The following is a 144,179-nucleotide window of genomic DNA, read 5'->3' on the forward strand; positions in this document are numbered from 1 at the left end:
TCTGTCTTTAATACTTGGAAGAAAGTGACTGGTGAGCATGCATATAAAACACAGGAGTAGCTGCAGAATAACAGGCCATTGCATTTAGTAGCGGGAAAACGTCTATGAAGGTCTTTAATACTTGGAAGAAAGTCACTGGTGAGCATGCATATAAAACACAGGTATAGCTGCAGAATAACAGGCCATTGCATTTAATAGTGAGAAAACGTCTCTGAAGCTCTGTCTTTAATACTTGGAAGAAAGTCACCGGTGAGCGTGACTGCAGAATAAGAGGCCATTGCATTTAGTAGCGAGAAAACGTCTATGAAGCTCTGTCTTTAATACTTGGAAGAAAGTCACTGGTGAACATGTATATAAAACACAGGTGTAGCTGCAGAATAACAGGCCATTGCATTTAATAGTGAGAAAACGTCTCTGAAGCTCTGTCTTTAATACTTGGAAGAAAGTCACCGGTGAGCATGACTGCAGAATAAGAGGCCATTGCATTTAGTAGCGAGAAAACGTCTATGAAGCTCTGTCTTTAATACTTGGAAGAAAGTCACTGGTGAGCATGCATATAGAACACAGGTATAGCTGCAGAATAATAGGCCATTGCACTTAATAGTGAGAAAACGTCTATGAAGCTCTGTCTTTAATACTTGGAAGAAAGTCACTGGTGAGCATGCATATAAAACACAGGAGTAGCTGCAGAATAATAGGCCATTGCATTTAGTAGCGAGAAAACTTCTATGAAGCTCTGTCTTTTATACTTGGAAGAAAGTCACTGGTGAGCATGCATATAAAACACAGGTGTAGCTGCAGAATAACAGGCCATTGCATTTAGTAGCGAGAAAACTTCTATGAAGCTCTGTCTTTAATACTTGGAAGAAAGTCACTGGTGAGCATGCATATAAAACACAGGTATAGCTGCAGAATAACAGCCCATTGCACTTAATAGTGAGAAAACGTCTATGAAGCTCGGTCTTTAATACTTGGAAGAAAGTGAGTGGTGAGCATGCATATAAAACACAGGTGTAGCTGCAGAATAACAGGCCATTGCACTTAATAGTGAGAAAACGTCTATGAAGCTCTGTCTTTAATACTTGGAAGAAAGTCAGTGGTGAGCATGCATATAAAAAACAGGTGTAGCTGCAGAATAACAGGCCATTGCATTTAGTAGAGAAAAAACGTCTCTAAAGCTGTCTTTAATACTTGGAAGAAAGTCACTGCTGAGCATGCATATAAAACACAGGTATAGCTGCAGAATAACAGCCCATTGCACTTAATAGTGAGAAAAGTCTATGAAGCTCTGTCTTTAATACTTGGAAGAAAGTCAGTGGTGAGCATGCATATAAAACACAGGTGTAGCTGCAGAATAACAGGCCATTGCATTTAGGAGCAAAAAAACGGCTCTGAAGCTCTGTCTTTAATACTTGGAAGAAAGTCACTGGTAAGCATGTATATAAAACACAGGTGTAGCTGCAGAATAACAGGCCATTGCATTTAGTAGCGGGAAAACGTCTATGAAGCTCTGTCTTTAATACTTGGAAGAAAGTGACTGGTGAGCATGCATATAAAACACAGGAGTAGCTGCAGAATAACAGGCCATTGCATTTAGTAGCGGGAAAACGTCTATGAAGGTCTTTAATACTTGGAAGAAAGTCACTGGTGAGCATGCATATAAAACACAGGTATAGCTGCAGAATAACAGGCCATTGCATTTAATAGTGAGAAAACGTCTCTGAAGCTCTGTCTTTAATACTTGGAAGAAAGTCACCGGTGAGCGTGACTGCAGAATAAGAGGCCATTGCATTTAGTAGCGAGAAAACGTCTATGAAGCTCTGTCTTTAATACTTGGAAGAAAGTCACTGGTGAGCATGCATATAAAACACAGGAGTAGCTGCAGAATAACAGGCCATTGCATTTAATAGTAAGAAAACGTCTCTGAAGCTCTGTCTTTAATACTTGGAAGAAAGTCAACGGAGAGCATGAATGCAGAATAAGAGGCCATTGCATTTAGTAGCGAGAAAACGTCTATGAAGCTCTGTCTTTTATACTTGGAAGAAAGTCACCGCTGAGCATACATATAAAACACAGGTGTAGCTGCAGAATAACAGAACATTGCATTTAGTAGTGAGAAAACATCTATGAAGCTCTGTCTTTAATACTTGGAAGAAAGTCACTGGTGAGCATGCATATAAAACACAGGTGTAGCTGCAGAATAAGAGGCCATTGCATTTAGTAGCGGGACAACTTCTATGAAGCTCTGTCTTTAATACTTGGAAGAAAGTGACTGGTGAGCATGCATATAAAACACAGGTGTAGCTGCAGAATAACAGGCCATTGCACTTAATAGTGAGAAAACGTCTATGAAGCTCTGTCTTTAATACTTGGAAGAAAGTCACCGGTGAGCATGCATATAAAACACAGGTGTAGCTGCAGCATAAGAGGCCATTGCATTTAGTAGCGAGAGAACGTCTATGAAGCTCTGTCTTTAATACTTGGAAGAAAGTCACCGGTGAGCATGCATATAAAACACAGGTGTAGCTGCAGAATAACAGGCCATTGCACTTAATAGTGAGAAAACGTCTAAGAAGCTCTGTCTTTAATACTTGGAAGAAAGTCACCGGTGAGCATGCATATAAAACACAGGTGTAGCTGCAGAATAACAGGCCATTGCATTTAGTAGCGGGAAAACGTCTATGAAGGTCTTTAATACTTGGAAGAAAGTCACTGGTGAGCATGCATATAAAACACAGGTATAGCTGCAGAATAACAGGCCATTGCATTTAGGAGCAAAAAAACGTCTCTGAAGCTCTGTCTTTAATACTTGGAAGAAAGTCACTGGTGAGCATGTATATAAAACACAGGTGTAGCTGCAGAATAACAGGCCATTGCATTTAGTAGCGGGAAAACGTCTATGAAGCTCTGTCTTTAATACTTGGAAGAAAGTGACTGGTGAGCATGCATATAAAACACAGGAGTAGCTGCAGAATAACAGGCCATTGCATTTAGTAGCGGGAAAACGTCTATGAAGGTCTTTAATACTTGGAAGAAAGTCACTGGTGAGCATGCATATAAAACACAGGTATAGCTGCAGAATAACAGGCCATTGCATTTAATAGTGAGAAAACGTCTCTGAAGCTCTGTCTTTAATACTTGGAAGAAAGTCACCGGTGAGCGTGACTGCAGAATAAGAGGCCATTGCATTTAGTAGCGAGAAAACGTCTATGAAGCTCTGTCTTTAATACTTGGAAGAAAGTCACTGGTGAACATGTATATAAAACACAGGTGTAGCTGCAGAATAACAGGCCATTGCATTTAATAGTGAGAAAACGTCTCTGAAGCTCTGTCTTTAATACTTGGAAGAAAGTCACCGGTGAGCATGACTGCAGAATAAGAGGCCATTGCATTTAGTAGCGAGAAAACGTCTATGAAGCTCTGTCTTTAATACTTGGAAGAAAGTCACTGGTGAGCATGCATATAGAACACAGGTATAGCTGCAGAATAATAGGCCATTGCATTTAGTAGCGAGAAAACTTCAATGAAGCTCTGTCTTTTATACTTGGAAGAAAGTCACTGGTGAGCATGCATATAAAACACAGGTGTAGCTGCAGAATAACAGGCCATTGCATTTAGTAGCGAGAAAACTTCTATGAAGCTCTGTCTTTAATACTTGGAAGAAAGTCACTGGTGAGCATGCATATAAAACACAGGTATAGCTGCAGAATAACAGCCCATTGCACTTAATAGTGAGAAAACGTCTATGAAGCTCTGTCTTTAATACTTGGAAGAAAGTCACTGGTGAGCATGCATATAAAACACAGGTGTAGCTGCAGAATAACAGGCCATTGCACTTAATAGTGAGAAAACGTCTATGAAGCTCTGTCTTTAATACTTGGAAGAAAGTGAGTGGTGAGCATGCATATAAAACACAGGTGTAGCTGCAGAATAACAGGCCATTGCACTTAATAGTGAGAAAACGTCTATGAAGCTCTGTCTTTAATACTTGGAAGAAAGTCAGTGGTGAGCATGCATATAAAAAAACAGGTGTAGCTGCAGAATAACAGGCCATTGCATTTATAAGCGAGAAAACGTCTCTGAAGCTCTGTCTTTAATACTTGGAAGAAAGTCACTGGTGAGCATGCATATAACACACAGGTGTAGCTGCAGAATAAGAGGCCATTGCATTTAGTAGCGAAAAAACGTCTATGAAGCTCTGTCTTTAATACTTGGAAGAAAGTGACTGGTGAGTATGCATATAAAACACATGTGTAGCTGCAGAATAACAGGCCATTGCATTTAGTAGCGAGAAAACGTCTATGAAGCTCTGTCTTTAAAACTTGGAAGAAAGTGACTGGTGAGCATGCATATAAAACACAGGTGTAGCTGCAGAATAATAGGTAATTGCATTTAGAAGTGAAAAAACGTCTATGAAGCTCTGTCTCTAATACTTGGAAGAAAGGCACTCGTGAGCATGTATTTAAAACACAGGTGTAGCTGCAGAATAAGAGCCCATTGCATTTATAAGCGGGAAAACGTCTATGAAGCTCTGTCTTTAATACGTGGAAGAAAGTCACTGGTGAGCATGCATATAAAACACAGGTGTAGCTGCAGAATAACAGGCCATTGCATTTAGTAGCGAGAAAACGTCTATGAAGCTCTGTCTCTAACACTTGGAAGAAAGTCACTGGTGAGCATGCATATAAAACACAGGTGTAGCTGCAGAATAACAGGCCATTGCACTTAATAGTGAGAAAACGTCTCTGAAGCTCTGTCTTTAATACTTGGAAGAAAGTCACTGGTGAGCATGCATATAAAACACAGGTGTAGCTGCAGAATAACAGGCCATTGCATTTAGTAGCAAAAAAAGTCTCTGAAGCTCTGTCTTTAATACTTGGAAGAAAGTCACCGGTGAGCATGCATATAAAACACAGGTGTAGCTGCAGAATAAGAGCCCATTGCATTTAGTAGTGAAAAAACGTCTATGAAGCTCTGTCTTTAAAACTTGGAAGAAAGTGACTGGTGAGCATGCATATAAAACACAGGTGTAGCTGCAGAATAATAAGCCATTGCATTTAGTAGTGAAAAAACGTCTATGAAGCTCTGTCTCTAATACTTGGAAGAAAGGCACTGGTGAGCATGTATATAAAACACAGGTGTAGCTGCAGAATAATAGGCCATTGCATTTAGTAGTGAAAAAACGTCTATGAAGCTCTGTCTTTAAAACTTGGAAGAAAGTCACCGGTGAGCATGCATATAAAACACAGGTGTAGCTGCAGAATAAGAGCCCATTGCATTTAGTAGTGAAAAAACGTCTATGAAGCTCTGTCTTTAAAACTTGGAAGAAAGTGACTGGTGAGCATGCATATAAAACACAGGTGTAGCTGCAGAATAACAGGCCATTGCATTTAGTAGCGAGAAAACGTCTATGAAGCTCAGTCTTTAATACTTGGAAGAAAGTCACTGGTGAGCATGCCTATAAAATACAGGTGTAGCTGCAGAATAACAGGCCATTGCATTAAGCAGTGAGAAAACGTCTATGAAGCTCTGTCTCTAATACTTGGAAGAAAGTGACAGGTGAGCATGCATATAAAACACAGGGGTAGCTGCAGAATAACAGGCCATTGCATTTAGTAGTGAGAAAACGTCTATGAAGCTCTGTCTTTAAAACTTGGAAGAACGTGACTGGTGAGCATGCATATAAAACACAGGTGTAGCTGCAGAATAACAGCCCATTGCATTTAGTAGTGAAAAAAAGTCTATGAAGCTCTGTCTTTAAAACTTGGAAGAAAGTCACCGGTGAGCATGCATATAAAACACAGGTGTAGCTGCAGAATAAGAGCCCATTGCATTTAGTAGTGAAAAAAAGTCTATGAAGCTCTGTCTTTAAAACTTGGAAGAAAATGACTGGTGAGCATGCATATAAAACACAGGTGTAGCTGCAGAATAATAGGCCATTGCATTTAGTAGTGAAAAAACGTCTATGAAGCTCTGTCTCTAATACTTGGAAGAAAGGCACTGGTGAGCATGCATATAAAACACAGGTGTAGCTGCAGAATAATAGGCCATTGCATTTAGTAGTGAAAAAACGTCTATGAAGCTCTGTCTCTAATACTTGGAAGAAAGGCACTGGTGAGCATGTATATAAAACACAGGTGTAGCTGCGGAATAACAGGACATTGCATTTAGTAGCGAGAAAACGTCTATGAAGCTCTGTCTTTAATATTTGGAAGAAAGTCACTGGTGAGCATGCATATAAAACACAGGAGTAGCTGCAGAATAACAGGCCATTGCATTAAGTAGCGAGAAAACGTCTATGAAGCTCTGTCTCTAATACTTGGAAGAAAGGCACTGGTGAGCATGTATATAAAACACAGGTGTAGCTGCAGAATAACAGGACATTGCATTTAGTAGCGAGAAAACGTCTATGAAGCTCTGTCTTTAATATTTGGAAGAAAGTCACTGGTGAGCATGCATATAAAACACAGGTGTAGCTGCAGAATAACAGGCCATTGCACTTAATAGTGAGAAAACGTCTATGAAGCTCTGTCTTTAATACTTGGAAGAAAGTCACTGGTGAGCATGCATATAAAACACAGGTGTAGCTGCAGAATAACAGGCCATTGCACTTAATAGCGAGAAAACATCTATGAAGCTCTGTCTTTAAAACTTGGAAGAAAGTGATTGGTGAGCATGCATATAAAACACAGGTGTAGCTGCAGAATAACAGGCCATTGCATTTAGTAGTGAAAAAACGTCTATGAAGCTCTGTCTTTAAAACTTGGAAGAAAGTCACCGGTGAGCATGCATATAAAACACAGGTGCAGCTGCAGAATAAGAGCCCATTGCATTTAGTAGTGAAAAAACGTCTATGAAGCTCTGTCTTTAAAACTTGGAAGAAAGTGACTGGTGAGCATGCATATAAAACACAGGTGTAGCTGCAGAATAATAGGTAATTGCATTTAGAAGTGAAAAAACGCCTATGAAGCTCTGTCTCTAATACTTGGAAGAAAGGCACTGGTGAGCATGTATATAAAACACAGGTGTAGCTGCAGAATAACAGGCCATTGCATTAAGCAGTGAGAAAACGTCTATGAAGCTCTGTCTCTAATACTTGGAAGAAAGTGACTGGTGAGCATGCATATAAAACACAGGGGTAGCTGCAGAATAACAGGCCATTGCATTTAATAGTGAGAAAACGTCTATGAAGCTCTGTCTTTAAAACTTGGAAGAAAGTGACTGGTGAGCATGTATATAAAATACAGATGCAGCTGCAGAATAAGAGGCCATTGCATTTAGCAGCGAGAAAACGTCTCTGAAGCTCTGTCTTTAATACTTGGAAGAAAGTCATGCATATAAAACACAGGTGTAGCTGCAGAATAACAGGCCATTGCATTTAGTATCGGGAAAACGTCTATGAAACTCTGTCTTTAATACTTGGAAGAAAGTGACTGATGAGCATGCATATAAAACACAGGTGTAGCTGCAGAATAAGAGGCCATTGCATTTAGTAGCGTGAAAAACGTCTCTGAAGCTCTGTCTTTAATGCTTGGAAGAAAGTCACTGGTGAGCATGCATATAAAACACAGGTGTAGCTGCAGAATAACAGGCCATTGCATTTCTAAGCGAGAAAACGTCTCTGAAGTTCTGTCTTTAATACTTGGAAGAAAGTCACTGGTGAGCATGTATATAACACACAGGTGTAGCTGCAGAATAATAGGCCTTTGCATTTAATAGTGAGACAAAACGTCTAGGAAGCTCTGACTTTAATACTTGGAAGAAAGTCACCGGTGAGCATGCATATAAAACACAGGTGTAGCTGCAGAATAACAGGCCATTGCATTTATTAGTGAGAAAACGTCTATGAAGCTCTGTCTTTAATACTTGGAAGAAAGTCACTTGCGAGCATGTATATAAAACACATGTGTAGCTGCAGAATAAGAGGCCATTGCATTTAGTAGCGAGAAATTGTCTATGAAGCTCTGTCTTTAATACTTGGAAGAAAGTCACTGGTGAGCATGCATATAAAACACAGGTGTAGCTGTAGAATAACAGCCCATTGCATTTAGTAGTGAAAAAACGTCTATGAAGCTCTGTCTTTAAAACTTGGAAGAAAGTCACTGGTGAGCATGCATATAAAACATAGGTGTAGCTGCAGAATAACAGGCCATTGCATTTATAAGCGAGAAAACGTCTCTGAAGCTCTGTCTTTAATACTTGGAAGAAAGTCACTGGAGAGCATGCCTATAAAATACAGGTGTAGCTGCAGAATAACAGGCCATTGCATTAAGCAGTGAGAAAACGTCTATGAAGCTCTGTCTCTAATACTTGGAAGAAAGTGACAGGTGAGCATGCATATAAAACACAGGGGTAGCTGCAGAATAACAGGCCATTGCATTTAATAGTGAGAAAACGTCTATGAAGCTCTGTCTTTAAAACTTGGAAGAAAGTGACTGGTGAGCATGCATATAAAACACAGGTGTAGCTGCAGAATAAGAGGCCATTGCATTTAGTAGTGAAAAAACGTCTATGAAGCTCTGTCTTAAAAACTTGGAAGAAAGTGACTGGTGAGCATGTATATAAAACACAGGTGTAGCTGCAGAATAACAGGCCATTGCATTTAGCAGCGAGAAAACGTCTATGAAGCTCTGTCTTTAAAACTTGGAAGAAAGTGACTGGTGAGCATGTATATAAAATACAGATGCAGCTGCAGAATAACAGGCCATTGCATTTAGCAGCGAGAAAACGTCTCTGAAGCTCTGTCTTTAATACTTGGAAGAAAGTCACTGGTGAGCATGCATATAAAACACAGGTGTAGCTGCAGAATAACAGGCCATTGCATTTAGTATCGGGAAAACGTCTATTATGCTCTGTCTTTAATACTTGGAAGAAAGTGACTGGTGAGCATGCATATAAAACACAGGTGTAGCTGCAGAATAAGAGGCCATTGCATTTAGTAGCGAGAAAAACGTCTCTGAAGCTCTGTCTTTAATGCTTGGAAGAAAGTCACTGGTGAGCATGCATATAAAACACAGGTGTAGCTGCAGAATAACAGGCCATTGCATTTCTAAGCGAGAAAACGTCTCTGAAGTTCTGTCTTTAATACTTGGAAGAAAGTCACTGGTGAGCATGTATATAACACACAGGTGTAGCTGCAGAATAATAGGCCTTTGCATTTAATAGTGAGACAAAACGTCTAGGAAGCTCTGACTTTAATTCTTAGAAGAAAGTCACTGGTAAGCATGCATATAAAACACAGGTGTAGCTGCAGAATAACAGGCCATTGCATTTATTAGTGAGAAAACGTCTATGAAGCTCTGTCTTTAATACTTGGAAGAAAGTCACCGGTGAGCTTGCATATAAAACACAGGCGTAGCTGTAGAATAAGAGGCCATTGCATTTATAAGCGAGAAAACGTCTCTGAAGCTCTGTCTTTAATACTTGGAAGAAAGTCACTGGTGAGCTTGCATATAACACACAGGTGTAGCTGCAGAATAACAGGCCATTGCATTTATTAGTGTGAAAACGTCTATGAAGCTCTGTCTTTAATACTTGGAAGAAAGTCACTGGTGAGCATGTATATAAAACACAGGCGTAGCTGTAGAATAACAGCCCATTGCATTTAGCAGCGAGAAAACGTCTCTGAAGCTCTGTCTTTAATACTTGGAAGAAAGTGACTAGTAAGCTTGCATATAAAACACAGGCGTAGCTGTAGAATAACAGCCCATTGCATTTAGTAGTGAAAAAACGTCTATGAAGCTCTGTCTTTAAAACTTGGAAGAAAATGACTGGTGAGCATGCATATAAAACACAGGTGTAGCTGCAGAATAATAGGCCATTGCATTAAGTAGCGAGAAAACGTCTATGAAGCTCTGTCTTTAAAACTTGGAAGAAAGTCACTGGTGAGCATGCATATAAAACACAGGTGTAGCTGCAGAATAACAGGCCATTGCACTTAATAGTGAGAAAACATCTATGAAGCTTTATCTTTAATACTTGGAAGAAAGTCACTGGTGAGCATGCATATAAAACACAGGTGTAGCTGCAGAATAACAGGCCATTGCATTTAGTAGCGAGAAAACGTCTATGAAGCTCAGTCTTTAATACTTGGAAGAAAGTCACTGGTGAGCATGCATATAAAACACAGGTGTAGCTGCAGAATAACAGGCCATTGCATTTAGCAGTTAGAAAACGTCTATGAAGCTCTGTCTCTAATACTTGGAAGAAAGTCACCGGTGAGCATGCATATAAAACACAGGGGTAGCTGCAGAATAACAGGCCATTGCATTTAGCAGCGAGAAAACGTCTCTGAAGCTCTGTCTTTAATACTTGGAAGAAAGTCACTGGTGAGCATGCATATAGAACACAGGTGTAGCTGCAGAATAACAGGCCATTGCATTTATAAGCGAGAAAACGTCTCTGAAGCTCTGTCTTTAATACTTGGAAGAAAGTCACTGGTGAGCATGCATATAACACACAGGTGTAGCTGCAGAATAAGAGGCCATTGCATTTAGTAGCGAAAAAACGTCTATGAAGCTCTGTCTTTAATACTTGGAAGAAAGTGACTGGTGAGTATGCATATAAAACACATGTGTAGCTGCAGAATAACAGGCCATTGCATTTAGTAGCGAGAAAACGTCTATGAAGCTCTGTCTTTAAAACTTGGAAGAAAGTGACTGGTGAGCATGCATATAAAACACAGGTGTAGCTGCAGAATAATAGGTAATTGCATTTAGAAGTGAAAAAACGTCTATGAAGCTCTGTCTCTAATACTTGGAAGAAAGGCACTCGTGAGCATGTATTTAAAACACAGGTGTAGCTGCAGAATAAGAGCCCATTGCATTTAGAAGCGGGAAAACGTCTATGAAGCTCTGTCTTTAATACGTGGAAGAAAGTCACTGGTGAGCATGCATATAAAACACAGGTGTAGCTGCAGAATAACAGGCCATTGCATTTAGTAGCGAGAAAACGTCTATGAAGCTCTGTCTCTAACACTTGGAAGAAAGTCACTGGTGAGCATGCATATAAAACACAGGTGTAGCTGCAGAATAACAGGCCATTGCATTTAGTAGTGAGAAAACGTCTATGAAGCTCTGTCTTTAAAACTTGGAAGAACGTGACTGGTGAGCATGCATATAAAACACAGGTGTAGCTGCAGAATAACAGCCCATTGCATTTAGTAGTGAAAAAAAGTCTATGAAGCTCTGTCTTTAAAACTTGGAAGAAAGTCACCGGTGAGCATGCATATAAAACACAGGTGTAGCTGCAGAATAAGAGCCCATTGCATTTAGTAGTGAAAAAAAGTCTATGAAGCTCTGTCTTTAAAACTTGGAAGAAAATGACTGGTGAGCATGCATATAAAACACAGGTGTAGCTGCAGAATAATAGGCCATTGCATTTAGTAGTGAAAAAACGTCTATGAAGCTCTGTCTCTAATACTTGGAAGAAAGGCACTGGTGAGCATGCATATAAAACACAGGTGTAGCTGCAGAATAATAGGCCATTGCATTTAGTAGTGAAAAAACGTCTATGAAGCTCTGTCTCTAATACTTGGAAGAAAGGCACTGGTGAGCATGTATATAAAACACAGGTGTAGCTGCGGAATAACAGGACATTGCATTTAGTAGCGAGAAAACGTCTATGAAGCTCTGTCTTTAATATTTGGAAGAAAGTCACTGGTGAGCATGCATATAAAACACAGGAGTAGCTGCAGAATAACAGGCCATTGCATTAAGTAGCGAGAAAACGTCTATGAAGCTCTGTCTCTAATACTTGGAAGAAAGGCACTGGTGAGCATGTATATAAAACACAGGTGTAGCTGCAGAATAACAGGACATTGCATTTAGTAGCGAGAAAACGTCTATGAAGCTCTGTCTTTAATATTTGGAAGAAAGTCACTGGTGAGCATGCATATAAAACACAGGTGTAGCTGCAGAATAACAGGCCATTGCACTTAATAGTGAGAAAACGTCTATGAAGCTCTGTCTTTAATACTTGGAAGAAAGTCACTGGTGAGCATGCATATAAAACACAGGTGTAGCTGCAGAATAACAGGCCATTGCACTTAATAGCGAGAAAACATCTATGAAGCTCTGTCTTTAAAACTTGGAAGAAAGTGACTGGTGAGCATGCATATAAAACACAGGTGTAGCTGCAGAATAACAGGCCATTGCATTTAGTAGTGAAAAAACGTCTATGAAGCTCTGTCTTTAAAACTTGGAAGAAAGTCACCGGTGAGCATGCATATAAAACACAGGTGTAGCTGCAGAATAAGAGCCCATTGCATTTAGTAGTGAAAAAACGTCTATGAAGCTCTGTCTTTAAAACTTGGAAGAAAGTGACTGGTGAGCATGCATATAAAACACAGGTGTAGCTACAGAATAACATGCCATTGCATTTAGTAGAGAAAAAACGTCTCTAAAGCTGTCTTTAATACTTGGAAGAAAGTCACTGCTGAGCATGCATATAAAACACAGGTATAGCTGCAGAATAACAGCCCATTGCACTTAATAGTGAGAAAACGTCTATGAAGCTCTGTCTTTAATACTTGGAAGAAAGTCAGTGGTGAGCATGCATATAAAACACAAGTGTAGCTGCAGAATAACAGGACATTGCATTTAGTAGCAAAAAAACGGCTCTGAAGCTCTGTCTTTAATACTTGGAAGAAAGTCACTGGTAAGCATGTATATAAAACACAGGTGTAGCTGCAGAATAACAGGCCATTGCATTTAGTAGCGGGAAAACGTCTATGAAGCTCTGTCTTTAATACTTGGAAGAAAGTGACTGGTGAGCATGCATATAAAACACAGGAGTAGCTGCAGAATAACAGGCCATTGCATTTAATAGTGAGAGAACGTCTATGAAGCTCTGTATTTAATACTTGGAAGAAAGTCACCGGTGAGCATGACTGCAGAATAAGAGGCCATTGCATTTAGTAGCGAGAAAACGTCTATGAAGCTCTGTCTTTAATACTTGGAAGAAAGTCACTGGTGAGCATGCATATAGAACACAGGTATAGCTGCAGAATAATAGGCCATTGCACTTAATAGTGAGAAAACATCTATGAAGCTCTGTCTTTAATACTTGGAAGAAAGTCACTGGTGAGCATGCATATAAAACACAGGAGTAGCTGCAGAATAACAGGCCATTGCATTTAGTAGCGAGAAAACTTCTATGAAGCTCTGTATTTTATGCTTGGAAGAAAGTCACTGGTGAGCATCCATATAAAACACAGGTGTAGCTGCAGAATAACAGGCCATTGCATTTAGTAGCGAGAAAACTTCTATGAAGCTCTGTCTTTAATACTTGGAAGAAAGTCACTGGTGAGCATGCATATAAAACACAGGTATAGTGCAGAATAACAGCCCATTGCACTTAATAGTGAGAAAACGTCTATGAAGCTCTGTCTTTAATACTTGGAAGAAAGTGACTGGTGAGCATGCATATAAAATACAGGAGGAGCTGCAGAATAACAGGCCATTGCATTTAGTAGCAAAAAAACGTCTCTGAAGCTCTGTCTTTAATATTTGGAAGAAGTCACTGGTGAGCATGCATATTAAATACAGATGTAGCTGCAGAATAAGAGGCCATTGCATTTAGTATAGAAAAAACGTCTCTGAAGCTCTGTCTTTAATACTTGGAAGAATGTCACTGGTGAGCATGCATATAAAATACAGGAGTAGCTGCAGAATAACAGGCCATTGCATTTAGTAGCAAAAAAACGTCTATGAAGCTCTGTCTTTAATACTTGGAAGAAAGTCACTGGTGAGCATGCATATAAAACACAGGAGTAGCTGCAGAATAACAGGCCATTGCATTTAATAGTAAGAAAACGTCTCTGAAGCTCTGTCTTTAATACTTGGAAGAAAGTCAACGGAGAGCATGAATGCAGAATAAGAGGCCATTGCATTTAGTAGCGAGAAAACGTCTATGAAGCTCTGTCTTTTATACTTGGAAGAAAGTCACCGCTGAGCATACATATAAAAAACAGGTGTAGCTGCAGAATAACAGAACATTGCATTTAGTAGTGAGAAAACATCTATGAAGCTCTGTCTTTAATACTTGGAAGAAAGTCACTGGTGAGCATGCATATAAAACACAGGTGTAGCTGCAGAATAAGAGGCCATTGCATTTAGTAGCGAGACAACTTCTATGAAGCTCTGTCTTTAATACTTGGAAGAAAGTGACTGGTGAGCATGCATATAAAACACAGGTGTAGCTGCAGAATAACAGGCCATTGCACTTAATAGTGAGAAAACGTCTATGAAGCTCTGTCTTTAATACTTGGAAGAAAGTCACCGGTGAGCATGACTGCAGAATAACAGGCCATTGCATTTAGTAGCAAAAAAACGTCTCTGAAGCTCTGTCTTTAATACTTGGAAGAAAGTCACCGGTGAGCATGTATATAAAATATAGGTGTAGCTGAAGAATAACAGGCCATTGAATTTATAGCGAGAAAACGTCTATGAAGCTCTGCCTATAATACTTGGAAGAAAGTCACTGGTGAGCATGTATATAAACCACAGGTGTAGCTGCAGAATAACAGGCCATTGCATTTAGTAGCGAGAAAACGTCTAGGAAGCTCTGTCTTTAATACTTCGAAGAAAGTCACTGGTGAGCATGCATATAAAACACAGGTGTAGCTGCAGAATAACAGGCCATTGCATTTAGTAGCGAGAAAACGTCTAGGAAGCTCTGTCTTTAATACTTGGAAGAAAGTGACTGGTGAGCATGCATATAAAATACAGGAGTAGCTGCAGAATAACAGGCCATTGCATTTAGTAGCGAGAAAACGTCTAGGAAGCTCTGTCTTTAATACTTGGAAGAAAGTGACTGGTGAGCATGTATATAAAACACAGGTAGAGCTGCAGAATAACAGGCCATTGAATTTATAGCGAGAAAAAGTCTATGAAGCTCTGTATTTAATACTTAGAAGAAAGTGACTGGTGAGCATGTATATAAAACACAGGAGTAGCTGCAGAATAACAGGCCATTGCATTTAGTAGCGAGAAAATGTCTATGAAGCTCTGTCTTTAATACTTGGAAGAAAGTCACTGGTGAGCATGCATACAAAACACAGGTGTAGCTGCAGAATAACAGGCCATTGCATTTAGTAGTGAGAAAACGTCTATGAAGCTCTGTCTTTAATACTTGGAAGAAAGTGACTCGTGAGCATGCATATAAAACACAGGAGTAGCTGCAGAATAACAGGCCATTGCATTTAGTAGCGAGAAAACATCTCTGAAGCTCTGTCTTTAATACTTGGAAGAAAGTCACTGGTGAGCATGCATATAGAACACAGGTGTAGCTGCAGAATAATAGGCCATTGCATTTAATAGTGAGAAAACTTCCATGAAGCTCTATCTTTAAAACTTGGAAGAAAGTCACTGGTGAGCATGCATATAAAAACAGGTGTAGCCGCAGAATAACAGGCCATTGCATTTAGTAGTGAAAAAAAATCTATGAAGCTCTGTCTTTAATACTTGGAAGAAAGTCACTGGTGAGCATGCATATAAAACACAGGTATAGCTGCAGAATAACAGGCCATTGCACTTAATAGTGAGAAAACGTCTATGAAGCTCTGTCTTTAATACTTGGAAGAAAGTCACCGGTGAGCATGCATATAAAACACAGGTGTAGCTGCAGAATAAGAGGCCATTGCATTTAGTAGCGGGAAAACGTCTATGAAGCTCTGTCTTTAATACTTGGAAGAAAGTCACTGGTGAGCATGCATATAAAACACAGGTATAGCTGCAGAATAACAGGCCATTGCACTTAAAAGTGAGAAAACGTCTATGAAGCTCTGTCTTTAATACTTGGAAGAAAGTCACTGGTGAGCATGCATATAAAACACAGGTATAGCTGCAGAATAACAGGCCATTGCATTTAATAGTAAGAAAACGTCTCTGAAGCTCTGTCTTTAATACTTGGAAGAAAGTCACCGGTGAGCATGACTGCAGAATAAGAGGCCATTGCATTTAGTAGCGAGAGAACGTCTATGAAGCTCTGTCTTTAATACTTAGAAGAAAGTCACTGGTGAGCATGCATATAAAACACAGGTGTAGCTGCAGAATAACAGGCCATTGCACTTAGTAGCGAGAAAACGTCTATGAAGCTCTGTCTTTAATACTTGGAAGAAAGTCACTGGTGAGCATGCATATAAAACACAGGTGTAGCTGCAGAATAACAGGCCATTGCACTTAGTAGCGAGAAAACGTCTATGAAGCTCTGTCTTTAATACTTGGAAGAAAGTCACTGGTGAGCATGCATATAAAACACAGGAGTAGCTGCAGAATAACAGGCCATTGCATTTAATAGTAAGAAAACGTCTCTGAAGCTCTGTCTTTAATACTTGGAAGAAAGTCAACGGAGAGCATGAATGCAGAATAAGAGGCCATTGCATTTAGTAGCGAGAAAACGTCTATGAAGCTCTGTCTTTTATACTTGGAAGAAAGTCACCGCTGAGCATACATATAAAACACAGGTGTAGCTGCAGAATAACAGAACATTGCATTTAGTAGTGAGAAAACATCTATGAAGCTCTGTCTTTAATACTTGGAAGAAAGTCACTGGTGAGCATGCATATAAAACACAGGTGTAGCTGCAGAATAAGAGGCCATTGCATTTAGTAGCGAGACAACTTCTATGAAGCTCTGTCTTTAATACTTGGAAGAAAGTGACTGGTGAGCATGCATATAAAACACAGGTGTAGCTGCAGAATAACAGGCCATTGCACTTAATAGTGAGAAAACGTCTATGAAGCTCTGTCTTTAATACTTGGAAGAAAGTCACCGGTGAGCATGCATATAAAACACAGGTGTAGCTGCAGAATAAGAGGCCATTGCATTTAGTAGCGAGAGAACGTCTATGAAGCTCTGTCTTTAATACTTGGAAGAAAGTCACCGGTGAGCATGCATATAAAACACAGGTGTAGCTGCAGAATAACAGGCCATTGCACTTAATAGTGAGAAAACGTCTAAGAAGCTCTGTCTTCAATACTTGGAAGAAAGTCACCGGTGAGCATGCATATAAAACACAGGTGTAGCTGCAGAATAACAGGCCATTGCATTTAGTAGCGGGAAAACGTCTATGAAGGTCTTTAATACTTGGAAGAAAGTCACTGGTGAGCATGCATATAAAACACAGGTATAGCTGCAGAATAACAGGCCATTGCATTTAGGAGCAAAAAAACGTCTCTGAAGCTCTGTCTTTAATACTTGGAAGAAAGTCACTGGTGAGCATGTATAGAAAAACACAGGTGTAGCTGCAGAATAACAGGCCATTGCATTTAGTAGCGGGAAAACGTCTATGAAGCTCTGTCTTTAATACTTGGAAGAAAGTGACTGGTGAGCATGCATATAAAACACAGGAGTAGCTGCAGAATAACAGGCCATTGCATTTAGTAGCGGGAAAACGTCTATGAAGGTCTTTAATACTTGGAAGAAAGTCACTGGTGAGCATGCATATAAAACACAGGTATAGCTGCAGAATAACAGGCCATTGCATTTAATAGTGAGAAAACGTCTCTGAAGCTCTGTCTTTAATACTTGGAAGAAAGTCACCGGTGAGCGTGACTGCAGAATAAGAGGCCATTGCATTTAGTAGCGAGAAAACGTCTATGAAGCTCTGTCTTTAATACTTGGAAGAAAGTCACTGGTGAACATGTATATAAAACACAGGTGTAGCTGCAGAATAACAGGCCATTGCATTTAATAGTGAGAAAACGTCTCTGAAGCTCTGTCTTTAATACTTGGAAGAAAGTCACCGGTGAGCATGACTGCAGAATAAGAGGCCATTGCATTTAGTAGCGAGAAAACGTCTATGAAGCTCTGTCTTTAATACTTGGAAGAAAGTCACTGGTGAGCATGCATATAGAACACAGGTATAGCTGCAGAATAATAGGCCATTGCACTTAATAGTGAGAAAACGTCTATGAAGCTCTGTCTTTAATACTTGGAAGAAAGTCACTGGTGAGCATGCATATAAAACACAGGAGTAGCTGCAGAATAATAGGCCATTGCATTTAGTAGCGAGAAAACTTCTATGAAGCTCTGTCTTTTATACTTGGAAGAAAGTCACTGGTGAGCATGCATATAAAACACAGGTGTAGCTGCAGAATAACAGGCCATTGCATTTAGTAGCGAGAAAACTTCTATGAAGCTCTGTCTTTAATACTTGGAAGAAAGTCACTGGTGAGCATGCATATAAAACACAGGTGTAGCTGTAGAATAACAGCCCATTGCACTTAATAGTGAGAAAACGTCTATGAAGCTCTGTCTTTAATACTTGGAAGAAAGTCACTGGTGAGCATGCATATAAAACACAGGTGTAGCTGCAGAATAACAGGCCATTGCACTTAATAGTGAGAAAACGTCTATGAAGCTCTGTCTTTAATACTTGGAAGAAAGTGAGTGGTGAGCATGCATATAAAACACAGGTGTAGCTGCAGAATAACAGGCCATTGCACTTAATAGTGAGAAAACGTCTATGAAGCTCTGTCTTTAATACTTGGAAGAAAGTCAGTGGTGAGCATGCATATAAAAAAACAGGTGTAGCTGCAGAATAACAGGCCATTGCACTTAATAGTGAGAAAACGTCTATGAAGCTCTGTCTTTAATACTTGGAAGAAAGTCACCGGTGAGCATGCATATAAAACACAGGTGTAGCTGCAGAATAAGAGGCCATTGCATTTAGTAGCGAGAGAACGTCTATGAAGCTCTGTCTTTAATACTTGGAAGAAAGTCACCGGTGAGCATGCATATAAAACACAGGTGTAGCTGCAGAATAACAGGCCATTGCACTTAATAGTGAGAAAACGTCTAGGAAGCTCTGTCTTTAATACTTCGAAGAAAGTCACTGGTGAGCATGCATATAAAACACAGGTGTAGCTGCAGAATAACAGGCCATTGCATTTAGTAGCGAGAAAACGTCTAGGAAGCTCTGTCTTTAATACTTGGAAGAAAGTGACTGGTGAGCATGCATATAAAATACAGGAGTAGCTGCAGAATAACAGGCCATTGCATTTAGTAGCGAGAAAACGTCTAGGAAGCTCTGTCTTTAATACTTGGAAGAAAGTGACTGGTGAGCATGTATATAAAACACAGGTAGAGCTGCAGAATAACAGGCCATTGAATTTATAGCGAGAAAAAGTCTATGAAGCTCTGTATTTAATACTTGGAAGAAAGTGACTGGTGAGCATGTATATAAAACACAGGAGTAGCTGCAGAATAACAGGCCATTGCATTTAGTAGCGAGAAAATGTCTATGAAGCTCTGTCTTTAATACTTGGAAGAAAGTCACTGGTGAGCATGCATATAAAACACAGGTGTAGCTGCAGAATAACAGGCCATTGCATTTAGTAGTGAGAAAACGTCTATGAAGCTCTGTCTTTAATACTTGGAAGAAAGTGACTCGTGAGCATGCATATAAAACACAGGAGTAGCTGCAGAATAACAGGCCATTGCATTTAGTAGCGAGAAAACATCTCTGAAGCTCTGTCTTTAATACTTGGAAGAAAGTCACTGGTGAGCATGCATATAGAACACAGGTGTAGCTGCAGAATAATAGGCCATTGCATTTAATAGTGAGAAAACTTCTATGAAGCTCTATCTTTAAAACTTGGAAGAAAGTCACTGGTGAGCATGCATATAAAAACAGGTGTAGCCGCAGAATAACAGGCCATTGCATTTAGTAGTGAAAAAAAATCTATGAAGCTCTGTCTTTAATACTTGGAAGAAAGTCACTGGTGAGCATGCATATAAAACACAGGTATAGCTGCAGAATAACAGGCCATTGCACTTAATAGTGAGAAAACGTCTATGAAGCTCTGTCTTTAATACTTGGAAGAAAGTCACCGGTGAGCATGCATATAAAACACAGGTGTAGCTGCAGAATAAGAGGCCATTGCATTTAGTAGCGGGAAAACGTCTATGAAGCTCTGTCTTTAATACTTGGAAGAAAGTCACTGGTGAGCATGCATATAAAACACAGGTATAGCTGCAGAATAACAGGCCATTGCACTTAAAAGTGAGAAAACGTCTATGAAGCTCTGTCTTTAATACTTGGAAGAAAGTCACTGGTGAGCATGCATATAAAACACAGGTATAGCTGCAGAATAACAGGCCATTGCATTTAATAGTAAGAAAACGTCTCTGAAGCTCTGTCTTTAATACTTGGAAGAAAGTCACCGGTGAGCATGACTGCAGAATAAGAGGCCATTGCATTTAGTAGCGAGAGAACGTCTATGAAGCTCTGTCTTTAATACTTAGAAGAAAGTCACTGGTGAGCATGCATATAAAACACAGGTGTAGCTGCAGAATAACAGGCCATTGCACTTAGTAGCGAGAAAACGTCTATGAAGCTCTGTCTTTAATACTTGGAAGAAAGTCACTGGTGAGCATGCATATAAAACACAGGTGTAGCTGCAGAATAACAGGCCATTGCACTTGGTAGCGAGAAAACGTCTATGAAGCTCTGTCTTTAATACTTGGAAGAAAGTCACTGGTGAGCATGCATATAAAACACAGGTGTAGCTGCAGAATAACAGGCCATTGCATTTAATAGTAAGAAAACGTCTCTGAAGCTCTGTCTTTAATACTTGGAAGAAAGTCAACGGAGAGCATGAATGCAGAATAAGAGGCCATTGCATTTAGTAGCGAGAAAACGTCTATGAAGCTCTGTCTTTTATACTTGGAAGAAAGTCACCGCTGAGCATACATATAAAACACAGGTGTAGCTGCAGAATAACAGAACATTGCATTTAGTAGTGAGAAAACATCTATGAAGCTCTGTCTTTAATACTTGGAAGAAAGTCACTGGTGAGCATGCATATAAAACACAGGTGTAGCTGCAGAATAAGAGGCCATTGCATTTAGTAGCGAGACAACTTCTATGAAGCTCTGTCTTTAATACTTGGAAGAAAGTGACTGGTGAGCATGCATATAAAACACAGGTGTAGCTGCAGAATAACAGGCCATTGCACTTAATAGTGAGAAAACGTCTATGAAGCTCTGTCTTTAATACTTGGAAGAAAGTCACCGGTGAGCATGCATATAAAACACAGGTGTAGCTGCAGAATAAGAGGCCATTGCATTTAGTAGCGAGAGAACGTCTATGAAGCTCTGTCTTTAATACTTGGAAGAAAGTCACCGGTGAGCATGCATATAAAACACAGGTGTAGCTGCAGAATAACAGGCCATTGCACTTAATAGTGAGAAAACGTCTAAGAAGCTCTGTCTTTAATACTTGGAAGAAAGTCACCGGTGAGCATGCATATAAAACACAGGTGTAGCTACAGAATAACAGGCCATTGCATTTAGTAGCGGGAAAACGTCTATGAAGGTCTTTAATACTTGGAAGAAAGTCACTGGTGAGCATGCATATAAAACACAGGTATAGCTGCAGAATAACAGGCCATTGCATTTAGGAGCAAAAAAACGTCTCTGAAGCTCTGTCTTTAATACTTGGAAGAAAGTCACTGGTGAGCATGTATATAAAACACAGGTGTAGCTGCAGAATAACAGGCCATTGCATTTAGTAGCGGGAAAACGTCTATGAAGCTCTGTCTTTAATACTTGGAAGAAAGTGACTGGTGAGCATGCATATAAAACACAGGAGTAGCTGCAGAATAACAGGCCATTGCATTTAGTAGCGGGAAAACGTCTATGAAGGTCTTTAATACTTGGAAGAAAGTCACTGGTGAGCATGCATATAAAACACAGGTATAGCTGCAGAATAACAGGCCATTGCATTTAATAGTGAGAAAACGTCTCTGAAGCTCTGTCTTTAATACTTGGAAGAAAGTCACCGGTGAGCGTGACTGCAGAATAAGAGGCCATTGCATTTAGTAGCGAGAAAACGTCTATGAAGCTCTGTCTTTAATACTTGGAAGAAAGTCACTGGTGAACATGTATATAAAACACAGGTGTAGCTGCAGAATAACAGGCCATTGCATTTAATAGTGAGAAAACGTCTCTGAAGCTCTGTCTTTAATACTTGGAAGAAAGTCACCGGTGAGCATGACTGCAGAATAAGAGGCCATTGCATTTAGTAGCGAGAAAACGTCTATGAAGCTCTGTCTTTAATACTTGGAAGAAAGTCACTGGTGAGCATGCATATAGAACACAGGTATAGCTGCAGAATAATAGGCCATTGCACTTAATAGTGAGAAAACGTCTATGAAGCTCTGTCTTTAATACTTGGAAGAAAGTCACTGGTGAGCATGCATATAAAACACAGGAGTAGCTGCAGAATAATAGGCCATTGCATTTAGTAGCGAGAAAACTTCTATGAAGCTCTGTCTTTTATACTTGGAAGAAAGTCACTGGTGAGCATGCATATAAAACACAGGTGTAGCTGCAGAATAACAGGCCATTGCATTTAGTAGCGAGAAAACTTCTATGAAGCTCTGTCTTTAATACTTGGAAGAAAGTCACTGGTGAGCATGCATATAAAACACAGGTATAGCTGCAGAATAACAGCCCATTGCACTTAATAGTGAGAAAACGTCTATGAAGCTCGGTCTTTAATACTTGGAAGAAAGTGAGAAGTGAGCATGCATATAAAACACAGGTGTAGCTGCAGAATAACAGGCCATTGCACTTAATAGTGAGAAAACGTCTATGAAGCTCTGTCTTTAATACTTGGAAGAAAGTCAGTGGTGAGCATGCATATAAAAAACAGGTGTAGCTGCAGAATAACAGGCCATTGCATTTAGTAGAGAAAAAACGTCTCTAAAGCTGTCTTTAATACTTGGAAGAAAGTCACTGCTGAGCATGCATATAAAACACAGGTATAGCTGCAGAATAACAGCCCATTGCACTTAATAGTGAGAAAAGTCTATGAAGCTCTGTCTTTAATACTTGGAAGAAAGTCAGTGGTGAGCATGCATATAAAACACAGGTGTAGCTGCAGAATAACAGGCCATTGCATTTAGGAGCAAAAAAACGGCTCTGAAGCTCTGTCTTTAATACTTGGAAGAAAGTCACTGGTAAGCATGTATATAAAACACAGGTGTAGCTGCAGAATAACAGGCCATTGCATTTAGTAGCGGGAAAACGTCTATGAAGCTCTGTCTTTAATACTTGGAAGAAAGTGACTGGTGAGCATGCATATAAAACACAGGAGTAGCTGCAGAATAACAGGCCATTGCATTTAGTAGCGGGAAAACGTCTATGAAGGTCTTTAATACTTGGAAGAAAGTCACTGGTGAGCATGCATATAAAACACAGGTATAGCTGCAGAATAACAGGCCATTGCATTTAATAGTGAGAAAACGTCTCTGAAGCTCTGTCTTTAATACTTGGAAGAAAGTCACCGGTGAGCGTGACTGCAGAATAAGAGGCCATTGCATTTAGTAGCGAGAAAACGTCTATGAAGCTCTGTCTTTAATACTTGGAAGAAAGTCACTGGTGAGCATGCATATAAAACACAGGAGTAGCTGCAGAATAACAGGCCATTGCATTTAATAGTAAGAAAACGTCTCTGAAGCTCTGTCTTTAATACTTGGAAGAAAGTCAACGGAGAGCATGAATGCAGAATAAGAGGCCATTGCATTTAGTAGCGAGAAAACGTCTATGAAGCTCTGTCTTTTATACTTGGAAGAAAGTCACCGCTGAGCATACATATAAAACACAGGTGTAGCTGCAGAATAACAGAACATTGCATTTAGTAGTGAGAAAACATCTATGAAGCTCTGTCTTTAATACTTGGAAGAAAGTCACTGGTGAGCATGCATATAAAACACAGGTGTAGCTGCAGAATAAGAGGCCATTGCATTTAGTAGCGGGACAACTTCTATGAAGCTCTGTCTTTAATACTTGGAAGAAAGTGACTGGTGAGCATGCATATAAAACACAGGTGTAGCTGCAGAATAACAGGCCATTGCACTTAATAGTGAGAAAACGTCTATGAAGCTCTGTCTTTAATACTTGGAAGAAAGTCACCGGTGAGCATGCATATAAAACACAGGTGTAGCTGCAGCATAAGAGGCCATTGCATTTAGTAGCGAGAGAACGTCTATGAAGCTCTGTCTTTAATACTTGGAAGAAAGTCACCGGTGAGCATGCATATAAAACACAGGTGTAGCTGCAGAATAACAGGCCATTGCACTTAATAGTGAGAAAACGTCTAAGAAGCTCTGTCTTTAATACTTGGAAGAAAGTCACCGGTGAGCATGCATATAAAACACAGGTGTAGCTGCAGAATAACAGGCCATTGCATTTAGTAGCGGGAAAACGTCTATGAAGGTCTTTAATACTTGGAAGAAAGTCACTGGTGAGCATGCATATAAAACACAGGTATAGCTGCAGAATAACAGGCCATTGCATTTAGGAGCAAAAAAACGTCTCTGAAGCTCTGTCTTTAATACTTGGAAGAAAGTCACTGGTGAGCATGTATATAAAACACAGGTGTAGCTGCAGAATAACAGGCCATTGCATTTAGTAGCGGGAAAACGTCTATGAAGCTCTGTCTTTAATACTTGGAAGAAAGTGACTGGTGAGCATGCATATAAAACACAGGAGTAGCTGCAGAATAACAGGCCATTGCATTTAGTAGCGGGAAAACGTCTATGAAGGTCTTTAATACTTGGAAGAAAGTCACTGGTGAGCATGCATATAAAACACAGGTATAGCTGCAGAATAACAGGCCATTGCATTTAATAGTGAGAAAACGTCTCTGAAGCTCTGTCTTTAATACTTGGAAGAAAGTCACCGGTGAGCGTGACTGCAGAATAAGAGGCCATTGCATTTAGTAGCGAGAAAACGTCTATGAAGCTCTGTCTTTAATACTTGGAAGAAAGTCACTGGTGAACATGTATATAAAACACAGGTGTAGCTGCAGAATAACAGGCCATTGCATTTAATAGTGAGAAAACGTCTCTGAAGCTCTGTCTTTAATACTTGGAAGAAAGTCACCGGTGAGCATGACTGCAGAATAAGAGGCCATTGCATTTAGTAGCGAGAAAACGTCTATGAAGCTCTGTCTTTAATACTTGGAAGAAAGTCACTGGTGAGCATGCATATAGAACACAGGTATAGCTGCAGAATAATAGGCCATTGCATTTAGTAGCGAGAAAACTTCAATGAAGCTCTGTCTTTTATACTTGGAAGAAAGTCACTGGTGAGCATGCATATAAAACACAGGTGTAGCTGCAGAATAACAGGCCATTGCATTTAGTAGCGAGAAAACTTCTATGAAGCTCTGTCTTTAATACTTGGAAGAAAGTCACTGGTGAGCATGCATATAAAACACAGGTATAGCTGCAGAATAACAGCCCATTGCACTTAATAGCGAGAAAACGTCTATGAAGCTCTGTCTTTAATACTTGGAAGAAAGTCACTGGTGAGCATGCATATAAAACACAGGTGTAGCTGCAGAATAACAGGCCATTGCACTTAATAGTGAGAAAACGTCTATGAAGCTCTGTCTTTAATACTTGGAAGAAAGTGAGTGGTGAGCATGCATATAAAACACAGGTGTAGCTGCAGAATAACAGGCCATTGCACTTAATAGTGAGAAAACGTCTATGAAGCTCTGTCTTTAATACTTGGAAGAAAGTCAGTGGTGAGCATGCATATAAAAAAACAGGTGTAGCTGCAGAATAACAGGCCATTGCATTTATAAGCGAGAAAACGTCTCTGAAGCTCTGTCTTTAATACTTGGAAGAAAGTCACTGGTGAGCATGCATATAACACACAGGTGTAGCTGCAGAATAAGAGGCCATTGCATTTAGTAGCGAAAAAACGTCTATGAAGCTCTGTCTTTAATACTTGGAAGAAAGTGACTGGTGAGTATGCATATAAAACACATGTGTAGCTGCAGAATAACAGGCCATTGCATTTAGTAGCGAGAAAACGTCTATGAAGCTCTGTCTTTAAAACTTGGAAGAAAGTGACTGGTGAGCATGCATATAAAACACAGGTGTAGCTGCAGAATAATAGGTAATTGCATTTAGAAGTGAAAAAACGTCTATGAAGCTCTGTCTCTAATTCTTGGAAGAAAGGCACTCGTGAGCATGTATTTAAAACACAGGTGTAGCTGCAGAATAAGAGCCCATTGCATTTATAAGCGGGAAAACGTCTATGAAGCTCTGTCTTTAATACGTGGAAGAAAGTCACTGGTGAGCATGCATATAAAACACAGGTGTAGCTGCAGAATAACAGGCCATTGCATTTAGTAGCGAGAAAACGTCTATGAAGCTCTGTCTCTAACACTTGGAAGAAAGTCACTGGTGAGCATGCATATAAAACACAGGTGTAGCTGCAGAATAACAGGCCATTGCACTTAATAGTGAGAAAACGTCTCTGAAGCTCTGTCTTTAATACTTGGAAGAAAGTCACTGGTGAGCATGCATATAAAACACAGGTGTAGCTGCAGAATAACAGGCCATTGCATTTAGTAGCAAAAAAAGTCTCTGAAGCTCTGTCTTTAATACTTGGAAGAAAGTCACCGGTGAGCATGCATATAAAACACAGGTGTAGCTGCAGAATAAGAGCCCATTGCATTTAGTAGTGAAAAAACGTCTATGAAGCTCTGTCTTTAAAACTTGGAAGAAAGTGACTGGTGAGCATGCATATAAAACACAGGTGTAGCTGCAGAATAATAAGCCATTGCATTTAGTAGTGAAAAAACGTCTATGAAGCTCTGTCTCTAATACTTGGAAGAAAGGCACTGGTGAGCATGTATATAAAACACAGGTGTAGCTGCAGAATAATAGGCCATTGCATTTAGTAGTGAAAAAACGTCTATGAAGCTCTGTCTTTAAAACTTGGAAGAAAGTCACCGGTGAGCATGCATATAAAACACAGGTGTAGCTGCAGAATAAGAGCCCATTGCATTTAGTAGTGAAAAAACGTCTATGAAGCTCTGTCTTTAAAACTTGGAAGAAAGTGACTGGTGAGCATGCATATAAAACACAGGTGTAGCTGCAGAATAACAGGCCATTGCATTTAGTAGCGAGAAAACGTCTATGAAGCTCAGTCTTTAATACTTGGAAGAAAGTCACTGGTGAGCATGCCTATAAAATACAGGTGTAGCTGCAGAATAACAGGCCATTGCATTAAGCAGTGAGAAAACGTCTATGAAGCTCTGTCTCTAATACTTGGAAGAAAGTGACAGGTGAGCATGCATATAAAACACAGGGGTAGCTGCAGAATAACAGGCCATTGCATTTAGTAGTGAGAAAACGTCTATGAAGCTCTGTCTTTAAAACTTGGAAGAACGTGACTGGTGAGCATGCATATAAAACACAGGTGTAGCTGCAGAATAACAGCCCATTGCATTTAGTAGTGAAAAAAAGTCTATGAAGCTCTGTCTTTAAAACTTGGAAGAAAGTCACCGGTGAGCATGCATATAAAACACAGGTGTAGCTGCAGAATAAGAGCCCATTGCATTTAGTAGTGAAAAAAAGTCTATGAAGCTCTGTCTTTAAAACTTGGAAGAAAATGACTGGAGAGCATGCATATAAAACACAGGTGTAGCTGCAGAATAATAGGCCATTGCATTTAGTAGTGAAAAAACGTCTATGAAGCTCTGTCTCTAATACTTGGAAGAAAGGCACTGGTGAGCATGCATATAAAACACAGGTGTAGCTGCAGAATAATAGGCCATTGCATTTAGTAGTGAAAAAACGTCTATGAAGCTCTGTCTCTAATACTTGGAAGAAAGGCACTGGTGAGCATGTATATAAAACACAGGTGTAGCTGCGGAATAACAGGACATTGCATTTAGTAGCGAGAAAACGTCTATGAAGCTCTGTCTTTAATATTTGGAAGAAAGTCACTGGTGAGCATGCATATAAAACACAGGAGTAGCTGCAGAATAACAGGCCATTGCATTAAGTAGCGAGAAAACGTCTATGAAGCTCTGTCTCTAATACTTGGAAGAAAGGCACTGGTGAGCATGTATATAAAACACAGGTGTAGCTGCAGAATAACAGGACATTGCATTTAGTAGCGAGAAAACGTCTATGAAGCTCTGTCTTTAATATTTGGAAGAAAGTCACTGGTGAGCATGCATATAAAACACAGGTGTAGCTGCAGAATAACAGGCCATTGCACTTAATAGTGAGAAAACGTCTATGAAGCTCTGTCTTTAATACTTGGAAGAAAGTCACTGGTGAGCATGCATATAAAACACAGGTGTAGCTGCAGAATAACAGGCCATTGCACTTAATAGCGAGAAAACATCTATGAAGCTCTGTCTTTAAAACTTGGAAGAAAGTGACTGGTGAGCATGCATATAAAACACAGGTGTAGCTGCAGAATAACAGGCCATTGCATTTAGTAGTGAAAAAACGTCTATGAAGCTCTGTCTTTAAAACTTGGAAGAAAGTCACCGGTGAGCATGCATATAAAACACAGGTGTAGCTGCAGAATAAGAGCCCATTGCATTTAGTAGTGAAAAAACGTCTATGAAGCTCTGTCTTTAAAACTTGGAAGAAAGTGACTGGTGAGCATGCATATAAAACACAGGTGTAGCTGCAGAATAATAGGTAATTGCATTTAGAAGTGAAAAAACGCCTATGAAGCTCTGTCTCTAATACTTGGAAGAAAGGCACTGGTGAGCATGTATATAAAACACAGGTGTAGCTGCAGAATAACAGGCCATTGCATTAAGCAGTGAGAAAACGTCTATGAAGCTCTGTCTCTAATACTTGGAAGAAAGTGACTGGTGAGCATGCATATAAAACACAGGGGTAGCTGCAGAATAACAGGCCATTGCATTTAATAGTGAGAAAACGTCTATGAAGCTCTGTCTTTAAAACTTGGAAGAAAGTGACTGGTGAGCATGTATATAAAATACAGATGCAGCTGCAGAATAAGAGGCCATTGCATTTAGCAGCGAGAAAACGTCTCTGAAGCTCTGTCTTTAATACTTGGAAGAAAGTCATGCATATAAAACACAGGTGTAGCTGCAGAATAACAGGCCATTGCATTTAGTATCGGGAAAACGTCTATGAAACTCTGTCTTTAATACTTGGAAGAAAGTGACTGATGAGCATGCATATAAAACACAGGTGTAGCTGCAGAATAAGAGGCCATTGCATTTAGTAGCGTGAAAAACGTCTCTGAAGCTCTGTCTTTAATGCTTGGAAGAAAGTCACTGGTGAGCATGCATATAAAACACAGGTGTAGCTGCAGAATAACAGGCCATTGCATTTCTAAGCGAGAAAACGTCTCTGAAGTTCTGTCTTTAATACTTGGAAGAAAGTCACTGGTGAGCATGTATATAACACACAGGTGTAGCTGCAGAATAATAGGCCTTTGCATTTAATAGTGAGACAAAACGTCTAGGAAGCTCTGACTTTAATACTTGGAAGAAAGTCACCGGTGAGCATGCATATAAAACACAGGTGTAGCTGCAGAATAACAGGCCATTGCATTTATTAGTGAGAAAACGTCTATGAAGCTCTGTCTTTAATACTTGGAAGAAAGTCACTTGCGAGCATGTATATAAAACACATGTGTAGCTGCAGAATAAGAGGCCATTGCATTTAGTAGCGAGAAATTGTCTATGAAGCTCTGTCTTTAATACTTGGAAGAAAGTCACTGGTGAGCATGCATATAAAACACAGGTGTAGCTGTAGAATAACAGCCCATTGCATTTAGTAGTGAAAAAACGTCTATGAAGCTCTGTCTTTAAAACTTGGAAGAAAGTCACTGGTGAGCATGCATATAAAACATAGGTGTAGCTGCAGAATAACAGGCCATTGCATTTATAAGCGAGAAAACGTCTCTGAAGCTCTGTCTTTAATACTTGGAAGAAAGTCACTGGAGAGCATGCCTATAAAATACAGGTGTAGCTGCAGAATAACAGGCCATTGCATTAAGCAGTGAGAAAACGTCTATGAAGCTCTGTCTCTAATACTTGGAAGAAAGTGACAGGTGAGCATGCATATAAAACACAGGGGTAGCTGCAGAATAACAGGCCATTGCATTTAATAGTGAGAAAACGTCTATGAAGCTCTGTCTTTAAAACTTGGAAGAAAGTGACTGGTGAGCATGCATATAAAACACAGGTGTAGCTGCAGAATAAGAGGCCATTGCATTTAGTAGTGAAAAAACGTCTATGAAGCTCTGTCTTAAAAACTTGGAAGAAAGTGACTGGTGAGCATGTATATAAAACACAGGTGTAGCTGCAGAATAACAGGCCATTGCATTTAGCAGCGAGAAAACGTCTATGAAGCTCTGTCTTTAAAACTTGGAAGAAAGTGACTGGTGAGCATGTATATAAAATACAGATGCAGCTGCAGAATAACAGGCCATTGCATTTAGCAGCGAGAAAACGTCTCTGAAGCTCTGTCTTTAATACTTGGAAGAAAGTCACTGGTGAGCATGCATATAAAACACAGGTGTAGCTGCAGAATAACAGGCCATTGCATTTAGTATCGGGAAAACGTCTATTATGCTCTGTCTTTAATACTTGGAAGAAAGTGACTGGTGAGCATGCATATAAAACACAGGTGTAGCTGCAGAATAAGAGGCCATTGCATTTAGTAGCGAGAAAAACGTCTCTGAAGCTCTGTCTTTAATGCTTGGAAGAAAGTCACTGGTGAGCATGCATATAAAACACAGGTGTAGCTGCAGAATAACAGGCCATTGCATTTCTAAGCGAGAAAACGTCTCTGAAGTTCTGTCTTTAATACTTGGAAGAAAGTCACTGGTGAGCATGTATATAACACACAGGTGTAGCTGCAGAATAATAGGCCTTTGCATTTAATAGTGAGACAAAACGTCTAGGAAGCTCTGACTTTAATTCTTAGAAGAAAGTCACTGGTAAGCATGCATATAAAACACAGGTGTAGCTGCAGAATAACAGGCCATTGCATTTATTAGTGAGAAAACGTCTATGAAGCTCTGTCTTTAATACTTGGAAGAAAGTCACCGGTGAGCTTGCATATAAAACACAGGCGTAGCTGTAGAATAAGAGGCCATTGCATTTATAAGCGAGAAAACGTCTCTGAAGCTCTGTCTTTAATACTTGGAAGAAAGTCACTGGTGAGCTTGCATATAACACACAGGTGTAGCTGCAGAATAACAGGCCATTGCATTTATTAGTGTGAAAACGTCTATGAAGCTCTGTCTTTAATACTTGGAAGAAAGTCACTGGTGAGCATGTATATAAAACACAGGCGTAGCTGTAGAATAACAGCCCATTGCATTTAGCAGCGAGAAAACGTCTCTGAAGCTCTGTCTTTAATACTTGGAAGAAAGTGACTAGTAAGCTTGCATATAAAACACAGGCGTAGCTGTAGAATAACAGCCCATTGCATTTAGTAGTGAAAAAACGTCTATGAAGCTCTGTCTTTAAAACTTGGAAGAAAATGACTGGTGAGCATGCATATAAAACACAGGTGTAGCTGCAGAATAATAGGCCATTGCATTAAGTAGCGAGAAAACGTCTATGAAGCTCTGTCTTTAAAACTTGGAAGAAAGTCACTGGTGAGCATGCATATAAAACACAGGTGTAGCTGCAGAATAACAGGCCATTGCACTTAATAGTGAGAAAACATCTATGAAGCTTTATCTTTAATACTTGGAAGAAAGTCACTGGTGAGCATGCATATAAAACACAGGTGTAGCTGCAGAATAACAGGCCATTGCATTTAGTAGCGAGAAAACGTCTATGAAGCTCAGTCTTTAATACTTGGAAGAAAGTCACTGGTGAGCATGCATATAAAACACAGGTGTAGCTGCAGAATAACAGGCCATTGCATTTAGCAGTTAGAAAACGTCTATGAAGCTCTGTCTCTAATACTTGGAAGAAAGTCACCGGTGAGCATGCATATAAAACACAGGGGTAGCTGCAGAATAACAGGCCATTGCATTTAGCAGCGAGAAAACGTCTCTGAAGCTCTGTCTTTAATACTTGGAAGAAAGTCACTGGTGAGCATGCATATAGAACACAGGTGTAGCTGCAGAATAACAGGCCATTGCATTTATAAGCGAGAAAACGTCTCTGAAGCTCTGTCTTTAATACTTGGAAGAAAGTCACTGGTGAGCATGCATATAACACACAGGTGTAGCTGCAGAATAAGAGGCCATTGCATTTAGTAGCGAAAAAACGTCTATGAAGCTCTGTCTTTAATACTTGGAAGAAAGTGACTGGTGAGTATGCATATAAAACACATGTGTAGCTGCAGAATAACAGGCCATTGCATTTAGTAGCGAGAAAACGTCTATGAAGCTCTGTCTTTAAAACTTGGAAGAAAGTGACTGGTGAGCATGCATATAAAACACAGGTGTAGCTGCAGAATAATAGGTAATTGCATTTAGAAGTGAAAAAACGTCTATGAAGCTCTGTCTCTAATACTTGGAAGAAAGGCACTCGTGAGCATGTATTTAAAACACAGGTGTAGCTGCAGAATAAGAGCCCATTGCATTTATAAGCGGGAAAACGTCTATGAAGCTCTGTCTTTAATACGTGGAAGAAAGTCACTGGTGAGCATGCATATAAAACACAGGTGTAGCTGCAGAATAACAGGCCATTGCATTTAGTAGCGAGAAAACGTCTATGAAGCTCTGTCTCTAACACTTGGAAGAAAGTCACTGGTGAGCATGCATATAAAACACAGGTGTAGCTGCAGAATAACAGGCCATTGCACTTAATAGTGAGAAAACGTCTCTGAAGCTCTGTCTTTAATACTTGGAAGAAAGTCACTGGTGAGCATGCATATAAAACACAGGTGTAGCTGCAGAATAACAGGCCATTGCATTTAGTAGCAAAAAAAGTCTCTGAAGCTCTGTCTTTAATACTTGGAAGAAAGTCACCGGTGAGCATGCATATAAAACACAGGTGTAGCTGCAGAATAAGAGCCCATTGCATTTAGTAGTGAAAAAACGTCTATGAAGCTCTGTCTTTAAAACTTGGAAGAAAGTGACTGGTGAGCATGCATATAAAACACAGGTGTAGCTGCAGAATAATAGGCCATTGCATTTAGTAGTGAAAAAACGTCTATGAAGCTCTGTCTCTAATACTTGGAAGAAAGGCACTGGTGAGCATGTATATAAAACACAGGTGTAGCTGCAGAATAATAGGCCATTGCATTTAGTAGTGAAAAAACGTCTATGAAGCTCTGTCTTTAAAACTTGGAAGAAAGTCACCGGTGAGCATGCATATAAAACACAGGTGTAGCTGCAGAATAAGAGCCCATTGCATTTAGTAGTGAAAAAACATCTATGAAGCTCTGTCTTTAAAACTTGGAAGAAAGTGACTGGTGAGCATGCATATAAAACACAGGTGTAGCTGCAGAATAACAGGCCATTGCATTTAGTAGCGAGAAAACGTCTATGAAGCTCAGTCTTTAATACTTGGAAGAAAGTCACTGGTGAGCATGCCTATAAAATACAGGTGTAGCTGCAGAATAACAGGCCATTGCATTAAGCAGTGAGAAAACGTCTATGAAGCTCTGTCTCTAATACTTGGAAGAAAGTGACAGGTGAGCATGCATATAAAACACAGGGGTAGCTGCAGAATAACAGGCCATTGCATTTAGTAGTGAGAAAACGTCTATGAAGCTCTGTCTTTAAAACTTGGAAGAACGTGACTGGTGAGCATGCATATAAAACACAGGTGTAGCTGCAGAATAACAGCCCATTGCATTTAGTAGTGAAAAAAAGTCTATGAAGCTCTGTCTTTAAAACTTGGAAGAAAGTCACCGGTGAGAATGCATATAAAACACAGGTGTAGCTGCAGAATAAGAGCCCATTGCATTTAGTAGTGAAAAAAAGTCTATGAAGCTCTGTCTTTAAAACTTGGAAGAAAATGACTGGTGAGCATGCATATAAAACACAGGTGTAGCTGCAGAATAATAGGCCATTGCATTTAGTAGTGAAAAAAAGTCTATGAAGCTCTGTCTTTAAAACTTGGAAGAAAATGACTGGTGAGCATGCATATAAAACACAGGTGTAGCTGCAGAATAATAGGCCATTGCATTTAGTAGTGAAAAAAACGTCTATGAAGCTCTGTCTCTAATACTTGGAAGAAAGGCACTGGTGAGCATGCATATAAAACACAGGTGTAGCTGCAGAATAATAGGCCATTGCATTTAGTAGTGAAAAAACGTCTATGAAGCTCTGTCTCTAATACTTGGAAGAAAGGCACTGGTGAGCATGTATATAAAACACAGGTGTAGCTGCGGAATAACAGGACATTGCATTTAGTAGCGAGAAAACGTCTATGAAGCTCTGTCTTTAATATTTGGAAGAAAGTCACTGGTGAGCATGCATATAAAACACAGGAGTAGCTGCAGAATAACAGGCCATTGCATTAAGTAGCGAGAAAACGTCTATGAAGCTCTGTCTCTAATACTTGGAAGAAAGGCACTGGTGAGCATGTATATAAAACACAGGTGTAGCTGCAGAATAACAGGACATTGCATTTAGTAGCGAGAAAACGTCTATGAAGCTCTGTCTTTAATATTTGGAAGAAAGTCACTGGTGAGCATGCATAGAAAACACAGGTGTAGCTGCAGAATAACAGGCCATTGCACTTAATAGTAAGAAAACGTCTATGAAGCTCTGTCTTTAATACTTGGAAGAAAGTCACTGGTGAGCATGCATATAAAACACAGGTGTAGCTGCAGAATAACAGGCCATTGCACTTAATAGCGAGAAAACATCTATGAAGCTCTGTCTTTAAAACTTGGAAGAAAGTGACTGGTGAGCATGCATATAAAACACAGGTGTAGCTGCAGAATAACAGGCCATTGCATTTAGTAGTGAAAAAACGTCTATGAAGCTCTGTCTTTAAAACTTGGAAGAAAGTCACCGGTGAGCATGCATATAAAACACAGGTGTAGCTGCAGAATAAGAGCCCATTGCATTTAGTAGTGAAAAAACGTCTATGAAGCTCTGTCTTTAAAACTTGGAAGAAAGTGACTGGTGAGCATGCATATAAAACACAGGTGTAGCTGCAGAATAATAGGTAATTGCATTTAGAAGTGAAAAAACGTCTATGAAGCTCTGTCTCTAATACTTGGAAGAAAGGCACTGGTGAGCATGTATATAAAACACAGGTGCAGCTGCAGAATAAGAGCCCATTGCATTTAGTAGCGAGAAAACGTCTATGAAGCTCTGTCTTTAAAACTTGGAAGAAAGTCACTGGTGAGCATGCCTATAAAATACAGGTGTAGCTGCAGAATAACAGGCCATTGCATTAAGCAGTGAGAAAACGTCTATGAAGCTCTGTCTCTTAATACTTGGAAGAAAGTGACTGGTGAGCATGCATATAAAACACAGGGGTAGCTGCAGAATAACAGGCCATTGCATTTAATAGTGAGAAAACGTATATGAAGCTCTGTCTTTAAAACTTGGAAGAAAGTGACTGGTGAGCATGCATATAAAACACAGGTGTAGCTGCAGAATAACAGGCCATTGCATTTAGCAGCGAGAAAACGTCTATGAAGCTCTGTCTTTAAAACTTGGAAGAAAGTGACTGGTGAGCATGTATATAAAATACAGATGCAGCTGCAGAATAACAGGCCATTGCATTTAGCAGCGAGAAAACGTCTCTGAAGCTCTGTCTTTAATACTTGGAAGAAAGTCATGCATATAAAACACAGGTGTAGCTGCAGAATAACAGGCCATTGCATTTAGTATCGGGAAAACGTCTATGAAACTCTGTCTTTAATACTTGGAAGAAAGTGACTGATGAGCATGCATATAAAACACAGGTGTAGCTGCAGAATAAGAGGCCATTGCATTTAGTAGCGTGAAAAACGTCTCTGAAGCTCTGTCTTTAATGCTTGGAAGAAAGTCACTGGTGAGCATGCATATAAAACACAGGTGTAGCTGCAGAATAACAGGCCATTGCATTTCTAAGCGAGAAAACGTCTCTGAAGTTCTGTCTTTAATACTTGGAAGAAAGTCACTGGTGAGCATGTATATAACACACAGGTGTAGCTGCAGAATAATAGGCCTTTGCATTTAATAGTGAGACAAAACGTCTAGGAAGCTCTGACTTTAATACTTGGAAGAAAGTCACCGGTGAGCATGCATATAAAACACAGGTGTAGCTGCAGAATAACAGGCCATTGCATTTATTAGTGAGAAAACGTCTATGAAGCTCTGTCTTTAATACTTGGAAGAAAGTCACTTGCGAGCATGTATATAAAACACATGTGTAGCTGCAGAATAAGAGGCCATTGCATTTAGTAGCGAGAAATTGTCTATGAAGCTCTGTCTTTAATACTTGGAAGAAAGTCACTGGTGAGCATGCATATAAAACACAGGCGTAGCTGTAGAATAAGAGGCCATTGCATTTATAAGCGAGAAAACGTCTCTGAAGCTCTGTCTTTAATACTTGGAAGAAAGTCACTGGTGAGCATGTATATAAAACACAGGCGTAGCTGTAGAATAACAGCCCATTGCATTTAGCAGCGAGAAAACGTCTCTGAAGCTCTGTCTTTAATACTTGGAAGAAAGTGACTAGTAAGCTTGCATATAAAACACAGGCGTAGCTGTAGAATAACAGCCCATTGCATTTAGTAGTGAAAAAACGTCTATGAAGCTCTGTCTTTAAAACTTGGAAGAAAATGACTGGTGAGCATGCATATAAAACACAGGTGTAGCTGCAGAATAATAGGCCATTGCATTAAGTAGCGAGAAAACGTCTATGAAGCTCTGTCTTTAAAACTTGGAAGAAAGTCACTGGTGAGCATGCATATAAAACACAGGTGTAGCTGCAGAATAACAGGCCATTGCACTTAATAGTGAGAAAACATCTATGAAGCTTTATCTTTAATACTTGGAAGAAAGTCACTGGTGAGCATGCATATAAAACACAGGTGTAGCTGCAGAATAACAGGCCATTGCATTTAGTAGCGAGAAAACGTCTATGAAGCTCAGTCTTTAATACTTGGAAGAAAGTCACTGGTGAGCATGCATATAAAACACAGGTGTAGCTGCAGAATAACAGGCCATTGCATTTAGCAGTTAGAAAACGTCTATGAAGCTCTGTCTCTAATACTTGGAAGAAAGTCACTGGTGAGCATGCATATAAAACACAGGTGTAGCTGTAGAATAACAGCCCATTGCATTTAGTAGTGAAAAAACGTCTATGAAGCTCTGTCTTTAAAACTTGGAAGAAAGTCACTGGTGAGCATGCATATAAAACATAGGTGTAGCTGCAGAATAACAGGCCATTGCATTTATAAGCGAGAAAACGTCTCTGAAGCTCTGTCTTTAATACTTGGAAGAAAGTCACTGGAGAGCATGCATATAAAACACAGGTATAGCTGCAGAATAACAGGCCATTGCATTTAGCAGCGAGAAAACGTCTCTGAAGCTCTGTCTTTAATACTTGGAAGAAAGTCACTGGTGAGCATGCATATAAAACACAGGTGTAGCTGTAGAATAACAGGCCATTGCATTTATAAGCGAGAAAACGTCTCTGAAGCTCTGTCTTTAATACTTGGAAGAAAGTCACTGGTGAGCATGCATATAAAACACAGGTGTAGCTGCAGAATAACAGGCCATTGCATTTAGTAGTGAAAAAACGTCTATGAAGCTCTGTCTTTAATACTTGGAAGAAAGTCACTGGTGAGCATGCATATAAAACACAGGTGTAGCTGCAGAATAACAGGCCATTGCATTTAGTATCGGGAAAACGTCTATGAAGCTCTGTCTTTAATACTTGGAAAAAAGTCACTGGTGAGCATGCATATAAAACACAGGTGTAGCTGCAGAATAAGAGGCCATTGCATTTAGTAGCGAGAAAAACTTCTATGAAGCTCTGTCTTTAATACTTGGAAGAAAGTCACTGGTGAGCATGCATATAAAACACATGTGTAGCTGCAGAATAACAGGCCATTGCATTTAAAAGCGAGAAAACGTCTCTGAAGCTCTGTCTTTAATACTTGGAAGAAAGTCACTGGTGAGCATGCCTATAAAATACAGGTGTAGCTGCACAAATAACAGGCCATTGCATTAAGCAGTGAGAAAACGTCTATGAAGCTCTGTCTCTAATACTTGGAAGAAAGTGACAGGTGAGCATGCATATAAAACACAGGGGTAGCTGCAGAATAACAGGCCATTGCATTTAGTAGTGAGAAAACGTCTATGAAGCTCTGTCTTTAAAACTTGGAAGAACGTGACTGGTGAGCATGCATATAAAACACAGGTGTAGCTGCAGAATAACAGCCCATTGCATTTAGTAGTGAAAAAAAGTCTATGAAGCTCTGTCTTTAAAACTTGGAAGAAAGTCACCGGTGAGCATGCATATAAAACACAGGTGTAGCTGCAGAATAAGAGCCCATTGCATTTAGTAGTGAAAAAAAGTCTATGAAGCTCTGTCTTTAAAACTTGGAAGAAAATGACTGGTGAGCATGCATATAAAACACAGGTGTAGCTGCAGAATAATAGGCCATTGCATTTAGTAGTGAAAAAACGTCTATGAAGCTCTGTCTCTAATACTTGGAAGAAAGGCACTGGTGAGCATGCATATAAAACACAGGTGTAGCTGCAGAATAATAGGCCATTGCATTTAGTAGTGAAAAAACGTCTATGAAGCTCTGTCTCTAATACTTGGAAGAAAGGCACTGGTGAGCATGTATATAAAACACAGGTGTAGCTGCGGAATAACAGGACATTGCATTTAGTAGCGAGAAAACGTCTATGAAGCTCTGTCTTTAATATTTGGAAGAAAGTCACTGGTGAGCATGCATATAAAACACAGGAGTAGCTGCAGAATAACAGGCCATTGCATTAAGTAGCGAGAAAACGTCTATGAAGCTCTGTCTCTAATACTTGGAAGAAAGGCACTGGTGAGCATGTATATAAAACACAGGTGTAGCTGCAGAATAACAGGACATTGCATTTAGTAGCGAGAAAACGTCTATGAAGCTCTGTCTTTAATATTTGGAAGAAAGTCACTGGTGAGCATGCATATAAAACACAGGTGTAGCTGCAGAATAACAGGCCATTGCACTTAATAGTGAGAAAACGTCTATGAAGCTCTGTCTTTAATACTTGGAAGAAAGTCACTGGTGAGCATGCATATAAAACACAGGTGTAGCTGCAGAATAACAGGCCATTGCACTTAATAGCGAGAAAACATCTATGAAGCTCTGTCTTTAAAACTTGGAAGAAAGTGACTGGTGAGCATGCATATAAAACACAGGTGTAGCTGCAGAATAACAGGCCATTGCATTTAGTAGTGAAAAAACGTCTATGAAGCTCTGTCTTTAAAACTTGGAAGAAAGTCACCGGTGAGCATGCATATAAAACACAGGTGTAGCTGCAGAATAAGAGCCCATTGCATTTAGTAGTGAAAAAACGTCTATGAAGCTCTGTCTTTAAAACTTGGAAGAAAGTGACTGGTGAGCATGCATATAAAACACAGGTGTAGCTGCAGAATAATAGGTAATTGCATTTAGAAGTGAAAAAACGTCTATGAAGCTCTGTCTCTAATACTTGGAAGAAAGGCACTGGTGAGCATGTATATAAAACACAGGTGCAGCTGCAGAATAAGAGCCCATTGCATTTAGCAGCGAGAAAACGTCTCTGAAGCTCTGTCTTTAATACTTGGAAGAAAGTCATGCATATAAAACACAGGTGTAGCTGCAGAATAACAGGCCATTGCATTTAGCAGCGAGAAAACGTCTATGAAGCTCTGTCTTTAAAACTTGGAAGAAAGTCACTGGTGAGCATGCATATAAAACACAGGTGTAGCTGCAGAATAACAGGCCATTGCATTTCTAAGCGAGAAAACGTCTCTGAAGTTCTGTCTTTAATACTTGGAAGAAAGTCACCGGTGAGCATGTATATAACACACAGGTGTAGCTGCAGAATAATAGGCCTTTGCATTTAATAGTGAGACAAAACGTCTAGGAAGCTCTGACTTTAATACTTGGAAGAAAGTCACCGGTGAGCATGCATATAAAACACAGGTGTAGCTGCAGAATAACAGGCCATTGCATTTAGTATCGGGAAAACGTCTATGAAACTCTGTCTTTAATACTTGGAAGAAAGTGACTGATGAGCATGCATATAAAACACAGGTGTAGCTGCAGAATAAGAGGCCATTGCATTTAGTAGCGTGAAAAACGTCTCTGAAGCTCTGTCTTTAATGCTTGGAAGAAAGTCACTGGTGAGCATGCATATAAAACACAGGTGTAGCTGCAGAATAACAGGCCATTGCATTTCTAAGCGAGAAAACGTCTCTGAAGTTCTGTCTTTAATACTTGGAAGAAAGTCACTGGTGAGCATGTATATAACACACAGGTGTAGCTGCAGAATAATAGGCCTTTGCATTTAATAGTGAGACAAAACGTCTAGGAAGCTCTGACTTTAATACTTGGAAGAAAGTCACCGGTGAGCATGCATATAAAACACAGGTGTAGCTGCAGAATAACAGGCCATTGCATTTATTAGTGAGAAAACGTCTATGAAGCTCTGTCTTTAATACTTGGAAGAAAGTCACTTGCGAGCATGTATATAAAACACATGTGTAGCTGCAGAATAAGAGGCCATTGCATTTAGTAGCGAGAAATTGTCTATGAAGCTCTGTCTTTAATACTTGGAAGAAAGTCACTGGTGAGCATGCATATAAAACACAGGTGTAGCTGTAGAATAACAGCCCATTGCATTTAGTAGTGAAAAAACGTCTATGAAGCTCTGTCTTTAAAACTTGGAAGAAAGTCACTGGTGAGCATGCATATAAAACATAGGTGTAGCTGCAGAATAACAGGCCATTGCATTTATAAGCGAGAAAACGTCTCTGAAGCTCTGTCTTTAATACTTGGAAGAAAGTCACTGGAGAGCATGCCTATAAAATACAGGTGTAGCTGCAGAATAACAGGCCATTGCATTAAGCAGTGAGAAAACGTCTATGAAGCTCTGTCTCTAATACTTGGAAGAAAGTGACAGGTGAGCATGCATATAAAACACAGGGGTAGCTGCAGAATAACAGGCCATTGCATTTAATAGTGAGAAAACGTCTATGAAGCTCTGTCTTTAAAACTTGGAAGAAAGTGACTGGTGAGCATGCATATAAAACACAGGTGTAGCTGCAGAATAAGAGGCCATTGCATTTAGTAGTGAAAAAACGTCTATGAAGCTCTGTCTTAAAAACTTGGAAGAAAGTGACTGGTGAGCATGTATATAAAACACAGGTGTAGCTGCAGAATAACAGGCCATTGCATTTAGCAGCGAGAAAACGTCTATGAAGCTCTGTCTTTAAAACTTGGAAGAAAGTGACTGGTGAGCATGTATATAAAATACAGATGCAGCTGCAGAATAACAGGCCATTGCATTTAGCAGCGAGAAAACGTCTCTGAAGCTCTGTCTTTAATACTTGGAAGAAAGTCACTGGTGAGCATGCATATAAAACACAGGTGTAGCTGCAGAATAACAGGCCATTGCATTTAGTATCGGGAAAACGTCTATTATGCTCTGTCTTTAATACTTGGAAGAAAGTGACTGGTGAGCATGCATATAAAACACAGGTGTAGCTGCAGAATAAGAGGCCATTGCATTTAGTAGCGAGAAAAACGTCTCTGAAGCTCTGTCTTTAATGCTTGGAAGAAAGTCACTGGTGAGCATGCATATAAAACACAGGTGTAGCTGCAGAATAACAGGCCATTGCATTTCTAAGCGAGAAAACGTCTCTGAAGTTCTGTCTTTAATACTTGGAAGAAAGTCACTGGTGAGCATGTATATAACACACAGGTGTAGCTGCAGAATAATAGGCCTTTGCATTTAATAGTGAGACAAAACGTCTAGGAAGCTCTGACTTTAATTCTTAGAAGAAAGTCACTGGTAAGCATGCATATAAAACACAGGTGTAGCTGCAGAATAACAGGCCATTGCATTTATTAGTGAGAAAACGTCTATGAAGCTCTGTCTTTAATACTTGGAAGAAAGTCACCGGTGAGCTTGCATATAAAACACAGGCGTAGCTGTAGAATAAGAGGCCATTGCATTTATAAGCGAGAAAACGTCTCTGAAGCTCTGTCTTTAATACTTGGAAGAAAGTCACTGGTGAGCTTGCATATAACACACAGGTGTAGCTGCAGAATAACAGGCCATTGCATTTATTAGTGTGAAAACGTCTATGAAGCTCTGTCTTTAATACTTGGAAGAAAGTCACTGGTGAGCATGTATATAAAACACAGGCGTAGCTGTAGAATAACAGCCCATTGCATTTAGCAGCGAGAAAACGTCTCTGAAGCTCTGTCTTTAATACTTGGAAGAAAGTGACTAGTAAGCTTGCATATAAAACACAGGCGTAGCTGTAGAATAACAGCCCATTGCATTTAGTAGTGAAAAAACGTCTATGAAGCTCTGTCTTTAAAACTTGGAAGAAAATGACTGGTGAGCATGCATATAAAACACAGGTGTAGCTGCAGAATAATAGGCCATTGCATTAAGTAGCGAGAAAACGTCTATGAAGCTCTGTCTTTAAAACTTGGAAGAAAGTCACTGGTGAGCATGCATATAAAACACAGGTGTAGCTGCAGAATAACAGGCCATTGCACTTAATAGTGAGAAAACATCTATGAAGCTTTATCTTTAATACTTGGAAGAAAGTCACTGGTGAGCATGCATATAAAACACAGGTGTAGCTGCAGAATAACAGGCCATTGCATTTAGTAGCGAGAAAACGTCTATGAAGCTCAGTCTTTAATACTTGGAAGAAAGTCACTGGTGAGCATGCATATAAAACACAGGTGTAGCTGCAGAATAACAGGCCATTGCATTTAGCAGTTAGAAAACGTCTATGAAGCTCTGTCTCTAATACTTGGAAGAAAGTCACCGGTGAGCATGCATATAAAACACAGGGGTAGCTGCAGAATAACAGGCCATTGCATTTAGCAGCGAGAAAACGTCTCTGAAGCTCTGTCTTTAATACTTGGAAGAAAGTCACTGGTGAGCATGCATATAGAACACAGGTGTAGCTGCAGAATAACAGGCCATTGCATTTATAAGCGAGAAAACGTCTCTGAAGCTCTGTCTTTAATACTTGGAAGAAAGTCACTGGTGAGCATGCATATAACACACAGGTGTAGCTGCAGAATAAGAGGCCATTGCATTTAGTAGCGAAAAAACGTCTATGAAGCTCTGTCTTTAATACTTGGAAGAAAGTGACTGGTGAGTATGCATATAAAACACATGTGTAGCTGCAGAATAACAGGCCATTGCATTTAGTAGCGAGAAAACGTCTATGAAGCTCTGTCTTTAAAACTTGGAAGAAAGTGACTGGTGAGCATGCATATAAAACACAGGTGTAGCTGCAGAATAATAGGTAATTGCATTTAGAAGTGAAAAAACGTCTATGAAGCTCTGTCTCTAATACTTGGAAGAAAGGCACTCGTGAGCATGTATTTAAAACACAGGTGTAGCTGCAGAATAAGAGCCCATTGCATTTATAAGCGGGAAAACGTCTATGAAGCTCTGTCTTTAATACGTGGAAGAAAGTCACTGGTGAGCATGCATATAAAACACAGGTGTAGCTGCAGAATAACAGGCCATTGCATTTAGTAGCGAGAAAACGTCTATGAAGCTCTGTCTCTAACACTTGGAAGAAAGTCACTGGTGAGCATGCATATAAAACACAGGTGTAGCTGCAGAATAACAGGCCATTGCACTTAATAGTGAGAAAACGTCTCTGAAGCTCTGTCTTTAATACTTGGAAGAAAGTCACTGGTGAGCATGCATATAAAACACAGGTGTAGCTGCAGAATAACAGGCCATTGCATTTAGTAGCAAAAAAAGTCTCTGAAGCTCTGTCTTTAATACTTGGAAGAAAGTCACCGGTGAGCATGCATATAAAACACAGGTGTAGCTGCAGAATAAGAGCCCATTGCATTTAGTAGTGAAAAAACGTCTATGAAGCTCTGTCTTTAAAACTTGGAAGAAAGTGACTGGTGAGCATGCATATAAAACACAGGTGTAGCTGCAGAATAATAGGCCATTGCATTTAGTAGTGAAAAAACGTCTATGAAGCTCTGTCTCTAATACTTGGAAGAAAGGCACTGGTGAGCATGTATATAAAACACAGGTGTAGCTGCAGAATAATAGGCCATTGCATTTAGTAGTGAAAAAACGTCTATGAAGCTCTGTCTTTAAAACTTGGAAGAAAGTCACCGGTGAGCATGCATATAAAACACAGGTGTAGCTGCAGAATAAGAGCCCATTGCATTTAGTAGTGAAAAAACATCTATGAAGCTCTGTCTTTAAAACTTGGAAGAAAGTGACTGGTGAGCATGCATATAAAACACAGGTGTAGCTGCAGAATAACAGGCCATTGCATTTAGTAGCGAGAAAACGTCTATGAAGCTCAGTCTTTAATACTTGGAAGAAAGTCACTGGTGAGCATGCCTATAAAATACAGGTGTAGCTGCAGAATAACAGGCCATTGCATTAAGCAGTGAGAAAACGTCTATGAAGCTCTGTCTCTAATACTTGGAAGAAAGTGACAGGTGAGCATGCATATAAAACACAGGGGTAGCTGCAGAATAACAGGCCATTGCATTTAGTAGTGAGAAAACGTCTATGAAGCTCTGTCTTTAAAACTTGGAAGAACGTGACTGGTGAGCATGCATATAAAACACAGGTGTAGCTGCAGAATAACAGCCCATTGCATTTAGTAGTGAAAAAAAGTCTATGAAGCTCTGTCTTTAAAACTTGGAAGAAAGTCACCGGTGAGAATGCATATAAAACACAGGTGTAGCTGCAGAATAAGAGCCCATTGCATTTAGTAGTGAAAAAAAGTCTATGAAGCTCTGTCTTTAAAACTTGGAAGAAAATGACTGGTGAGCATGCATATAAAACACAGGTGTAGCTGCAGAATAATAGGCCATTGCATTTAGTAGTGAAAAAAACGTCTATGAAGCTCTGTCTCTAATACTTGGAAGAAAGGCACTGGTGAGCATGCATATAAAACACAGGTGTAGCTGCAGAATAATAGGCCATTGCATTTAGTAGTGAAAAAACGTCTATGAAGCTCTGTCTCTAATACTTGGAAGAAAGGCACTGGTGAGCATGTATATAAAACACAGGTGTAGCTGCGGAATAACAGGACATTGCATTTAGTAGCGAGAAAACGTCTATGAAGCTCTGTCTTTAATATTTGGAAGAAAGTCACTGGTGAGCATGCATATAAAACACAGGAGTAGCTGCAGAATAACAGGCCATTGCATTAAGTAGCGAGAAAACGTCTATGAAGCTCTGTCTCTAATACTTGGAAGAAAGGCACTGGTGAGCATGTATATAAAACACAGGTGTAGCTGCAGAATAACAGGACATTGCATTTAGTAGCGAGAAAACGTCTATGAAGCTCTGTCTTTAATATTTGGAAGAAAGTCACTGGTGAGCATGCATATAAAACACAGGTGTAGCTGCAGAATAACAGGCCATTGCACTTAATAGTAAGAAAACGTCTATGAAGCTCTGTCTTTAATACTTGGAAGAAAGTCACTGGTGAGCATGCATATAAAACACAGGTGTAGCTGCAGAATAACAGGCCATTGCACTTAATAGCGAGAAAACATCTATGAAGCTCTGTCTTTAAAACTTGGAAGAAAGTGACTGGTGAGCATGCATATAAAACACAGGTGTAGCTGCAGAATAACAGGCCATTGCATTTAGTAGTGAAAAAACGTCTATGAAGCTCTGTCTTTAAAACTTGGAAGAAAGTCACCGGTGAGCATGCATATAAAACACAGGTGTAGCTGCAGAATAAGAGCCCATTGCATTTAGTAGTGAAAAAACGTCTATGAAGCTCTGTCTTTAAAACTTGGAAGAAAGTGACTGGTGAGCATGCATATAAAACACAGGTGTAGCTGCAGAATAATAGGTAATTGCATTTAGAAGTGAAAAAACGTCTATGAAGCTCTGTCTCTAATACTTGGAAGAAAGGCACTGGTGAGCATGTATATAAAACACAGGTGCAGCTGCAGAATAAGAGCCCATTGCATTTAGTAGCGAGAAAACGTCTATGAAGCTCTGTCTTTAAAACTTGGAAGAAAGTCACTGGTGAGCATGCCTATAAAATACAGGTGTAGCTGCAGAATAACAGGCCATTGCATTAAGCAGTGAGAAAACGTCTATGAAGCTCTGTCTCTTAATACTTGGAAGAAAGTGACTGGTGAGCATGCATATAAAACACAGGGGTAGCTGCAGAATAACAGGCCATTGCATTTAATAGTGAGAAAACGTATATGAAGCTCTGTCTTTAAAACTTGGAAGAAAGTGACTGGTGAGCATGCATATAAAACACAGGTGTAGCTGCAGAATAACAGGCCATTGCATTTAGCAGCGAGAAAACGTCTATGAAGCTCTGTCTTTAAAACTTGGAAGAAAGTGACTGGTGAGCATGTATATAAAATACAGATGCAGCTGCAGAATAACAGGCCATTGCATTTAGCAGCGAGAAAACGTCTCTGAAGCTCTGTCTTTAATACTTGGAAGAAAGTCATGCATATAAAACACAGGTGTAGCTGCAGAATAACAGGCCATTGCATTTAGTATCGGGAAAACGTCTATGAAACTCTGTCTTTAATACTTGGAAGAAAGTGACTGATGAGCATGCATATAAAACACAGGTGTAGCTGCAGAATAAGAGGCCATTGCATTTAGTAGCGTGAAAAACGTCTCTGAAGCTCTGTCTTTAATGCTTGGAAGAAAGTCACTGGTGAGCATGCATATAAAACACAGGTGTAGCTGCAGAATAACAGGCCATTGCATTTCTAAGCGAGAAAACGTCTCTGAAGTTCTGTCTTTAATACTTGGAAGAAAGTCACTGGTGAGCATGTATATAACACACAGGTGTAGCTGCAGAATAATAGGCCTTTGCATTTAATAGTGAGACAAAACGTCTAGGAAGCTCTGACTTTAATACTTGGAAGAAAGTCACCGGTGAGCATGCATATAAAACACAGGTGTAGCTGCAGAATAACAGGCCATTGCATTTATTAGTGAGAAAACGTCTATGAAGCTCTGTCTTTAATACTTGGAAGAAAGTCACTTGCGAGCATGTATATAAAACACATGTGTAGCTGCAGAATAAGAGGCCATTGCATTTAGTAGCGAGAAATTGTCTATGAAGCTCTGTCTTTAATACTTGGAAGAAAGTCACTGGTGAGCATGCATATAAAACACAGGCGTAGCTGTAGAATAAGAGGCCATTGCATTTATAAGCGAGAAAACGTCTCTGAAGCTCTGTCTTTAATACTTGGAAGAAAGTCACTGGTGAGCATGTATATAAAACACAGGCGTAGCTGTAGAATAACAGCCCATTGCATTTAGCAGCGAGAAAACGTCTCTGAAGCTCTGTCTTTAATACTTGGAAGAAAGTGACTAGTAAGCTTGCATATAAAACACAGGCGTAGCTGTAGAATAACAGCCCATTGCATTTAGTAGTGAAAAAACGTCTATGAAGCTCTGTCTTTAAAACTTGGAAGAAAATGACTGGTGAGCATGCATATAAAACACAGGTGTAGCTGCAGAATAATAGGCCATTGCATTAAGTAGCGAGAAAACGTCTATGAAGCTCTGTCTTTAAAACTTGGAAGAAAGTCACTGGTGAGCATGCATATAAAACACAGGTGTAGCTGCAGAATAACAGGCCATTGCACTTAATAGTGAGAAAACATCTATGAAGCTTTATCTTTAATACTTGGAAGAAAGTCACTGGTGAGCATGCATATAAAACACAGGTGTAGCTGCAGAATAACAGGCCATTGCATTTAGTAGCGAGAAAACGTCTATGAAGCTCAGTCTTTAATACTTGGAAGAAAGTCACTGGTGAGCATGCATATAAAACACAGGTGTAGCTGCAGAATAACAGGCCATTGCATTTAGCAGTTAGAAAACGTCTATGAAGCTCTGTCTCTAATACTTGGAAGAAAGTCACTGGTGAGCATGCATATAAAACACAGGTGTAGCTGTAGAATAACAGCCCATTGCATTTAGTAGTGAAAAAACGTCTATGAAGCTCTGTCTTTAAAACTTGGAAGAAAGTCACTGGTGAGCATGCATATAAAACATAGGTGTAGCTGCAGAATAACAGGCCATTGCATTTATAAGCGAGAAAACGTCTCTGAAGCTCTGTCTTTAATACTTGGAAGAAAGTCACTGGAGAGCATGCATATAAAACACAGGTATAGCTGCAGAATAACAGGCCATTGCATTTAGCAGCGAGAAAACGTCTCTGAAGCTCTGTCTTTAATACTTGGAAGAAAGTCACTGGTGAGCATGCATATAAAACACAGGTGTAGCTGTAGAATAACAGGCCATTGCATTTATAAGCGAGAAAACGTCTCTGAAGCTCTGTCTTTAATACTTGGAAGAAAGTCACTGGTGAGCATGCATATAAAACACAGGTGTAGCTGCAGAATAACAGGCCATTGCATTTAGTAGTGAAAAAACGTCTATGAAGCTCTGTCTTTAATACTTGGAAGAAAGTCACTGGTGAGCATGCATATAAAACACAGGTGTAGCTGCAGAATAACAGGCCATTGCATTTAGTATCGGGAAAACGTCTATGAAGCTCTGTCTTTAATACTTGGAAAAAAGTCACTGGTGAGCATGCATATAAAACACAGGTGTAGCTGCAGAATAAGAGGCCATTGCATTTAGTAGCGAGAAAAACTTCTATGAAGCTCTGTCTTTAATACTTGGAAGAAAGTCACTGGTGAGCATGCATATAAAACACATGTGTAGCTGCAGAATAACAGGCCATTGCATTTAAAAGCGAGAAAACGTCTCTGAAGCTCTGTCTTTAATACTTGGAAGAAAGTCACTGGTGAGCATGCCTATAAAATACAGGTGTAGCTGCACAAATAACAGGCCATTGCATTAAGCAGTGAGAAAACGTCTATGAAGCTCTGTCTCTAATACTTGGAAGAAAGTGACAGGTGAGCATGCATATAAAACACAGGGGTAGCTGCAGAATAACAGGCCATTGCATTTAGTAGTGAGAAAACGTCTATGAAGCTCTGTCTTTAAAACTTGGAAGAACGTGACTGGTGAGCATGCATATAAAACACAGGTGTAGCTGCAGAATAACAGCCCATTGCATTTAGTAGTGAAAAAAAGTCTATGAAGCTCTGTCTTTAAAACTTGGAAGAAAGTCACCGGTGAGCATGCATATAAAACACAGGTGTAGCTGCAGAATAAGAGCCCATTGCATTTAGTAGTGAAAAAAAGTCTATGAAGCTCTGTCTTTAAAACTTGGAAGAAAATGACTGGTGAGCATGCATATAAAACACAGGTGTAGCTGCAGAATAATAGGCCATTGCATTTAGTAGTGAAAAAACGTCTATGAAGCTCTGTCTCTAATACTTGGAAGAAAGGCACTGGTGAGCATGCATATAAAACACAGGTGTAGCTGCAGAATAATAGGCCATTGCATTTAGTAGTGAAAAAACGTCTATGAAGCTCTGTCTCTAATACTTGGAAGAAAGGCACTGGTGAGCATGTATATAAAACACAGGTGTAGCTGCGGAATAACAGGACATTGCATTTAGTAGCGAGAAAACGTCTATGAAGCTCTGTCTTTAATATTTGGAAGAAAGTCACTGGTGAGCATGCATATAAAACACAGGAGTAGCTGCAGAATAACAGGCCATTGCATTAAGTAGCGAGAAAACGTCTATGAAGCTCTGTCTCTAATACTTGGAAGAAAGGCACTGGTGAGCATGTATATAAAACACAGGTGTAGCTGCAGAATAACAGGACATTGCATTTAGTAGCGAGAAAACGTCTATGAAGCTCTGTCTTTAATATTTGGAAGAAAGTCACTGGTGAGCATGCATATAAAACACAGGTGTAGCTGCAGAATAACAGGCCATTGCACTTAATAGTGAGAAAACGTCTATGAAGCTCTGTCTTTAATACTTGGAAGAAAGTCACTGGTGAGCATGCATATAAAACACAGGTGTAGCTGCAGAATAACAGGCCATTGCACTTAATAGCGAGAAAACATCTATGAAGCTCTGTCTTTAAAACTTGGAAGAAAGTGACTGGTGAGCATGCATATAAAACACAGGTGTAGCTGCAGAATAACAGGCCATTGCATTTAGTAGTGAAAAAACGTCTATGAAGCTCTGTCTTTAAAACTTGGAAGAAAGTCACCGGTGAGCATGCATATAAAACACAGGTGTAGCTGCAGAATAAGAGCCCATTGCATTTAGTAGTGAAAAAACGTCTATGAAGCTCTGTCTTTAAAACTTGGAAGAAAGTGACTGGTGAGCATGCATATAAAACACAGGTGTAGCTGCAGAATAATAGGTAATTGCATTTAGAAGTGAAAAAACGTCTATGAAGCTCTGTCTCTAATACTTGGAAGAAAGGCACTGGTGAGCATGTATATAAAACACAGGTGCAGCTGCAGAATAAGAGCCCATTGCATTTAGCAGCGAGAAAACGTCTCTGAAGCTCTGTCTTTAATACTTGGAAGAAAGTCATGCATATAAAACACAGGTGTAGCTGCAGAATAACAGGCCATTGCATTTAGCAGCGAGAAAACGTCTATGAAGCTCTGTCTTTAAAACTTGGAAGAAAGTCACTGGTGAGCATGCATATAAAACACAGGTGTAGCTGCAGAATAACAGGCCATTGCATTTCTAAGCGAGAAAACGTCTCTGAAGTTCTGTCTTTAATACTTGGAAGAAAGTCACCGGTGAGCATGTATATAACACACAGGTGTAGCTGCAGAATAATAGGCCTTTGCATTTAATAGTGAGACAAAACGTCTAGGAAGCTCTGACTTTAATACTTGGAAGAAAGTCACCGGTGAGCATGCATATAAAACACAGGTGTAGCTGCAGAATAACAGGCCATTGCATTTATTAGTGAGAAAACGTCTATGAAGCTCTGTCTTTAATACTTGGAAGAAAGTCACTTGCGAGCATGTATATAAAACACATGTGTAGCTGCAGAATAAGAGGCCATTGCATTTAGTAGTGAGAAATTGTCTATGAAGCTCTGTCTTTAATACTTGGAAGAAAGTGACTGGTGAGCATGCATATAAAACACAGGCGTAGCTGTAGAATAAGAGGCCATTGCATTTATAAGCGAGAAAACGTCTCTGAAGCTCTGTCTTTAATACTTGGAAGAAAGTCACTGGTGAGCATGCATATAAAACACAGGCGTAGCTGTAGAATAAAAGGCCATTGCATTTATAAGCGAGAAAACGTCTCTGAAGCTCTGTCTTTAATACTTGGAAGAAAGTCACTGGTGAGCATGCATATAAAACACAGGTGTAGCTGTAGAATAACAGCCCATTGCATTTAGTAGTGAAAAAACGTCTATGAAGCTCTGTCTTTAAAACTTGGAAGAAAGTCACTGGTGAGCATGCATATAAAACACAGGTGTAGCTGCAGAATAACAGGCCATTGCATTTATAAGCGAGAAAACGTCTCTGAAGCTCTGTCTTTAATACTTGGAAGAAAGTCACTGGAGAGCATGCATATAAAACACAGGTATAGCTGCAGAATAACAGGCCATTGCATTTAGCAGCGAGAAAACGTCTCTGAAGCTCTGTCTTTAATACTTGGAAGAAAGTCACTGGTGAGCATGCATATAAAACACAGGTGTAGCTGTAGAATAACAGGCCATTGCATTTATAAGCGAGAAAACGTCTCTGAAGCTCTGTCTTTAATACTTGGAAGAAAGTCACTGGTGAGCATGCATATAAAACACAGGTGTAGCTGCAGAATAACAGGCCATTGCATTTAGTAGTGAAAAAATGTCTATGAAGCTCTGTCTTTAATACTTGGAAGAAAGTCACTGGTGAGCATGCATATAAAACACAGGTGTAGCTGCAGAATAACAGGCCATTGCATTTAGTATCGGGAAAACGTCTATGAAGCTCTGTCTTTAATACTTGGAAAAAAGTCACTGGTGAGCATGCATATAAAACACAGGTGTAGCTGCAGAATAAGAGGCCATTGCATTTAGTAGCGAGAAAAACTTCTATGAAGCTCTGTCTTTAATACTTGGAAGAAAGTCACTGGTGAGCATGCATATAAAACACATGTGTAGCTGCAGAATAACAGGCCATTGCATTTAAAAGCGAGAAAACGTATCTGAAGCTCTGTCTTTAATACTTGGAAGAAAGTCACTGGTGAGCATGCATATAACACACAGGTGTAGCTGCAGAATAAGAGGCCATTGCATTTAGTAGCGAAAAAACGTCTATGAAGCTCTGTCTTTAATACTTGGAAGAAAGTGACTGGTGAGTATGCATATAAAACACATGTGTAGCTGCAGAATAACAGGCCATTGCATTTAGTAGCGAGAAAACGTCTCTGAAGCTCTGTCTTTAATACTTGGAAGAAAGTCACTGGTGAGCTTACATATTAAATACACATGTAGCTGCAGAATAACAGGCCATTGCATTTAGTAGCAAGAAAACGTCTATGAAGTTCTCTCTTTAATACTTGGAAGAAAGTCACTGGTGAGCATGCATATAAAACACAGGTATAGCTGCAGAATAACAGGCCATTGCATTTATAAGCGGGAAAACGTCTATGAAGCTCTGTCTTTAATACGTGGAAGAAAGTCACTGGTGAGCATGCATATAAAACACAGGTGTAGCTGCAGAATAACAGGCCATTGCATTTAGTAGCGAGAAAACGTCTATGAAGCTCTGTCTCTAACACTTGGAAGAAAGTCACTGGTGAGCATGCATATAAAACACAGGTGTAGCTGCAGAATAACAGGCCATTGCACTTAATAGTGAGAAAACGTCTCTGAAGCTCTGTCTTTAATACTTGGAAGAAAGTCACTGGTGAGCATGCATATAAAACACAGGTGTAGCTGCAGAATAACAGGCCATTGCATTTAGTAGCAAAAAAAGTCTCTGAAGCTCTGTCTTTAATACTTGGAAGAAAGTCACCGGTGAGCATGCATATAAAACACAGGTGTAGCTGCAGAATAACAGGCCATTGCATTTAGTAGCGGGAAAACGTCCATGAAGCTCTGTCTTTAATACTTGGAAGAAAGTCACCGGTGAGCATGCATATAAAACACAGGTGTAGCTGCAGAATAACAGGCCATTGCATTTAGTAGTGAGAAAACGTCTATGAAGCTCTGTCTTTAATACTTGGAAGAAAGTGACTGGTGAGCATGCATATAAAATACAGGTGTAGCTGCAGAATAACAGGCCATTGCATTTAATAGTGAGAAAACGTCTATGAAGCTCTGTCTTTAATACTTGGAAGAAAGTCACTGGTGAGCATGCATATAAAACACAGGTATAGCTGCAGAATAACAGGCCATTGCACTTAATAGTGAGAAAACGTCTATGAAGCTCTGTCTTTAATACTTGGAAAAAAGTGACTGGTGGGCATGCATATAAAACACAGGAGTAGCTGCAGAATAACAGGCCATTGCATTTAATAGTGAGAAAACGTCTCTGAAGCTCTGTCTTTAATACTTGGAAGAAAGTCACTGCTGAGCATGCATATAAAACACAGGTGTAGCTGCAGAATAATAGGCCATTGCACTTAATAGTGAGAAAACGTCTATGAAGCTCTGTCTTTAATACTTGGAAGAAAGTGACTGGTGAGCATGCATATAAAACACAGGAGTAGCTGCAGAATAAGAGGCCATTGTATTTAGTAGCGAGAAAATGTCTATGAAGCTCTGTCTTTAATACTCGGAAGAAAGTCACTGGTGAGCATGCCTATAAAACACAGGTGTAGCTGCAGAATAACAGGTCATTGCATTTAGCAGTGAGAAAATGTCTATGAAGCTCTGTCTTTAATACTCGGAAGAAAGTCACTGGTGAGCATGCATATAAAACACAGGTGTAGCTGCAGAATAACACGCCACTGCATTTAGTAGCGAGAAAACTTCTATGAAGCTCTGTCTTTAATACTTGGAAGAAAGTCACTGGTGAGCATGCATATAAAACACAGGTGTAGCTGCAGAATAACAGACCATTGCATTTAGCAGTGAGAGAACGTCTCTGAAGCTCTGTCTTTAATACTTTGAAGAAAGTGACTGGTGAGCATGCATATAAAACACAGGTGTAGCTGCAGAAAAAGAGGCCATTGCATTTAGTAGCGAAAAAACGTCTCTGAAGCTCTGTCTTTAATACTTGGAAGAAAGTCACCGGTGAGCATGCATATAAAACACAGGTGTAGCTGCAGAATAACAGGCCATTGCATTTAGTAGCAAGAAAACGTCTATGAAGCTCTGTCTTTAATACTTGGTAGAAAGTCACTGGTGAGCATGCATATAAAACACAGGTGTAGCTGCAGAATAACAGGTCATTGCATTTAATAGTGAGAAAACGTCTATGAAGCTCTGTCTTTAATACTCGGAAGAAAGTGACAGGTGAGCATGCATATAAAACACAGGTGTAGCTGCAGAATAACAGGCCATTGAATTTACAGCGAGAAAATGTCTACGAAGCTCTGTCTTTAAGACTTGAAAGAAAGTCACTGGTGAGCATGCATATAAAACACAGGTGTAGCTGCAGAATAACAGGCCATTGCATTTAGTAGCGAGAAAACGTCTATGAAGCTCTGTCTTTAATATTTGGAAGAAAGTCACTGGTGAGTATGCATATAAAACACAGGTGTAGCTGCAGAATAACAGGCCATTGCACTTAATAGTGAGAAAACGTCTATGAAGCTCTGTCATTAATACTTGGAAGAAAGTCACTGGTGAGCATGCATATAAAACACAGGTGTAGCTGCAGAATAACAGGCCATTGCACTTAATAGCGAGAAAACGTCTATGAAGCTCTGTCTTTAAAACTTGGAAGAAAGTGACTGGTGAGCATGCATATAAAACACAGGTGTAGCTGCAGAATAACAGGCCATTGCATTTAGTAGTGAAAAAAAGTCTATGAAGCTCTGTCTTTAAAACTTGGAAGAAAGTCACCGGTGAGCATGCATATAAAACACAGGTGTAGCTGCAGAATAAGAGCCCATTGCATTTAGTAGTGAAAAAACGTCTATGAAGCTCTGTCTTTAAAACTTGGAAGAAAGTGACTGGTGAGGATGCATATAAAACACAGGTGTAGCTGCAGAATAATAGGTAATTGCATTTAGAAGTGAAAAAACGTCTATGAAGCTCTGTCTCTAATACTTGGAAGAAAGGCACTGGTGAGCATGTATATAAAACACAGGTGTAGCTGCAGAATAAGAGCCCATTGCATTTAGTAGCGAGAAAACGTCTATGAAGCTCTGTCTTTAAAACTTGGAAGAAAGTGACTGGTGAGCATGTATATAAAATACAGATGCAGCTGCAGAATAACAGGCCATTGCATTTAGCAGCGAGAAAACGTCTCTGAAGCTCTGTCTTTAATACTTGGAAGAAAGTCACTGGTGAGCATGCATATAAAACACAGGTGTAGCTGCAGAATAATAGGCCTTTGCTTTTAATAGTGAGACAAAACGTCTAGGAAGCTCTGACTTTAATACTTGGAAGAAAGTGACTGGTGAGCATGCATATAAAACACACGTGTATTTGCAGAATAACAGGCCATTGCATTTATTAGTGAGAAAACGTCTATGAAGCTCTGTCTTTAATACTTGGAAGAAAGTGACTGGTGAGCATGCATATAAAACACAGTTGCAGCTGCAGAATAACAGGCCATTGCACTTAATAGTGAGAAAACATCTATGAAGCTTTATCTTTAATACTTGGAAGAAAGTCACTGGTGAGCATGCATATAAAACACAGGCGTAGCTGCAGAATAACAGGCCATTGCATTTAATAGTGAGAAAACGTCTATGAAGCTCTGTCTTTAATACTCGGAAGAAAGTGACAGGTGAGCATGCATATAAAACACAGGTGTAGCTGCAGAATAACAGGCCATTGAATTTACAGCGAGAAAATGTCTACGAAGCTCTGTCTTTAAGACTTGAAAGAAAGTCACTGGTGAGCATGCATATAAAACACAGGTGTAGCTGCAGAATAACAGGCCATTGCATTTAGTAGCGAGAAAACGTCTATGAAGCTCTGTCTTTAATATTTGGAAGAAAGTCACTGGTGAGCATGCATATAAAACACAGGTGTAGCTGCAGAATAACAGGCCATTGCACTTAATAGTGAGAAAACGTCTATGAAGCTCTGTCATTAATACTTGGAAGAAAGTCACTGGTGAGCATGCATATAAAACACAGGTGTAGCTGCAGAATAACAGGCCATTGCACTTAATAGCGAGAAAACGTCTATGAAGCTCTGTCTTTAAAACTTGGAAGAAAGTGACTGGTGAGCATGCATATAAAACACAGGTGTAGCTGCAGAATAACAGGCCATTGCATTTAGTAGTGAAAAAACGTCTATGAAGCTCTGTCTTTAAAACTTGGAAGAAAGTCACCGGTGAGCATGCATATAAAACACAGGTGTAGCTGCAGAATAAGAGCCCATTGCATTTAGTAGTGAAAAAACGTCTATGAAGCTCTGTCTTTAAAACTTGGAAGAAAGTGACTGGTGAGGATGCATATAAAACACAGGTGTAGCTGCAGAATAATAGGTAATTGCATTTAGAAGTGAAAAAACGTCTATGAAGCTCTGTCTCTAATACTTGGAAGAAAGGCACTGGTGAGCATGTATATAAAACACAGGTGTAGCTGCAGAATAAGAGCCCATTGCATTTAGTAGCGAGAAAACGTCTATGAAGCTCTGTCTTTAAAACTTGGAAGAAAGTGACTGGTGAGCATGTATATAAAATACAGATGCAGCTGCAGAATAACAGGCCATTGCATTTAGCAGCGAGAAAACGTCTCTGAAGCTCTGTCTTTAATACTTGGAAGAAAGTCACTGGTGAGCATGCATATAAAACACAGGTGTAGCTGCAGAATAATAGGCCTTTGCTTTTAATAGTGAGACAAAACGTCTAGGAAGCTCTGACTTTAATACTTGGAAGAAAGTGACTGGTGAGCATGCATATAAAACACACGTGTATTTGCAGAATAACAGGCCATTGCATTTATTAGTGAGAAAACGTCTATGAAGCTCTGTCTTTAATACTTGGAAGAAAGTGACTGGTGAGCATGCATATAAAACACAGTTGCAGCTGCAGAATAACAGGCCATTGCACTTAATAGTGAGAAAACATCTATGAAGCTTTATCTTTAATACTTGGAAGAAAGTCACTGGTGAGCATGCATATAAAACACAGGCGTAGCTGTAGAATAACAGCCCATTGCATTTAGTAGTGAAAAAACGTCTCTGAAGCTCTGTCTTTAATACTTGGAAGAAAGTCACTGGTGAGCATGCATATAAAACACAGGTGTAGCTGCAGAATAACAGGCCATTGCATTTAGTAGCGAGAAAACGTCTATGAAGCTCAGTCTTTAATACTTGGAAGAAAGTCACTGGTGAGCATGCATATAAAACACAGGTGTAGCTGCAGAATAACAGGCCATTGCATTTAGTATCGGGAAAACGTCTATGAAGCTCTGTCTTTAATACTTGGAAAAAAGTCACTGGTGAGCATGCATATAAAACACAGGGGTAGCTGCAGAATAACAGGCCATTGCATTTAGCAGCGAGAAAACGTCTCTGAAGCTCTGTCTTTAATACTTGGAAGAAAGTCACTGGTGAGCATGCATATAAAACACAGGTGTAGCTGCAGAATAACAGGCCATTGCATTTAGTAGTGAAAAAACGTCTATGAAGCTCTGTCTTTAATACTTGGAAGAAAGTCACTGGTGAGCATGTATATAAAACACAGGTGTAGCTGCAGAATAAGAGGCCATTGCATTTAGTAGCGAGAAAAACGTCTCTGAAGCTCTGTCTTTAATACTTGGAAGAAAGTCACTGGTGAGCATGCATATAAAACACAGGTGTAGCTGCAGAATAACAGGCCATTGCACTTAATAGTGAGAAAACGTCTCTGAAGCTCTGTCTTTAATACTTAGAAGAAGTCACTGGTGAGCATGCATATTAAATACAGATGTAGCTGCAGAATAAGAGGCCATTGCATTTAGTATAGAAAAAACGTCTCTGAAGCTCTGTCTTTAATACTTGGAAGAAAGTCACTGGTGAGCATGCATATAAAACACAGGAGTAGCTGCAGAATAACAGGCCATTGCATTTAGTAGCGAGAAAATGTCTACGAAGCTCTGTCTTTAATACTTGGAAGAAAGACATTGGTGAGCATGCCTATAAAATACAGGTGTAGCTGCAGAATAACAGGCCATTGCATTTAGCAGTGAGAAAACGTCTATGAAGCTCTGTCTTTAATACTTGGAAGAAAGTCACCGGTGAGCATGACTGCAGAATAAGAGGCCATTGCATTTAGTAGCGAGAAAACGTCTATGAAGCTCTGTCTTTAATACTTGGAAGAAAGTCACTGGTGAGCATGCATATAGAACACAGGTATAGCTGCAGAATAATAGGCCATTGCACTTAATAGTGAGAAAACGTCTATGAAGCTCTGTCTTTAATACTTGGAAGAAAGTCACTGGTGAGCATGCATATAAAACACAGGAGTAGCTGCAGAATAACAGGCCATTGCATTTAGTAGCGAGAAAACTTCTATGAAGCTCTGTCTTTAATACTTGGAAGAAAGTCACTGGTGAGCATGCATATAAAACACAGGTATAGCTGCAGAATAACAGCCCATTGCACTTAATAGTGAGAAAACGTCTATGAAGTTCTGTCTTTAATACTTGGAAGAAAGTCAGTGGTGAGCATGCATATAAAACACAGGTATAGCTGCTGAATAACAGCCCATTGCACTTAATAGTGAGAAAACGTCTATGAAGCTCTGTCTTTAATACTTGGAAGAAAGTGACTGGTGAGCATGCATATAAAATACAGGAGTAGCTGCAGAATAACAGGCCATTGCATTTAGTAGCAAAAAAACGTCTCTGAAGCTCTGTCTTTAATACTTGGAAGAAAGTCAGTGGTGAGCATATATATAAAACACAGGTGGAGCTGCAGAATAACAGGCCATTGCACTTAATAGTGAGAAAACGTCTATGAAGCTCTGTCTTTAATACTTGGAAGAAAGTGACTGGTGAGCATGCATATAAAATACAGGAGTAGCTGCAGAATAACAGGCCATTGCATTTAGTAGCAAAAAAAGGTCTCTGAAGCTCTGTCTTTAATACTTGGAAGAAGTCACTGGTGAGCATGCATATTAAATACAGATGTAGCTGCAGAATAAGAGGCCATTGCATTTAGTATAGAAAAAACGTCTCTGAAGCTCTGTCTTTAATACTTGGAAGAAAGTCACTGGTGAGCATGCATATAAAACACAGGTCTAGCTGTAGAATAACAGGCCATTGCATTTAGTAGTGAAAAAACGTCTATGAAGCTCTGTCTTTAATACTTGGAAGAAAGTGACTGGTGAGCATGCATATAAAACACAGGAGTAGCTGCAGAATAACAGGCCATTGCATTTAGTAGTGAGAAAACGTCTATGAAGCTCTGTCTTTAATACTTGGAAGAAAGTCACCGGTGAGCATGACTGCAGAATAACAGGCCATTGCATTTAGTAGCAAAAAAACGTCTCTGAAGCTCTGTCTTTAATACTTGGAAGAAAGTCACCGGTGAGCATGCATATAAAACACAGGTGTAGATGCAGAATAAAAGGCCATTGCATTTAGTAGTGAAAAAACGTCTATGAAACTCTGCCTATAATACTTGGAAGAAAGTCACTGGTGAGCATGTATATAAAACACAGGTAGAGCTGCAGAATAACAGGCCCTTGAATTTATAGCGAGAAAACGTCTATGAAGCTCTGTCTTTAATACTTGGAAGAAAGTCACTGGTGAGCATGCATATAAAACACAGGTGTAGCTGCAGAATAACAGGCCATTGCATTTAGTAGCGAGAAAACGTCTAGGAAGCTCTGTCTTTAATACTTCGAAGAAAGTCACTGGTGAGCATGCATATAAAACACAGGTGTAGCTGCAGAATAACAGGCCATTGCATTTAGTAGCGAGAAAACGTCTAGGAAGCTCTGTCTTTAATACTTGGAAGAAAGTGACTGGTGAGCATGCATATAAAATACAGGAGTAGCTGCAGAATAACAGGCCATTGCATTTAGTAGCGAGAAAACGTCTAGGAAGCTCTGTCTTTAATACTTGGAAGAAAGTGACTGGTGAGCATGTATATAAAATACAGGTGTAGCTGCAGAATAACAGGCCATTGAATTTATAGCGAGAAAAAGTCTATGAAGCTCTGCCTATTATATTTGGAAGAAAGTGACTGGTGAGCATGTATATAAAACACAGGTAGAGCTGCAGAATAACAGGCCATTGAATTTATAGCGAGAAAACGTCTAGGAAGCTCTGTATTTAATACTTGGAAGAAAGTGACTGGTGAGCATGTATATAAAACACAGGAGTAGCTGCAGAATAACAGGCCATTGCATTTAGTAGCGAGAAAACATCTCTGAAGCTCTGTCTTTAATACTTGGAAGAAAGTCACTGGTGAGCATGCATATAGAACACAGGTGTAGCTGCAGAATAATAGGCCATTGCATTTAATAGTGAGAAAACTTCTATGAAGCTCTATCTTTAAAACTTGGAAGAAAGTCACTGGTGAGCATGCATATAAAAACAGGTGTAGCCGCAGAATAACAGGCCATTGCATTTAGTAGTGAAAAAAAATCTATGAAGCTCTGTCTTTAATACTTGGAAGAAAGTCACTGGTGAGCATGCATATAAAACACAGGTATAGCTGCAGAATAACAGGCCATTGCACTTAATAGTGAGAAAACGTCTATGAAGCTCTGTCTTTAAAACTTGGAAGAAAGTCACCGGTGAGCATGCATATAAAACACCGGTGTAGCTGCAGAATAAGAGGCCATTGCATTTAGTAGCGGGAAAACGTCTATGAAGCTCTGTCTTTAATACTTAGAAGAAAGTCACTGGTGAGCATGCATATAAAACACAGGTGTAGCTGCAGAATAACAGGCCATTGCACTTAGTAGCGAGAAAACGTCTATTAAGCTCTGTCTTTAATACTTGGAAGAAAGTCACTGGTGAGCATGCATATAAAACACAGGTATAGCTGCAGAATAACAGGCCATTGCATTTAATAGTAAGAAAACGTCTCTGAAGCTCTGTCTTTAATACTTGGAAGAAAGTCACCGGTGAGCATGACTGCAGAATAAGAGGCCATTGCATTTAGTAGCGAGAGAACGTCTATGAAGCTCTGTCTTTAATACTTAGAAGAAAGTCACTGGTGAGCATGCATATAAAACACAGGTGTAGCTGCAGAATAACAGGCCATTGCACTTAGTAGCGAGAAAACGTCTATGAAGCTCTGTCTTTAATACTTGGAAGAAAGTCACTGGTGAGCATGCATATAAAACACAGGTGTAGCTGCAGAATAACAGGCCATTGCACTTAGTAGCGAGAAAACGTCTATGAAGCTCTGTCTTTAATACTTGGAAGAAAGTCACTGGTGAGCATGCATATAAAACACAGGAGTAGCTGCAGAATAACAGGCCATTGCATTTAATAGTAAGAAAACGTCTCTGAAGCTCTGTCTTTAATACTTGGAAGAAAGTCAACGGAGAGCATGAATGCAGAATAAGAGGCCATTGCATTTAGTAGCGAGAAAACGTCTATGAAGCTCTGTCTTTTATACTTGGAAGAAAGTCACCGCTGAGCATACATATAAAACACAGGTGTAGCTGCAGAATAACAGAACATTGCATTTAGTAGTGAGAAAACATCTATGAAGCTCTGTCTTTAATACTTGGAAGAAAGTCACTGGTGAGCATGCATATAAAACCCAGGTGTAGCTGCAGAATAAGAGGCCATTGCATTTAGTAGCGAGACAACTTCTATGAAGCTCTGTCTTTAATACTTGGAAGAAAGTGACTGGTGAGCATGCATGTAAAACACAGGTGTAGCTGCAGAATAACAGGCCATTGCACTTAATAGTGAGAAAACGTCTATGAAGCTCTGTCTTTAATACTTGGAAGAAAGTCACCGGTGAGCATGCATATAAAACACAGGTGTAGCTGCAGAATAACAGGCCATTGCACTTAATAGTGAGAAAACGTCTAAGAAGCTCTGTCTTTAATACTTGGAAGAAAGTCACCGGTGAGCATGCATATAAAACACAGGTGTAGCTGCAGAATAACAGGCCATTGCATTTAGTAGCGGGAAAACGTCTATGAAGGTCTTTAATACTTGGAAGAAAGTCACTGGTGAGCATGCATATAAAACACAGGTATAGCTGCAGAATAACAGGCCATTGCATTTAGGAGCAAAAAAACGTCTCTGAAGCTCTGTCTTTAATACTTGGAAGAAAGTCACTGGTGAGCATGTATATAAAACACAGGTGTAGCTGCAGAATAACAGGCCATTGCATTTAGTAGCGGGAAAACGTCTATGAAGCTCTGTCTTTAATACTTGGAAGAAAGTGACTGGTGAGCATGCATATAAAACACAGGAGTAGCTGCAGAATAAATGGCCATTGCATTTAGTAGCGGGAAAACGTCTATGAAGGTCTTTAATACTTGGAAGAAAGTCACTGGTGAGCATGCATATAAAACACAGGTATAGCTGCAGAATAACAGGCCATTGCATTTAATAGTGAGAAAACGTCTCTGAAGCTCTGTCTTTAATACTTGGAAGAAAGTCACCGGTGAGCATGACTGCAGAATAAGAGGCCATTGCATTTAGTAGCGAGAAAACGTCTATGAAGCTCTGTCTTTAATACTTGGAAGAAAGTCACTGGTGAACATGTATATAAAACACAGGTGTAGCTGCAGAATAACAGGCCATTGCATTTAGTAGTGAAAAAACGTCTATGAAGCTCTGTCTTTAAAACTTGGAAGAAAGTCACTGGTGAGCATGCATATAAAACACTGGTGTAGCTGCAGAATAACAGGCCATTGCATTTATAAGCGAGAAAACGTCTCTGAAGCTCTGTCTTTAATACTTGGAAGAAAGTCACTGGAGAGCATGCATATAAAACACAGGTATAGCTGCAGAATAACAGGCCATTGCATTTAGCAGCGAGAAAACGTCTCTGAAGCTCTGTCTTTAATACTTGGAAGAAAGTCACTGGTGAGCATGCATATAAAACACAGGTGTAGCTGTAGAATAACAGGCCATTGCATTTATAAGCGAGAAAACGTCTCTGAAGCTCTGTCTTTAATACTTGGAAGAAAGTCACTGGTGAGCATGCATATAAAACACAGGTGTAGCTGCAGAATAACAGGCCATTGCATTTAGTAGTGAAAAAACGTCTATGAAGCTCTGTCTTTAATACTTGGAAGAAAGTCACTGGTGAGCATGCATATAAAACACAGGTGTAGCTGCAGAATAACAGGCCATTGCATTTAGTATCGGGAAAACGTCTATGAAGCTCTGTCTTTAATACTTGGAAAAAAGTCACTGGTGAGCATGCATATAAAACACAGGTGTAGCTGCAGAATAAGAGGCCATTGCATTTAGTAGCGAGAAAAACTTCTATGAAGCTCTGTCTTTAATACTTGGAAGAAAGTCACTGGTGAGCATGCATATAAAACACATGTGTAGCTGCAGAATAACAGGCCATTGCATTTAAAAGCGAGAAAACGTATCTGAAGCTCTGTCTTTAATACTTGGAAGAAAGTCACTGGTGAGCATGCATATAACACACAGGTGTAGCTGCAGAATAAGAGGCCATTGCATTTAGTAGCGAAAAAACGTCTATGAAGCTCTGTCTTTAATACTTGGAAGAAAGTGACTGGTGAGTATGCATATAAAACACATGTGTAGCTGCAGAATAACAGGCCATTGCATTTAGTAGCGAGAAAACGTCTATGAAGCTCTGTCTCTAACACTTGGAAGAAAGTCACTGGTGAGCATGCATATAAAACACAGGTGTAGCTGCAGAATAACAGGCCATTGCACTTAATAGTGAGAAAACGTCTCTGAAGCTCTGTCTTTAATACTTGGAAGAAAGTGACTGGTGAGCATGCATATAAAACACAGGTGGAGCTGCAGAATAACAGGCCATTGCATTTAGTAGTGAAAAAACGTCTATGAAGCTCTGTCTTTAATACTTGGAAGAAAGTCACTGGTGAGCATGCATATAAAACACAGGTGTAGCTGTAGAATAACAGGCCATTGCATTTATAAGCGAGAAAACGTCTCTGAAGCTCTGTCTTTAATACTTGGAAGAAAGTCACTGGTGAGCATGCATATAAAACACAGGTGTAGCTGCAGAATAACAGGCCATTGCATTTAGTAGTGAAAAAACGTCTATGAAGCTCTGTCTTTAATACTTGGAAGAAAGTCACTGGTGAGCATGCATATAAAACACAGGTGTAGCTGCAGAATAACAGGCCATTGCATTTAGTATCGGGAAAACGTCTATGAAGCTCTGTCTTTAATACTTGGAAAAAAGTCACTGGTGAGCATGCATATAAAACACAGGTGTAGCTGCAGAATAAGAGGCCATTGCATTTAGTAGCGAGAAAAACTTCTATGAAGCTCTGTCTTTAATACTTGGAAGAAAGTCACTGGTGAGCATGCATATAAAACACATGTGTAGCTGCAGAATAACAGGCCATTGCATTTAAAAGCGAGAAAACGTATCTGAAGCTCTGTCTTTAATACTTGGAAGAAAGTCACTGGTGAGCATGCATATAACACACAGGTGTAGCTGCAGAATAAGAGGCCATTGCATTTAGTAGCGAAAAAACGTCTATGAAGCTCTGTCTTTAATACTTGGAAGAAAGTGACTGGTGAGTATGCATATAAAACACATGTGTAGCTGCAGAATAACAGGCCATTGCATTTAGTAGCGAGAAAACGTCTATGAAGCTCTGTCTCTAACACTTGGAAGAAAGTCACTGGTGAGCATGCATATAAAACACAGGTGTAGCTGCAGAATAACAGGCCATTGCACTTAATAGTGAGAAAACGTCTCTGAAGCTCTGTCTTTAATACTTGGAAGAAAGTCACTGGTGAGCATGCATATAAAACACAGGTGTAGCTGCAGAATAACAGGCCATTGCATTTAGTAGCAAAAAAAGTCTCTGAAGCTCTGTCTTTAATACTTGGAAGAAAGTCACCGGTGAGCATGCATATAAAACACAGGTGTAGCTGCAGAATAACAGGCCATTGCATTTAGTAGCGGGAAAACGTCCATGAAGCTCTGTCTTTAATACTTGGAAGAAAGTCACCGGTGAGCATGCATATAAAACACAGGTGTAGCTGCAGAATAACAGTCCATTGCATTTAGTAGTGAGAAAACGTCTATGAAGCTCTGTCTTTAATACTTGGAAGAAAGTGACTGGTGAGCATGCATATAAAATACAGGTGTAGCTGCAGAATAACAGGCCATTGCATTTAATAGTGAGAAAACGTCTATGAAGCTCTGTCTTTAATACTTGGAAGAAAGTCACTGGTGAGCATGCATATAAAACACAGGTATAGCTGCAGAATAACAGGCCATTGCACTTAATAGTGAGAAAACGTCTATGAAGCTCTGTCTTTAATACTTGGAAAAAAGTGACTGGTGGGCATACATATAAAACACAGGAGTAGCTGCAGAATAACAGGCCATTGCATTTAATAGTGAGAAAACGTCTCTGAAGCTCTGTCTTTAATACTTGGAAGAAAGTCACTGCTGAGCATGCATATAAAACACAGGTGTAGCTGCAGAATAATAGGCCATTGCACTTAATAGTGAGAAAACGTCTATGAAGCTCTGTCTTTAATACTTGGAAGAAAGTGACTGGTGAGCATGCATATAAAACACAGGAGTAGCTGCAGAATAAGAGGCCATTGTATTTAGTAGCGAGAAAATGTCTATGAAGCTCTGTCTTTAATACTCGGAAGAAAGTCACTGGTGAGCATGCCTATAAAACACAGGTGTAGCTGCAGAATAACAGGTCATTGCATTTAGCAGTGAGAAAATGTCTATGAAGCTCTGTCTTTAATACTCGGAAGAAAGTCACTGGTGAGCATGCATATAAAACACAGGTGTAGCTGCAGAATAACACGCCACTGCATTTAGTAGCGAGAAAACTTCTATGAAGCTCTGTCTTTAATACTTGGAAGAAAGTCACTGGTGAGCATGCATATAAAACACAGGTGTAGCTGCAGAATAACAGACCATTGCATTTAGCAGTGAGAGAACGTCTCTGAAGCTCTGTCTTTAATACTTTGAAGAAAGTGACTGGTGAGCATGCATATAAAACACAGGTGTAGCTGCAGAAAAAGAGGCCATTGCATTTAGTAGCGAAAAAACGTCTCTGAAGCTCTGTCTTTAATACTTGGAAGAAAGTCACCGGTGAGCATGCATATAAAACACAGGTGTAGCTGCAGAATAACAGGCCATTGCATTTAGTAGCAAGAAAACGTCTATGAAGCTCTGTCTTTAATACTTGGTAGAAAGTCACTGGTGAGCATGCATATAAAACACAGGTGTAGCTGCAGAATAACAGGCCATTGCATTTAATAGTGAGAAAACGTCTATGAAGCTCTGTCTTTAATACTCGGAAGAAAGTGACTGCATATAAAACACAGGTGTAGCTGCAGAATAACAGGCCATTGAATTTACAGCGAGAAAATGTCTACGAAGCTCTGTCTTTAAGACTTGAAAGAAAGTCACTGGTGAGCATGCATATAAAACACAGGTGTAGCTGCAGAATAACAGGCCATTGCATTTAGTAGCGAGAAAACGTCTATGAAGCTCTGTCTTTAATATTTGGAAGAAAGTCACTGGTGAGCATGCATATAAAACACAGGTGTAGCTGCAGAATAACAGGCCATTGCACTTAATAGTGAGAAAACGTCTATGAAGCTCTGTCATTAATACTTGGAAGAAAGTCACTGGTGAGCATGCATATAAAACACAGGTGTAGCTGCAGAATAACAGGCCATTGCACTTAATAGCGAGAAAACGTCTATGAAGCTCTGTCTTTAAAACTTGGAAGAAAGTGACTGGTGAGCATGCATATAAAACACAGGTGGAGCTGCAGAATAACAGGCCATTGCATTTAGTAGTGAAAAAACGTCTATGAAGCTCTGTCTTTAAAACTTGGAAGAAAGTCACCGGTGAGCATGCATATAAAACACAGGTGTAGCTGCAGAATAAGAGCCCATTGCATTTAGTAGTGAAAAAACGTCTATGAAGCTCTGTCTTTAAAACTTGGAAGAAAGTGACTGGTGAGGATGCATATAAAACACAGGTGTAGCTGCAGAATAATAGGTAATTGCATTTAGAAGTGAAAAAACGTCTATGAAGCTCTGTCTCTAATACTTGGAAGAAAGGCACTGGTGAGCATGTATATAAAACACAGGTGTAGCTGCAGAATAAGAGCCCATTGCATTTAGTAGCGAGAAAACGTCTATGAAGCTCTGTCTTTAAAACTTGGAAGAAAGTCACTGGTGAGCATGCCTATAAAATACAGGTGTAGCTGCAGAATAACAGGCCATTGCATTAAGCAGTGAGAAAACGTCTATGAAGCTCTGTCTCTAATACTTGGAAGAAAGTGACTGGTGAGCATGCATATAAAACACAGGGGTAGCTGCAGAATAACAGGCCATTGCATTTAATAGTGAGAAAACGTCTATGAAGCTCTGTCTTTAAAACTTGGAAGAAAGTGACTGGTGAGCATGCATATAAAACACAGGTGTAGCTGCAGAATAAGAGGCCATTGCATTTAGTAGTGAAAAAACGTCTATGAAGCTCTGTCTTTAAAACTTGGAAGAAAGTGACTGGTGAGCATGTATATAAAACACAGGTGTAGCTGCAGAATAACAGGCCATTGCATTTAGCAGCGAGAAAACGTCTATGAAGCTCTGTCTTTAAAACTTGGAAGAAAGTGACCGGTGAGCATGTATATAAAATACAGATGCAGCTGCAGAATAACAGGCCATTGCATTTAGGAGCGAGAAAACGTCTCTGAAGCTCTGTCTTTAATACTTGGAAGAAAGTCACTGGTGAGCATGCATATAAAACACAGGTGTAGCTGCAGAATAATAGGCCTTTGCTTTTAATAGTGAGACAAAACGTCTAGGAAGCTCTGACTTTAATACTTGGAAGAAAGTGACTGGTGAGCATGCATATAAAACACACGTGTATTTGCAGAATAACAGGCCATTGCATTTATTAGTGAGAAAACGTCTATGAAGCTCTGTCTTTAATACTTGGAAGAAAGTGACTGGTGAGCATGCATATAAAACACAGTTGCAGCTGCAGAATAACAGGCCATTGCACTTAATAGTGAGAAAACATCTATGAAGCTTTATCTTTAATACTTGGAAGAAAGTCACTGGTGAGCATGCATATAAAACACAGGCGTAGCTGTAGAATAACAGCCCATTGCATTTAGTAGTGAAAAAACGTCTATGAAGCTCTGTCTTTAAAACTTGGAAGAAAATGACTGGTGAGCATGCATATAAAACACAGGTGTAGCTGCAGAATAACAGGCCATTGCATTTAGTAGCGAGAAAACGTCTATGAAGCTCAGTCTTTAATACTTGGAAGAAAGTCACTGGTGAGCATGCATATAAAACACAGGTGTAGCTGCAGAATAACAGGCCATTGCATTTAGTAGCGAGAAAACGTCTATGAAGCTCAGTCTTTAATACTTGGAAGAAAGTCACTGGTGAGCATGCATATAAAACACAGGTGTAGCTGCAGAATAACAGGCCATTGCATTTAGTATCGGGAAAACGTCTATGAAGCTCTGTCTTTAATACTTGGAAAAAAGTCACTGGTGAGCATGCATATAAAACACAGGGGTAGCTGCAGAATAACAGGCCATTGCATTTAGCAGCGAGAAAACGTCTCTGAAGCTCTGTCTTTAATACTTGGAAGAAAGTCACTGGTGAGCATGCATATAAAACACAGGTGTAGCTGCAGAATAACAGGCCATTGCATTTAGTAGTGAAAAAACGTCTATGAAGCTCTGTCTTTAATACTTGGAAGAAAGTCACTGGTGAGCATGCATATAAAACACAGGTGTAGCTGCAGAATAAGAGGCCATTGCATTTAGTAGCGAGAAAAACGTCTCTGAAGCTCTGTCTTTAATACTTGGAAGAAAGTCACTGGTGAGCATGCATATAAAACACAGGTGTAGCTGCAGAATAACAGGCCATTGCACTTAATAGTGAGAAAACGTCTCTGAAGCTCTGTCTTTAATACTTAGAAGAAGTCACTGGTGAGCATGCATATAAAACACAGGAGTAGCTGCAGAATAACAGGCCATTGCATTTAGTAGCGAGAAAATGTCTACGAAGCTCTGTCTTTAATACTTGGAAGAAAGACACTGGTGAGCATGCCTATAAAATACAGGTGTAGCTGCAGAATAACAGGCCATTGCATTTAGCAGTGAGAAAACGTCTATGAAGCTCTGTCTTTAATACTTGGAAGAAAGTCACCGGTGAGCATGACTGCAGAATAAGAGGCCATTGCATTTAGTAGCGAGAAAACGTTTATGAAGCTCTGTCTTTAATACTTGGAAGAAAGTCACTGGTGAGCATGCATATAGAACACAGGTATAGCTGCAGAATAATAGGCCATTGCACTTAATAGTGAGAAAACGTCTATGAAGCTCTGTCTTTAATACTTGGAAGAAAGTGACTGGTGAGCATGCATATAAAACACAGGAGTAGCTGCAGAATAAGAGGCCATTGTATTTAGTAGCGAGAAAATGTCTATGAAGCTCTGTCTTTAATACTCGGAAGAAAGTCACTGGTGAGCATGCCTATAAAACACAGGTGTAGCTGCAGAATAACAGGTCATTGCATTTAGCAGTGAGAAAATGTCTATGAAGCTCTGTCTTTAATACTCGGAAGAAAGTCACTGGTGAGCATGCATATAAAACACAGGTGTAGCTGCAGAATAACACGCCACTGCATTTTGTAGCGAGAAAACTTCTATGAAGCTCTGTCTTTAATACTTGGAAGAAAGTCACTGGTGAGCATGCATATAAAACACAGGTGTAGCTGCAGAATAACAGACCATTGCATTTAGCAGTGAGAGAACGTCTCTGAAGCTCTGTCTTTAATACTTTGAAGAAAGTGACTGGTGAGCATGCATATAAAACACAGGTGTAGCTGCAGAAAAAGAGGCCATTGCATTTAGTAGCGAAAAAACGTCTCTGAAGCTCTGTCTTTAATACTTGGAAGAAAGTCACCGGTGAGCATGCATATAAAACACAGGTGTAGCTGCAGAATAACAGGCCATTGCATTTAGTAGCAAGAAAACGTCTATGAAGCTCTGTCTTTAATACTTGGTAGAAAGTCACTGGTGAGCATGCATATAAAACACAGGTGTAGCTGCAGAATAACAGGCCATTGCATTTAATAGTGAGAAAACGTCTATGAAGCTCTGTCTTTAATACTCGGAAGAAAGTGACAGGTGAGCATGCATATAAAACACAGGTGTAGCTGCAGAATAACAGGCCATTGAATTTACAGCGAGAAAATGTCTACGAAGCTCTGTCTTTAAGACTTGAAAGAAAGTCACTGGTGAGCATGCATATAAAACACAGGTGTAGCTGCAGAATAACAGGCCATTGCATTTAGTAGCGAGAAAACGTCTATGAAGCTCTGTCTTTAATATTTGGAAGAAAGTCACTGGTGAGTATGCATATAAAACACAGGTGTAGCTGCAGAATAACAGGCCATTGCACTTAATAGTGAGAAAACGTCTATGAAGCTCTGTCATTAATACTTGGAAGAAAGTCACTGGTGAGCATGCATATAAAACACAGGTGTAGCTGCAGAATAACAGGCCATTGCACTTAATAGCGAGAAAACGTCTATGAAGCTCTGTCTTTAAAACTTGGAAGAAAGTGACTGGTGAGCATGCATATAAAACACAGGTGTAGCTGCAGAATAACAGGCCATTGCATTTAGTAGTGAAAAAAAGTCTATGAAGCTCTGTCTTTAAAACTTGGAAGAAAGTCACCGGTGAGCATGCATATAAAACACAGGTGTAGCTGCAGAATAAGAGCCCATTGCATTTAGTAGTGAAAAAACGTCTATGAAGCTCTGTCTTTAAAACTTGGAAGAAAGTGACTGGTGAGGATGCATATAAAACACAGGTGTAGCTGCAGAATAATAGGTAATTGCATTTAGAAGTGAAAAAACGTCTATGAAGCTCTGTCTCTAATACTTGGAAGAAAGGCACTGGTGAGCATGTATATAAAACACAGGTGTAGCTGCAGAATAAGAGCCCATTGCATTTAGTAGCGAGAAAACGTCTATGAAGCTCTGTCTTTAAAACTTGGAAGAAAGTGACTGGTGAGCATGTATATAAAATACAGATGCAGCTGCAGAATAACAGGCCATTGCATTTAGCAGCGAGAAAACGTCTCTGAAGCTCTGTCTTTAATACTTGGAAGAAAGTCACTGGTGAGCATGCATATAAAACACAGGTGTAGCTGCAGAATAATAGGCCTTTGCTTTTAATAGTGAGACAAAACGTCTAGGAAGCTCTGACTTTAATACTTGGAAGAAAGTGACTGGTGAGCATGCATATAAAACACACGTGTATTTGCAGAATAACAGGCCATTGCATTTATTAGTGAGAAAACGTCTATGAAGCTCTGTCTTTAATACTTGGAAGAAAGTGACTGGTGAGCATGCATATAAAACACAGTTGCAGCTGCAGAATAACAGGCCATTGCACTTAATAGTGAGAAAACATCTATGAAGCTTTATCTTTAATACTTGGAAGAAAGTCACTGGTGAGCATGCATATAAAACACAGGCGTAGCTGCAGAATAACAGGCCATTGCATTTAATAGTGAGAAAACGTCTATGAAGCTCTGTCTTTAATACTCGGAAGAAAGTGACAGGTGAGCATGCATATAAAACACAGGTGTAGCTGCAGAATAACAGGCCATTGAATTTACAGCGAGAAAATGTCTACGAAGCTCTGTCTTTAAGACTTGAAAGAAAGTCACTGGTGAGCATGCATATAAAACACAGGTGTAGCTGCAGAATAACAGGCCATTGCATTTAGTAGCGAGAAAACGTCTATGAAGCTCTGTCTTTAATATTTGGAAGAAAGTCACTGGTGAGCATGCATATAAAACACAGGTGTAGCTGCAGAATAACAGGCCATTGCACTTAATAGTGAGAAAACGTCTATGAAGCTCTGTCATTAATACTTGGAAGAAAGTCACTGGTGAGCATGCATATAAAACACAGGTGTAGCTGCAGAATAACAGGCCATTGCACTTAATAGCGAGAAAACGTCTATGAAGCTCTGTCTTTAAAACTTGGAAGAAAGTGACTGGTGAGCATGCATATAAAACACAGGTGTAGCTGCAGAATAACAGGCCATTGCATTTAGTAGTGAAAAAACGTCTATGAAGCTCTGTCTTTAAAACTTGGAAGAAAGTCACCGGTGAGCATGCATATAAAACACAGGTGTAGCTGCAGAATAAGAGCCCATTGCATTTAGTAGTGAAAAAACGTCTATGAAGCTCTGTCTTTAAAACTTGGAAGAAAGTGACTGGTGAGGATGCATATAAAACACAGGTGTAGCTGCAGAATAATAGGTAATTGCATTTAGAAGTGAAAAAACGTCTATGAAGCTCTGTCTCTAATACTTGGAAGAAAGGCACTGGTGAGCATGTATATAAAACACAGGTGTAGCTGCAGAATAAGAGCCCATTGCATTTAGTAGCGAGAAAACGTCTATGAAGCTCTGTCTTTAAAACTTGGAAGAAAGTGACTGGTGAGCATGTATATAAAATACAGATGCAGCTGCAGAATAACAGGCCATTGCATTTAGCAGCGAGAAAACGTCTCTGAAGCTCTGTCTTTAATACTTGGAAGAAAGTCACTGGTGAGCATGCATATAAAACACAGGTGTAGCTGCAGAATAATAGGCCTTTGCTTTTAATAGTGAGACAAAACGTCTAGGAAGCTCTGACTTTAATACTTGGAAGAAAGTGACTGGTGAGCATGCATATAAAACACACGTGTATTTGCAGAATAACAGGCCATTGCATTTATTAGTGAGAAAACGTCTATGAAGCTCTGTCTTTAATACTTGGAAGAAAGTGACTGGTGAGCATGCATATAAAACACAGTTGCAGCTGCAGAATAACAGGCCATTGCACTTAATAGTGAGAAAACATCTATGAAGCTTTATCTTTAATACTTGGAAGAAAGTCACTGGTGAGCATGCATATAAAACACAGGCGTAGCTGTAGAATAACAGCCCATTGCATTTAGTAGTGAAAAAACGTCTCTGAAGCTCTGTCTTTAATACTTGGAAGAAAGTCACTGGTGAGCATGCATATAAAACACAGGTGTAGCTGCAGAATAACAGGCCATTGCATTTAGTAGCGAGAAAACGTCTATGAAGCTCAGTCTTTAATACTTGGAAGAAAGTCACTGGTGAGCATGCATATAAAACACAGGTGTAGCTGCAGAATAACAGGCCATTGCATTTAGTATCGGGAAAACGTCTATGAAGCTCTGTCTTTAATACTTGGAAAAAAGTCACTGGTGAGCATGCATATAAAACACAGGGGTAGCTGCAGAATAACAGGCCATTGCATTTAGCAGCGAGAAAACGTCTCTGAAGCTCTGTCTTTAATACTTGGAAGAAAGTCACTGGTGAGCATGCATATAAAACACAGGTGTAGGTGCAGAATAACAGGCCATTGCATTTAGTAGTGAAAAAACGTCTATGAAGCTCTGTCTTTAATACTTGGAAGAAAGTCACTGGTGAGCATGTATATAAAACACAGGTGTAGCTGCAGAATAAGAGGCCATTGCATTTAGTAGCGAGAAAAACGTCTCTGAAGCTCTGTCTTTAATACTTGGAAGAAAGTCACTGGTGAGCATGCATATAAAACACAGGTGTAGCTGCAGAATAACAGGCCATTGCACTTAATAGTGAGAAAACGTCTATGAAGCTCTGTCTTTAATACTTGGAAGAAAGTCACCGGTGAGCATGCATATAAAACACAGGAGTAGCTGCAGAATAACAGGACATTGCACTTAATAGTGAGAAAACGTCTATGAAGCTCTGTCTTTAATACTTAGAAGAAGTCACTGGTGAGCATGCATATTAAATACAGATGTAGCTGCAGAATAACAGGCCATTGCATTTAGTATAGAAAAAACGTCTCTGAAGCTCTGTCTTTAATACTTGGAAGAAAGTCACTGGTGAGCATGCATATAAAATACAGGAGTAGCTGCAGAATAACAGGCCATTGCATTTAGTAGCAAAAAAAGTCTCTGAAGCTCTGTCTTTAATACTTGGAAGAAAGTCACTGGTGAGCATGCATATAAAACACAGGAGTAGCTGCAGAATAACAGGCCATTGCATTTAGTAGCGAGAAAATGTCTACGAAGCTCTGTCTTTAATACTTGGAAGAAAGACACTGGTGAGCATGCCTATAAAATACAGGTGTAGCTGCAGAATAACAGGCCATTGCATTTAGCAGTGAGAAAACGTCTATGAAGCTCTGTCTTTAATACTTGGAAGAAAGTCACCGGTGAGCATGACTGCAGAATAAGAGGCCATTGCATTTAGTAGCGAGAAAACGTCTATGAAGCTCTGTCTTTAATACTTGGAAGAAAGTCACTGGTGAGCATGCATATAGAACACAGGTATAGCTGCAGAATAATAGGCCATTGCACTTAATAGTGAGAAAACGTCTATGAAGCTCTGTCTTTAATACTTGGAAGAAAGTCACTGGTGAGCATGCATATAAAACACAGGAGTAGCTGCAGAATAACAGGCCATTGCATTTAGTAGCGAGAAAACTTCTATGAAGCTCTGTCTTTTATACTTGGAAGAAAGTCACTGGTGAGCATGCATATAAAACACAGGTGTAGCTGCAGAATAACAGGCCATTGCATTTAGTAGCGAGAAAACTTCTATGAAGCTCTGTCTTTAATACTTGGAAGAAAGTCACTGGTGAGCATGCATATAAAACACAGGTATAGCTGCTGAATAACAGCCCATTGCACTTAATAGTGAGAAAACGTCTATGAAGCTCTGTCTTTAATACTTGGAAGAAAGTGACTGGTGAGCATGCATATAAAATACAGGAGTAGCTGCAGAATAACAGGCCATTGCATTTAGTAGCAAAAAAACGTCTCTGAAGCTCTGTCTTTAATACTTGGAAGAAAGTCAGTGGTGAGCATATATATAAAACACAGGTGGAGCTGCAGAATAACAGGCCATTGCACTTAATAGTGAGAAAACGTCTATGAAGCTCTGTCTTTAATACTTGGAAGAAAGTGACTGGTGAGCATGCATATAAAATACAGGAGTAGCTGCAGAATAACAGGCCATTGCATTTAGTAGCAAAAAAAGGTCTCTGAAGCTCTGTCTTTAATACTTGGAAGAAGTCACTGGTGAGCATGCATATTAAATACAGATGTAGCTGCAGAATAAGAGGCCATTGCATTTAGTATAGAAAAAACGTCTCTGAAGCTCTGTCTTTAATACTTGGAAGAAAGTCACTGGTGAGCATGCATATAAAACACAGGTCTAGCTGTAGAATAACAGGCCATTGCATTTAGTAGTGAAAAAACGTCTATGAAGCTCTGTCTTTAATACTTGGAAGAAAGTGACTGGTGAGCATGCATATAAAACACAGGAGTAGCTGCAGAATAACAGGCCATTGCATTTAGTAGTGAGAAAACGTCTATGAAGCTCTGTCTTTAATACTTGGAAGAAAGTCACCGGTGAGCATGACTGCAGAATAACAGGCCATTGCATTTAGTAGCAAAAAAACGTCTCTGAAGCTCTGTCTTTAATACTTGGAAGAAAGTCACCGGTGAGCATGCATATAAAACACAGGTGTAGATGCAGAATAAAAGGCCATTGCATTTAGTAGTGAAAAAACGTCTATGAAACTCTGCCTATAATACTTGGAAGAAAGTCACTGGTGAGCATGTATATAAAACACAGGTAGAGCTGCAGAATAACAGGCCCTTGAATTTATAGCGAGAAAACGTCTATGAAGCTCTGTCTTTAATACTTGGAAGAAAGTCACTGGTGAGCATGCATATAAAACACAGGTGTAGCTGCAGAATAACAGGCCATTGCATTTAGTAGCGAGAAAACGTCTAGGAAGCTCTGTCTTTAATACTTCGAAGAAAGTCACTGGTGAGCATGCATATAAAACACAGGTGTAGCTGCAGAATAACAGGCCATTGCATTTAGTAGCGAGAAAACGTCTAGGAAGCTCTGTCTTTAATACTTGGAAGAAAGTGACTGGTGAGCATGCATATAAAATACAGGAGTAGCTGCAGAATAACAGGCCATTGCATTTAGTAGCGAGAAAACGTCTAGGAAGCTCTGTCTTTAATACTTGGAAGAAAGTGACTGGTGAGCATGTATATAAAATACAGGTGTAGCTGCAGAATAACAGGCCATTGAATTTATAGCGAGAAAAAGTCTATGAAGCTCTGCCTATTATATTTGGAAGAAAGTGACTGGTGAGCATGTATATAAAACACAGGTAGAGCTGCAGAATAACAGGCCATTGAATTTATAGCGAGAAAACGTCTAGGAAGCTCTGTATTTAATACTTGGAAGAAAGTGACTGGTGAGCATGTATATAAAACACAGGAGTAGCTGCAGAATAACAGGCCATTGCATTTAGTAGCGAGAAAACATCTCTGAAGCTCTGTCTTTAATACTTGGAAGAAAGTCACTGGTGAGCATGCATATAGAACACAGGTGTAGCTGCAGAATAATAGGCCATTGCATTTAATAGTGAGAAAACTTCTATGAAGCTCTATCTTTAAAACTTGGAAGAAAGTCACTGGTGAGCATGCATATAAAAACAGGTGTAGCCGCAGAATAACAGGCCATTGCATTTAGTAGTGAAAAAAAATCTATGAAGCTCTGTCTTTAATACTTGGAAGAAAGTCACTGGTGAGCATGCATATAAAACACAGGTATAGCTGCAGAATAACAGGCCATTGCACTTAATAGTGAGAAAACGTCTATGAAGCTCTGTCTTTAAAACTTGGAAGAAAGTCACCGGTGAGCATGCATATAAAACACCGGTGTAGCTGCAGAATAAGAGGCCATTGCATTTAGTAGCGGGAAAACGTCTATGAAGCTCTGTCTTTAATACTTAGAAGAAAGTCACTGGTGAGCATGCATATAAAACACAGGTGTAGCTGCAGAATAACAGGCCATTGCACTTAGTAGCGAGAAAACGTCTATTAAGCTCTGTCTTTAATACTTGGAAGAAAGTCACTGGTGAGCATGCATATAAAACACAGGTATAGCTGCAGAATAACAGGCCATTGCATTTAATAGTAAGAAAACGTCTCTGAAGCTCTGTCTTTAATACTTGGAAGAAAGTCACCGGTGAGCATGACTGCAGAATAAGAGGCCATTGCATTTAGTAGCGAGAGAACGTCTATGAAGCTCTGTCTTTAATACTTAGAAGAAAGTCACTGGTGAGCATGCATATAAAACACAGGTGTAGCTGCAGAATAACAGGCCATTGCACTTAGTAGCGAGAAAACGTCTATGAAGCTCTGTCTTTAATACTTGGAAGAAAGTCACTGGTGAGCATGCATATAAAACACAGGTGTAGCTGCAGAATAACAGGCCATTGCACTTAGTAGCGAGAAAACGTCTATGAAGCTCTGTCTTTAATACTTGGAAGAAAGTCACTGGTGAGCATGCATATAAAACACAGGAGTAGCTGCAGAATAACAGGCCATTGCATTTAATAGTAAGAAAACGTCTCTGAAGCTCTGTCTTTAATACTTGGAAGAAAGTAAACGGAGAGCATGAATGCAGAATAAGAGGCCATTGCATTTAGTAGCGAGAAAACGTCTATGAAGCTCTGTCTTTTATACTTGGAAGAAAGTCACCGCTGAGCATACATATAAAACACAGGTGTAGCTGCAGAATAACAGAACATTGCATTTAGTAGTGAGAAAACATCTATGAAGCTCTGTCTTTAATACTTGGAAGAAAGTCACTGGTGAGCATGCATATAAAACCCAGGTGTAGCTGCAGAATAAGAGGCCATTGCATTTAGTAGCGAGACAACTTCTATGAAGCTCTGTCTTTAATACTTGGAAGAAAGTGACTGGTGAGCATGCATGTAAAACACAGGTGTAGCTGCAGAATAACAGGCCATTGCACTTAATAGTGAGAAAACGTCTATGAAGCTCTGTCTTTAATACTTGGAAGAAAGTCACCGGTGAGCATGCATATAAAACACAGGTGTAGCTGCAGAATAACAGGCCATTGCACTTAATAGTGAGAAAACGTCTAAGAAGCTCTGTCTTTAATACTTGGAAGAAAGTCACCGGTGAGCATGCATATAAAACACAGGTGTAGCTGCAGAATAACAGGCCATTGCATTTAGTAGCGGGAAAACGTCTATGAAGGTCTTTAATACTTGGAAGAAAGTCACTGGTGAGCATGCATATAAAACACAGGTATAGCTGCAGAATAACAGGCCATTGCATTTAGGAGCAAAAAAACGTCTCTGAAGCTCTGTCTTTAATACTTGGAAGAAAGTCACTGGTGAGCATGTATATAAAACACAGGTGTAGCTGCAGAATAACAGGCCATTGCATTTAGTAGCGGGAAAACGTCTATGAAGCTCTGTCTTTAATACTTGGAAGAAAGTGACTGGTGAGCATGCATATAAAACACAGGAGTAGCTGCAGAATAAATGGCCATTGCATTTAGTAGCGGGAAAACGTCTATGAAGGTCTTTAATACTTGGAAGAAAGTCACTGGTGAGCATGCATATAAAACACAGGTATAGCTGCAGAATAACAGGCCATTGCATTTAATAGTGAGAAAACGTCTCTAAAGCTCTGTCTTTAATACTTGGAAGAAAGTCACCGGTGAGCATGACTGCAGAATAAGAGGCCATTGCATTTAGTAGCGAGAAAACGTCTATGAAGCTCTGTCTTTAATACTTGGAAGAAAGTCACTGGTGAACATGTATATAAAACACAGGTGTAGCTGCAGAATAACAGGCCATTGCATTTAGTAGTGAAAAAACGTCTATGAAGCTCTGTCTTTAAAACTTGGAAGAAAGTCACTGGTGAGCATGCATATAAAACACTGGTGTAGCTGCAGAATAACAGGCCATTGCATTTATAAGCGAGAAAACGTCTCTGAAGCTCTGTCTTTAATACTTGGAAGAAAGTCACTGGAGAGCATGCATATAAAACACAGGTATAGCTGCAGAATAACAGGCCATTGCATTTAGCAGCGAGAAAACGTCTCTGAAGCTCTGTCTTTAATACTTGGAAGAAAGTCACTGGTGAGCATGCATATAAAACACAGGTGTAGCTGTAGAATAACAGGCCATTGCATTTATAAGCGAGAAAACGTCTCTGAAGCTCTGTCTTTAATACTTGGAAGAAAGTCACTGGTGAGCATGCATATAAAACACAGGTGTAGCTGCAGAATAACAGGCCATTGCATTTAGTAGTGAAAAAACGTCTATGAAGCTCTGTCTTTAATACTTGGAAGAAAGTCACTGGTGAGCATGCATATAAAACACAGGTGTAGCTGCAGAATAACAGGCCATTGCATTTAGTATCGGGAAAACGTCTATGAAGCTCTGTCTTTAATACTTGGAAAAAAGTCACTGGTGAGCATGCATATAAAACACAGGTGTAGCTGCAGAATAAGAGGCCATTGCATTTAGTAGCGAGAAAAACTTCTATGAAGCTCTGTCTTTAATACTTGGAAGAAAGTCACTGGTGAGCATGCATATAAAACACATGTGTAGCTGCAGAATAACAGGCCATTGCATTTAAAAGCGAGAAAACGTATCTGAAGCTCTGTCTTTAATACTTGGAAGAAAGTCACTGGTGAGCATGCATATAACACACAGGTGTAGCTGCAGAATAAGAGGCCATTGCATTTAGTAGCGAAAAAACGTCTATGAAGCTCTGTCTTTAATACTTGGAAGAAAGTGACTGGTGAGTATGCATATAAAACACATGTGTAGCTGCAGAATAACAGGCCATTGCATTTAGTAGCGAGAAAACGTCTCTGAAGCTCTGTCTTTAATACTTGGAAGAAAGTCACTGGTGAGCTTACATATTAAATACACATGTAGCTGCAGAATAACAGGCCATTGCATTTAGTAGCAAGAAAACGTCTATGAAGTTCTCTCTTTAATACTTGGAAGAAAGTCACTGGTGAGCATGCATATAAAACACAGGTATAGCTGCAGAATAACAGGCCATTGCATTTAGTATCGGGAAAACGTCTATGAAGCTCTGTCTTTAATACTTGGAAAAAAGTCACTGGTGAGCATGCATATAAAACACAGGTGTAGCTGCAGAATAAGAGGCCATTGCATTTAGTAGCGAGAAAAACTTCTATGAAGCTCTGTCTTTAATACTTGGAAGAAAGTCACTGGTGAGCATGCATATAAAACACATGTGTAGCTGCAGAATAACAGGCCATTGCATTTAAAAGCGAGAAAACGTATCTGAAGCTCTGTCTTTAATACTTGGAAGAAAGTCACTGGTGAGCATGCATATAACACACAGGTGTAGCTGCAGAATAACAGGCCATTGCATTTAGTAGCGAAAAAACGTCTATGAAGCTCTGTCTTTAATACTTGGAAGAAAGTGACTGGTGAGTATGCATATAAAACACATGTGTAGCTGCAGAATAACAGGCCATTGCATTTAGTAGCGAGAAAACGTCTCTGAAGCTCTGTCTTTAATACTTGGAAGAAAGTCACTGGTGAGCTTACATATTAAATACACATGTAGCTGCAGAATAACAGGCCATTGCATTTAGTAGCAAGAAAACGTCTATGAAGTTCTCTCTTTAATACTTGGAAGAAAGTCACTGGTGAGCATGCATATAAAACACAGGTATAGCTGCAGAATAACAGACCATTGCATTTATAAGCGGGAAAACGTCTATGAAGCTCTGTCTTTAATACGTGGAAGAAAGTCACTGGTGAGCATGCATATAAAACACAGGTGTAGCTGCAGAATAACAGGCCATTGCATTTAGTAGCGAGAAAACGTCTATGAAGCTCTGTCTCTAACACTTGGAAGAAAGTCACTGGTGAGCATGCATATAAAACACAGGTGTAGCTGCAGAATAACAGGCCATTGCACTTAATAGTGAGAAAACGTCTCTGAAGCTCTGTCTTTAATACTTGGAAGAAAGTCACTGGTGAGCATGCATATAAAACACAGGTGTAGCTGCAGAATAACAGGCCATTGCATTTAATAGTGAGAAAACGTCTCTGAAGCTCTGTCTTTAATACTTGGAAGAAAGTCACTGGTGAGCATGCATATAAAATACAGGAGTAGCTGCAGAATAACAGGCCATTGCATTTAGTAGCAAAAAAAGTCTCTGAAGCTCTGTCTTTAATACTTGGAAGAAAGTCACCGGTGAGCATGCATATAAAACACAGGTGTAGCTGCAGAATAACAGGCCATTGCATTTAGTAGCGGGAAAACGTCCATGAAGCTCTGTCTTTAATACTTGGAAGAAAGTCACCGGTGAGCATGCATATAAAACACAGGTGTAGCTGCAGAATAACAGTCCATTGCATTTAGTAGTGAGAAAACGTCTATGAAGCTCTGTCTTTAATACTTGGAAGAAAGTGACTGGTGAGCATGCATATAAAATACAGGTGTAGCTGCAGAATAACAGGCCATTGCATTTAATAGTGAGAAAACGTCTATGAAGCTCTGTCTTTAATACTTGGAAGAAAGTCACTGGTGAGCATGCATATAAAACACAGGTATAGCTGCAGAATAACAGGCCATTGCACTTAATAGTGAGAAAACGTCTATGAAGCTCTGTCTTTAATACTTGGAAAAAAGTGACTGGTGGGCATGCATATAAAACACAGGAGTAGCTGCAGAATAACAGGCCATTGCATTTAATAGTGAGAAAACGTCTCTGAAGCTCTGTCTTTAATACTTGGAAGAAAGTCACTGCTGAGCATGCATATAAAACACAGGTGTAGCTGCAGAATAATAGGCCATTGCACTTAATAGTGAGAAAACGTCTATGAAGCTCTGTCTTTAATACTTGGAAGAAAGTGACTGGTGAGCATGCATATAAAACACAGGAGTAGCTGCAGAATAAGAGGCCATTGTATTTAGTAGCGAGAAAATGTCTATGAAGCTCTGTCTTTAATACTCGGAAGAAAGTCACTGGTGAGCATGCCTATAAAACACAGGTGTAGCTGCAGAATAACAGGTCATTGCATTTAGCAGTGAGAAAATGTCTATGAAGCTCTGTCTTTAATACTCGGAAGAAAGTCACTGGTGAGCATGCATATAAAACACAGGTGTAGCTGCAGAATAACACGCCACTGCATTTAGTAGCGAGAAAACTTCTATGAAGCTCTGTCTTTAATACTTGGAAGAAAGTCACTGGTGAGCATGCATATAAAACACAGGTGTAGCTGCAGAATAACAGACCATTGCATTTAGCAGTGAGAGAACGTCTCTGAAGCTCTGTCTTTAATACTTTGAAGAAAGTGACTGGTGAGCATGCATATAAAACACAGGTGTAGCTGCAGAAAAAGAGGCCATTGCATTTAGTAGCGAAAAAACGTCTCTGAAGCTCTGTCTTTAATACTTGGAAGAAAGTCACCGGTGAGCATGCATATAAAACACAGGTGTAGCTGCAGAATAACAGGCCATTGCATTTAGTAGCAAGAAAACGTCTATGAAGCTCTGTCTTTAATACTTGGTAGAAAGTCACTGGTGAGCATGCATATAAAACACAGGTGTAGCTGCACAATAACAGGCCATTGCATTTAATAGTGAGAAAACGTCTATGAAGCTCTGTCTTTAATACTCGGAAGAAAGTGACTGCATATAAAACACAGGTGTAGCTGCAGAATAACAGGCCATTGAATTTACAGCGAGAAAATGTCTACGAAGCTCTGTCTTTAAGACTTGAAAGAAAGTCACTGGTGAGCATGCATATAAAACACAGGTGTAGCTGCAGAATAACAGGCCATTGCATTTAGTAGCGAGAAAACGTCTATGAAGCTCTGTCTTTAATATTTGGAAGAAAGTCACTGGTGAGCATGCATATAAAACACAGGTGTAGCTGCAGAATAACAGGCCATTGCACTTAATAGTGAGAAAACGTCTATGAAGCTCTGTCATTAATACTTGGAAGAAAGTCACTGGTGAGCATGCATATAAAACACAGGTGTAGCTGCAGAATAACAGGCCATTGCACTTAATAGCGAGAAAACGTCTATGAAGCTCTGTCTTTAAAACTTGGAAGAAAGTGACTGGTGAGCATGCATATAAAACACAGGTGGAGCTGCAGAATAACAGGCCATTGCATTTAGTAGTGAAAAAACGTCTATGAAGCTCTGTCTTTAAAACTTGGAAGAAAGTCACCGGTGAGCATGCATATAAAACACAGGTGTAGCTGCAGAATAAGAGCCCATTGCATTTAGTAGTGAAAAAACGTCTATGAAGCTCTGTCTTTAAAACTTGGAAGAAAGTGACTGGTGAGGATGCATATAAAACACAGGTGTAGCTGCAGAATAATAGGTAATTGCATTTAGAAGTGAAAAAACGTCTATGAAGCTCTGTCTCTAATACTTGGAAGAAAGGCACTGGTGAGCATGTATATAAAACACAGGTGTAGCTGCAGAATAAGAGCCCATTGCATTTAGTAGCGAGAAAACGTCTATGAAGCTCTGTCTTTAAAACTTGGAAGAAAGTCACTGGTGAGCATGCCTATAAAATACAGGTGTAGCTGCAGAATAACAGGCCATTGCATTAAGCAGTGAGAAAACGTCTATGAAGCTCTGTCTCTAATACTTGGAAGAAAGTGACTGGTGAGCATGCATATAAAACACAGGGGTAGCTGCAGAATAACAGGCCATTGCATTTAATAGTGAGAAAACGTCTATGAAGCTCTGTCTTTAAAACTTGGAAGAAAGTGACTGGTGAGCATGCATATAAAACACAGGTGTAGCTGCAGAATAAGAGGCCATTGCATTTAGTAGTGAAAAAACGTCTATGAAGCTCTGTCTTTAAAACTTGGAAGAAAGTGACTGGTGAGCATGTATATAAAACACAGGTGTAGCTGCAGAATAACAGGCCATTGCATTTAGCAGCGAGAAAACGTCTATGAAGCTCTGTCTTTAAAACTTGGAAGAAAGTGACCGGTGAGCATGTATATAAAATACAGATGCAGCTGCAGAATAACAGGCCATTGCATTTAGGAGCGAGAAAACGTCTCTGAAGCTCTGTCTTTAATACTTGGAAGAAAGTCACTGGTGAGCATGCATATAAAACACAGGTGTAGCTGCAGAATAATAGGCCTTTGCTTTTAATAGTGAGACAAAACGTCTAGGAAGCTCTGACTTTAATACTTGGAAGAAAGTGACTGGTGAGCATGCATATAAAACACACGTGTATTTGCAGAATAACAGGCCATTGCATTTATTAGTGAGAAAACGTCTATGAAGCTCTGTCTTTAATACTTGGAAGAAAGTGACTGGTGAGCATGCATATAAAACACAGTTGCAGCTGCAGAATAACAGGCCATTGCACTTAATAGTGAGAAAACATCTATGAAGCTTTATCTTTAATACTTGGAAGAAAGTCACTGGTGAGCATGCATATAAAACACAGGCGTAGCTGTAGAATAACAGCCCATTGCATTTAGTAGTGAAAAAACGTCTATGAAGCTCTGTCTTTAAGACTTGGAAGAAAATGACTGGTGAGCATGCATATAAAACACAGGTGTAGCTGCAGAATAACAGGCCATTGCATTTAGTAGCGAGAAAACGTCTATGAAGCTCAGTCTTTAATACTTGGAAGAAAGTCACTGGTGAGCATGCATATAAAACACAGGTGTAGCTGCAGAATAACAGGCCATTGCATTTAGTAGCGAGAAAACGTCTATGAAGCTCAGTCTTTAATACTTGGAAGAAAGTCACTGGTGAGCATGCATATAAAACACAGGTGTAGCTGCAGAATAACAGGCCATTGCATTTAGTATCGGGAAAACGTCTATGAAGCTCTGTCTTTAATACTTGGAAAAAAGTCACTGGTGAGCATGCATATAAAACACAGGGGTAGCTGCAGAATAACAGGCCATTGCATTTAGCAGCGAGAAAACGTCTCTGAAGCTCTGTCTTTAATACTTGGAAGAAAGTCACTGGTGAGCATGCATATAAAACACAGGTGTAGCTGCAGAATAACAGGCCATTGCATTTAGTAGTGAAAAAACGTCTATGAAGCTCTGTCTTTAATACTTGGAAGAAAGTCACTGGTGAGCATGCATATAAAACACAGGTGTAGCTGCAGAATAAGAGGCCATTGCATTTAGTAGCGAGAAAAACGTCTCTGAAGCTCTGTCTTTAATACTTGGAAGAAAGTCACTGGTGAGCATGCATATAAAACACAGGTGTAGCTGCAGAATAACAGGCCATTGCACTTAATAGTGAGAAAACGTCTCTGAAGCTCTGTCTTTAATACTTAGAAGAAGTCACTGGTGAGCATGCATATTAAATACAGATGTAGCTGCAGAATAAGAGGCCATTGCATTTAGTAGCGAGAAAATGTCTACGAAGCTCTGTCTTTAATACTTGGAAGAAAGACACTGGTGAGCATGCATATAAAACACAGGAGTAGCTGCAGAATAACAGGCCATTGCATTTAGTAGCGAGAAAACTTCTATGAAGCTCTGTCTTTTATACTTGGAAGAAAGTCACTGGTGAGCATGCATATAAAACACAGGTATAGCTGCAGAATAACAGCCCATTGCACTTAATAGTGAGAAAACGTCTATGAAGTTCTGTCTTTAATACTTGGAAGAAAGTCAGTGGTGAGCATGCATATAAAACACAGGTATAGCTGCAGAATAACAGCCCATTGCACTTAATAGTGAGAAAACGTCTATGAAGCTCTGTCTTTAATACTTGGAAGAAAGTGACTGGTGAGCATGCATATAAAATACAGGAGTAGCTGCAGAATAACAGGCCATTGCATTTAGTAGCAAAAAAACGTCTCTGAAGCTCTGTCTTTAATACTTGGAAGAAAGTCAGTGGTGAGCATATATATAAAACACAGGTGGAGCTGCAGAATAACAGGCCATTGCACTTAATAGTGAGAAAACGTCTATGAAGCTCTGTCTTTAATACTTGGAAGAAAGTGACTGGTGAGCATGCATATAAAATACAGGAGTAGCTGCAGAATAACAGGCCATTGCATTTAGTAGCAAAAAAAGGTCTCTGAAGCTCTGTCTTTAATACTTGGAAGAAGTCACTGGTGAGCATGCATATTAAATACAGATGTAGCTGCAGAATAAGAGGCCATTGCATTTAGTATAGAAAAAACGTCTCTGAAGCTCTGTCTTTAATACTTGGAAGAAAGTCACTGGTGAGCATGCATATAAAACACAGGTCTAGCTGTAGAATAACAGGCCATTGCATTTAGTAGTGAAAAAACGTCTATGAAGCTCTGTCTTTAATACTTGGAAGAAAGTGACTGGTGAGCATGCATATAAAACACAGGAGTAGCTGCAGAATAACAGGCCATTGCATTTAGTAGTGAGAAAACGTCTATGAAGCTCTGTCTTTAATACTTGGAAGAAAGTCACCGGTGAGCATGACTGCAGAATAACAGGCCATTGCATTTAGTAGCAAAAAAACGTCTCTGAAGCTCTGTCTTTAATACTTGGAAGAAAGTCACCGGTGAGCATGCATATAAAACACAGGTGTAGATGCAGAATAAAAGGCCATTGCATTTAGTAGTGAAAAAACGTCTATGAAACTCTGCCTATAATACTTGGAAGAAAGTCACTGGTGAGCATGTATATAAAACACAGGTAGAGCTGCAGAATAACAGGCCCTTGAATTTATAGCGAGAAAACGTCTATGAAGCTCTGTCTTTAATACTTGGAAGAAAGTCACTGGTGAGCATGCATATAAAACACAGGTGTAGCTGCAGAATAACAGGCCATTGCATTTAGTAGCGAGAAAACGTCTAGGAAGCTCTGTCTTTAATACTTCGAAGAAAGTCACTGGTGAGCATGCATATAAAACACAGGTGTAGCTGCAGAATAACAGGCCATTGCATTTAGTAGCGAGAAAACGTCTAGGAAGCTCTGTCTTTAATACTTGGAAGAAAGTGACTGGTGAGCATGCATATAAAATACAGGAGTAGCTGCAGAATAACAGGCCATTGCATTTAGTAGCGAGAAAACGTCTAGGAAGCTCTGTCTTTAATACTTGGAAGAAAGTGACTGGTGAGCATGTATATAAAATACAGGTGTAGCTGCAGAATAACAGGCCATTGATTTTAGAGCGAGAAAAAGTCTATGAAGCTCTGCCTATTATATTTGGAAGAAAGTGACTGGTGAGCATGTATATAAAACACAGGTAGAGCTGCAGAATAACAGGCCATTGAATTTATAGCGAGAAAACGTCTAGGAAGCTCTGTATTTAATACTTGGAAGAAAGTGACTGGTGAGCATGTATATAAAACACAGGAGTAGCTGCAGAATAACAGGCCATTGCATTTAGTAGCGAGAAAACATCTCTGAAGCTCTGTCTTTAATACTTGGAAGAAAGTCACTGGTGAGCATGCATATAGAACACAGGTGTAGCTGCAGAATAATAGGCCATTGCATTTAATAGTGAGAAAACTTCTATGAAGCTCTATCTTTAAAACTTGGAAGAAAGTCACTGGTGAGCATGCATATAAAAACAGGTGTAGCCGCAGAATAACAGGCCATTGCATTTAGTAGTGAAAAAAAATCTATGAAGCTCTGTCTTTAATACTTGGAAGAAAGTCACTGGTGAGCATGCATATAAAACACAGGAGTAGCTGCAGAATAAGAGGCCATTGCATTTAGTAGCGAGAGAACGTCTATGAAGCTCTGTCTTTAATACTTAGAAGAAAGTCACTGGTGAGCATGCATATAAAACACAGGTGTAGCTGCAGAATAACAGGCCATTGCACTTAGTAGCGAGAAAACGTCTATGAAGCTCTGTCTTTAATACTTGGAAGAAAGTCACTGGTGAGCATGCATATAAAACACAGGTGTAGCTGCAGAATAACAGGCCATTGCACTTAGTAGCGAGAAAACGTCTATGAAGCTCTGTCTTTAATACTTGGAAGAAAGTCACTGGTGAGCATGCATATAAAACACAGGAGTAGCTGCAGAATAACAGGCCATTGCATTTAATAGTAAGAAAACGTCTCTGAAGCTCTGTCTTTAATACTTGGAAGAAAGTCAACGGAGAGCATGAATGCAGAATAAGAGGCCATTGCATTTAGTAGCGAGAAAACGTCTATGAAGCTCTGTCTTTTATACTTGGAAGAAAGTCACCGCTGAGCATACATATAAAACACAGGTGTAGCTGCAGAATAACAGAACATTGCATTTAGTAGTGAGAAAACATCTATGAAGCTCTGTCTTTAATACTTGGAAGAAAGTCACTGGTGAGCATGCATATAAAACCCAGGTGTAGCTGCAGAATAAGAGGCCATTGCATTTAGTAGCGAGACAACTTCTATGAAGCTCTGTCTTTAATACTTGGAAGAAAGTGACTGGTGAGCATGCATATAAAACACAGGTGTAGCTGCAGAATAACAGGCCATTGCACTTAATAGTGAGAAAACGTCTATGAAGCTCTGTCTTTAATACTTGGAAGAAAGTCACCGGTGAGCATGCATATAAAACACAGGTGTAGCTGCAGAATAAGAGGCCATTGCATTTAGTAGCGAGAGAACGTCTATGAAGCTCTGTCTTTAATACTTGGAAGAAAGTCACCGGTGAGCATGCATATAAAACACAGGTGTAGCTGCAGAATAACAGGCCATTGCACTTAATAGTGAGAAAACGTCTAAGAAGCTCTGTCTTTAATACTTGGAAGAAAGTCACCGGTGAGCATGCATATAAAACACAGGTGTAGCTGCAGAATAACAGGCCATTGCATTTAGTAGCGGGAAAACGTCTATGAAGGTCTTTAATACTTGGAAGAAAGTCACTGGTGAGCATGCATATAAAACACAGGTATAGCTGCAGAATAACAGGCCATTGCATTTAGGAGCAAAAAAACGTCTCTGAAGCTCTGTCTTTAATACTTGGAAGAAAGTCACTGGTGAGCATGTATATAAAACACAGGTGTAGCTGCAGAATAACAGGCCATTGCATTTAGTAGCGGGAAAACGTCTATGAAGCTCTGTCTTTAATACTTGGAAGAAAGTGACTGGTGAGCATGCATATAAAACACAGGAGTAGCTGCAGAATAAATGGCCATTGCATTTAGTAGCGGGAAAACGTCTATGAAGGTCTTTAATACTTGGAAGAAAGTCACTGGTGAGCATGCATATAAAACACAGGTATAGCTGCAGAATAACAGGCCATTGCATTTAATAGTGAGAAAACGTCTCTGAAGCTCTGTCTTTAATACTTGGAAGAAAGTCACCGGTGAGCATGACTGCAGAATAAGAGGCCATTGCATTTAGTAGCGAGAAAACGTCTATGAAGCTCTGTCTTTAATACTTGGAAGAAAGTCACTGGTGAACATGTATATAAAACACAGGTGTAGCTGCAGAATAACAGGCCATTGCATTTAATAGTGAGAAAACGTCTCTGAAGCTCTGTCTTTAATACTTGGAAGAAAGTCACCGGTGAGCATGACTGCAGAATAAGAGGCCATTGCATTTAGTAGCGAGAAAACGTCTATGAAGCTCTGTCTTTAATACTTGGAAGAAAGTCACTGGTGAACATGTATATAAAACACAGGTGTAGCTGCAGAATAACAGGCCATTGCATTTAATAGTGAGAAAACGTCTCTAAAGCTCTGTCTTTAATACTTGGAAGAAAGTCACTGGTGAGCATGCATATAAAACACAGGTGTAACTGCAGAATAACAGGCCATTGCATTTAGTAGTGAGAGAACGTCTATGAAGCTCTGTCTTTAATACTTGGAAGAAAGTCACTAGTGAGCATGCATATAAAACACAGGTGTAGCTGCAGAATAACAGGCCATTGCATTTAGTAGTGAGAAAACGTCTATGAAGCTCTGTCTTTAATACTTGGAAGAAAGTCACTGGTGAGCATGCATATAAAACACAGGAGTAGCTGCAGAATAACAGGCCATTGCATTTAATAGTAAGAAAACGTCTCTGAAGCTCTGTCTTTAATACTTGGAAGAAAGTCAACGGAGAGCATGAATGCAGAATAAGAGGCCATTGCATTTAGTAGCGAGAAAACGTCTATGAAGCTCTGTCTTTTATACTTGGAAGAAAGTCACCGCTGAGCATACATATAAAACACAGGTGTAGCTGCAGAATAACAGAACATTGCATTTAGTAGTGAGAAAACATCTATGAAGCTCTGTCTTTAATACTTGGAAGAAAGTCACTGGTGAGCATGCATATAAAACCCAGGTGTAGCTGCAGAATAAGAGGCCATTGCATTTAGTAGCGAGACAACTTCTATGAAGCTCTGTCTTTAATACTTGGAAGAAAGTGACTGGTGAGCATGCATATAAAACACAGGTGTAGCTGCAGAATAACAGGCCATTGCACTTAATAGTGAGAAAACGTCTATGAAGCTCTGTCTTTAATACTTGGAAGAAAGTCACCGGTGAGCATGCATATAAAACACAGGTGTAGCTGCAGAATAAGAGGCCATTGCATTTAGTAGCGAGAGAACGTCTATGAAGCTCTGTCTTTAACACTTGGAAGAAAGTCACCGGTGAGCATGCATATAAAACACAGGTGTAGCTGCAGAATAACAGGCCATTGCACTTAATAGTGAGAAAACGTCTAAGAAGCTCTGTCTTTAATACTTGGAAGAAAGTCACCGGTGAGCATGCATATAAAACACAGGTGTAGCTGCAGAATAACAGGCCATTGCATTTAGTAGCGGGAAAACGTCTATGAAGGTCTTTAATACTTGGAAGAAAGTCACTGGTGAGCATGCATATAAAACACAGGTATAGCTGCAGAATAACAGGCCATTGCATTTAGGAGCAAAAAAACGTCTCTGAAGCTCTGTCTTTAATACTTGGAAGAAAGTCACTGGTGAGCATGTATATAAAACACAGGTGTAGCTGCAGAATAACAGGCCATTGCATTTAGTAGCGGGAAAACGTCTATGAAGCTCTGTCTTTAATACTTGGAAGAAAGTGACTGGTGAGCATGCATATAAAACACAGGAGTAGCTGCAGAATAAATGGCCATTGCATTTAGTAGCGAGAAAACGTCTATGAAGCTCTGTCTTTAATACTTGGAAGAAAGTCACTGGTGAACATGTATATAAAACACAGGTGTAGCTGCAGAATAACAGGCCATTGCATTTAATAGTGAGAAAACGTCTCTGAAGCTCTGTCTTTAATACTTGGAAGAAAGTCACCGGTGAGCATGACTGCAGAATAAGAGGCCATTGCATTTAGTAGCGAGAAAACGTCTATGAAGCTCTGTCTTTAATACTTGGAAGAAAGTCACTGGTGAACATGTATATAAAACACAGGTGTAGCTGCAGAATAACAGGCCATTGCATTTAATAGTGAGAAAACGTCTCTAAAGCTCTGTCTTTAATACTTGGAAGAAAGTCACTGGTGAGCATGCATATAAAACACAGGTGTAACTGCAGAATAACAGGCCATTGCATTTAGTAGTGAGAGAACGTCTATGAAGCTCTGTCTTTAATACTTGGAAGAAAGTCACTAGTGAGCATGCATATAAAACACAGGTGTAGCTGCAGAATAACAGGCCATTGCATTTAGTAGTGAGAGAACGTCTATGAAGCTCTGTCTTTAATACTTGGAAGAAAGTGACTGGTGAGCATGTATATAAAACACAGGTGTAGCTGCAGAATAACAGGCCATTGCATTTAGTAGCAAAAAAACGTCTCTAAAGCTCTGTCTTTTATACTTGGAAGAAAGTCACCGGTGAGCATGCATATAAAACACAGGTATAGCTGCAGAATAAAAGGCCATTGCACTTAATAGTGAAAAAACGTCTCTGAAGCTCTGTCTTTAATACTTGGAAGAAAGTCACTGGTGAGCATGCATATAAAACACAGGTATAGCTGCAGAATAACAGGCCATTGCATTTAATAGTGAGAAAACATCTCTGAAGCTCTGTCATTAATACTTGGAAGAAAGTCACTGGTGAGCATGACTGCAGAATAACAGGCCATTGCATTTAGTAGCGAGAGAACGTCTATGAAGCTCTGTCTTTAATACTTGGAAGAAAGTGACTGGTGAGCATGTATATAAAACACAGGAGTAGCTGCAGAATAACAGGCCATTGCATTTAGTAGCAAAAAAACGTCTCTGAAGCTCTGTCTTTAATACTTGGAAGAAAGTCACTGGTGAGCATGCATATAAAACACAGGTATAGCTGCAGAATAACAGGCCATTGCACTTAATAGTGAGAAACGTCTATGAAGCTCTGTCTTTAATACTTGGAAGAAAATGACAGGTGAGCATGCATATAAAACACAGGAATAGCTGCAGAATAATAGGCCATTGCATTTAGTAGCGAGAAAACGTCTATGAAGCTCTGTCTTTAATACTTGGAAGAAAGTCACTGGTGAGCATGCATATAAAACACAGGTGTAGCTGCAGAATAACAGGCCATTGCATTTAGTAGCGAGAAAACGACTATGAAGCTCTGTCTTTAATACTTGGAAGAAAGTGACTGGTGAGCATGTATATAAAACACAGGTGTAGCTGCAGAATAACAGCCCATTGCACTTAATAGTGAGAAAACGTCTATGAAGCTCTGTCTTTAATACTTGGAAGAAAGTCAGTGGTGAGCATGACTGCAGAATAAGAGGCCATTGCATTTAGTAGCGAGAAAACGTCTATGAAGCTCTGTCTTTAATACTTGGAAGAAAGTCACTGGTGAGCATGCATATAGAACACAGGTATAGCTGCAAAATAATAGGCCATTGCACTTAATAGTGAGAAAACGTCTATGAAGCTCTGTCTTTAATACTTGGAAGAAAGTCACTGGTGAGCATGCATATAAAACACAGGAGTAGTTGCAGAATAACAGGCCATTGCATTTAGTAGCGAGAAAACTTCTATGAAGCTCTGTCTTTTATACTTGGAAGAAAGTCACTGGTGAGCATGCATATAAAACACAGGTGTAGCTGCAGAATAACAGGCCATTGCATTTAGTAGCGAGAAAACTTCTATGAAGCTCTGTCTTTAATACTTGGAAGAAAGTCACTGGTGAGCATGCATATAAAACACAGGTATAGCTGCAGAATAACAGCCCATTGCACTTAATAGTGAGAAAACGTCTATGAAGCTCTGTCTTTAATACTTGGAAGAAAGTGAGTGGTGAGCATGCATATAAAACACAGGTGTAGCTGCAGAATAACAGGCCATTGCATTTAATAGTGAGAAAACGTCTCTGAAGCTCTGTCTTTAATACTTGGAAGAAAGTCACCGGTGAGCATGACTGCAGAATAAGAGGCCATTGCATTTAGTAGCGAGAAAACGTCTATGAAGCTCTGTCTTTAATACTTGGAAGAAAGTCACTGGTGAACATGTATATAAAACACAGGTGTAGCTGCAGAATAACAGGCCATTGCATTTAATAGTGAGAAAACGTCTCTAAAGCTCTGTCTTTAATACTTGGAAGAAAGTCACTGGTGAGCATGCATATAAAACACAGGTGTAACTGCAGAATAACAGGCCATTGCATTTAGTAGTGAGAGAACGTCTATGAAGCTCTGTCTTTAATACTTGGAAGAAAGTCACTAGTGAGCATGCATATAAAACACAGGTGTAGCTGCAGAATAACAGGCCATTGCATTTAGTAGTGAGAGAACGTCTATGAAGCTCTGTCTTTAATACTTGGAAGAAAGTGACTGGTGAGCATGCATATAAAACACAGGAGTAGCTGCAGAATAACAGGCCATTGCATTTAGTAGCGAGAAAACTTCTATGAAGCTCTGTCTTTTATACTTGGAAGAAAGTCACTGGTGAGCATGCATATAAAACACAGGTGTAGCTGCAGAATAACAGGCCATTGCATTTAGTAGCGAGAAAACTTCTATGAAGCTCTGTCTTTAATACTTGGAAGAAAGTCACTGGTGAGCATGCATATAAAACACAGGTGTAGCTGCAGAATAACAGGCCATTGCATTTAGTAGCGAGAAAACTTCTATGAAGCTCTGTCTTTAATACTTGGAAGAAAGTCACTGGTGAGCATGCATATAAAACACAGGTATAGCTGCAGAATAACAGCCCATTGCACTTAATAGTGAGAAAACGTCTATGAAGCTCTGTCTTTAATACTTGGAAGAAAGTGAGTGGTGAGCATGCATATAAAACACAGGTGTAGCTGCAGAATAACAGGCCATTGCACTTAATAGTGAGAAAACGTCTATGAAGCTCTGTCTTTAATACTTGGAAGAAAGTCATTGGTGAGCATGCATATAAAACACAGGTGTAGCTACAGAATAACAGGCCATTGCATTTAGTAGAGAAAAAACGTCTCTAAAGCTGTCTTTAATACTTGGAAGAAAGTCACTGCTGAGCATGCATATAAAACACAGGTATAGCTGCAGAATAACAGCCCATTGCACTTAATAGTGAGAAAACGTCTATGAAGCTCTGTCTTTAATACTTGGAAGAAAGTCAGTGGTGAGCATGCATATAAAACACAGGTATAGCTGCAGAATAACAGGCCATTGCATTTAGGAGCAAAAAAACGGCTCTGAAGCTCTGTCTTTAATACTTGGAAGAAAGTCACTGGTAAGCATGTATATAAAACACAGGTGTAGCTGCAGAATAACAGGCCATTGCATTTAGTAGCGAGAAAACGACTATGAAGCTCTGTCTTTAATACTTGGAAGAAAGTGACTGGTGAGCATGTATATAAAACACAGGTGTAGCTGCAGAATAACAGCCCATTGCACTTAATAGTGAGAAAACGTCTATGAAGCTCTGTCTTTAATACTTGGAAGAAAGTCAGTGGTGAGCATGACTGCAGAATAAGAGGCCATTGCATTTAGTAGCGAGAAAACGTCTATGAAGCTCTGTCTTTAATACTTGGAAGAAAGTCACTGGTGAGCATGCATATAGAACACAGGTATAGCTGCAAAATAATAGGCCATTGCACTTAATAGTGAGAAAACGTCTATGAAGCTCTGTCTTTAATACTTGGAAGAAAGTCACTGGTGAGCATGCATATAAAACACAGGAGTAGCTGCAGAATAACAGGCCATTGCATTTAGTAGCGAGAAAACTTCTATGAAGCTCTGTCTTTTATACTTGGAAGAAAGTCACTGGTGAGCATGCATATAAAACACAGGTGTAGCTGCAGAATAACAGGCCATTGCATTTAGTAGCGAGAAAACTTCTATGAAGCTCTGTCTTTAATACTTGGAAGAAAGTCACTGGTGAGCATGCATATAAAACACAGGTATAGCTGCAGAATAACAGCCCATTGCACTTAATAGTGAGAAAACGTCTATGAAGCTCTGTCTTTAATACTTGGAAGAAAGTGAGTGGTGAGCATGCATATAAAACACAGGTGTAGCTGCAGAATAACAGGCCATTGCACTTAATAGTGAGAAAACGTCTATGAAGCTCTGTCTTTAATACTTGGAAGAAAGTCATTGGTGAGCATGCATATAAAACACAGGTGTAGCTACAGAATAACAGGCCATTGCATTTAGTAGAGAAAAAACGTCTCTAAAGCTGTCTTTAATACTTGGAAGAAAGTCACTGCTGAGCATGCATATAAAACACAGGTATAGCTGCAGAATAACAGCCCATTGCACTTAATAGTGAGAAAACGTCTATGAAGCTCTGTCTTTAATACTTGGAAGAAAGTCAGTGGTGAGCATGCATATAAAACACAGGTATAGCTGCAGAATAACAGGCCATTGCATTTAGGAGCAAAAAAACGGCTCTGAAGCTCTGTCTTTAATACTTGGAAGAAAGTCACTGGTGAGCATGTATATAAAACACAGGTGTAGCTGCAGAATAACAGGCCATTGCATTTAGTAGCGGGAAAACGTCTATGAAGCTCTGTCTTTAATACTTGGAAGAAAGTGACTGGTGAGCATGCATATAAAACACAGGAGTAGCTGCAGAATAACAGGCCATTGCATTTAATAGTGAGAGAACGTCTATGAAGCTCTGTATTTAATACTTGGAAGAAAGTCACCGGTGAGCATGACTGCAGAATAAGAGGCCATTGCATTTAGTAGCGAGAAAACGTCTATGAAGCTCTGTCTTTAATACTTGGAAGAAAGTCACTGGTGAGCATGCATGTAGAACACAGGTATAGCTGCAGAATAATAGGCCATTGCACTTAATAGTGAGAAAACGTCTATGAAGCTCTGTCTTTAATACTTGGAAGAAAGTCACTGGTGAGCATGCATATAAAACACAGGAGTAGCTGCAGAATAACAGGCCATTGCATTTAGTAGCGAGAAAACTTCTATGAAGCTCTGTCTTTTATACTTGGAAGAAAGTCACTGGTGAGCATGCATATAAAACACAGGTGTAGCTGCAGAATAACAGGCCATTGCATTTAGTAGCGAGAAAACTTCTATGAAGCTCTGTCTTTAATACTTGGAAGAAAGTCACTGGTGAGCATGCATATAAAACACAGGTATAGCTGCAGAATAACAGCCTATTGCACTTAATAGTGAGAAAACGTCTATGAAGTTCTGTCTTTAATACTTGGAAGAAAGTCAGTGGTGAGCATGCATATAAAACAAAGGTATAGCTGCAGAATAACAGCCCATTGCACTTAATAGTGGGAAAACGTCTATGAAGCTCTGTCTTTAATACTTGGAAGAAAGTGACTGGTGAGCATGCATATAAAATACAGGAGTAGCTGCAGAATAACAGGCCATTGCATTTAGTAGCAAAAAAACGTCTCTGAAGCTCTGTCTTTAATACTTGGAAGAAAGTCAGTGGTGAGCATATATATAAAACACAGGTGGAGCTGCAGAATAACAGGCCATTGCACTTAATAGTGAGAAAACGTCTATGAAGCTCTGTCTTTAATACTTGGAAGAAAGTCACTGGTGAGCATGCATATAAAATACAGGAGTAGCTGCAGAATAACAGGCCATTGCATTTAGTAGCAAAAAAAGTCTCTGAAGCTCTGTCTTTAATACTTGGAAGAAAGTCACCGGTGAGCATGCATATAAAACACAGGAGTAGCTGCAGAATAACAGGCCATTGCATTTAGTAGCGAGAAAATGTCTACGAAGCTCTGTCTTTAATACTTGGAAGAAAGACACTGGTGAGCATGCCTATAAAATACAGGTGTAGCTGCAGAATAACAGGCCATTGCACTTAATAGTGAGAAAACGTCTATGAAGCTCTGTCTTTAATACTTGGAAGAAAGTCACTGGTGAGCATGCATATAAAACACAGGTATAGCTGCAGAATAACAGCCCATTGCACTTAATAGTGAGAAAACGTCTATGAAGTTCTGTCTTTAATACTTGGAAGAAAGTCACTGGTGAGCATGCATATAAAACACAGGTATAGCTGCAGAATAACAGCCCATTGCACTTAATAGTGAGAAAACGTCTATGAAGCTCTGTCTTTAATACTTGGAAGAAAGTGACTGGTGAGCATGCATATAAAATACAGGAGTAGCTGCAGAATAACAGGCCATTGCATTTAGCAGTGAGAAAACGTCTATGAAGCTCTGTCTTTAATACTTGGAAGAAAGACACTGGTGAGCATGCATATAAAACATAGGTGTAGCTGCAGAATAACAGGCCATTGCATTTAGTAGCGAGGAAATGTCTATGAAGCTCTGTCTTTAATACTTGGAAAAAAGTCACCGGTGAGCATGCATATAAAACACAGGTCTAGCTGTAGAATAACAGGCCATTGCATTTAGTAGTGAAAAAACGTCTATGAAGCTCTGTCTTTAATACTTGGAAGAAAGTCACTGGTGAGCATGCATATAAAACACAGGTGTAGCTGCAGAATAACAGGCCATTGCATTTAGTAGCGAGAAAACGTCTAGGAAGCTCTGTCTTTAATACTTCGAAGAAAGTCACTGGTGAGCATGCATATAAAACACAGGTGTAGCTGCAGAATAACAGGCCATTGCATTTAGTAGCGAGAAAACGTCTAGGAAGCTCTGTCTTTAATACTTGGAAGAAAGTGACTGGTGAGCATGCATATAAAATACAGGAGTAGCTGCAGAATAACAGGCCATTGCATTTAGTAGCGAGAAAACGTCTAGGAAGCTCTGTCTTTAATACTTGGAAGAAAATGACTGGTGAGCATGTATATAAAACACAGGTAGAGCTGCAGAATAACAGGCCATTGAATTTATAGCGAGAAAAAGTCTATGAAGCTCTGTATTTAATACTTGGAAGAAAGTGACTGGTGAGCATGTATATAAAACACAGGAGTAGCTGCAGAATAACAGGCCATTGCATTTAGTAGCGAGAAAATGTCTATGAAGCTCTGTCTTTAATACTTGGAAGAAAGTCACTGGTGAGCATGCATATAAAACACAGGTGTAGCTGCAGAATAACAGGCCATTGCATTTAGTAGTGAGAAAACGTCTATGAAGCTCTGTCTTTAATACTTGGAAGAAAGTGACTCGTGAGCATGCATATAAAACACAGGAGTAGCTGCAGAATAACAGGCCATTGCATTTAGTAGCGAGAAAACATCTCTGAAGCTCTGTCTTTAATACTTGGAAGAAAGTCACTGGTGAGCATGCATATAGAACACAGGTGTAGCTGCAGAATAATAGGCCATTGCATTTAATAGTGAGAAAACGTCTATGAAGCTCTATCTTTAAAACTTGGAAGAAAGTCACTGGTGAGCATGCATATAAAAACAGGTGTAGCCGCAGAATAACAGGCCATTGCATTTAGTAGTGAAAAAAAATCTATGAAGCTCTGTCTTTAATACTTGGAAGAAAGTCACTGGTGAGCATGTATATAAAACACAGGTATAGCTGCAGAATAACAGGCCATTGCACTTAATAGTGAGAAAACGTCTATGAAGCTCTGTCTTTAATACTTGGAAGAAAGTCACCGGTGAGCATGCATATAAAACACAGGTGTAGCTGCAGAATAAGAGGCCATTGCATTTAGTAGCGGGAAAACGTCTATGAAGCTCTGTCTTTAATACTTGGAAGAAAGTCACTGGTGAGCATGCATATAAAACACAGGTATAGCTGCAGAATAACAGGCCATTGCACTTAAAAGTGAGAAAACGTCTATGAAGCTCTGTCTTTAATACTTGGAAGAAAGTCACTGGTGAGCATGCATATAAAACACAGGTATAGCTGCAGAATAACAGGCCATTGCATTTAATAGTAAGAAAACGTCTCTGAAGCTCTGTCTTTAATACTTGGAAGAAAGTCACCGGTGAGCATGACTGCAGAATAAGAGGCCATTGCATTTAGTAGCGAGAGAACGTCTATGAAGCTCTGTCTTTAATACTTAGAAGAAAGTCACTGGTGAGCATGCATATAAAACACAGGTGTAGCTGCAGAATATCAGGCCATTGCATTTAGGAGCAAAAAAACGTCTCTGAAGCTCTGTCTTTAATACTTGGAAGAAAGTCACTGGTGAGCATGTATATAAAACACAGGTGTAGCTGCAGAATAACAGGCCATTGCATTTAGTAGCGGGAAAACGTCTATGAAGCTCTGTCTTTAATACTTGGAAGAAAGTGACTGGTGAGCATGCATATAAAACACAGGAGTAGCTGCAGAATAACAGGCCATTGCATTTAGTAGCGGGAAAACGTCTATGAAGGTCTTTAATACTTGGAAGAAAGTCACTGGTGAGCATGCATATAAAACACAGGTATAGCTGCAGAATAACAGGCCATTGCATTTAATAGTGAGAAAACGTCTCTGAAGCTCTGTCTTTAATACTTGGAAGAAAGTCACCGGTGAGCGTGACTGCAGAATAAGAGGCCATTGCATTTAGTAGCGAGAAAACGTCTATGAAGCTCTGTCTTTAATACTTGGAAGAAAGTCACTGGTGAACATGTATATAAAACACAGGTGTAGCTGCAGAATAACAGGCCATTGCATTTAATAGTGAGAAAACGTCTCTAAAGCTCTGTCTTTAATACTTGGAAGAAAGTCACCGGTGAGCATGACTGCAGAATAAGAGGCCATTGCATTTAGTAGCGAGAAAACGTCTATGAAGCTCTGTCTTTAATACTTGGAAGAAAGTCACTGGTGAGCATGCATATAGAACACAGGTATAGCTGCAGAATAATAGGCCATTGCACTTAATAGTGAGAAAACGTCTATGAAGCTCTGTCTTTAATACTTGGAAGAAAGTCACTGGTGAGCATGCATATAAAACACAGGAGTAGCTGCAGAATAATAGGCCATTGCATTTAGTAGCGAGAAAACTTCTATGAAGCTCTGTCTTTTATACTTGGAAGAAAGTCACTGGTGAGCATGCATATAAAACACAGGTGTAGCTGCAGAATAATAGGCCATTGCATTTAGTAGCGAGAAAACTTCTATGAAGCTCTGTCTTTAATACTTGGAAGAAAGTCACTGGTGAGCATGCATATAAAACACAGGTATAGCTGCAGAATAACAGCCCATTGCACTTAATAGTGAGAAAACGTCTATGAAGCTCGGTCTTTAATACTTGGAAGAAAGTGAGTGGTGAGCATGCATATAAAACACAGGTGTAGCTGCAGAATAACAGGCCATTGCACTTAATAGTGAGAAAACGTCTATGAAGCTCTGTCTTTAATACTTGGAAGAAAGTCAGTGGTGAGCATGCATATAAAAAACAGGTGTAGCTGCAGAATAACAGGCCATTGCATTTAGTAGAGAAAAAACGTCTCTAAAGCTGTCTTTAATACTTGGAAGAAAGTCACTGCTGAGCATGCATATAAAACACAGGTATAGCTGCAGAATAACAGCCCATTGCACTTAATAGTGAGAAAACGTCTATGAAGCTCTGTCTTTAATACTTGGAAGAAAGTCAGTGGTGAGCATGCATATAAAACACAGGTGTAGCTGCAGAATAACAGGCCATTGCATTTAGGAGCAAAAAAACGGCTCTGAAGCTCTGTCTTTAATACTTGGAAGAAAGTCACTGGTAAGCATGTATATAAAACACAGGTGTAGCTGCAGAATAACAGGCCATTGCATTTAGTAGCGGGAAAACGTCTATGAAGGTCTGTCTTTAATACTTGGAAGAAAGTGACTGGTGAGCATGCATATAAAACACAGGAGTAGCTGCAGAATAACAGGCCATTGCATTTAGTAGCGGGAAAACGTCTATGAAGGTCTTTAATACTTGGAAGAAAGTCACTGGTGAGCATGCATATAAAACACAGGTATAGCTGCAGAATAACAGGCCATTGCATTTAATAGTGAGAAAACGTCTCTGAAGCTCTGTCTTTAATACTTGGAAGAAAGTCACCGGTGAGCGTGACTGCAGAATAAGAGGCCATTGCATTTAGTAGCGAGAAAACGTCTATGAAGCTCTGTCTTTAATACTTGGAAGAAAGTCACTGGTGAACATGTATATAAAACACAGGTGTAGCTGCAGAATAACAGGCCATTGCATTTAATAGTGAGAAAACGTCTCTGAAGCTCTGTCTTTAATACTTGGAAGAAAGTCACCGGTGAGCATGACTGCAGAATAAGAGGCCATTGCATTTAGTAGCGAGAGAACGTCTATGAAGCTCTGTCTTTAATACTTAGAAGAAAGTCACTGGTGAGCATGCATATAAAACACAGCTGTAGCTGCAGAATAACAGGCCATTGCACTTAGTAGCGAGAAAACGTCTATGAAGCTCTGTCTTTAATACTTGGAAGAAAGTCACTGGTGAGCATGCATATAAAACACAGGTGTAGCTGCAGAATAACAGGCCATTGCACTTAGTAGCGAGAAAACGTCTATGAAGCTCTGTCTTTAATACTTGGAAGAAAGTCACTGGTGAGCATGCATATAAAACACAGGAGTAGCTGCAGAATAACAGGCCATTGCATTTAATAGTAAGAAAACGTCTCTGAAGCTCTGTCTTTAATACTTGGAAGAAAGTCAAGGGAGAGCATGAATGCAGAATAAGAGGCCATTGCATTTAGTAGCGAGAAAACGTCTATGAAGCTCTGTCTTTTATACTTGGAAGAAAGTCACCGCTGAGCATACATATAAAACACAGGTGTAGCTGCAGAATAACAGAACATTGCATTTAGTAGTGAGAAAACATCTATGAAGCTCTGTCTTTAATACTTGGAAGAAAGTCACTGGTGAGCATGCATATAAAACACAGGTGTAGCTGCAGAATAAGAGGCCATTGCATTTAGTAGCGAGACAACTTCTATGAAGCTCTGTCTTTAATACTTGGAAGAAAGTGACTGGTGAGCATGCATATAAAACACAGGTGTAGCTGCAGAATAACAGGCCATTGCACTTAATAGTGAGAAAACGTCTATGAAGCTCTGTCTTTAATACTTGGAAGAAAGTCACCGGTGAGCATGCATATAAAACACAGGTGTAGCTGCAGAATAAGAGGCCATTGCATTTAGTAGCGAGAGAACGTCTATGAAGCTCTGTCTTTAATACTTGGAAGAAAGTCACCGGTGAGCATGCATATAAAACACAGGTGTAGCTGCAGAATAACAGGCCATTGCACTTAATAGTGAGAAAACGTCTAAGAAGCTCTGTCTTTAATACTTGGAAGAAAGTCACCGGTGAGCATGCATATAAAACACAGGTGTAGCTGCAGAATAACAGGCCATTGCATTTAGTAGCGGGAAAACGTCTATGAAGCTCTGTCTTTAATACTTGGAAGAAAGTGACTGGTGAGCATGCATATAAAACACAGGAGTAGCTGCAGAATAACAGGCCATTGCATTTAGTAGCGGGAAAACGTCTATGAAGGTCTTTAATACTTGGAAGAAAGTCACTGGTGAGCATGCATATAAAACACAGGTATAGCTGCAGAATAACAGGCCATTGCATTTAATAGTGAGAAAACGTCTCTGAAGCTCTGTCTTTAATACTTGGAAGAAAGTCACCGGTGAGCGTGACTGCAGAATAAGAGGCCATTGCATTTAGTAGAGAGAAAACGTCTATGAAGCTCTGTCCTTAATACTTGGAAGAAAGTCACTGGTGAACATGTATATAAAACACAGGTGTAGCTGCAGAATAACAGGCCATTGCATTTAATAGTGAGAAAACGTCTCTGAAGCTCTGTCTTTAATACTTGGAAGAAAGTCACCGGTGAGCATGACTGCAGAATAAGAGGCCATTGCATTTAGTAGCGAGAAAACGTCTATGAAGCTCTGTCTTTAATACTTGGAAGAAAGTCACTGGTGAGCATGCATATAGAACACAGGTATAGCTGCAGAATAATAGGCCATTGCACTTAATAGTGAGAAAACGTCTATGAAGCTCTGTCTTTAATACTTGGAAGAAAGTCACTGGTGAGCATGCATATAAAACACAGGAGTAGCTGCAGAATAATAGGCCATTGCATTTAGTAGCGAGAAAACTTCTATGAAGCTCTGTCTTTTATACTTGGAAGAAAGTCACTGGTGAGCATGCATATAAAACACAGGTGTAGCTGCAGAATAACAGGCCATTGCATTTAGTAGCGAGAAAACTTCTATGAAGCTCTGTCTTTAATACTTGGAAGAAAGTCACTGGTGAGCATGCATATAAAACACAGGTATAGCTGCAGAATAACAGCCCATTGCACTTAATAGTGAGAAAACGTCTATGAAGCTCTGTCTTTAATACTTGGAAGAAAGTGAGTGGTGAGCATGCATATAAAACACAGGTGTAGCTGCAGAATAACAGGCCATTGCACTTAATAGTGAGAAAATGTCTATGAAGCTCTGTCTTTAATACTTGGAAGAAAGTCAGTGGTGAGCATGCATATAAAAAACAGGTGTAGCTGCAGAATAACAGGCCATTGCACTTAATAGTGAGAAAACATCTATGAAGCTCTGTCTTTAATACTTGGAAGAAAGTCATTGGTGAGCATGCATATAAAACACAGGTGTAGCTACAGAATAACAGGCCATTGCATTTAGTAGAGAAAAAACGTCTCTAAAGCTGTCTTTAATACTTGGAAGAAAGTCACTGCTGAGCATGCATATAAAACACAGGTATAGCTGCAGAATAACAGCCCATTGCACTTAATAGTGAGAAAACGTCTATGAAGCTCTGTCTTTAATACTTGGAAGAAAGTCAGTGGTGAGCATGCATATAAAACACAAGTGTAGCTGCAGAATAACAGGACATTGCATTTAGTAGCAAAAAAACGGCTCTGAAGCTCTGTCTTTAATACTTGGAAGAAAGTCACTGGTAAGCATGTATATAAAACACAGGTGTAGCTGCAGAATAACAGGCCATTGCATTTAGTAGCGGGAAAACGTCTATGAAGCTCTGTCTTTAATACTTGGAAGAAAGTGACTGGTGAGCATGCATATAAAACACAGGAGTAGCTGCAGAATAACAGGCCATTGCATTTAATAGTGAGAGAACGTCTATGAAGCTCTGTATTTAATACTTGGAAGAAAGTCACCGGTGAGCATGACTGCAGAATAAGAGGCCATTGCATTTAGTAGCGAGAAAACGTCTATGAAGCTCTGTCTTTAATACTTGGAAGAAAGTCACTGGTGAGCATGCATATAGAACACAGGTATAGCTGCAGAATAATAGGCCATTGCACTTAATAGTGAGAAAACATCTATGAAGCTCTGTCTTTAATACTTGGAAGAAAGTCACTGGTGAGCATGCATATAAAACACAGGAGTAGCTGCAGAATAACAGGCCATTGCATTTAGTAGCGAGAAAACTTCTATGAAGCTCTGTATTTTATGCTTGGAAGAAAGTCACTGGTGAGCATCCATATAAAACACAGGTGTAGCTGCAGAATAACAGGCCATTGCATTTAGTAGCGAGAAAACTTCTATGAAGCTCTGTCTTTAATACTTGGAAGAAAGTCACTGGTGAGCATGCATATAAAACACAGGTATAGTGCAGAATAACAGCCCATTGCACTTAATAGTGAGAAAACGTCTATGAAGCTCTGTCTTTAATACTTGGAAGAAAGTGACTGGTGAGCATGCATATAAAATACAGGAGGAGCTGCAGAATAACAGGCCATTGCATTTAGTAGCAAAAAAACGTCTCTGAAGCTCTGTCTTTAATATTTGGAAGAAGTCACTGGTGAGCATGCATATTAAATACAGATGTAGCTGCAGAATAAGAGGCCATTGCATTTAGTATAGAAAAAACGTCTCTGAAGCTCTGTCTTTAATACTTGGAAGAATGTCACTGGTGAGCATGCATATAAAATACAGGAGTAGCTGCAGAATAACAGGCCATTGCATTTAGTAGCAAAAAAACGTCTATGAAGCTCTGTCTTTAATACTTGGAAGAAAGTCACTGGTGAGCATGCATATAAAACACAGGAGTAGCTGCAGAATAACAGGCCATTGCATTTAATAGTAAGAAAACGTCTCTGAAGCTCTGTCTTTAATACTTGGAAGAAAGTCAACGGAGAGCATGAATGCAGAATAAGAGGCCATTGCATTTAGTAGCGAGAAAACGTCTATGAAGCTCTGTCTTTTATACTTGGAAGAAAGTCACCGCTGAGCATACATATAAAAAACAGGTGTAGCTGCAGAATAACAGAACATTGCATTTAGTAGTGAGAAAACATCTATGAAGCTCTGTCTTTAATACTTGGAAGAAAGTCACTGGTGAGCATGCATATAAAACACAGGTGTAGCTGCAGAATAAGAGGCCATTGCATTTAGTAGCGAGACAACTTCTATGAAGCTCTGTCTTTAATACTTGGAAGAAAGTGACTGGTGAGCATGCATATAAAACACAGGTGTAGCTGCAGAATAACAGGCCATTGCACTTAATAGTGAGAAAACGTCTATGAAGCTCTGTCTTTAATACTTGGAAGAAAGTCACCGGTGAGCATGACTGCAGAATAACAGGCCATTGCATTTAGTAGCAAAAAAACGTCTCTGAAGCTCTGTCTTTAATACTTGGAAGAAAGTCACCGGTGAGCATGTATATAAAATATAGGTGTAGCTGAAGAATAACAGGCCATTGAATTTATAGCGAGAAAACGTCTATGAAGCTCTGCCTATAATACTTGGAAGAAAGTCACTGGTGAGCATGTATATAAACCACAGGTGTAGCTGCAGAATAACAGGCCATTGCATTTAGTAGCGAGAAAACGTCTAGGAAGCTCTGTCTTTAATACTTCGAAGAAAGTCACTGGTGAGCATGCATATAAAACACAGGTGTAGCTGCAGAATAACAGGCCATTGCATTTAGTAGCGAGAAAACGTCTAGGAAGCTCTGTCTTTAATACTTGGAAGAAAGTGACTGGTGAGCATGCATATAAAATACAGGAGTAGCTGCAGAATAACAGGCCATTGCATTTAGTAGCGAGAAAACGTCTAGGAAGCTCTGTCTTTAATACTTGGAAGAAAGTGACTGGTGAGCATGTATATAAAACACAGGTAGAGCTGCAGAATAACAGGCCATTGAATTTATAGCGAGAAAAAGTCTATGAAGCTCTGTATTTAATACTTAGAAGAAAGTGACTGGTGAGCATGTATATAAAACACAGGAGTAGCTGCAGAATAACAGGCCATTGCATTTAGTAGCGAGAAAATGTCTATGAAGCTCTGTCTTTAATACTTGGAAGAAAGTCACTGGTGAGCATGCATACAAAACACAGGTGTAGCTGCAGAATAACAGGCCATTGCATTTAGTAGTGAGAAAACGTCTATGAAGCTCTGTCTTTAATACTTGGAAGAAAGTGACTCGTGAGCATGCATATAAAACACAGGAGTAGCTGCAGAATAACAGGCCATTGCATTTAGTAGCGAGAAAACATCTCTGAAGCTCTGTCTTTAATACTTGGAAGAAAGTCACTGGTGAGCATGCATATAGAACACAGGTGTAGCTGCAGAATAATAGGCCATTGCATTTAATAGTGAGAAAACTTCTATGAAGCTCTATCTTTAAAACTTGGAAGAAAGTCACTGGTGAGCATGCATATAAAAACAGGTGTAGCCGCAGAATAACAGGCCATTGCATTTAGTAGTGAAAAAAAATCTATGAAGCTCTGTCTTTAATACTTGGAAGAAAGTCACTGGTGAGCATGCATATAAAACACAGGTATAGCTGCAGAATAACAGGCCATTGCACTTAATAGTGAGAAAACGTCTATGAAGCTCTGTCTTTAATACTTGGAAGAAAGTCACCGGTGAGCATGCATATAAAACACAGGTGTAGCTGCAGAATAAGAGGCCATTGCATTTAGTAGCGGGAAAACGTCTATGAAGCTCTGTCTTTAATACTTGGAAGAAAGTCACTGGTGAGCATGCATATAAAACACAGGTATAGCTGCAGAATAACAGGCCATTGCACTTAAAAGTGAGAAAACGTCTATGAAGCTCTGTCTTTAATACTTGGAAGAAAGTCACTGGTGAGCATGCATATAAAACACAGGTATAGCTGCAGAATAACAGGCCATTGCATTTAATAGTAAGAAAACGTCTCTGAAGCTCTGTCTTTAATACTTGGAAGAAAGTCACCGGTGAGCATGACTGCAGAATAAGAGGCCATTGCATTTAGTAGCGAGAGAACGTCTATGAAGCTCTGTCTTTAATACTTAGAAGAAAGTCACTGGTGAGCATGCATATAAAACACAGGTGTAGCTGCAGAATAACAGGCCATTGCACTTAGTAGCGAGAAAACGTCTATGAAGCTCTGTCTTTAATACTTGGAAGAAAGTCACTGGTGAGCATGCATATAAAACACAGGTGTAGCTGCAGAATAACAGGCCATTGCACTTAGTAGCGAGAAAACGTCTATGAAGCTCTGTCTTTAATACTTGGAAGAAAGTCACTGGTGAGCATGCATATAAAACACAGGAGTAGCTGCAGAATAACAGGCCATTGCATTTAATAGTAAGAAAACGTCTCTGAAGCTCTGTCTTTAATACTTGGAAGAAAGTCAACGGAGAGCATGAATGCAGAATAAGAGGCCATTGCATTTAGTAGCGAGAAAACGTCTATGAAGCTCTGTCTTTTATACTTGGAAGAAAGTCACCGCTGAGCATACATATAAAACACAGGTGTAGCTGCAGAATAACAGAACATTGCATTTAGTAGTGAGAAAACATCTATGAAGCTCTGTCTTTAATACTTGGAAGAAAGTCACTGGTGAGCATGCATATAAAACACAGGTGTAGCTGCAGAATAAGAGGCCATTGCATTTAGTAGCGAGACAACTTCTATGAAGCTCTGTCTTTAATACTTGGAAGAAAGTGACTGGTGAGCATGCATATAAAACACAGGTGTAGCTGCAGAATAACAGGCCATTGCACTTAATAGTGAGAAAACGTCTATGAAGCTCTGTCTTTAATACTTGGAAGAAAGTCACCGGTGAGCATGCATATAAAACACAGGTGTAGCTGCAGAATAAGAGGCCATTGCATTTAGTAGCGAGAGAACGTCTATGAAGCTCTGTCTTTAATACTTGGAAGAAAGTCACCGGTGAGCATGCATATAAAACACAGGTGTAGCTGCAGAATAACAGGCCATTGCACTTAATAGTGAGAAAACGTCTAAGAAGCTCTGTCTTCAATACTTGGAAGAAAGTCACCGGTGAGCATGCATATAAAACACAGGTGTAGCTGCAGAATAACAGGCCATTGCATTTAGTAGCGGGAAAACGTCTATGAAGGTCTTTAATACTTGGAAGAAAGTCACTGGTGAGCATGCATATAAAACACAGGTATAGCTGCAGAATAACAGGCCATTGCATTTAGGAGCAAAAAAACGTCTCTGAAGCTCTGTCTTTAATACTTGGAAGAAAGTCACTGGTGAGCATGTATAGAAAAACACAGGTGTAGCTGCAGAATAACAGGCCATTGCATTTAGTAGCGGGAAAACGTCTATGAAGCTCTGTCTTTAATACTTGGAAGAAAGTGACTGGTGAGCATGCATATAAAACACAGGAGTAGCTGCAGAATAACAGGCCATTGCATTTAGTAGCGGGAAAACGTCTATGAAGGTCTTTAATACTTGGAAGAAAGTCACTGGTGAGCATGCATATAAAACACAGGTATAGCTGCAGAATAACAGGCCATTGCATTTAATAGTGAGAAAACGTCTCTGAAGCTCTGTCTTTAATACTTGGAAGAAAGTCACCGGTGAGCGTGACTGCAGAATAAGAGGCCATTGCATTTAGTAGCGAGAAAACGTCTATGAAGCTCTGTCTTTAATACTTGGAAGAAAGTCACTGGTGAACATGTATATAAAACACAGGTGTAGCTGCAGAATAACAGGCCATTGCATTTAATAGTGAGAAAACGTCTCTGAAGCTCTGTCTTTAATACTTGGAAGAAAGTCACCGGTGAGCATGACTGCAGAATAAGAGGCCATTGCATTTAGTAGCGAGAAAACGTCTATGAAGCTCTGTCTTTAATACTTGGAAGAAAGTCACTGGTGAGCATGCATATAGAACACAGGTATAGCTGCAGAATAATAGGCCATTGCACTTAATAGTGAGAAAACGTCTATGAAGCTCTGTCTTTAATACTTGGAAGAAAGTCACTGGTGAGCATGCATATAAAACACAGGAGTAGCTGCAGAATAATAGGCCATTGCATTTAGTAGCGAGAAAACTTCTATGAAGCTCTGTCTTTTATACTTGGAAGAAAGTCACTGGTGAGCATGCATATAAAACACAGGTGTAGCTGCAGAATAACAGGCCATTGCATTTAGTAGCGAGAAAACTTCTATGAAGCTCTGTCTTTAATACTTGGAAGAAAGTCACTGGTGAGCATGCATATAAAACACAGGTGTAGCTGTAGAATAACAGCCCATTGCACTTAATAGTGAGAAAACGTCTATGAAGCTCTGTCTTTAATACTTGGAAGAAAGTCACTGGTGAGCATGCATATAAAACACAGGTGTAGCTGCAGAATAACAGGCCATTGCACTTAATAGTGAGAAAACGTCTATGAAGCTCTGTCTTTAATACTTGGAAGAAAGTGAGTGGTGAGCATGCATATAAAACACAGGTGTAGCTGCAGAATAACAGGCCATTGCACTTAATAGTGAGAAAACGTCTATGAAGCTCTGTCTTTAATACTTGGAAGAAAGTCAGTGGTGAGCATGCATATAAAAAAACAGGTGTAGCTGCAGAATAACAGGCCATTGCACTTAATAGTGAGAAAACGTCTATGAAGCTCTGTCTTTAATACTTGGAAGAAAGTCACCGGTGAGCATGCATATAAAACACAGGTGTAGCTGCAGAATAAGAGGCCATTGCATTTAGTAGCGAGAGAACGTCTATGAAGCTCTGTCTTTAATACTTGGAAGAAAGTCACCGGTGAGCATGCATATAAAACACAGGTGTAGCTGCAGAATAACAGGCCATTGCACTTAATAGTGAGAAAACGTCTAGGAAGCTCTGTCTTTAATACTTCGAAGAAAGTCACTGGTGAGCATGCATATAAAACACAGGTGTAGCTGCAGAATAACAGGCCATTGCATTTAGTAGCGAGAAAACGTCTAGGAAGCTCTGTCTTTAATACTTGGAAGAAAGTGACTGGTGAGCATGCATATAAAATACAGGAGTAGCTGCAGAATAACAGGCCATTGCATTTAGTAGCGAGAAAACGTCTAGGAAGCTCTGTCTTTAATACTTGGAAGAAAGTGACTGGTGAGCATGTATATAAAACACAGGTAGAGCTGCAGAATAACAGGCCATTGAATTTATAGCGAGAAAAAGTCTATGAAGCTCTGTATTTAATACTTGGAAGAAAGTGACTGGTGAGCATGTATATAAAACACAGGAGTAGCTGCAGAATAACAGGCCATTGCATTTAGTAGCGAGAAAATGTCTATGAAGCTCTGTCTTTAATACTTGGAAGAAAGTCACTGGTGAGCATGCATATAAAACACAGGTGTAGCTGCAGAATAAAAGGCCATTGCATTTAGTAGTGAGAAAACGTCTATGAAGCTCTGTCTTTAATACTTGGAAGAAAGTGACTCGTGAGCATGCATATAAAACACAGGAGTAGCTGCAGAATAACAGGCCATTGCATTTAGTAGCGAGAAAACATCTCTGAAGCTCTGTCTTTAATACTTGGAAGAAAGTCACTGGTGAGCATGCATATAGAACACAGGTGTAGCTGCAGAATAATAGGCCATTGCATTTAATAGTGAGAAAACTTCTATGAAGCTCTATCTTTAAAACTTGGAAGAAAGTCACTGGTGAGCATGCATATAAAAACAGGTGTAGCCGCAGAATAACAGGCCATTGCATTTAGTAGTGAAAAAAAATCTATGAAGCTCTGTCTTTAATACTTGGAAGAAAGTCACTGGTGAGCATGCATATAAAACACAGGTATAGCTGCAGAATAACAGGCCATTGCACTTAATAGTGAGAAAACGTCTATGAAGCTCTGTCTTTAATACTTGGAAGAAAGTCACCGGTGAGCATGCATATAAAACACAGGTGTAGCTGCAGAATAAGAGGCCATTGCATTTAGTAGCGGGAAAACGTCTATGAAGCTCTGTCTTTAATACTTGGAAGAAAGTCACTGGTGAGCATGCATATAAAACACAGGTATAGCTGCAGAATAACAGGCCATTGCACTTAAAAGTGAGAAAACGTCTATGAAGCTCTGTCTTTAATACTTGGAAGAAAGTCACTGGTGAGCATGCATATAAAACACAGGTATAGCTGCAGAATAACAGGCCATTGCATTTAATAGTAAGAAAACGTCTCTGAAGCTCTGTCTTTAATACTTGGAAGAAAGTCACCGGTGAGCATGACTGCAGAATAAGAGGCCATTGCATTTAGTAGCGAGAGAACGTCTATGAAGCTCTGTCTTTAATACTTAGAAGAAAGTCACTGGTGAGCATGCATATAAAACACAGGTGTAGCTGCAGAATAACAGGCCATTGCACTTAGTAGCGAGAAAACGTCTATGAAGCTCTGTCTTTAATACTTGGAAGAAAGTCACTGGTGAGCATGCATATAAAACACAGGTGTAGCTGCAGAATAACAGGCCATTGCACTTGGTAGCGAGAAAACGTCTATGAAGCTCTGTCTTTAATACTTGGAAGAAAGTCACTGGTGAGCATGCATATAAAACACAGGTGTAGCTGCAGAATAACAGGCCATTGCATTTAATAGTAAGAAAACGTCTCTGAAGCTCTGTCTTTAATACTTGGAAGAAAGTCAACGGAGAGCATGAATGCAGAATAAGAGGCCATTGCATTTAGTAGCGAGAAAACGTCTATGAAGCTCTGTCTTTTATACTTGGAAGAAAGTCACCGCTGAGCATACATATAAAACACAGGTGTAGCTGCAGAATAACAGAACATTGCATTTAGTAGTGAGAAAACATCTATGAAGCTCTGTCTTTAATACTTGGAAGAAAGTCACTGGTGAGCATGCATATAAAACACAGGTGTAGCTGCAGAATAAGAGGCCATTGCATTTAGTAGCGAGACAACTTCTATGAAGCTCTGTCTTTAATACTTGGAAGAAAGTGACTGGTGAGCATGCATATAAAACACAGGTGTAGCTGCAGAATAACAGGCCATTGCACTTAATAGTGAGAAAACGTCTATGAAGCTCTGTCTTTAATACTTGGAAGAAAGTCACCGGTGAGCATGCATATAAAACACAGGTGTAGCTGCAGAATAAGAGGCCATTGCATTTAGTAGCGAGAGAACGTCTATGAAGCTCTGTCTTTAATACTTGGAAGAAAGTCACCGGTGAGCATGCATATAAAACACAGGTGTAGCTGCAGAATAACAGGCCATTGCACTTAATAGTGAGAAAACGTCTAAGAAGCTCTGTCTTTAATACTTGGAAGAAAGTCACCGGTGAGCATGCATATAAAACACAGGTGTAGCTGCAGAATAACAGGCCATTGCATTTAGTAGCGGGAAAACGTCTATGAAGGTCTTTAATACTTGGAAGAAAGTCACTGGTGAGCATGCATATAAAACACAGGTATAGCTGCAGAATAACAGGCCATTGCATTTAGGAGCAAAAAAACGTCTCTGAAGCTCTGTCTTTAATACTTGGAAGAAAGTCACTGGTGAGCATGTATATAAAACACAGGTGTAGCTGCAGAATAACAGGCCATTGCATTTAGTAGCGGGAAAACGTCTATGAAGCTCTGTCTTTAATACTTGGAAGAAAGTGACTGGTGAGCATGCATATAAAACACAGGAGTAGCTGCAGAATAACAGGCCATTGCATTTAGTAGCGGGAAAACGTCTATGAAGGTCTTTAATACTTGGAAGAAAGTCACTGGTGAGCATGCATATAAAACACAGGTATAGCTGCAGAATAACAGGCCATTGCATTTAATAGTGAGAAAACGTCTCTGAAGCTCTGTCTTTAATACTTGGAAGAAAGTCACCGGTGAGCGTGACTGCAGAATAAGAGGCCATTGCATTTAGTAGCGAGAAAACGTCTATGAAGCTCTGTCTTTAATACTTGGAAGAAAGTCACTGGTGAACATGTATATAAAACACAGGTGTAGCTGCAGAATAACAGGCCATTGCATTTAATAGTGAGAAAACGTCTCTGAAGCTCTGTCTTTAATACTTGGAAGAAAGTCACCGGTGAGCATGACTGCAGAATAAGAGGCCATTGCATTTAGTAGCGAGAAAACGTCTATGAAGCTCTGTCTTTAATACTTGGAAGAAAGTCACTGGTGAGCATGCATATAGAACACAGGTATAGCTGCAGAATAATAGGCCATTGCACTTAATAGTGAGAAAACGTCTATGAAGCTCTGTCTTTAATACTTGGAAGAAAGTCACTGGTGAGCATGCATATAAAACACAGGAGTAGCTGCAGAATAATAGGCCATTGCATTTAGTAGCGAGAAAACTTCTATGAAGCTCTGTCTTTTATACTTGGAAGAAAGTCACTGGTGAGCATGCATATAAAACACAGGTGTAGCTGCAGAATAACAGGCCATTGCATTTAGTAGCGAGAAAACTTCTATGAAGCTCTGTCTTTAATACTTGGAAGAAAGTCACTGGTGAGCATGCATATAAAACACAGGTATAGCTGCAGAATAACAGCCCATTGCACTTAATAGTGAGAAAACGTCTATGAAGCTCGGTCTTTAATACTTGGAAGAAAGTGAGTGGTGAGCATGCATATAAAACACAGGTGTAGCTGCAGAATAACAGGCCATTGCACTTAATAGTGAGAAAACGTCTATGAAGCTCTGTCTTTAATACTTGGAAGAAAGTCAGTGGTGAGCATGCATATAAAAAACAGGTGTAGCTGCAGAATAACAGGCCATTGCATTTAGTAGAGAAAAAACGTCTCTAAAGCTGTCTTTAATACTTGGAAGAAAGTCACTGCTGAGCATGCATATAAAACACAGGTATAGCTGCAGAATAACAGCCCATTGCACTTAATAGTGAGAAAAGTCTATGAAGCTCTGTCTTTAATACTTGGAAGAAAGTCAGTGGTGAGCATGCATATAAAACACAGGTGTAGCTGCAGAATAACAGGCCATTGCATTTAGGAGCAAAAAAACGGCTCTGAAGCTCTGTCTTTAATACTTGGAAGAAAGTCACTGGTAAGCATGTATATAAAACACAGGTGTAGCTGCAGAATAACAGGCCATTGCATTTAGTAGCGGGAAAACGTCTATGAAGCTCTGTCTTTAATACTTGGAAGAAAGTGACTGGTGAGCATGCATATAAAACACAGGAGTAGCTGCAGAATAACAGGCCATTGCATTTAGTAGCGGGAAAACGTCTATGAAGGTCTTTAATACTTGGAAGAAAGTCACTGGTGAGCATGCATATAAAACACAGGTATAGCTGCAGAATAACAGGCCATTGCATTTAATAGTGAGAAAACGTCTCTGAAGCTCTGTCTTTAATACTTGGAAGAAAGTCACCGGTGAGCGTGACTGCAGAATAAGAGGCCATTGCATTTAGTAGCGAGAAAACGTCTATGAAGCTCTGTCTTTAATACTTGGAAGAAAGTCACTGGTGAGCATGCATATAAAACACAGGAGTAGCTGCAGAATAACAGGCCATTGCATTTAATAGTAAGAAAACGTCTCTGAAGCTCTGTCTTTAATACTTGGAAGAAAGTCAACGGAGAGCATGAATGCAGAATAAGAGGCCATTGCATTTAGTAGCGAGAAAACGTCTATGAAGCTCTGTCTTTTATACTTGGAAGAAAGTCACCGCTGAGCATACATATAAAACACAGGTGTAGCTGCAGAATAACAGAACATTGCATTTAGTAGTGAGAAAACATCTATGAAGCTCTGTCTTTAATACTTGGAAGAAAGTCACTGGTGAGCATGCATATAAAACACAGGTGTAGCTGCAGAATAAGAGGCCATTGCATTTAGTAGCGGGACAACTTCTATGAAGCTCTGTCTTTAATACTTGGAAGAAAGTGACTGGTGAGCATGCATATAAAACACAGGTGTAGCTGCAGAATAACAGGCCATTGCACTTAATAGTGAGAAAACGTCTATGAAGCTCTGTCTTTAATACTTGGAAGAAAGTCACCGGTGAGCATGCATATAAAACACAGGTGTAGCTGCAGCATAAGAGGCCATTGCATTTAGTAGCGAGAGAACGTCTATGAAGCTCTGTCTTTAATACTTGGAAGAAAGTCACCGGTGAGCATGCATATAAAACACAGGTGTAGCTGCAGAATAACAGGCCATTGCACTTAATAGTGAGAAAACGTCTAAGAAGCTCTGTCTTTAATACTTGGAAGAAAGTCACCGGTGAGCATGCATATAAAACACAGGTGTAGCTGCAGAATAACAGGCCATTGCATTTAGTAGCGGGAAAACGTCTATGAAGGTCTTTAATACTTGGAAGAAAGTCACTGGTGAGCATGCATATAAAACACAGGTATAGCTGCAGAATAACAGGCCATTGCATTTAGGAGCAAAAAAACGTCTCTGAAGCTCTGTCTTTAATACTTGGAAGAAAGTCACTGGTGAGCATGTATATAAAACACAGGTGTAGCTGCAGAATAACAGGCCATTGCATTTAGTAGCGGGAAAACGTCTATGAAGCTCTGTCTTTAATACTTGGAAGAAAGTGACTGGTGAGCATGCATATAAAACACAGGAGTAGCTGCAGAATAACAGGCCATTGCATTTAGTAGCGGGAAAACGTCTATGAAGGTCTTTAATACTTGGAAGAAAGTCACTGGTGAGCATGCATATAAAACACAGGTATAGCTGCAGAATAACAGGCCATTGCATTTAATAGTGAGAAAACGTCTCTGAAGCTCTGTCTTTAATACTTGGAAGAAAGTCACCGGTGAGCGTGACTGCAGAATAAGAGGCCATTGCATTTAGTAGCGAGAAAACGTCTATGAAGCTCTGTCTTTAATACTTGGAAGAAAGTCACTGGTGAACATGTATATAAAACACAGGTGTAGCTGCAGAATAACAGGCCATTGCATTTAATAGTGAGAAAACGTCTCTGAAGCTCTGTCTTTAATACTTGGAAGAAAGTCACCGGTGAGCATGACTGCAGAATAAGAGGCCATTGCATTTAGTAGCGAGAAAACGTCTATGAAGCTCTGTCTTTAATACTTGGAAGAAAGTCACTGGTGAGCATGCATATAGAACACAGGTATAGCTGCAGAATAATAGGCCATTGCATTTAGTAGCGAGAAAACTTCAATGAAGCTCTGTCTTTTATACTTGGAAGAAAGTCACTGGTGAGCATGCATATAAAACACAGGTGTAGCTGCAGAATAACAGGCCATTGCATTTAGTAGCGAGAAAACTTCTATGAAGCTCTGTCTTTAATACTTGGAAGAAAGTCACTGGTGAGCATGCATATAAAACACAGGTATAGCTGCAGAATAACAGCCCATTGCACTTAATAGTGAGAAAACGTCTATGAAGCTCTGTCTTTAATACTTGGAAGAAAGTCACTGGTGAGCATGCATATAAAACACAGGTGTAGCTGCAGAATAACAGGCCATTGCACTTAATAGTGAGAAAACGTCTATGAAGCTCTGTCTTTAATACTTGGAAGAAAGTGAGTGGTGAGCATGCATATAAAACACAGGTGTAGCTGCAGAATAACAGGCCATTGCACTTAATAGTGAGAAAACGTCTATGAAGCTCTGTCTTTAATACTTGGAAGAAAGTCAGTGGTGAGCATGCATATAAAAAAACAGGTGTAGCTGCAGAATAACAGGCCATTGCACTTAATAGTGAGAAAACGTCTATGAAGCTCTGTCTTTAATACTTGGAAGAAAGTCACCGGTGAGCATGCATATAAAACACAGGTGTAGCTGCAGAATAAGAGGCCATTGCATTTAGTAGCGAGAGAACGTCTATGAAGCTCTGTCTTTAATACTTGGAAGAAAGTCACCGGTGAGCATGCATATAAAACACAGGTGTAGCTGCAGAATAACAGGCCATTGCACTTAATAGTGAGAAAACGTCTAGGAAGCTCTGTCTTTAATACTTCGAAGAAAGTCACTGGTGAGCATGCATATAAAACACAGGTGTAGCTGCAGAATAACAGGCCATTGCATTTAGTAGCGAGAAAACGTCTAGGAAGCTCTGTCTTTAATACTTGGAAGAAAGTGACTGGTGAGCATGCATATAAAATACAGGAGTAGCTGCAGAATAACAGGCCATTGCATTTAGTAGCGAGAAAACGTCTAGGAAGCTCTGTCTTTAATACTTGGAAGAAAGTGACTGGTGAGCATGTATATAAAACACAGGTAGAGCTGCAGAATAACAGGCCATTGAATTTATAGCGAGAAAAAGTCTATGAAGCTCTGTATTTAATACTTGGAAGAAAGTGACTGGTGAGCATGTATATAAAACACAGGAGTAGCTGCAGAATAACAGGCCATTGCATTTAGTAGCGAGAAAATGTCTATGAAGCTCTGTCTTTAATACTTGGAAGAAAGTCACTGGTGAGCATGCATATAAAACACAGGTGTAGCTGCAGAATAACAGGCCATTGCATTTAGTAGTGAGAAAACGTCTATGAAGCTCTGTCTTTAATACTTGGAAGAAAGTGACTCGTGAGCATGCATATAAAACACAGGAGTAGCTGCAGAATAACAGGCCATTGCATTTAGTAGCGAGAAAACATCTCTGAAGCTCTGTCTTTAATACTTGGAAGAAAGTCACTGGTGAGCATGCATATAGAACACAGGTGTAGCTGCAGAATAATAGGCCATTGCATTTAATAGTGAGAAAACTTCTATGAAGCTCTATCTTTAAAACTTGGAAGAAAGTCACTGGTGAGCATGCATATAAAAACAGGTGTAGCCGCAGAATAACAGGCCATTGCATTTAGTAGTGAAAAAAAATCTATGAAGCTCTGTCTTTAATACTTGGAAGAAAGTCACTGGTGAGCATGCATATAAAACACAGGTATAGCTGCAGAATAACAGGCCATTGCACTTAATAGTGAGAAAACGTCTATGAAGCTCTGTCTTTAATACTTGGAAGAAAGTCACCGGTGAGCATGCATATAAAACACAGGTGTAGCTGCAGAATAAGAGGCCATTGCATTTAGTAGCGGGAAAACGTCTATGAAGCTCTGTCTTTAATACTTGGAAGAAAGTCACTGGTGAGCATGCATATAAAACACAGGTATAGCTGCAGAATAACAGGCCATTGCACTTAAAAGTGAGAAAACGTCTATGAAGCTCTGTCTTTAATACTTGGAAGAAAGTCACTGGTGAGCATGCATATAAAACACAGGTATAGCTGCAGAATAACAGGCCATTGCATTTAATAGTAAGAAAAAGTCTCTGAAGCTCTGTCTTTAATACTTGGAAGAAAGTCACCGGTGAGCATGACTGCAGAATAAGAGGCCATTGCATTTAGTAGCGAGAGAACGTCTATGAAGCTCTGTCTTTAATACTTAGAAGAAAGTCACTGGTGAGCATGCATATAAAACACAGGTGTAGCTGCAGAATAACAGGCCATTGCACTTAGTAGCGAGAAAACGTCTATGAAGCTCTGTCTTTAATACTTGGAAGAAAGTCACTGGTGAGCATGCATATAAAACACAGGTGTAGCTGCAGAATAACAGGCCATTGCACTTGGTAGCGAGAAAACGTCTATGAAGCTCTGTCTTTAATACTTGGAAGAAAGTCACTGGTGAGCATGCATATAAAACACAGGAGTAGCTGCAGAATAATAGGCCATTGCATTTAGTAGCGAGAAAACTTCTATGAAGCTCTGTCTTTTATACTTGGAAGAAAGTCACTGGTGAGCATGCATATAAAACACAGGTGTAGCTGCAGAATAACAGGCCATTGCATTTAGTAGCGAGAAAACTTCTATGAAGCTCTGTCTTTAATACTTGGAAGAAAGTCACTGGTGAGCATGCATATAAAACACAGGTATAGCTGCAGAATAACAGCCCATTGCACTTAATAGTGAGAAAACGTCTATGAAGCTCGGTCTTTAATACTTGGAAGAAAGTGAGTGGTGAGCATGCATATAAAACACAGGTGTAGCTGCAGAATAACAGGCCATTGCACTTAATAGTGAGAAAACGTCTATGAAGCTCTGTCTTTAATACTTGGAAGAAAGTCAGTGGTGAGCATGCATATAAAAAACAGGTGTAGCTGCAGAATAACAGGCCATTGCATTTAGTAGAGAAAAAACATCTCTAAAGCTGTCTTTAATACTTGGAAGAAAGTCACTGCTGAGCATGCATATAAAACACAGGTATAGCTGCAGAATAACAGCCCATTGCACTTAATAGTGAGAAAAGTCTATGAAGCTCTGTCTTTAATACTTGGAAGAAAGTCAGTGGTGAGCATGCATATAAAACACAGGTGTAGCTGCAGAATAACAGGCCATTGCATTTAGGAGCAAAAAAACAGCTCTGAAGCTCTGTCTTTAATACTTGGAAGAAAGTCACTGGTAAGCATGTATATAAAACACAGGTGTAGCTGCAGAATAACAGGCCATTGCATTTAGTAGCGGGAAAACGTCTATGAAGCTCTGTCTTTAATACTTGGAAGAAAGTGACTGGTGAGCATGCATATAAAACACAGGAGTAGCTGCAGAATAACAGGCCATTGCATTTAGTAGCGGGAAAACGTCTATGAAGGTCTTTAATACTTGGAAGAAAGTCACTGGTGAGCATGCATATAAAACACAGGTATAGCTGCAGAATAACAGGCCATTGCATTTAATAGTGAGAAAACGTCTCTGAAGCTCTGTCTTTAATACTTGGAAGAAAGTCACCGGTGAGCGTGACTGCAGAATAAGAGGCCATTGCATTTAGTAGCGAGAAAACGTCTATGAAGCTCTGTCTTTAATACTTGGAAGAAAGTCACTGGTGAGCATGCATATAAAACACAGGAGTAGCTGCAGAATAACAGGCCATTGCATTTAATAGTAAGAAAACGTCTCTGAAGCTCTGTCTTTAATACTTGGAAGAAAGTCAACGGAGAGCATGAATGCAGAATAAGAGGCCATTGCATTTAGTAGCGAGAAAACGTCTATGAAGCTCTGTCTTTTATACTTGGAAGAAAGTCACCGCTGAGCATACATATAAAACACAGGTGTAGCTGCAGAATAACAGAACATTGCATTTAGTAGTGAGAAAACATCTATGAAGCTCTGTCTTTAATACTTGGAAGAAAGTCACTGGTGAGCATGCATATAAAACACAGGTGTAGCTGCAGAATAAGAGGCCATTGCATTTAGTAGCGGGACAACTTCTATGAAGCTCTGTCTTTAATACTTGGAAGAAAGTGACTGGTGAGCATGCATATAAAACACAGGTGTAGCTGCAGAATAACAGGCCATTGCACTTAATAGTGAGAAAACGTCTATGAAGCTCTGTCTTTAATACTTGGAAGAAAGTCACCGGTGAGCATGCATATAAAACACAGGTGTAGCTGCAGCATAAGAGGCCATTGCATTTAGTAGCGAGAGAACGTCTATGAAGCTCTGTCTTTAATACTTGGAAGAAAGTCACCGGTGAGCATGCATATAAAACACAGGTGTAGCTGCAGAATAACAGGCCATTGCACTTAATAGTGAGAAAACGTCTAAGAAGCTCTGTCTTTAATACTTGGAAGAAAGTCACCGGTGAGCATGCATATAAAACACAGGTGTAGCTGCAGAATAACAGGCCATTGCATTTAGTAGCGGGAAAACGTCTATGAAGGTCTTTAATACTTGGAAGAAAGTCACTGGTGAGCATGCATATAAAACACAGGTATAGCTGCAGAATAACAGGCCATTGCATTTAGGAGCAAAAAAACGTCTCTGAAGCTCTGTCTTTAATACTTGGAAGAAAGTCACTGGTGAGCATGTATATAAAACACAGGTGTAGCTGCAGAATAACAGGCCATTGCATTTAGTAGCGGGAAAACGTCTATGAAGCTCTGTCTTTAATACTTGGAAGAAAGTGACTGGTGAGCATGCATATAAAACACAGGAGTAGCTGCAGAATAACAGGCCATTGCATTTAGTAGCGGGAAAACGTCTATGAAGGTCTTTAATACTTGGAAGAAAGTCACTGGTGAGCATGCATATAAAACACAGGTATAGCTGCAGAATAACAGGCCATTGCATTTAATAGTGAGAAAACGTCTCTGAAGCTCTGTCTTTAATACTTGGAAGAAAGTCACGGGTGAGCGTGACTGCAGAATAAGAGGCCATTGCATTTAGTAGCGAGAAAACGTCTATGAAGCTCTGTCTTTAATACTTGGAAGAAAGTCACTGGTGAACATGTATATAAAACACAGGTGTAGCTGCAGAATAACAGGCCATTGCATTTAATAGTGAGAAAACGTCTCTGAAGCTCTGTCTTTAATACTTGGAAGAAAGTCACCGGTGAGCATGACTGCAGAATAAGAGGCCATTGCATTTAGTAGCGAGAAAACGTCTATGAAGCTCTGTCTTTAATACTTGGAAGAAAGTCACTGGTGAGCATGCATATAGAACACAGGTATAGCTGCAGAATAATAGGCCATTGCATTTAGTAGCGAGAAAACTTCTATGAAGCTCTGTCTTTTATACTTGGAAGAAAGTCACTGGTGAGCATGCATATAAAACACAGGTGTAGCTGCAGAATAACAGGCCATTGCATTTAGTAGCGAGAAAACTTCTATGAAGCTCTGTCTTTAATACTTGGAAGAAAGTCACTGGTGAGCATGCATATAAAACACAGGTATAGCTGCAGAATAACAGCCCATTGCACTTAATAGTGAGAAAACGTCTATGAAGCTCTGTCTTTAATACTTGGAAGAAAGTCACTGGTGAGCATGCATATAAAACACAGGTGTAGCTGCAGAATAACAGGCCATTGCACTTAATAGTGAGAAAACGTCTATGAAGCTCTGTCTTTAATACTTGGAAGAAAGTGAGTGGTGAGCATGCATATAAAACACAGGTGTAGCTGCAGAATAACAGGCCATTGCACTTAATAGTGAGAAAACGTCTATGAAGCTCTGTCTTTAATACTTGGAAGAAAGTCAGTGGTGAGCATGCATATAAAAAAACAGGTGTAGCTGCAGAATAACAGGCCATTGCACTTAATAGTGAGAAAACGTCTATGAAGCTCTGTCTTTAATACTTGGAAGAAAGTCACCGGTGAGCATGCATATAAAACACAGGTGTAGCTGCAGAATAAGAGGCCATTGCATTTAGTAGCGAGAGAACGTCTATGAAGCTCTGTCTTTAATACTTGGAAGAAAGTCACCGGTGAGCATGCATATAAAACACAGGTGTAGCTGCAGAATAACAGGCCATTGCACTTAATAGTGAGAAAACGTCTAGGAAGCTCTGTCTTTAATACTTCGAAGAAAGTCACTGGTGAGCATGCATATAAAACACAGGTGTAGCTGCAGAATAACAGGCCATTGCATTTAGTAGCGAGAAAACGTCTAGGAAGCTCTGTCTTTAATACTTGGAAGAAAGTGACTGGTGAGCATGCATATAAAATACAGGAGTAGCTGCAGAATAACAGGCCATTGCATTTAGTAGCGAGAAAACGTCTAGGAAGCTCTGTCTTTAATACTTGGAAGAAAGTGACTGGTGAGCATGTATATAAAACACAGGTAGAGCTGCAGAATAACAGGCCATTGAATTTATAGCGAGAAAAAGTCTATGAAGCTCTGTATTTAATACTTGGAAGAAAGTGACTGGTGAGCATGTATATAAAACACAGGAGTAGCTGCAGAATAACAGGCCATTGCATTTAGTAGCGAGAAAATGTCTATGAAGCTCTGTCTTTAATACTTGGAAGAAAGTCACTGGTGAGCATGCATATAAAACACAGGTGTAGCTGCAGAATAACAGGCCATTGCATTTAGTAGTGAGAAAACGTCTATGAAGCTCTGTCTTTAATACTTGGAAGAAAGTGACTCGTGAGCATGCATATAAAACACAGGAGTAGCTGCAGAATAACAGGCCATTGCATTTAGTAGCGAGAAAACATCTCTGAAGCTCTGTCTTTAATACTTGGAAGAAAGTCACTGGTGAGCATGCATATAGAACACAGGTGTAGCTGCAGAATAATAGGCCATTGCATTTAATAGTGAGAAAACTTCTATGAAGCTCTATCTTTAAAACTTGGAAGAAAGTCACTGGTGAGCATGCATATAAAAACAGGTGTAGCCGCAGAATAACAGGCCATTGCATTTAGTAGTGAAAAAAAATCTATGAAGCTCTGTCTTTAATACTTGGAAGAAAGTCACCGGTGAGCATGCATATAAAACACAGGTGTAGCTGCAGAATAAGAGGCCATTGCATTTAGTAGCGGGAAAACGTCTATGAAGCTCTGTCTTTAATACTTGGAAGAAAGTCACTGGTGAGCATGCATATAAAACACAGGTATAGCTGCAGAATAACAGGCCATTGCACTTAAAAGTGAGAAAACGTCTATGAAGCTCTGTCTTTAATACTTGGAAGAAAGTCACTGGTGAGCATGCATATAAAACACAGGTATAGCTGCAGAATAACAGGCCATTGCATTTAATAGTAAGAAAACGTCTCTGAAGCTCTGTCTTTAATACTTGGAAGAAAGTAACCGGTGAGCATGACTGCAGAATAAGAGGCCATTGCATTTAGTAGCGAGAGAACGTCTATGAAGCTCTGTCTTTAATACTTAGAAGAAAGTCACTGGTGAGCATGCATATAAAACACAGGTGTAGCTGCAGAATAACAGGCCATTGCACTTAGTAGCGAGAAAACGTCTATGAAGCTCTGTCTTTAATACTTGGAAGAAAGTCACTGGTGAGCATGCATATAAAACACAGGTGTAGCTGCAGAATAACAGGCCATTGCACTTGGTAGCGAGAAAACGTCTATGAAGCTCTGTCTTTAATACTTGGAAGAAAGTCACTGGTGAGCATGCATATAAAACACAGGTGTAGCTGCAGAATAACAGGCCATTGCATTTAATAGTAAGAAAACGTCTCTGAAGCTCTGTCTTTAATACTTGGAAGAAAGTCAACGGAGAGCATGAATGCAGAATAAGAGGCCATTGCATTTAGTAGCGAGAAAACGTCTATGAAGCTCTGTCTTTTATACTTGGAAGAAAGTCACCGCTGAGCATACATATAAAACACAGGTGTAGCTGCAGAATAACAGAACATTGCATTTAGTAGTGAGAAAACATCTATGAAGCTCTGTCTTTAATACTTGGAAGAAAGTCACTGGTGAGCATGCATATAAAACACAGGTGTAGCTGCAGAATAAGAGGCCATTGCATTTAGTAGCGAGACAACTTCTATGAAGCTCTGTCTTTAATACTTGGAAGAAAGTGACTGGTGAGCATGCATATAAAACACAGGTGTAGCTGCAGAATAACAGGCCATTGCACTTAATAGTGAGAAAACGTCTATGAAGCTCTGTCTTTAATACCGGAAGAAAGTCACCGGTGAGCATGCATATAAAACACAGGTGTAGCTGCAGAATAAGAGGCCATTGCATTTAGTAGCGAGAGAACGTCTATGAAGCTCTGTCTTTAATACTTGGAAGAAAGTCACCGGTGAGCATGCATATAAAACACAGGTGTAGCTGCAGAATAACAGGCCATTGCACTTAATAGTGAGAAAACGTCTAAGAAGCTCTGTCTTTAATACTTGGAAGAAAGTCACCGGTGAGCATGCATATAAAACACAGGTGTAGCTGCAGAATAACAGGCCATTGCATTTAGTAGCGGGAAAACGTCTATGAAGGTCTTTAATACTTGGAAGAAAGTCACTGGTGAGCATGCATATAAAACACAGGTATAGCTGCAGAATAACAGGCCATTGCATTTAGGAGCAAAAAAACGTCTCTGAAGCTCTGTCTTTAATACTTGGAAGAAAGTCACTGGTGAGCATGTATATAAAACACAGGTGTAGCTGCAGAATAACAGGCCATTGCATTTAGTAGCGGGAAAACGTCTATGAAGCTCTGTCTTTAATACTTGGAAGAAAGTGACTGGTGAGCATGCATATAAAACACAGGAGTAGCTGCAGAATAACAGGCCATTGCATTTAGTAGCGGGAAAACGTCTATGAAGGTCTTTAATACTTGGAAGAAAGTCACTGGTGAGCATGCATATAAAACACAGGTATAGCTGCAGAATAACAGGCCATTGCATTTAATAGTGAGAAAACGTCTCTGAAGCTCTGTCTTTAATACTTGGAAGAAAGTCACCGGTGAGCGTGACTGCAGAATAAGAGGCCATTGCATTTAGTAGCGAGAAAACGTCTATGAAGCTCTGTCTTTAATACTTGGAAGAAAGTCACTGGTGAACATGTATATAAAACACAGGTGTAGCTGCAGAATAACAGGCCATTGCATTTAATAGTGAGAAAACGTCTCTGAAGCTCTGTCTTTAATACTTGGAAGAAAGTCACCGGTAAGCATGACTGCAGAATAAGAGGCCATTGCATTTAGTAGCGAGAAAACGTCTATGAAGCTCTGTCTTTAATACTTGGAAGAAAGTCACTGGTGAGCATGCATATAGAACACAGGTATAGCTGCAGAATAATAGGCCATTGCACTTAATAGTGAGAAAACGTCTATGAAGCTCTGTCTTTAATACTTGGAAGAAAGTCACTGGTGAGCATGCATATAAAACACAGGAGTAGCTGCAGAATAATAGGCCATTGCATTTAGTAGCGAGAAAACTTCTATGAAGCTCTGTCTTTTATACTTGGAAGAAAGTCACTGGTGAGCATGCATATAAAACACAGGTGTAGCTGCAGAATAACAGGCCATTGCATTTAGTAGCGAGAAAACTTCTATGAAGCTCTGTCTTTAATACTTGGAAGAAAGTCACTGGTGAGCATGCATATAAAACACAGGTATAGCTGCAGAATAACAGCCCATTGCACTTAATAGTGAGAAAACGTCTATGAAGCTCGGTCTTTAATACTTGGAAGAAAGTGAGTGGTGAGCATGCATATAAAACACAGGTGTAGCTGCAGAATAACAGTCCATTGCACTTAATAGTGAGAAAACGTCTATGAAGCTCTGTCTTTAATACTTGGAAGAAAGTCAGTGGTGAGCATGCATATAAAAAACAGGTGTAGCTGCAGAATAACAGGCCATTGCATTTAGTAGAGAAAAAACGTCTCTAAAGCTGTCTTTAATACTTGGAAGAAAGTCACTGCTGAGCATGCATATAAAACACAGGTATAGCTGCAGAATAACAGCCCATTGCACTTAATAGTGAGAAAAGTCTATGAAGCTCTGTCTTTAATACTTGGAAGAAAGTCAGTGGTGAGCATGCATATAAAACACAGGTGTAGCTGCAGAATAACAGGCCATTGCATTTAGGAGCAAAAAAACGGCTCTGAAGCTCTGTCTTTAATACTTGGAAGAAAGTCACTGGTAAGCATGTATATAAAACACAGGTGTAGCTGCAGAATAACAGGCCATTGCATTTAGTAGCGGGAAAACATCTATGAAGCTCTGTCTTTAATACTTGGAAGAAAGTGACTGGTGAGCATGCATATAAAACACAGGAGTAGCTGCAGAATAACAGGCCATTGCATTTAGTAGCGGGAAAACGTCTATGAAGGTCTTTAATACTTGGAAGAAAGTCACTGGTGAGCATGCATATAAAACACAGGTATAGCTGCAGAATAACAGGCCATTGCATTTAATAGTGAGAAAACGTCTCTGAAGCTCTGTCTTTAATACTTGGAAGAAAGTCACCGGTGAGCGTGACTGCAGAATAAGAGGCCATTGCATTTAGTAGCGAGAAAACGTCTATGAAGCTCTGTCTTTAATACTTGGAAGAAAGTCACTGGTGAACATGTATATAAAACACAGGTGTAGCTGCAGAATAACAGGCCATTGCATTTAATAGTGAGAAAACGTCTCTGAAGCTCTGTCTTTAATACTTGGAAGAAAGTCACCGGTGAGCATGACTGCAGAATAAGAGGCCATTGCATTTAGTAGCGAGAAAACATCTATGAAGCTCTGTCTTTAATACTTGGAAGAAAGTCACTGGTGAGCATGCATATAGAACACAGGTATAGCTGCAGAATAATAGGCCATTGCACTTAATAGTGAGAAAACGTCTATGAAGCTCTGTCTTTAATACTTGGAAGAAAGTCACTGGTGAGCATGCATATAAAACACAGGAGTAGCTGCAGAATAATAGGCCATTGCATTTAGTAGCGAGAAAACTTCTATGAAGCTCTGTCTTTTATACTTGGAAGAAAGTCACTGGTGAGCATGCATATAAAACACAGGTATAGCTGCAGAATAACAGGCCATTGCACTAAATAGTGAGAAAACGTCTATGAAGCTCTGTCTTTAATACTTGGAAGAAAGTCACCGGTGAGCATGCATATAAAACACAGGTGTAGCTGCAGAATAAGAGGCCATTGCATTTAGTAGCGGGAAAACGTCTATGAAGCTCTGTCTTTAATACTTGGAAGAAAGTCACTGGTGAGCATGCATATAAAACACAGGTATAGCTGCAGAATAACAGGCCATTGCACTTAAAAGTGAGAAAACGTCTATGAAGCTCTGTCTTTAATACTTGGAAGAAAGTCACTGGTGAGCATGCATATAAAACACAGGTATAGCTGCAGAATAACAGGCCATTGCATTTAATAGTAAGAAAACGTCTCTGAAGCTCTGTCTTTAATACTTGGAAGAAAGTCACCGGTGAGCATGACTGCAGAATAAGAGGCCATTGCATTTAGTAGCGAGACAACGTCTATGAAGCTCTGTCTTTAATACTTAGAAGAAAGTCACTGGTGAGCATGCATATAAAACACAGGAGTAGCTGCAGAATAACAGGCCATTGCATTTAATAGTAAGAAAACGTCTCTGAAGCTCTGTCTTTAATACTTGGAAGAAAGTCAACGGAGAGCATGAATGCAGAATAAGAGGCCATTGCATTTAGTAGCGAGAAAACGTCTATGAAGCTCTGTCTTTTATACTTGGAAGAAAGTCACCGCTGAGCATACATATAAAACACAGGTGTAGCTGCAGAATAACAGAACATTGCATTTAGTAGTGAGAAAACATCTATGAAGCTCTGTCTTTAATACTTGGAAGAAAGTCACTGGTGAGCATGCATATAAAACACAGGTGTAGCTGCAGAATAAGAGGCCATTGCATTTAGTAGCGGGACAACTTCTATGAAGCTCTGTCTTTAATACTTGGAAGAAAGTGACTGGTGAGCATGCATATAAAACACAGGTGTAGCTGCAGAATAACAGGCCATTGCACTTAATAGTGAGAAAACGTCTATGAAGCTCTGTCTTTAATACTTGGAAGAAAGTCACCGGTGAGCATGCATATAAAACACAGGTGTAGCTGCAGCATAAGAGGCCATTGCATTTAGTAGCGAGAGAACGTCTATGAAGCTCTGTCTTTAATACTTGGAAGAAAGTCACCGGTGAGCATGCATATAAAACACAGGTGTAGCTGCAGAATAACAGGCCATTGCACTTAATAGTGAGAAAACGTCTAAGAAGCTCTGTCTTTAATACTTGGAAGAAAGTCACCGGTGAGCATGCATATAAAACACAGGTGTAGCTGCAGAATAACAGGCCATTGCATTTAGTAGCGGGAAAACGTCTATGAAGGTCTTTAATACTTGGAAGAAAGTCACTGGTGAGCATGCATATAAAACACAGGTATAGCTGCAGAATAACAGGCCATTGCATTTAGGAGCAAAAAAACGTCTCTGAAGCTCTGTCTTTAATACTTGGAAGAAAGTCACTGGTGAGCATGTATATAAAACACAGGTGTAGCTGCAGAATAACAGGCCATTGCATTTAGTAGCGGGAAAACGTCTATGAAGCTCTGTCTTTAATACTTGGAAGAAAGTGACTGGTGAGCATGCATATAAAACACAGGAGTAGCTGCAGAATAACAGGCCATTGCATTTAGTAGCGGGAAAACGTCTATGAAGGTCTTTAATACTTGGAAGAAAGTCACTGGTGAGCATGCATATAAAACACAGGTATAGCTGCAGAATAACAGGCCATTGCATTTAATAGTGAGAAAACGTCTCTGAAGCTCTGTCTTTAATACTTGGAAGAAAGTCACCGGTGAGCGTGACTGCAGAATAAGAGGCCATTGCATTTAGTAGCGAGAAAACGTCTATGAAGCTCTGTCTTTAATACTTGGAAGAAAGTCACTGGTGAACATGTATATAAAACACAGGTGTAGCTGCAGAATAACAGGCCATTGCATTTAATAGTGAGAAAACGTCTCTGAAGCTCTGTCTTTAATACTTGGAAGAAAGTCACCGGTGAGCATGACTGCAGAATAAGAGGCCATTGCATTTAGTAGCGAGAAAACGTCTATGAAGCTCTGTCTTTAATACTTGGAAGAAAGTCACTGGTGAGCATGCATATAGAACACAGGTATAGCTGCAGAATAATAGGCCATTGCACTTAATAGTGAGAAAACGTCTATGAAGCTCTGTCTTTAATACTTGGAAGAAAGTCACTGGTGAGCATGCATATAAAACACAGGAGTAGCTGCAGAATAATAGGCCATTGCATTTAGTAGCGAGAAAACTTCTATGAAGCTCTGTCTTTTATACTTGGAAGAAAGTCACTGGTGAGCATGCATATAAAACACAGGTGTAGCTGCAGAATAACAGGCCATTGCATTTAGTAGCGAGAAAACTTCTATGAAGCTCTGTCTTTAATACTTGGAAGAAAGTCACTGGTGAGCATGCATATAAAACACAGGTATAGCTGCAGAATAACAGCCCATTGCACTTAATAGTGAGAAAACGTCTATGAAGCTCTGTCTTTAATACTTGGAAGAAAGTCAGTGGTGAGCATGCATATAAAAAACAGGTGTAGCTGCAGAATAACAGGCCATTGCACTTAATAGTGAGAAAACGTCTATGAAGCTCTGTCTTTAATACTTGGAAGAAAGTCATTGGTGAGCATGCATATAAAACACAGGTGTAGCTACAGAATAACAGGCCATTGCATTTAGTAGAGAAAAAACGTCTCTAAAGCTGTCTTTAATACTTGGAAGAAAGTCACTGCTGAGCATGCATATAAAACACAGGTATAGCTGCAGAATAACAGCCCATTGCACTTAATAGTGAGAAAACGTCTATGAAGCTCTGTCTTTAATACTTGGAAGAAAGTCAGTGGTGAGCATGCATATAAAACACAGGTGTAGCTGCAGAATAACAGGCCATTGCATTTAGTAGCGGGAAAACGTCTATGAAGGTCTTTAATACTTGGAAGAAAGTCACTGGTGAGCATGCATATAAAACACAGGTATAGCTGCAGAATAACAGGCCATTGCATTTAGGAGCAAAAAAACGTCTCTGAAGCTCTGTCTTTAATACTTGGAAGAAAGTCACTGGTGAGCATGTATATAAAACACAGGTGTAGCTGCAGAATAACAGGCCATTGCATTTAGTAGCGGGAAAACGTCTATGAAGGTCTTTAATACTTGGAAGAAAGTCACTGGTGAGCATGCATATAAAACACAGGTATAGCTGCAGAATAACAGGCCATTGCATTTAATAGTGAGAAAACGTCTCTGAAGCTCTGTCTTTAATACTTGGAAGAAAGTCACCGGTGAGCGTGACTGCAGAATAAGAGGCCATTGCATTTAGTAGCGAGAAAACGTCTATGAAGCTCTGTCTTTAATACTTGGAAGAAAGTCACTGGTGAACATGTATATAAAACACAGGTGTAGCTGCAGAATAACAGGCCATTGCATTTAATAGTGAGAAAACGTCTATGAAGCTCTGTCTTTAATACTTGGAAGAAAGTCACTTGTGAGCATGCATATAAAACACAGGAGTAGCTGCAGAATAATAGGCCATTGCATTTAGTAGCGAGAAAACTTCTATGAAGCTCTGTCTTTTATACTTGGAAGAAAGTCACTGGTGAGCATGCATATAAAACACAGGTGTAGCTGCAGAATAACAGGCCATTGCATTTAGTAGCGAGAAAACTTCTATGAAGCTCTGTCTTTAATACTTGGAAGAAAGTCACTGGTGAGCATGCATATAAAACACAGGTGTAGCTGCAGAATAACAGGCCATTGCATTTAGTAGCGAGAAAACTTCTATGAAGCTCTGTCTTTAATACTTGGAAGAAAGTCACTGGTGAGCATGCATATAAAACACAGGTGTAGCTGCAGAATAACAGCCCATTGCACTTAATAGTGAGAAAACGTCTATGAAGCTCTGTCTTTAATACTTGGAAGAAAGTCACTGGTGAGCATGCATATAAAACACAGGTGTAGCTGCAGAATAACAGGCCATTGCACTTAATAGTGAGAAAACGTCTATGAAGCTCTGTCTTTAATACTTGGAAGAAAGTGAGTGGTGAGCATGCATATAAAACACAGGTGTAGCTGCAGAATAACAGGCCATTGCACTTAATAGTGAGAAAACGTCTATGAAGCTCTGTCTTTAATACTTGGAAGAAAGTCAGTGGTGAGCATGCATATAAAAAAACAGGTGTAGCTGCAGAATAACAGGCCATTGCACTTAATAGTGAGAAAACGTCTATGAAGCTCTGTCTTTAATACTTGGAAGAAAGTCACCGGTGAGCATGCATATAAAACACAGGTGTAGCTGCAGAATAAGAGGCCATTGCATTTAGTAGCGAGAGAACGTCTATGAAGCTCTGTCTTTAATACTTGGAAGAAAGTCACCGGTGAGCATGCATATAAAACACAGGTGTAGCTGCAGAATAACAGGCCATTGCACTTAATAGTGAGAAAACGTCTAGGAAGCTCTGTCTTTAATACTTCGAAGAAAGTCACTGGTGAGCATGCATATAAAACACAGGTGTAGCTGCAGAATAACATGCCATTGCATTTAGTAGCGAGAAAACGTCTAGGAAGCTCTGTCTTTAATACTTGGAAGAAAGTGACTGGTGAGCATGCATATAAAATACAGGAGTAGCTGCAGAATAACAGGCCATTGCATTTAGTAGCGAGAAAACGTCTAGGAAGCTCTGTCTTTAATACTTGGAAGAAAGTGACTGGTGAGCATGTATATAAAACACAGGTAGAGCTGCAGAATAACAGGCCATTGAATTTATAGCGAGAAAAAGTCTATGAAGCTCTGTATTTAATACTTGGAAGAAAGTGACTGGTGAGCATGTATATAAAACACAGGAGTAGCTGCAGAATAACAGGCCATTGCATTTAGTAGCGAGAAAATGTCTATGAAGCTCTGTCTTTAATACTTGGAAGAAAGTCACTGGTGAGCATGCATATAGAACACAGGTGTAGCTGCAGAATAATAGGCCATTGCATTTAATAGTGAGAAAACTTCTATGAAGCTCTATCTTTAAAACTTGGAAGAAAGTCACTGGTGAGCATGCATATAAAAACAGGTGTAGCCGCAGAATAACAGGCCATTGCATTTAGTAGTGAAAAAAAATCTATGAAGCTCTGTCTTTAATACTTGGAAGAAAGTCACTGGTGAGCATGCATATAAAACACAGGTATAGCTGCAGAATAACAGGCCATTGCACTTAATAGTGAGAAAACGTCTATGAAGCTCTGTCTTTAATACTTGGAAGAAAGTCACCGGTGAGCATGCATATAAAACACAGGTGTAGCTGCAGAATAAGAGGCCATTGCATTTAGTAGCGGGAAAACGTCTATGAAGCTCTGTCTTTAATACTTGGAAGAAAGTCACTGGTGAGCATGCATATAAAACACAGGTATAGCTGCAGAATAACAGGCCATTGCACTTAAAAGTGAGAAAACGTCTATGAAGCTCTGTCTTTAATACTTGGAAGAAAGTCACTGGTGAGCATGCATATAAAACACAGGTATAGCTGCAGAATAACAGGCCATTGCATTTAATAGTAAGAAAACGTCTCTGAAGCTCTGTCTTTAATACTTGGAAGAAAGTCACCGGTGAGCATGACTGCAGAATAAGAGGCCATTGCATTTAGTAGCGAGAGAACGTCTATGAAGCTCTGTCTTTAATACTTAGAAGAAAGTCACTGGTGAGCATGCATATAAAACACAGGTGTAGCTGCAGAATAACAGGCCATTGCACTTAGTAGCGAGAAAACGTCTATGAAGCTCTGTCTTTAATACTTGGAAGAAAGTCACTGGTGAGCATGCATATAAAACACAGGTGTAGCTGCAGAATAACAGGCCATTGCACTTAGTAGCGAGAAAACGTCTATGAAGCTCTGTCTTTAATACTTGGAAGAAAGTCACTGGTGAGCATGCATATAAAACACAGGAGTGGCTGCAGAATAACAGGCCATTGCATTTAATAGTAAGAAAACGTCTCTGAAGCTCTGTCTTTAATACTTGGAAGAAAGTCAACGGAGAGCATGAATGCAGAATAAGAGGCCATTGCATTTAGTAGCGAGAAAACGTCTATGAAGCTCTGTCTTTTATACTTGGAAGAAAGTCACCGCTGAGCATACATATAAAACACAGGTGTAGCTGCAGAATAACAGAACATTGCATTTAGTAGTGAGAAAACATCTATGAAGCTCTGTCTTTAATACTTGGAAGAAAGTCACTGGTGAGCATGCATATAAAACACAGGTGTAGCTGCAGAATAAGAGGCCATTGCATTTAGTAGCGAGACAACTTCTATGAAGCTCTGTCTTTAATACTTGGAAGAAAGTGACTGGTGAGCATGCATATAAAACACAGGTGTAGCTGCAGAATAACAGGCCATTGCACTTAATAGTGAGAAAACGTCTATGAAGCTCTGTCTTTAATACTTGGAAGAAAGTCACCGGTGAGCATGCATATAAAACACAGGTGTAGCTGCAGAATAAGAGGCCATTGCATTTAGTAGCGAGAGAACGTCTATGAAGCTCTGTCTTTAATACTTGGAAGAAAGTCACCGGTGAGCATGCATATAAAACACAGGTGTAGCTGCAGAATAACAGGCCATTGCACTTAATAGTGAGAAAACGTCTAAGAAGCTCTGTCTTTAATACTTGGAAGAAAGTCACCAGTGAGCATGCATATAAAACACAGGTGTAGCTGCAGAATAACAGGCCATTGCATTTAGTAGCGGGAAAACGTCTATGAAGGTCTTTAATACTTGGAAGAAAGTCACTGGTGAGCATGCATATAAAACACAGGTATAGCTGCAGAATAACAGGCCATTGCATTTAGGAGCAAAAAAACGTCTCTGAAGCTCTGTCTTTAATACTTGGAAGAAAGTCACTGGTGAGCATGTATATAAAACACAGGTGTAGCTGCAGAATAACAGGCCATTGCATTTAGGAGCGGGAAAACGTCTATGAAGCTCTGTCTTTAATACTTGGAAGAAAGTGACTGGTGAGCATGCATATAAAACACAGGAGTAGCTGCAGAATAACAGGCCATTGCATTTAGTAGCGGGAAAACGTCTATGAAGGTCTTTAATACTTGGAAGAAAGTCACTGGTGAGCATGCATATAAAACACAGGTATAGCTGCAGAATAACAGGCCATTGCATTTAATAGTGAGAAAACGTCTCTGAAGCTCTGTCTTTAATACTTGGAAGAAAGTCACCGGTGAGCGTGACTGCAGAATAAGAGGCCATTGCATTTAGTAGCGAGAAAACGTCTATGAAGCTCTGTCTTTAATACTTGGAAGAAAGTCACTGGTGAACATGTATATAAAACACAGGTGTAGCTGCAGAATAACAGGCCATTGCATTTAATAGTGAGAAAACGTCTCTGAAGCTCTGTCTTTAATACTTGGAAGAAAGTCACCGGTGAACATGACTGCAGAATAAGAGGCCATTGCATTTAGTAGCGAGAAAACATCTATGAAGCTCTGTCTTTAATACTTGGAAGAAAGTCACTGGTGAGCATGCATATAGAACACAGGTATAGCTGCAGAATAATAGGCCATTGCACTTAATAGTGAGAAAACGTCTATGAAGCTCTGTCTTTAATACTTGGAAGAAAGTCACTGGTGAGCATGCATATAAAACACAGGAGTAGCTGCAGAATAATAGGCCATTGCATTTAGTAGCGAGAAAACTTCTATGAAGCTCTGTCTTTTATACTTGGAAGAAAGTCACTGGTGAGCATGCATATAAAACACAGGTGTAGCTGCAGAATAACAGGTCATTGCATTTAGTAGCGAGAAAACTTCTATGAAGCTCTGTCTTTAATACTTGGAAGAAAGTCACTGGTGAGCATGCATATAAAACACAGGTATAGCTGCAGAATAACAGCCCATTGCACTTAATAGTGAGAAAACGTCTATGAAGCTCTGTCTTTAATACTTGGAAGAAAGTGAGTGGTGAGCATGCATATAAAACACAGGTGTAGCTGCAGAATAACAGGCCATTGCACTTAATAGTGAGAAAACGTCTATGAAGCTCTGTCTTTAATACTTGGAAGAAAGTCAGTGGTGAGCATGCATATAAAAAACAGGTGTAGCTGCAGAATAACAGGCCATTGCACTTAATAGTGAGAAAACGTCTATGAAGCTCTGTCTTTAATACTTGGAAGAAAGTCATTGGTGAGCATGCATATAAAACACAGGTGTAGCTACAGAATAACAGGCCATTGCATTTAGTAGAGAAAAAACGTCTCTAAAGCTGTCTTTAATACTTGGAAGAAAGTCACTGCTGAGCATGCATATAAAACACAGGTATAGCTGCAGAATAACAGCCCATTGCACTTAATAGTGAGAAAACGTCTATGAAGCTCTGTCTTTAATACTTGAAAGAAAGTCAGTGGTGAGCATGCATATAAAACACAGGTGTAGCTGCAGAATAACAGGCCATTGCATTTAGGAGCAAAAAAACGGCTCTGAAGCTCTGTCTTTAATACTTGGAAGAAAGTCACTGGTAAGCATGTATATAAAACACAGGTGTAGCTGCAGAATAACAGGCCATTGCATTTAGTAGCGGGAAAACGTCTATGAAGCTCTGTCTTTAATACTTGGAAGAAAGTGACTGGTGAGCATGCATATAAAACACAGGAGTAGCTGCAGAATAACAGGCCATTGCATTTAGTAGCGGGAAAACGTCTATGAAGGTCTTTAATACTTGGAAGAAAGTCACTGGTGAGCATGCATATAAAACACAGGTATAGCTGCAGAATAACAGGCCATTGCATTTAATAGTGAGAAAACGTCTCTGAAGCTCTGTCTTTTATACTTGGAAGAAAGTCACCGGTGAGCATGACTGCAGAATAAGAGGCCATTGCATTTAGTAGCGAGAAAACGTCTATGAAGCTCTGTCTTTAATACTTGGAAGAAAGTCACTGGTGAGCATGCATATAGAACACAGGTATAGCTGCAGAATAATAGGCCATGGCACTTAATAGTGAGAAAACGTCTATGAAGCTCTGTCTTTAATACTTGGAAGAAAGTCACTGGTGAGCATGCATATAAAACACAGGAGTAGCTGCAGAATAATAGGCCATTGCATTTAGTAGCGAGAAAACTTCTATGAAGCTCTGTCTTTTATACTTGGAAGAAAGTCACTGGTGAGCATGCATATAAAACACAGGTGTAGCTGCAGAATAACAGGCCATTGCATTTAGTAGCGAGAAAACTTCTATGAAGCTCTGTCTTTAATACTTGGAAGAAAGTCACTGGTGAGCATGCATATAAAACACAGGTGTAGCTGCAGAATAACAGCCCATTGCACTTAATAGTGAGAAAACGTCTATGAAGCTCTGTCTTTAATACTTGGAAGAAAGTCACTGGTGAGCATGCATATAAAACACAGGTGTAGCTGCAGAATAACAGGCCATTGCACTTAATAGTGAGAAAACGTCTATGAAGCTCTGTCTTTAATACTTGGAAGAAAGTGAGTGGTGAGCATGCATATAAAACACAGGTGTAGCTGCAGAATAACAGGCCATTGCACTTAATAGTGAGAAAACGTCTATGAAGCTCTGTCTTTAATACTTGGAAGAAAGTCAGTGGTGAGCATGCATATAAAAAAACAGGTGTAGCTGCAGAATAACAGGCCATTGCACTTAATAGTGAGAAAACGTCTATGAAGCTCTGTCTTTAATACTTGGAAGAAAGTCACCGGTGAGCATGCATATAAAACACAGGTGTAGCTGCAGAATAAGAGGCCATTGCATTTAGTAGCGAGAGAACGTCTATGAAGCTCTGTCTTTAATACTTGGAAGAAAGTCACCGGTGAGCATGCATATAAAACACAGGTGTAGCTGCAGAATAACAGGCCATTGCACTTAATAGTGAGAAAACGTCTAGGAAGCTCTGTCTTTAATACTTCGAAGAAAGTCACTGGTGAGCATGCATATAAAACACAGGTGTAGCTGCAGAATAACAGGCCATTGCATTTAGTAGCGAGAAAACGTCTAGGAAGCTCTGTCTTTAATACTTGGAAGAAAGTGACTGGTGAGCATGCATATAAAATACAGGAGTAGCTGCAGAATAACAGGCCATTGCATTTAGTAGCGAGAAAACGTCTAGGAAGCTCTGTCTTTAATACTTGGAAGAAAGTGACTGGTGAGCATGTATATAAAACACAGGTAGAGCTGCAGAATAACAGGCCATTGAATTTATAGCGAGAAAAAGTCTATGAAGCTCTGTATTTAATACTTGGAAGAAAGTCACTGGTGAGCATGCATATAAAACACAGGTGTAGCTGCAGAATAACAGGCCATTGCATTTAGTAGTGAGAAAACGTCTATGAAGCTCTGTCTTTAATACTTGGAAGAAAGTGACTCGTGAGCATGCATACAAAACACAGGAGTAGCTGCAGAATAACAGGCCATTGCATTTAGTAGCGAGAAAACATCTCTGAAGCTCTGTCTTTAATACTTGGAAGAAAGTCACTGGTGAGCATGCATATAGAACACAGGTGTAGCTGCAGAATAATAGGCCATTGCATTTAATAGTGAGAAAACTTCTATGAAGCTCTATCTTTAAAACTTGGAAGAAAGTCACTGGTGAGCATGCATATAAAAACAGGTGTAGCCGCAGAATAACAGGCCATTGCATTTAGTAGTGAAAAAAAATCTATGAAGCTCTGTCTTTAATACTTGGAAGAAAGTCACTGGTGAGCATGCATATAAAACACAGGTATAGCTGCAGAATAACAGGCCATTGCACTTAATAGTGAGAAAACGTCTATGAAGCTCTGTCTTTAATACTTGGAAGAAAGTCACCGGTGAGCATGCATATAAAACACAGGTGTAGCTGCAGAATAAGAGGCCATTGCATTTAGTAGCGGGAAAACGTCTATGAAGCTCTGTCTTTAATACTTGGAAGAAAGTCACTGGTGAGCATGCATATAAAACACAGGTATAGCTGCAGAATAACAGGCCATTGCACTTAAAAGTGAGAAAACGTCTATGAAGCTCTGTCTTTAATACTTGGAAGAAAGTCACTGGTGAGCATGCATATAAAACACAGGTATAGCTGCAGAATAACAGGCCATTGCATTTAATAGTAAGAAAACGTCTCTGAAGCTCTGTCTTTAATACTTGGAAGAAAGTCACCGGTGAGCATGACTGCAGAATAAGAGGCCATTGCATTTAGTAGCGAGAGAACGTCTATGAAGCTCTGTCTTTAATACTTAGAAGAAAGTCACTGGTGAGCATGCATATAAAACACAGGTGTAGCTGCAGAATAACAGGCCATTGCACTTAGTAGCGAGAAAACGTCTATGAAGCTCTGTCTTTAATACTTGGAAGAAAGTCACTGGTGAGCATGCATATAAAACACAGGTGTAGCTGCAGAATAACAGGCCATTGCACTTAGTAGCGAGAAAACGTCTATGAAGCTCTGTCTTTAATACTTGGAAGAAAGTCACTGGTGAGCATGCATATAAAACACAGGAGTGGCTGCAGAATAACAGGCCATTGCATTTAATAGTAAGAAAACGTCTCTGAAGCTCTGTCTTTAATACTTGGAAGAAAGTCAACGGAGAGCATGAATGCAGAATAAGAGGCCATTGCATTTAGTAGCGAGAAAACGTCTATGAAGCTCTGTCTTTTATACTTGGAAGAAAGTCACCGCTGAGCATACATATAAAACACAGGTGTAGCTGCAGAATAACAGAACATTGCATTTAGTAGTGAGAAAACATCTATGAAGCTCTGTCTTTAATACTTGGAAGAAAGTCACTGGTGAGCATGCATATAAAACACAGGTGTAGCTGCAGAATAAGAGGCCATTGCATTTAGTAGCGAGACAACTTCTATGAAGCTCTGTCTTTAATACTTGGAAGAAAGTGACTGGTGAGCATGCATATAAAACACAGGTGTAGCTGCAGAATAACAGGCCATTGCACTTAATAGTGAGAAAACGTCTATGAAGCTCTGTCTTTAATACTTGGAAGAAAGTCACCGGTGAGCATGCATATAAAACACAGGTGTAGCTGCAGAATAAGAGGCCATTGCATTTAGTAGCGAGAGAACGTCTATGAAGCTCTGTCTTTAATACTTGGAAGAAAGTCACCGGTGAGCATGCATATAAAACACAGGTGTAGCTGCAGAATAACAGGCCATTGCACTTAATAGTGAGAAAACGTCTAAGAAGCTCTGTCTTTAATACTTGGAAGAAAGTCACCGGTGAACATGCATATAAAACACAGGTGTAGCTGCAGAATAACAGGCCATTGCATTTAGTAGCGGGAAAACGTCTATGAAGGTCTTTAATACTTGGAAGAAAGTCACTGGTGAGCATGCATATAAAACACAGGTATAGCTGCAGAATAACAGGCCATTGCATTTAGGAGCAAAAAAACGTCTCTGAAGCTCTGTCTTTAATACTTGGAAGAAAGTCACTGGTGAGCATGTATATAAAACACAGGTGTAGCTGCAGAATAACAGGCCATTGCATTTAGTAGCGGGAAAACGTCTATGAAGCTCTGTCTTTAATACTTGGAAGAAAGTGACTGGTGAGCATGCATATAAAACACAGGAGTAGCTGCAGAATAACAGGCCATTGCATTTAGTAGCGGGAAAACGTCTATGAAGGTCTTTAATACTTGGAAGAAAGTCACTGGTGAGCATGCATATAAAACACAGGTATAGCTGCAGAATAACAGGTCATTGCATTTAATAGTGAGAAAACGTCTCTGAAGCTCTGTCTTTAATACTTGGAAGAAAGTCACCGGTGAGCGTGACTGCAGAATAAGAGGCCATTGCATTTAGTAGCGAGAAAACGTCTATGAAGCTCTGTCTTTAATACTTGGAAGAAAGTCACTGGTGAACATGTATATAAAACACAGGTGTAGCTGCAGAATAACAGGCCATTGCATTTAATAGTGAGAAAACGTCTCTGAAGCTCTATCTTTAATACTTGGAAGAAAGTCACCGGTGAGCATGACTGCAGAATAAGAGGCCATTGCATTTAGTAGCGAGAAAACGTCTATGAAGCTCTGTCTTTAATACTTGGAAGAAAGTCACTGGTGAGCATGCATATAGAACACAGGTATAGCTGCAGAATAATAGGCCATTGCACTTAATAGTGAGAAAACGTCTATGAAGCTCTGTCTTTAATACTTGGAAGAAAGTCACTGGTGAGCATGCATATAAAACACAGGAGTAGCTGCAGAATAATAGGCCATTGCATTTAGTAGCGAGAAAACTTCTATGAAGCTCTGTCTTTTATACTTGGAAGAAAGTCACTGGTGAGCATGCATATAAAACACAGGTGTAGCTGCAGAATAACAGGCCATTGCATTTAGTAGCGAGAAAACTTCTATGAAGCTCTGTCTTTAATACTTGGAAGAAAGTCACTGGTGAGCATGCATATAAAACACAGGTATAGCTGCAGAATAACAGCCCATTGCACTTAATAGTGAGAAAACGTCTATGAAGCTCTGTCTTTAATACTTGGAAGAAAGTGAGTGGTGAGCATGCATATAAAACACAGGTGTAGCTGCAGAATAACAGGCCATTGCACTTAATAGTGAGAAAACGTCTATGAAGCTCTGTCTTTAATACTTGGAAGAAAGTCAGTGGTGAGCATGCATATAAAAAACAGGTGTAGCTGCAGAATAACAGGCCATTGCACTTAATAGTGAGAAAACGTCTATGAAGCTCTGTCTTTAATACTTGGAAGAAAGTCATTGGTGAGCATGCATATAAAACACAGGTGTAGCTACAGAATAACAGGCCATTGCATTTAGTAGAGAAAAAACGTCTCTAAAGCTGTCTTTAATACTTGGAAGAAAGTCACTGCTGAGCATGCATATAAAACACAGGTATAGCTGCAGAATAACAGCCCATTGCACTTAATAGTGAGAAAACGTCTATGAAGCTCTGTCTTTAACACTTGGAAGAAAGTCAGTGGTGAGCATGCATATAAAACACAGGTGTAGCTGCAGAATAACAGGCCATTGCATTTAGGAGCAAAAAAACGGCTCTGAAGCTCTGTCTTTAATACTTGGAAGAAAGTCACCGGTGAGCATGCATATAAAACACAGGTGTAGCTGCAGAATAAGAGGCCATTGCATTTAGTAGCGGGAAAACGTCTATGAAGCTCTGTCTTTAATACTTGGAAGAAAGTCACTGGTGAGCATGCATATAAAACACAGGTATAGCTGCAGAATAACAGGCCATTGCACTTAAAAGTGAGAAAACGTCTATGAAGCTCTGTCTTTAATACTTGGAAGAAAGTCACTGGTGAGCATGCATATAAAACACAGGTATAGCTGCAGAATAACAGGCCATTGCATTTAATAGTAAGAAAACGTCTCTGAAGCTCTGTCTTTAATACTTGGAAGAAAGTCACCGGTGAGCATGACTGCAGAATAAGAGGCCATTGCATTTAGTAGCGAGAGAACGTCTATGAAGCTCTGTCTTTAATACTTAGAAGAAAGTCACTGGTGAGCATGCATATAAAACACAGGTGTAGCTGCAGAATAACAGGCCATTGCACTTAGTAGCGAGAAAACGTCTATGAAGCTCTGTCTTTAATACTTGGAAGAAAGTCATTGGTGAGCATGCATATAAAACACAGGTGTAGCTGCAGAATAACAGGCCATTGCACTTAGTAGCGAGAAAACGTCTATGAAGCTCTGTCTTTAATACTTGGAAGAAAGTCACTGGTGAGCATGCATATAAAACACAGGAGTAGCTGCAGAATAACAGGCCATTGCATTTAATAGTAAGAAAACGTCTCTGAAGCTCTGTCTTTAATACTTGGAAGAAAGTCAACGGAGAGCATGAATGCAGAATAAGAGGCCATTGCATTTAGTAGCGAGAAAACGTCTATGAAGCTCTGTCTTTAATACTTGGAAGAAAGTCACCGCTGAGCATACATATAAAACACAGGTGTAGCTGCAGAATAACAGAACATTGCATTTAGTAGTGAGAAAACATCTATGAAGCTCTGTCTTTAATACTTGGAAGAAAGTCACCGGTGAGCATGCATATAAAACACAGGTGTAGCTGCAGAATAAGAGGCCATTGCATTTAGTAGCGAGACAACTTCTATGAAGCTCTGTCTTTAATACTTGGAAGAAAGTCACCGGTGAGCATGCATATAAAACACAGGTGTAGCTGCAGAATAACAGGCCATTGCACTTAATAGTGAGAAAACGTCTAAGAAGCTCTGTCTTTAATACTTGGAAGAAAGTCACCGGTGAGCATGCATATAAAACACAGGTGTAGCTGCAGAATAACAGGCCATTGCATTTAGTAGCGGGAAAACGTCTATGAAGGTCTTTAATACTTGGAAGAAAGTCACTGGTGAGCATGCATATAAAACACAGGTATAGCTGCAGAATAACAGGCCATTGCATTTAGGAGCAAAAAAACGTCTCTGAAGCTCTGTCTTTAATACTTGGAAGAAAGTCACTGGTGAGCATGTATATAAAACACAGGTGTAGCTGCAGAATAACAGGCCATTGCATTTAGTAGCGGGAAAACGTCTATGAAGCTCTGTCTTTAATACTTGGAAGAAAGTGACTGGTGAGCATGCATATAAAACACAGGAGTAGCTGCAGAATAACAGGCCATTGCATTTAGTAGCGGGAAAACGTCTATGAAGGTCTTTAATACTTGGAAGAAAGTCACTGGTGAGCATGCATATAAAACACAGGTATAGCTGCAGAATAACAGGCCATTGCATTTAATAGTGAGAAAACGTCTCTGAAGCTCTGTCTTTAATACTTGGAAGAAAGTCACCGGTGAGCGTGACTGCAGAATAAGAGGCCATTGCATTTAGTAGCGAGAAAACGTCTATGAAGCTCTGTCTTTAATACTTGGAAGAAAGTCACTGGTGAACATGTATATAAAACACAGGTGTAGCTGCAGAATAACAGGCCATTGCATTTAATAGTGAGAAAACGTCTCTGAAGCTCTGTCTTTAATACTTGGAAGAAAGTCACCGGTGAGCATGACTGCAGAATAAGGGGCCATTGCATTTAGTAGCGAGAAAACGTCTATGAAGCTCTGTCTTTAATACTTGGAAGAAAGTCACTGGTGAGCATGCATATAGAACACAGGTATAGCTGCAGAATAACAGGCCATTGCACTTAAAAGTGAGAAAACGTCTATGAAGCTCTGTCTTTAATACTTGGAAGAAAGTCACTGGTGAGCATGCATATAAAACACAGGAGTAGCTGCAGAATAATAGGCCATTGCATTTAGTAGCGAGAAAACTTCTATGAAGCTCTGTCTTTTATACTTGGAAGAAAGTCACTGGTGAGCATGCATATAAAACACAGGTGTAGCTGCAGAATAACAGGCCATTGCATTTAGTAGCGAGAAAACTTCTATGAAGCTCTGTCTTTAATACTTGGAAGAAAGTCACTGGTGAGCATGCATATAAAACACAGGTATAGCTGCAGAATAACAGCCCATTGCACTTAATAGTGAGAAAACGTCTATGAAGCTCTGTCTTTAATACTTGGAAGAAAGTGAGTGGTGAGCATGCATATAAAACACAGGTGTAGCTGCAGAATAACAGGCCAT

The sequence above is a fragment of the Taudactylus pleione genome, unplaced genomic scaffold (genome assembly GCF_031769625.1).
Source record: "Taudactylus pleione unplaced genomic scaffold, aTauple2 ptg000039l, whole genome shotgun sequence".
Classification (NCBI taxonomy): Eukaryota; Metazoa; Chordata; class Amphibia; order Anura; family Myobatrachidae; genus Taudactylus; species Taudactylus pleione.